This window comes from Haliotis rufescens, unplaced genomic scaffold, assembly GCF_023055435.1.
Source record: "Haliotis rufescens isolate VD_foot unplaced genomic scaffold, xgHalRufe1.0.p SCAF_20, whole genome shotgun sequence".
Taxonomy (NCBI): domain Eukaryota; kingdom Metazoa; phylum Mollusca; class Gastropoda; order Lepetellida; family Haliotidae; genus Haliotis; species Haliotis rufescens.
The window spans coordinates 2,357,775-2,501,953 of record NW_025963891.1 but is presented as its reverse complement, the minus strand read 5'-3'; the positions used below and the strand labels follow the sequence as shown (position 1 = coordinate 2,501,953).

The 144,179-nt window shown below is 41.0% G+C and overlaps 4 protein-coding genes and 2 long non-coding RNA genes across 18 annotated transcripts; 1 reads left to right on the top strand and 5 right to left on the bottom strand.

Moving 5' to 3' along the window:
* Positions 1-53,257: 53,257 nt before the first annotated feature.
* Positions 53,258-70,626, bottom strand: LOC124142730 (adenosine kinase-like). 2 transcript variants are annotated; one of them, XM_048400745.1, is made up of 11 exons: positions 70,479-70,626; positions 68,208-68,282; positions 67,919-67,972; positions 66,300-66,384; positions 65,089-65,258; positions 62,497-62,602; positions 58,006-58,176; positions 57,000-57,035; positions 56,239-56,350; positions 55,826-55,912; positions 53,258-55,045 (listed from the first exon to the last, which is right to left on the bottom strand). In XM_048400745.1, the coding sequence occupies exons 1-11, from the start codon at positions 70,607-70,609 to the stop codon at positions 54,921-54,923; spliced, it is 1,152 nt and encodes a 383-aa protein (XP_048256702.1). In that variant the 5' UTR covers positions 70,610-70,626; the 3' UTR covers positions 53,258-54,920. The 2 variants fall into 2 exon arrangements, with proteins under 2 accessions (XP_048256702.1, XP_048256703.1); XM_048400746.1 differs by lacking the exon at positions 70,479-70,626 and adding an exon at positions 69,874-69,936.
* LOC125382666 lies at positions 53,258-71,239 on the bottom strand. Its single transcript, XR_007222510.1, has 2 exons — positions 71,205-71,239; positions 53,258-53,588 (listed from the first exon to the last, which is right to left on the bottom strand). It is a non-coding gene; the product is annotated as an uncharacterized LOC125382666 (long non-coding RNA).
* On the bottom strand, positions 59,657-62,489 carry LOC125382665 (dynein heavy chain-like). Its single transcript, XM_048400744.1, has 2 exons — positions 60,946-62,489; positions 59,657-60,900 (listed from the first exon to the last, which is right to left on the bottom strand). The coding sequence occupies exons 1-2, from the start codon at positions 61,873-61,875 to the stop codon at positions 60,508-60,510; spliced, it is 1,323 nt and encodes a 440-aa protein (XP_048256701.1). The 5' UTR covers positions 61,876-62,489; the 3' UTR covers positions 59,657-60,507.
* A 2,609-nt stretch (positions 71,240-73,848) lies between the features above and the next one.
* LOC124142731 (AN1-type zinc finger protein 4-like) lies at positions 73,849-98,377 on the bottom strand. The gene is made up of 7 exons (XM_046511353.2): positions 97,935-98,377; positions 83,850-83,993; positions 81,321-81,510; positions 80,333-80,471; positions 79,126-80,067; positions 77,999-78,150; positions 73,849-76,666 (listed from the first exon to the last, which is right to left on the bottom strand). The coding sequence occupies exons 1-7, from the start codon at positions 98,035-98,037 to the stop codon at positions 76,531-76,533; spliced, it is 1,806 nt and encodes a 601-aa protein (XP_046367309.2). The 5' UTR covers positions 98,038-98,377; the 3' UTR covers positions 73,849-76,530.
* Positions 98,378-100,395: 2,018 nt separating this feature from the next.
* On the top strand, positions 100,396-143,745 carry LOC124142732 (sodium/hydrogen exchanger 9B2-like). Of its 12 annotated transcripts, XR_007222508.1 has the most exons (14): positions 100,396-100,453; positions 102,650-102,724; positions 110,496-111,032; positions 112,311-112,398; positions 113,835-114,017; positions 115,607-115,782; positions 116,428-116,534; positions 118,465-118,629; positions 119,649-119,757; positions 120,614-120,750; positions 121,186-121,260; positions 125,132-125,354; positions 125,459-126,004; positions 126,057-126,068. XR_007222508.1 is itself a non-coding variant. In XM_048400743.1 (13 exons), the coding sequence occupies exons 3-12, from the start codon at positions 110,522-110,524 to the stop codon at positions 125,336-125,338; spliced, it is 1,758 nt and encodes a 585-aa protein (XP_048256700.1). In that variant the 5' UTR covers positions 100,396-100,453; positions 102,650-102,724; positions 110,496-110,521; the 3' UTR covers positions 125,339-125,354; positions 125,657-127,207. The 12 variants fall into 12 exon arrangements, 11 of the variants coding, with proteins under 11 accessions (XP_048256700.1, XP_048256699.1, XP_046367310.2 ...); XM_048400743.1 differs by having other exon boundaries at positions 125,657-127,207; XM_048400742.1 differs by having other exon boundaries at positions 125,459-127,207.
* LOC125382664 lies at positions 137,177-139,435 on the bottom strand. Its single transcript, XR_007222509.1, has 3 exons — positions 139,282-139,435; positions 138,514-138,674; positions 137,177-138,069 (listed from the first exon to the last, which is right to left on the bottom strand). It is a non-coding gene; the product is annotated as an uncharacterized LOC125382664 (long non-coding RNA).
* Positions 143,746-144,179: the final 434 nt, after the last annotated feature.

Below are 144,179 nucleotides of genomic sequence, written 5' to 3'. Positions count from 1 at the left end.
TATATAGTTCCCCTTATACACACATACATAATTCATCTTTCACACAGGTATATTGTTCCCCTTATACACACATACATAATTCATCTTTCACACAGGTATATAGTCCCCCTTATACCCGTATGCATAATTCATCTTTCACACAGGTATAGAGTCCCCCTTATACCCGTATGCATAATTCACCTTGCACACAGGTATACAGTCCCCCTTATACCCGTATGCATAATTCACCTTGCACAGAGGTATATAGTCCCCCTTATACCCGTATGCATAATTCATCTTTCACACAGGTATAGAGTCCCCCTTATACCCGTATGCATAATTCACCTTGCACACAGGTATACAGTCCCCCTTATACCCGTATGCATAATTCATCTTTCACACAGGTACTGAGTCCCCCTTATACCCGTATGCATAATTCACCTTGCACACAGGTATATAGTCCCCATTATACCCGTATGCATAATTCATCTTTCACACGGGTGTAGAGTCCCCCTTATACCCGTATGCATAATTCACCTTTCACACAGGTATTCAGGTCCACTAATACACACATGTGTAGTTCACCTTTCACAAAAGTTCCCCTTGTGCATATATGCATAGTTCACCTTTCACACAGGTATATATTGTGTATAGTGCCCAGACAAATACTTATGTACACATGTATGAAACTGGATATATATATATATATATAGATAGATAGATAGAGATAGAGATAGAAAGATAGATAGATGTCGTCAGATCTGTATAAATCATTGATATGCGTCGTGAGAGCTATATAAGGCGTTGATGAGCGTCGTAAGAACTTCATAAGGCGTCGATGTGCGTCGTGAGAACTTTATAAGGCGTCGATGTGCGTCGTAAGAGCTGTATAAGGCGTCGATGTGCGTCGTGAGAACTTTATAAGGCGTCGATTAGCGTCGTGAGAGCTGTATAAGGCGTCGATGTGCGTCGTGAGAGCTGTATGAGGCGTCGATTAGCGTCGTGAGAGCTGTATAAGGCGTTGATGTGCGTCGTGAGAGATGTTTAAGGCGTTGATTGCGTCGTGGGAGCTGTATAAGACGTCGATGTGCGTCGTGAGAGCTGTATAAGGCGTCGATGTGCGTCTTGAGAGCTGTATAAGGCGTCGATGTGCGTCGTGAGAGCTGTATAAGGCGTCGATGTGCCTCGTGAGAGCTGTATAAGGCGTCGATGTGCGTCGTGAGAGCTGTATAAGGCGTCGATGTGCGTCGTGAGAGCTGTATAAGGCGTCGATGTGCCTCGTGAGAGCTGTATAAGGCGTCGATGTAAAACTGATAGATAGCGTCAGATGTATGTAAGGCGTTGACATGCGTCGTGACATCTATATTCGGCGTTGATGTTCGCCGTGATATCTACATCAGGCAATTATATGCGTCGTGAGTTATATATAAGGCGTTGGTGTAAAATTCATTGAATGCTATATGCAGAAAGTGATACACGTCCACGCCACGGGTTTTTGTGTGTGTAGAAAATGCGAAAAAGTTACAAACAGCAGCCGAAACTACACGCGCAATAAGGGTATATAAATGAGATGGACGGCGTGTCAGACACTCACGCTAATACAAAACCACCACAGAAATGACACTCGACACCCGACACCCGACACCCGACACCCGACACCTCGACTGACACCCGACCAACGCGAGCGGGCCCTGGGTATGATACAGATGGAAGCCACCCACCGTTGCTCCCGTGCTGCTGTAGCTAACCTGATGCAACGTTACAGACAGACATGGCAGACATCAGACACACCAAGAACAGGCAGACCCAGGGTAACTACGCCCAACGAAGATCGGTACTTGCGTACTTTGGATCTACGGATTCGATTCCTGTCCTGACAGTGACGACATCAGCGACGAATGCAGGGCATAAGGTTAGTCGACGGACACTGGCTAGGCGACTCAGGGCTCAAGGAATAAGGGCTTATAGACACTACAGAGGAAAGTTATTAACAGCGCATATCGTCGTCAGAGATTGAGATTGGCCCAGACAGTACGTCGTTGGCAGCTACGTGACTGGCAGAGGGTCGTTTTCACTGATGAAAGCCGTTCTATCTGTTCAGACCTGATGGAAGACAGCGTGTTTACCACCGAAGGGGAGAACGAACAACGTCAAGTTGCGTTCAGGTGGTCGTGTCGTATGGTGGAGGGGGTGTTATGGTGTTTGGAGGAATTTGTGGGCAGGCGAGAACACCACTGGAAAATTGACATTTTTCGTCCGTTTGTCCTATCATTTCTACAACAGCTGCCACGTGGTGTCCTTTTTCAGCATGACAACGCCAGACCCCGTACAGCCCGAATCGTACAGAACTTCAGTGCACCCAATAGCGTCAACGTGTTGCCGTGGACTGCACGCTCCCCAGACATGTTCCCCTTAGAACACCTCTGGGATGTCATGGATCGTCGTGTTCGACAGCGTCCACAATCTCCAGCCAACCAAAAAGAACTGATCAAGGACCCCCAAGAAGAATGGCGATGACTGACTTTTTCTGTGCGCCGGAGAGACTTGTAGCTGGGGATTGCCATACACGCTATTAATGTGGCGTGTCATTGAACTTGAACGATTTTAGATGTGTGTGCCACTGTCGATTACGTTGAAAACTGAGGAGATTGGCGAGTGGAATAATGTGAAGAGATTGGCGAGTGGAATTATGTGAAGAGATTGGCGAGTGGAAGGATGTGAGGAGATTGGGGAGTGAAAATATGTGAAGAGATTGGCGAGTGGAAGGATGTAAGGAGATTGGCGAGTGGAAGGATGTAAGGAGATTGGCGAGTGGAATTATGCGAGGAGATTGGTAAGTGAAATTATGCGAGGAGATTGGCGAGTGGAAGCATGCGAGGAGATTGGGGAGTGGAAATATGCGAGGAGATTGGCGAGTGGAAGCATGCGAGGAGATTGGGGAGTGGAAATATGTGAGGAGATTGGCGAGTGAAATTATGCGAGGGGATTGGCGAGTGGAAGCATGCGAGGAGATTCGGGAGTGGAAATATGTGAGGAGATTGGTAAGTAGAAGGATGCGAGGAGATTGGCGAGTGGAAGGATGTGAGGAGAATGGCGAGTGGAAGGATGCGAGGAGATTGGCGAGTGGAAGGATGTAATGAGAATGGCGAGTGGAAGGATGTGAGGAGATTGGCGAGTGGAAGGATGCGAGGAGATTGGCGAGTGGAAGGATGTGAGGAGATTGGCGAGTGGAAGGATGCGAGGGGATTGGCGAGTGCAATGATGTGAGGAGATTGGCGAGAGGAGGTGTGTAAGGAGATTGGCGAGTGGAAGGATGTGAGGAGATTGGCGAGTGCAAGGATACGAGGAGAATGGTGAGTGGAAGAATGCGAGGAGATTGGCGAGTGGAAGGATGTGAGGAGATTGGCGAGTAGAAGGATGCGAGGAGATTGGCCAGTGGAAGGATGTGAGGAGAACGGCGAGTGGAGGTGTGTAAGGAGATTGGCGAGTGGGGGTGTGTAAGGAGATTGGCGAGTGGAAGGATGTGATGAGATTGGCGAGTGCAAGGATGCGAGGAGAATGGCGAGTGCAAGGATGCGAGGAGAATGGTGAGTGGAAGAATGCGAGGAGATAGGCGAGCGGGAAGTATGAGAGGCGAATCGCGAGCCTGATCTGATATTAGATTAAGATTAAACTTATCTGTCCCGAACAACATCTTCACGTCATGCGTGTGAAAGTCAGTAGGCCCTTATTACAATTTTCAGCTGACATTATTTGTGTATCTCGCTTGAGGCACTTGTGGTATTTATAGCCAGACAGGTGACAAGCACAGGCCCCGAAGCATGACCTGTTTTACAGTTGTCAGGAATAGTACAACAGCATTGTTCTCATATCGAGGCTCTGAAATGCAGTCTGGCTTTGTTGACAGTGGCCAATTTCTGACACGCTTGGGTAAATTCTCATATTGAAAGCAAACAGGGAGCCGAGTAGAGAAGGTTAATAACGTGCTTAGTAAGTCGGATCAAGCGAGACAGCCCTTCCACGGATGAATTTAGAAAGAACACGACATATTTCATTTGTACGTGTCAAATATTTGCTAAAGAAATGCATGTTAAGCATATTATATTGAATACATTGAGTGTTTGTACACAGTATAGCCAGCCCGTGGTACCCCAGTGTGAATGTTTGCGTGTCATTTGGATGAACAAAGTTTTTTCCTAAATAATCGTTATCAAATAAATTAGATATCCAGCTAGAAATATGACATTCTAACCAGCCAATATAAACATGTGATTTTTTTAGACCGATGATTCTATAGTCCCATTATGATGTATAATAGATGTAATTCACTTTTACAATTATATTTTACAGACCGTTAAATAGATCTTATCATATTACGCTTGAAAAATACGACATCTGTGCATGAGCTGGGACGGGCAACTCGGGTACTCGGGTCGGGTTGGTACTGAGTAGGAACAGGGTACCCACAGGACTACTCGGATCCGGGGTTAATCACGTGATATATTGTTTCATGACAAAAATTTACTATATAACTACACGGTTACACGACAATTTTAAGTCTCTAATGTTCTCATTTCTTCATGACTATGAACACGTTCCTTCTGACATATATATGTTTGAACAAACTTAAATGCGATGATCACATCGTTTTATACATGTATCTAAATACATTCTGCCAGGGCTACTGTCAAACTATTCCCAATCGGACATTCTGTACCTATCTCTTGACACCAACAGCGGGTACCCGGGAGGGTCGGGTAAGAGGGGTGTGGGTACCCGGGTAGGGTCGGGTAATAGGGTCGTGGGTACCCGGGTAGAAAATTTGGACTCGTCCCAGCCCTAATCAGCGCTTATTGTTGCCTGCGTCTGTCAACGGGAATGATTCTTAAACGGTAACGCCTTGACTGAGCATGCGCAGAACAGACGTACAATGGCTTGTGAGCTTGTCAGTGTCGTTTCTACCTGTCAGGGCGGGTAATCATTGCTACCTGGCGATCTCCGTGTCAGGTATTTAGTTTCTCCGACGCGTCATAGGTCACTGGCGCTATATACATCCTCAATTTCGAGCTTTTAATCCCTGCTGCGGACCGGTGAACAAAAGTTACCTGCCCTTGGTGGCAGCTTATTCACCCCCATCCGGGTACTGACCGAAGACCGAGAGCATCCGATTGGTCCACCCTGGTTGTTAGCTTGCCACACGTATCGAAGAGTTATACACAGGTCCGCATGGCTATTTTTTTATTAGAATGTCATGTGAACTATGCATTTCGATATACAAATAAAGAATAAAAGAATTCCTTATGTCCTTGTGATGGAGACCGCCTCCGTGGTCTAGTAGAGAGCTGAAGGTCCGGGGTTCGATCCCCGGCCGCGTCATACCAAAAAGACGTTAAATGTTGGTACTTGTTGTTACCCTGTCTGGCGCTCGGCATTAAGGGGTTAAAGCAAGGACTGGTCGGCTCGGAGTCAGTATACTGTGTCTGAGTGGCGTATTCATATTAAACTGCGGCATGGGCTAGCACTATAAATCGGCATCAGTCCGGTCTAGTACAAGCAGCCACACACACACACACACACACACACACACACACACACACACACGCGCGCGCGCGCTATATATAAGTGCAATAATCTTGGACGCGACGTTAAACCCAATTCACCTCACCTCACCTATGTTTCTCTGTCTTTGTATCATCATTGCCATACGCAGACCCAAATGGGGGCCCACCGTGCGAATTTCTTTCCCGAAGTGCGTGCTAGCATTTATGTATTTTCAGGATAGGTAACTGAATAATCGATATACTAACAGTCCTTAAGAATATGTATCTACGTCGCCGCAAATGACTGGGACTTGTTCACTCACTCACTCTACACGTCCAAGTATGATTTGATGCATACTGTAAAAAAGACTACTGCGTACGTAAGGAAGAATGTGATCTTTACCCAAGAACGCCCCCACCCTTGGTGGCGCGAGCCCTATCATCACAACAGGCAGATAACGCCGGGGGATTGATGTCGCAGTCTTACACTAGAGTAAACTTGATTGATCGGCGTAGACTCACAGTAGAGACTTCCCATGCCCTCTGCAGTCACCAGATTTACGTTTCAATGGCAGCTAACCATACGCAAGACGTGAAAAGCTCCGCTACGCAGTGTCGTCTTTCGCCGTTTAACACGCGACTTGCCTGAAGCACCGAGATCAAGTGATCTCATTCAGCTGTGCCAACACGGGTCACGTGGCCTTTCCAAGCCCTGTGTGTCTTTTGGCAAGCATTAGCAAGGTCAAAATTAAATTTTGCGTTTCCTGAATTCCCCGTGTGATGATAAGCTATTTTGAGATTTAATCCTGGTCTTTGAAAACAGATCGACAGTCCAATTAACTATGCTCTTCTGTGCAGCGCAATTGAGTGTTCCTGAAGAATCTTCGCGTGTTTCCCAAAGGACATTTCTCAGTAACTCGATATAAAGACCTGAGTTGGCTGTTTACCTGCTGTTGTTAACAATATCCTTGACAAATTCCATTGATACCCAAAGGATCAAAACACAAAAGGAGTCAGACCTGTAAGGGGAACACACAGGAGTGAGATTCCTTTAAACATTTGCATGATAAAAGGGCCATAACAAGATCATAGCCGTCCAGACTATCATTATCCAGTACTAATTAAATAGTGCAGCTACATAAATAATAATAAATTCCTCCCATGAGTTATGGCAAGATTACACGAACAAATGACACCGACATTATGGACGGTAATAAAATACTCATTTCAATGATAACACTGGAGTAGTCTGACCTTGACAAATAGTCAATTACAAATATTTACAACGTTACAGTAGACCCGTGAAGATCCGGGGTAGAATAGGTCTTCTGCAACCATGCTCGCCGTAAAAGGCGACTATGCTTGTCTTAAGAGGCGACTAACGGGGCCGGTGGTCAGGGTCGCTGACCTGGTTGATGAATGTCACCGTATCCCAATTGCGTGGATCGATGCTCATGATGTCAATCATTGGATTGTCTGGTCCAGACTCGGTTATTTCCAGACCGCCGTCATACAGCTGGAATAGTGCTGAGGGCGGCGTTAAACACTAAACAACAACGTTACAGTTGGAGGTACGGTAGTTTCAAGATAGCCAGGATCACAGAGACTTGGGTCTAGCTTTACTCCGCCATTGCTACTGGTACTTATTCTAGTATATCAGGTTTCATCACCGACACTCCTTCTTCGCCTTGTTGCGTAATGGGAACAGTCTGTCTGTTGGGTCTGACACTGACGTGGTCGCTGCTGTCAGGAGCTCTGCGATCGGATGGCGAGTTCATTAGGCATTGATCTATATTGTTAACTGTGGTGGTCGGGAAACAGGCCTTAGAGATTGACAAATATTGGGCGATGAGGATCTCTCTGTAGCTTATTGATTTAACTTAGCGTCCAAATGTGATGAGAATGGGGATATCAACTTTCCCCTCTCTACCGCTTGACGTCATGATCGTGATAGATGATGTGAAGTTATCGATTGGTATCGCCTTACAGTCGTGTAACAGTCCTGCAGTCGTCGTGGAGGTGTTTTAAAAAAGGCATTGCACGCCGAGTAAAAATCTCATCTAATGATTGAATTACAATAAGCTAAGTATCTCTTGGTTATCATATTCCAAGTATCAAAGGGATTGATTAAGAATGCCTGTAAGCTTGATTAAATGTGTTGCAATTTTCTTTGAAGAATGGCTTCTTTTTAACGCTGTAATCCTGCGAGGGATGTTTAGCGGGACTCTGTCACGACGCGAAACCTCAACGTCACTGCGAATCTCGGGGAGGAGAAGGCGGTAGAAACACTTCAATCAGAGAGCTCTAATGGGACCTTCATTACTTCGGAGCACGTTGCTAATATTAACAGCCTGCCGTAATGGTCCGAGGTGTTCCGAACGGGTTCGCCTGTCGTCAGAAGATCAAAGACAAAGACGCACGATGTTACATCAAGAAGGGACAATACCCTATATGCAATTTGCGCTCCGAACATCAATGACTCATTTCGCTCGTACCGATGTCGCTTCACATCAAACGGTTTTATTTATTAGATTTTTTCTCATTGCAGTTGAATCATAATGATAACGGTTCTTTAATACGAATTACATTAGAAATCGTCTTAGTCATGACAAGAGCGCGTATAAGGTTAAAGTAGGAACATAATGGGTTATGCACACACGACCTGCAAACACAAGAGGCAGCCAGTAAATCGATTAAGTTGAATATTTTGCTCAATCTTGTAATGTTTAATTCATAAACCACAAATATAAAACAACCGTTATTCCCAAGGGGTGCTTAACGACTTATTCGGTAGCATTCTGCAGTAAGGCCAGCCAAAGACATGGCAGCGCACTGTAATATGTGGGACGATGGGGTAGCCTAGTGGTTAAAGCGTTCGCTCGTCACGCCGAAGGCCCGGGTTCGATTCCCGACATGGGTACACTGTGTGAGGCCCATTTCTGGTGTCCCCCGCCGTGATATTGCTGGAATATTGCTGAAAGTAGCGTAAAACTGTACTCACTCACTGTTATATGTCGGAGGCTTGCGGCGTATGACTAGATGTAAATCATTGGTTTTAGTTGGGTTAGTTAGGATTAGCGCTAGGATTAGTTAGCTATCACAATTAACTCTCGTTAATCCGGACTCTGTTAATCAGGAAACCCCCATCTTCCGGACGATGACCACTGGGACGGTGACACATATAAAAAGTGACATTAACCTCCCCCGTGAACATCCGGATTAGAATTGGTCTTCAGCAACCCATGCTTGTCGTAAACATGGGATCGGGTGGTCAGGTTCGCTGACTTGGTTGATGCATGTCATCGTATCCCATTTGTGTTCATGAGTCAATCATTAAACTGGTTGGTCCAGACTCAATTATTTACAGACCGCCGTCATATAGGTGGAATAATGCTGAGTGCAGCGTTAAACAACAAACTAGATATTAATAATTCGTTAATCCGGTAATATATTACTCCATACGAAATCAATGGGAACGGTGTCGTGCGGATTATCGAGGTTTCGCTGTACGAGTCATTTAATGTTACTTTTAAGCTAAGGTAGCCTAGTGGTTAAAGCGTTCGCTCGTCACGCCGAAGACCCGGTTCGATTCCCGACATGGGTACAATGTGTGAAGCCCATTTCTGGTGTCCCCCGCCGTGATATTGCTGGAATATTGCTAAAAGCGGCGTAAAACCATACTCACTCACATCAACCAAGCCTGACCGACCGATCCAATAAGTCGATTCTTACCAAAAGCATACGTTGCTGAGGACCAACGTGAACGAAAGTGAAACGAAATGCTTGTATTTATGCATATTAGTGTGTCTACACAAGTCAAAGTCCTCCCATTAGTAAGACAGCCCAGTTGTGAGACACCTTAAAACAACAATGGCATATCAGCATGTTAATCAGGTAATTAACCCCTATCATGAAAATGGACTTGTCTTATTATAGACAAAAGAAATGACTCAAGATGCTTGATACCCTCTTTTACTTTATTTCATTCAACATTTTAATTCATCCATCCCTTAAATCCATTGTTTTAACATATTCGCCACTTAGAGTTCAGTTAAAGTTAATATCACAGTTCACATCACAGTTCACATCGAGGTTGTCACACTGACACAACCTTACTCCATCTTCAGAAGTTTGCCAACAGCAACCAAGAACTGGAGTGGTGTCTTGACACCCTGGGATAGCTGATCCTTCAATCTGGAAAGTCGATTGTCAATCTCCTTGTACACACGCTTTCTTGCTGGTGGAGCTGCACCTAGGTCTAACTGAGATAGCTTGATCTTCTCAGATTTCTCAATCTTCTTGATGATCTCGATGAACCTGTAGAGATTAGGATGACGATGATTCAGTGATGCATTGAGGCGACTGTGGAAACCCTCCAGGTTGTTGTTGGTCCTTGGGCCGAATGTCTGGTGATGGTTCCTCAGTGAAAGGGGGAATCTGGCTTCATAATCCACCCAGTTTGTGACTATGCAGTCGTTGAATTCGTCAGCATTCGGTACATCGGGAGACTGGTTCATGGAGTCAATCCATGCATCCTGAACCTGTTGAAGAGTCAGCAGAGGCAAGGCAGCAGCTCGTCGGATCCACTGTTCCACAAGGGGGTTATCTCTGTATCCAACAGCAAGACCAAGCTCCTGTGTCTTCCGCCAAATCGCCTGGGTAAAGTGGAAGAAACACCCCTTGATGTCTGAACCTTGAAACTCTGTCCGGAGGCCTCTAATGGCAGCAACTTCAAAGTTCACCTGGAATGTCTATGGGTTGAATGGTTGGTTCAGTAGTTGTTGGATGTGGACCTTCAACTGAGCAAAGAGGCGTTGGTAAGTTGTAGTCCGTAGCTAGTGAGTAGGTGTTTACGGCACTTTTAGCAATATTCCTGAAATTAAACGTTGGAGTTTCATTTTGGCTTCATACATTTTGCCTGCAGGAACTCGAACCCGGGTTTCAGTGTGACAAGCGATTGCTTTACCCACTGGACTACTCACGGTGTTTCACACACGAGGTACCACAATACTCTGATGTAGGTATGTTCTTATATTATTTCGGGGCGTTTTGACACATACAGCCGAGTTTCATTCTGCGTCGTGTGCGAGCCAAAGTGCTTATCCCTGATTAGAGTGAGTGAGTGAGTATGGTTTTACGCCGCTTTTAGCAATATTCCAGCAATATTACGGCGGGGGACACCAGAAATGGGCCTCACACATTGTACCCATGTCGGGAATCGAACCCGGGTCTTCGGCGTGACGAGCGAACGCTTTAACCACTAGGCTACCCGACAGCCCCTTATCCCTGATCAGACTGTGTGTCGTTCTACTGTATGTTCCGACATAATTTATTACCCATACAAAGGCGGGCAAAGGGTGGTCGTCTGAATCATGAAAAGAACGTATATTCATAATGATTAAGTCGCGTGTGACCGGAAAACTGTGTTGTAGGGCCAAGTTTTTGTTTTAGTGTTCATTCATCATCGCGACGAGGGGCGGTCGGGTAGCCTAGTGGTTAAAGCGTTAGCTCGTCACGCCGAAGACCCGGGTTCGATTCCCGACATGGGTACAATGTGTGAAGCCCATTTGTGGTGTCCCCCGCCGTGATATTGCTGGAATATTGCTAAAAGCGGCGTAAAACCATACTCACTCACTCACTCATTGCGACGATTCCCTTTTTGGGTTTTTTTTAAATTTGTTTTTGCACCAACACTGCCCTGAACGGCATCACCTTCGTATTCTGAATGTTTTCCGTATTAAATTCGCCTTTCGCAGCGATTCATAAAAGTTCTGTAGAGTGATGTCTAATCACTTGACAAACCTGGAACCCGTTCCACAAAGCGATCTTAGTGCTAAGTTGGTCGTAACTCCCATACTTCATCATAGGCTAAAGATCAACGAGGAACTAAGATCGCTTTGTGGAACGGGGCCCCAGAGCGAGATCGAGGTCAATACATGAATTTTTTCATGAGTTTCAATATGATACACATGTGATAAGTGTAATAAGTTCTTTATTACTTTATTGCCCAATATTTCTTAATCCGTTTGAGTCGCCTTTTAGAAAAATTCACTGCTCACGACCGCCGTATAAGAAAACCACAACTGGCGAATCACGTCAACAATCTTCAGTTATGATGTCGTCCTAGTGTGACGTCATTCCGACCTTCCGTCTCAAAAAGATTCGAATGACGTCAACAATACACTTGTGCGCTTGAATATTTCCCTAGTGTTAATACGATATTCATTGACCCGGTTATTTTTAACCCCATAATTAATAAATTATGATATCGGGGAAAAATGGTAGTATATGCAATGTGGTTGTGATTGGTTGTAATGTTTTGGCTTTACGCGAAGAAACGACAATCATACCAGTGCACTGTCACAAATAATCTAAATGAAGTCATATTCTATTTTCCGTGACTTCGATTGACAGAGCTAAAGTGTATTTCTTTAGACCAAACCTACATACCTTATACATTTTGTCATAAAAATATTATGGATAATAAACAGAATAGCACCAGACAACTCGGAATTAGGGACTATCGGTAAATATAATGTTAAATGTCCGGGGCAGTGGGTATTACAAAAACGGATTGCGGAATATTAAAACGAAACATATGAACTGGTCAAATGTGTGTGTGTGTGTGTGTGTGCGTGCGTGCGTGCGTGCATGCGTGCGTGTGTGTGTAACTTAATCGTGCTTTGTGATTGCTCATTAATGTCACGTGTGATATAAGTATTATATTTCTGTACCGTTGCAACTTCTGAAAAATAATCAATAAATTCTCATGAACACTCATAAAATCAATGTGACTTCAGTATCTGTGACAAGTGGATAACTAGAAGCCATGTTGCTATCACCCGGAGCTACTGACAACACAGTGTTATACATCAATACATGAAGTGACACGTGTACACGTGAGTGGGTGTATTAGAAGTTGTCGTGATCAGCATGTGTGGGGAATAAAAACTCGCATACAAAATGGTGTAATGTCGCTAGGTACTGTCCCGGTCACTTCTAATACAATACATACGTTGCACAAAGGCATGTAGACTAAAGCTTAGAATTATATATAATTTTGATAGAAACAAGAAACTACGTATAAACTGAAAAGAAACCCCATTGAGATGGGAGATTCACAACCTATGGATAATGTAGACTTGCTCCATCATTACAATGCTAGAAACAATAAACTACATTTAAATTGAAAAGGAGCCTCTGTGAGATTGGAGATTCAGAACCTGTGGAACATCTAGACTTGCTTCATTTAGGGCTACAACATAACCGTAAGGGCTGGGCAAAAGGGAAAAAAATAAGCTTCAGGGACTATGAGACAGGCTACATATCATATTTTGCTTCAACCTTCCAACACACATATGTTATTGATGCAATTACTTCCATATTTTTTTAAACAAATGACACATGTTACAGGTTATTCCGTTCTGCATACGTCACACGTTATTATTTCATACTAATCGATATCAATGACTATGATCTATGAATGTATTAATTATCAAGGACAGGTTTTCATCCATCTGTAAATGGGATTGTGCACTTAAACCTCACAATTATTAATGCGTAATTGTATTACATACTTAGTGTAGATATATGTTTAGACTATAAAGAATACCCTCGTTTTAAGACACGGCCAGCTGTTCGTGGTAAACACGTGTGGATCAGTCCACGATAAGTCCCAGGAAGAAGAAGAAGAAGAAGAAGAAGAAGAAGAAGAAGATATTTTATTAAAGTGTCACACACATATAAATGTGTCCGGCCAGATTTGGCCTATGAGACACTACAATTCAATAAATGTCTGTTAAAATATAGTTTAAGATATTGGTTTAAAATATATAAAGCTAACAATGACAATCATCAATCATGTATGCTGAAAGGATGTGAAATTGTTAATAAATAAGTTAGTAATGTACATAATTATAAATAAGCAAGCGTCGAGCTTCCTCGGTCGAACATTTGCGACACCATGTCAGCTAGGGATGTGATGTTATTGTCATAATTCAGCAGGTGGATAACCTTTTGTAATGAAGATTTTCCCAGAAACTTCGGGTCAGTCGTATATATTTTGTTAAAATGATTATGCCGCAAATGCCTCAGGTGTGTTTACCGCGGACCGGGGTGCGGTCGGGTAGCCAAGTTGTTAAAGCGTTGGCTCGTCACGACGAAGACCCTTGTCGATTCCCGACATGGGTACAAAATGTGACGAATATTTCTGGTGTCCCCGTCGTTATATGGCTGGAATGTCGTTAAATGCGCAGTAAAAGCCAACTAACTCACTCACTACAGATCGATCATGGTCATGTTGCGACTCCGTTAATGTCAGCTTGAACTCTATTAACCTTGTGGTCCCCTTGAACACTTCACACCCAACACCTCCTGAGAACGTTGCCACCCAGGAAGTACTGCAGTCTGTGTCGTGAGATCCCTGCTTGTGTGTTGACTTACTCGGACACTGGGGGCGTTACCACCTGACCCCCCAACTCGACGCGCAGTTCAAATTTGTTGTCGACTTTTTTCTTTAGAGAAAATGTTAGTCACCATTCAGAATGATTGACCCACAACTCTGTGATGCTTTTTATTTACATCCAAACACAACAAAAAGAGTGAGTGAGTGAGTGTTGGGTTCAACGCCGCTTTGAACAGTATTCCAGTTATAAGATCAGACAATATTTTTTTATTGCAGAAACATTCCATGCAATTTTTTTAATGACACAACATGATAATACATACATTCAGAAAATATCCCTTTTAAGCGAGACAAGATCAAGATTATTTAATCAGCAGGTGCGACAGCGGTCAAGTACGTTCGGTGATGTATGAGAGAAGCATTAGTAAACCTTTTATCCGAGTTGCCTCATTGAACCCAGTCCAACGTCCCTGCCCTCACCTGTTTCAAGTTCATGAACAGTAAACTGGCTAAAGGTCACGACCCCGGGCTAATGGTGTCTGTATCTCACGACATATATCCTCTCTTGCCGATCTCCACACACAGACAGGGGTATGATATTAGTGTCATACCAGAGCGGCCTGTGTACATGCTGAACTTGATAAGTGACGCGTTCAGACCTGTCCTGTGTTTCGTCAGGGTATTGGGAATGTTTACATTCAATATGCCTTTGTGTCGCTGAAAGGAGGAGGGTATTAATAACACCTTCAGTAGGAGGGCGATAAACAACACGTCCTGGCTGATATGAACTGATATTGCCATGCTGTAGATAGTGTAGATAGATGTATGACTGTCAATGTTAATACGGTAGATCAATCAACACAGTGGATGCATACACACTTGTCGTGGGGTTTTAAACAACCGCGACCCATTTGATTCTTGTACATATCATACGACTCGATATTTATATCTCCTTAGGGAGCAACCATTTCAATTTCGGGGCAGGGGGTAGGGGAGAGGAGTTGCGCATTTTGACAACAGACACGTTAATGTTTGGAGCTAAAGCACTTGTTCAACATAAACAGGGCAAATATAAATAATTTCGAAGCAGTGCAGGGAAAATGAGGTGAGGTGAAATGGGTTCAAGATTATTGCACTCTTATAGCGACGTGCATACACGTGTGTGTGTGTGTGTGTGTGTGTGTGTGTGTGTGTGGCTGCTTGTACTAGTCAGGACTGATGCCGATTTGCGGTGCTAGCTCACTGAGATACCATGCCGCAGTTTAACATGAATACCCCACTCAGACACAGTATACTGACTCCAGCCGACCAGTCCTTGTTTTAGCCCCTTAATGCCGAGCGCCAGACAGGGTAACAACAAGTACCATCTTTTAACCTATTTTGGTATGACGGGGATCGAACCCCGGACTTTCTGCTCTCCGGGCGGACGTTTTACCACTAGACCACGGGGGCGGTCGCGGGGAAGATGAAGCATTAATACCGGAATGCTAACATCTCTGGATAACCGGCATGCAGACAGCGAGATTTCACCGTGATCTCCAGATCGTGGGACGCCCAGACAAACGTGATTTCACAGGGACGCCCAGACTAACGTGATTTCACTTGGACGTCCAGACTAACGCGATTTCACCAAATTTATGAGATCGTAGATCGTGTTTTCCAGTCCAGGTGCGATTATTTACCGCCGTATTAATAGCCTACAAAATTGAAATATTGTGTTAAATAATTGTTTGAACATAAGTTAATCACCTGTTGAAGACATTCACTTGATGAAGCAACAAGAAGTAGCTCTAAAACGTCGTACGAAGAATAAAAGAAATTGCTATTCCTAAAAAAGTGTCAAAATTCATAATCCCATCAGTCAACGGCCTCGTGCCCTTAAGGGCAGATGAGCTTAGACAAGCGGTGCATGGGTAATGTTATTCTTACCAAAGATTGAGCCGCATTGAGCACGAGGGATTTTTACACAGGGAGCGTTTGGTTTGTGTTGGAAGCTCCCTACAGCTTCTGCTAATAGCTTGGGCATATTGACTTGTTCTTTCTATGCATGGCTGCTCCTGGTATTGCCGCCCCCTGAGCGATTACAATTCATCCGTGTCGGCTCACAGCGGCGTATTTGTCAACAAAGGATAATTACCCAGAAAGCCAATATTGGATCAATGTGTCTGAGCTGTGGAATCAGCATTCAAACGTGTTATGAATATTTGATACCTGAAATGTATTTGTGTAATCGAAATCTTAGCTGGCATAACACAAAGACAATGGCGATATCTCAAACACGTGATTGGAGGACTGGCGAAAACCACGAATCGTGACGCTCAATTCATCCTGCAGCGTGGACCTACTTCAAAGAGACTGGTTGTTGTATCGATCTTGTGTATACAAATTTGATATAGTATTTCTCTCCCCCTAACAACGAGAAGTTGTCCCATGCCTATTCAGTACCAAAAAAATATGACATCATTTTTACAAGAATATCACATTCTACTTCAATATTCCTTTACAAATAATCTCTAAGCACATGAAAAGAACGTCCTTGGTAATTGTTTCGCAAGAAGGTCTGGTGTCAATTAATGATTCACGGTGTTTCAGAGCAACAAAGACTCATTTGAAAGGGTGTGTCCACTTCTTGACGCGTCTCCGTTGACGCCGAACCATCAGTCTTCTTCAATTGTCAGATTACCGGTAATTGACCGCCATCTTTGTTTCATTCGCTGGACTTCCGGTTCTAAAGACGGGATCGATGGTTCTGAAGAGAGTTATGCCGTAATCCAGGGACATCGACCCCGACGTCTATGTGTACGACATCGTCCACAGGGCGGTGAATGTGTTTACTCTTCATTACGTTCAGTGTCATGAAGAAACGATCGATTTCCGCTCGAGGGGCCCACGTCGTGGGGATTCCGATAGGGTTAGTTGGCGTCCGTTACCAACCCTGCTGTGACACGACCTTCAAGTGGGTGTAAGGAGCATGTTAGATGAGAATTAATGGTTCATACTTGACATTTCAGTTACCGCGATGATAAGTAGGGTGTGACTTTTGAAGCTGTATTGAGAATTAAATTGTTTGTTTTTTTCACATTGAAATCTGGAAACGTTGCCGTCACATGGTGGCATGTTAATAAAAGGGGGGCTAACCTCGTGCCTTTTGGCCGTCCTAGTAGCCTTCATTCAAGTCCTTCAAGCTTGCTGTTAAATCTGCTATCTATGATTGATAATGTACATGTATAGCAATAATTAGTTGGGGGCACGGGTGGCCCAGTCGTCTAAGGCGCCATAATTCGCTGTGCAGAGTTTCGTCTCATAGGCACGCCAGAAACCTACCTATGAGTAGGGATTCGAATCCCGGTTCGCCAGATTATGTTTCTAGGTTTGTCAGCACCATTCCCGTGCTCGTGGGTTTCACAGAAGTGGTAAAGTCTAAGACCTGTATTAAGCTGACACGCCGCGATATAACTGGAATACTGTTAAAAGCGGTGTTAAACACAACTCACTCACTCAGTCACTCAATAATTTGTTTCAAAGGATAGGACCCGTGAAGATCCGGAGTAGAATAGGTCTTCAGCAACCCATGCTTGCCGCAAAAGGCGACTATGCTTGTCGTAAGAGGCGACTAACGGGATCGGGTGGTCAGGCTCGCTGACTTGGTTGTTGAATGTCATTGTATCCCACCATGTGTGTGAGTTATATTTCAGCGTAAAATATCATTTTAAAATACGAAAAATGTTTGCCTTCAATTTAAGTGAAATGTGTACAAATACCAGATATATGTAGTGTGTCATAAAAAAACAACACATCATGACCAAGTAGTATATAGATCATGTCGATTAAAAAATGGCATAGTTCTGTATGTCATAGTCTCTCCTGGGCATATATTTACAAATAAAATCCACCTGTGAAGATTCGGGGAGGAATAGGTCTTCAGCAACCCATGCTTGCCGTAAAAGGTGACAATGCTTGTCTTGAGAGGCGACTAACGGGATCGGGTGGTAAGGCTCGCTGACCTGGTTGATGTTTGTCATCGTATCCCAATTTCGCGTATCGATGCTCATGATGTCAATCACTGGATTGTCTGGTTCACACTCGATGTATCCTGTCGTCATATAGCAGGAATATTGCCGAGTGCGGCCTTAAACAATAAACAAAACAAAATTTTCAAAGAATGGTGTCAACAAATAATTTGGCCTCAGGTTTTTTTCCACACAAAATACCAACTGGATGTGTATTAAAACGTAACGTTCAAAACACAACTATGACACCAGTATCAACTACATCACCATTGAATAACCCTTTTTTTCATGTTTAGCCACCATCACACATGGGGCTATACTTTCTTTTACCAGGCAGTTTAGTCGGTCATTTACATTCTTGACACTATATCAAAATTTCCCCATAAAACCCACAAGGCGATCTAGGAATAACGTTTATTGTGAGTCTATGTTAAAGTTAGGGGTTACGATACTAACGCTATGATCGTTGGTGGACGATACACTGCTCTTGAACCGACCAAAGTTGTCCACTTCATATTGTTTCTGGGGTCGAACCTCACGCGTCAGTATTCGCAAACAAACAAATATAGTAAAATACCTTTATAACGAACACGCTTGTAGCGAACTGACGGATAAAACGAAATGTGTTTTGATCCCGTTCATTTGCTGTATATTTGCTTTACATATGCTTATATGGTTATAAGGAACTAAAATTAGTGGTCCCTTTGAGTTCGTTATAACCGTAGTTTACTTAAACGATAGATAACTAATCCATCCACGGAATATAAAGCATTATCTTATTCATTACAAATATTTCTCCAGAGTGAAACAAATAATGAACCAGATATATTTACCCTTATTTCAAGATTTTTTTCTTTGTTGTTTTTTTAAAACATAGGCGAAGAGATTTATACATATCACTTTATACATGGCAGATGCAGGCACATGGCTCTCGGGGAAGTCATGACACACCCCACTTTGCTTATCTCTACAACATATCCTGATAGCGTAAATCGGTGCTCATGATGTCAATCACTGGAATGTCTGGTCCAGACTTGATTATTTTACAGACCGACGGGTAGAGAATAGGTCTTCCGCAACCCATGCTTGTCGTAAGAGGTGACTAACGGGATCGGGTGGTCAGGCTCGCTGACTTGGTTGATGCATGTCATCGTATCCCAATTGGGTGCATCGATGCTCATGATGTCAATCACTGGATTGTCTGGTTCACACTCGATTATTTCCAGACCGCCGTCATATAGCAGGAATATTGCTGAGTGCGGCGCTAAACAACAAACAAAGCAAGGCTTACATCTAAAGGGATATAAACAGGATTTTGGTGAATCTTGCTAAATGGCCATGTCTTCTTCTGGTTATGACCTCCTGAGCGTGTTGCGACAGACAGCAGGCAGATTGCAACCCTCCAGCTTGCACTAACGACTGCGCGCCTGAGATGCCGGTAGCTGACGAGTGCCGTGTCACATTCACTCCGGTTCCCAGAAGGCAGGACAGCTCTCCGATCGTAGTCGTCTTGTTCTGCTCCATACATGTCCACACGTCGGCTTGGTGGCATTGATTATATGGCCCTGATCAGTAATTGAGAAATCAGTCGGTAAGCGGCCGTCTGGTGCAGCTTAGGAGACGCTAGGAGATCGAAAGTTCCCAGGATGGATATGTATGGTTATTTAGAGAGAGAGAGAGAGAGAGAGAGAAGGAGAGAGAGAGAGGTTCCCATGTAGGATATATACTCACCGCAAAAAGAAACGCGTACCATATAACCATATAGAGAAGTATGTACGTAAAGAAGAATGTTTCTAATGTGCACCAATTACGGACAAAACTAACAATCGGTTAACTGTTACCACTGAATATGCTATATGCCACCCGTGATTTCCAAACACTAATCCTGCACGAGACAAATGGTGCATCGGTTCACACAACATACCAGTATGTTCGTTTGTGTACCGAACCAAACTTATATCTCTTGAATATCAGTAAGTCTTCATATATTAACCAACATGTATGGTATTCGCTTTTCTTTGGCGGTATATTATATAAATCAATGTGTCTTTGAAACTGAAGACGTAAAACATATATTTTGGGAATGCAACAAAGTTAGCTCCATCTGGGGAGAACTTGGATATCGCACAAAACGCAAAGCCCGGTAACAATATCCAAAGAAAATGCTCTTTTTGGGTTATTTTTCGAAAATAACAATCCTTTAAATCTTTTCATTATTTTGTCAAAACGAAGCATTTTCAACATTAGAAATAATAACTATCCGCCATCATTCCAAATAAAACTGAAGGAGCTCAAAATGAATCTTATACGTTAATAAAGTATACTTCCGTCATTGATTGTAATAGAGAATACTTAAATAAGCTTTGGCCAAGCAGCAAAGAAATTATTAAAAAAACAAAGTTACAGTCAATGTGTAAACTGACTGAAATATTCACTTAGGCAATTTACAAAATGGTAAAATATTTCAGTCATTTTACAATTATTTTTTAATTTATTATATGATGATAACGAATTCCAAACTGTTTATGCTCTATTTCATCACATGTGAATGAAAATAAAAGGATTAAAAGAAAACCAAAGAAAGTGTATATGTTTTTAAATTTCAAGCCTCTAATCCTAACATAATTTATCTATTGTGATGCTTTTAGCCATTTTGAACTTCTTAATAACTTTTATCAATCTGATGGAAAAGTAGTTGTAAAATTGTTTGGCATTTTGCAAATTACCTAAGTGTTTGTTTGTTTGTTTTTTGTTTTTTTTCTAAATAATCGTGTCTGGACCAGATCCAGTGATTGACATAATGAGCATCGATCCACGCATCTGGGATACGATGACATGCATCAACCAAGTCAGCGAGCCTGACCACCCGATCCCGTTAGTCGCCTCTTACGACAAGCATAGTCGCCTTATATGGCAAGCATGGGTGAAATTTTCAGTCATTTTACACATTGACTGTAACATATAAATACTAATCCCATGACACTCCTTAACACATCTACCTAGGCGTGTACAATCAAATACCATGATACTTCCTTAACACATCAATCTAGGAGTATAAAATCAAATACCATGACACCTCCTTAACACACCCATCTAGGAATATACAATCAAATACCATCACACCTCCTTAACACATCCATCTAGGAATATACAATCAAATACCATAACACCTCCTTAACACATCCATCTAGGAATATACAATCAAATACCATCACACCTCCTTAAAACATCCATCTAGGAGTATAAAATCAAATACCATGACACCTCCTTAACACATCCATCTAGGAATATACAATCAAATACCATCACACCTCCTTAACACATCCATCTAGGAATATACAATCAAATACCATGACACCTCCTTAACACATCCATCTAGGGATATACAATCAAATACCATCACACCTCCTTAACACATCCATCTAGGTATATACAATCAAATACCATGGCACCTCCTTAACACATCCATCTAGGGATACACAATCAAATACCATCACACCTCCTTAACACATCCATCTAGGTATATACAATCAAATACCATGACACTTCCTTAACACATTCATCTAGGAGAATAAAATCAAATACAATCACACCTCCTTAACACATCCATCTAGGAATATACAATCAAATACCATCACACTTCCTTAACACATCCATCTAGGGATATACAATCAAATACCATCACACCTCCTAAACACATCCATCTAGGAATATACAATCAAATACCATCACACTTCCTTAACACATCCATCTAGGGATATACAATCAAATACCATCACACCTCCTTAACACATCCATCTAGGAATATTCAACAAAATACCATCACACCTCCTTAACACACCCATCTAGGAGAATAAAATCAAATACCATGACACTTCCTTAACACATCCATCTAGGAATATACAACAAAATACCATCACACATCCTTAACACATCCATCTAGGAGTATAAAATCAAATACCATGACACTTCCTTAACACATCCATCTAGGAATATACAACAAAATACCATCACACATCCTTAACACACCCATCTAGGAATATACAATCAAATACCATCACACTTCCTTAACACATCCATTTAGGGATATACAATCAAATACCATCACACCTCCTTAACACATCCATCTAGGAATATACAATCAAATACCATGATACTTCCTAAACACATCCATCTAGAAGAATAAAATCAAATACCATGACACTTCCTTAACACATCCATCTAGGAGTATAAAATCAAATACCTTGACACTTCCTTAACACATCCATCTAGGAATATACAACAAAATACCATCACACCTCCTTAACACACCCATCTAGGAATATACAATCAAATACCATGACACCTTCTTAACACAACCATCTAGGAATATACAATCAAATACCATCACACCTCCTTAACACACCCATCTAGGAATATACAATCAAATACCATCACACCTCCTTAACACATCCATCTAGGAATATACAATCAAATACCATCACACTTCCTTAACACATCCATCTAGGGATATACAATCAAATACCATCACACCTCCTTAACACATCCATCTAGGAATATACAACAAAATACCATCACACATCCTTAACACACCCATCTAGGAGAATAAAATCAAATACCATGACACTTCCTTAACACATCCATCTAGGAATATACAACAAAATACCATCACACATCCTTAACACATCCATCTAGGAGTATAAAATCAAATACCATCACACTTCCTTAACACATCCATCTAGGAATATACAACAAAATACCATCACACATCCTTAACACACCCATCTAGGAATATACAATCAAATACCATCACACTTCCTTAACACATCCATTTAGGGATATACAATCAAATACCATCACACCTCCTTAACACATCCATCTAGGAATATACAATCAAATACCATGATACTTCCTTAACACATCCATCTAGAAGAATAAAATCAAATACCATGACACTTCCTTAACACATCCATCTAGGAGTATAAAATCAAATACCTTGACACTTCCTTAACACATCCATCTAGGAATATACAACAAAATACCATCACACCTCCTTAACACACCCATCTAGGAATATACAATCAAATACCATCACACCTCCTTAACACATCCATCTAGAAATATACAATCAAATACCATCACACCTCCTTAACACATCCATCTAGGAATATACAATCAAATACCATCACACCTCCTTAACACATCCATCTAGGAATATACAATCAAATACCATCACACCTCCTTAACACACCCATGTAGGAATATAAAATCAAATACCATCACACCTCCTTAACGCATCCACTCATGAATATACAATCAAATACCACCACACCTCCTTAAAACATCCATCTAGGAATATAAAATCAAATACCATCACACCTCCTTAACACATCCACTCAGGAATATACAATCAAATACCATGACACCTCCTTAAAACATCCATCTAGGAATATACAATCAAATACCATCACACCTCCTTAAAACATCCATCTAGGAATATACAATCAAATACCATCACACCTCCTTAACACACCCATGTAGGAATATAAAATCAAATACCATCACACCTCCTTAACGCATCCACTCATGAATATACAATCAAATACCATCACACCTCCTTGAAACTTCCATCTAGGAATATACAATCAGATACCATCACACCTCCTTAACACATCCATCTAGGAATATACAATCAAATACCATCACACCTCCTTAACACACCCATGTAGGAATATAAAATCAAATACCATCACACCTCCTTAACGCATCCACTCATGAATATGCAATCAAATACCATCACACCTCCTTGAAACTTCCATCTAGGAATATACAATCAGATACCATCACACCTCCTTAAAACATCCATCTAGGAATATACAATCAAATACCATCACACCTCCTTAACACATCCACTCAGGAATATACAATCAAATACCATCACACCTCCTTAAAACATCCATCTAGGAATATACAATCAAATACCATGACACCTCCTTAACAGATCCACTCAGGAATATACAATCAAATACCATGACACCTCCTTAAAACTTCCATCTAGGAATATACAAGCAGAAACCATCACACCTCCTTAAAACATCCATCTAGGAATATACAATCAAATACCATCACACCTCCTTAAAACATCCATCTAGGAATATACAATCAAATACCATCACACCTCCTTAAAACATCCATCTAGGAATATACAATCAAATCCCATCACACCTCCTTAACACATCCATCTAGGAATATACAATCAAATACCACCACACCTCCTTAACACACCCACTCGGGAATATACAACCAAATACCATGACACCTCCTTAACACATCTACCTTGGAGTACAAAATCAATCGAATTCCCTCAACCATCATTGATTATGTATTAATATGTGTAGAGTTAATTGACGTATTACCTAGAGAATATGTTCTTTTATATCACCACCACGAGTCGATGCTATAATCCCACAGCGCTCCGCCCAAGCGATAACCCTTCGTGGATGTCATTACCGCATTTCCTCCGAAACATGCTCCAGGCTCCGATCATGGTGGTTTGCCTTCCGACGGCATATGGAGCTGTGTGTCATTCTTGAATAGGACGTTTTGTGTGTTGTTTTATTGGCCTATCTGCGCATGACGCCGGCATAGCGTGATGTCCTCGCTTTGATGTACACTGGCATACACGATGTACTCAATGCCACGAAGCTGGTCCTGTTTCTACAAAGAGACTTTTTAATGCTGAACTAACTAAACTCGTTTTTTATTTGGAATGAAGCACTTTTGATGTGTGTTTTTTTTTAAAAATAACCACAAGTCTATGTTTACTTTGATGATTGTTTCTGCACGCTGGCCTTTATGTCGGAGATCATTTACCCGTGCAAGAAAAAAGTGGAATATTTGTTTTTAACACTTTCGACCTTTTCGAACCATTTACACTGAATTATCATGTCTTTCATGGTGTCTGTGTTTTTCCCTTGCCAGCAAACACGATGTGTTCAGAATATAGGATGATCACTGCGTCGGCTTCTTGTTATATTGTATAGATCCGGGGTAGAATAGGTCTTCAGCAACCCATGCTTGCCGTAAAAGGCGGCTATGCATGGCGACTAACGGGATCGGGTGGTCAGACTCGTTGACTTGGTTGATTCATGTCATCGTATCTCAATTGCATGGATCGATGCTCATGATGCCAATCACTGGATTGTCTGGTCCAGATTCAATTATCTACAGACCGCCGTCATATAGCGGGAATATTGTTGAGAGTGGCGTTAAACAACAAACAAATCAAAAATCAAATTGTTATGTTGTAAGCAATAATAAGTAATCAACTAGTAGCTGTCTGATGTATACAACTACATACCTGTAAGATAGTTTTAACTATGTGGGAAGAGGGTCCTGTAGAGGTAGAAGTCCCCTATCGGTGCATACAGGGTGTGTACACTTAAAACTAACCTGGCGTGCCATTGTTGTTGTTTTTAATTCGTGTTTAACGGCGGTCAAGCCAATCTCACCGTCCCCGAACCATAATAGTTTCCCCGAGCCTAGCTCTTACTGTACTGCAATAGCCCTCAATGAAGCAAGTCTAGACTTTCCACAGGTTCTGAATCCCACATCTCACTTACTTTTAAATGAAGTTTGTTTCCATAAAAAAATATTTTCAGAGACTACGCAATAGTCTTAGTAAAGTCATACACTGTCGGGATACGATGACGCGGGTCTGACCACCCAGTCCATTTTGTCTCTTCGTACAGACCGCCTCCGTGGTCTAGTGGTAGAGCGTCCGCCCGGAGAGAGGAAGGTCCGGGGTTCGATCCCCGGCCGCGTCATACCAAAAGACGTTAAAAGATGGTACTTGTTGTTACCCTGTCTGGCGCTCGGCATTAAGGGACTAAAACAAGGACTGGTCGGCTCGGAGTCAGTATACTGTGTCTGAGTGGGGTATTCATTATTAAACTGCAGCATTGTATCTCGGTGGGCTAGCACTATAAATCGGCATCAGTCCGGACTAGTACAAGCAGCCACACAAACACACACACGTACATGCACGTCGCTATATAAGTGCAATAATCTTGGACGCGACATTAAACCCCATTTCACCTCACCTCACCTCTCTTCGTACAACTGGACAATCCCCGGGGAGAACATGATAGCTAAAAGTTTAGTTCGCGAACACCGGGTGTTATCTCTGACATATGTACAAGGGTATGGAGTTAACGTGTGCAGCTTCACTTTACGTTGAATCAAGTTACACATTTCATAGGACAGATACCAATCGAGATGCCCTACCACAGCACAGACGTTGAAACATAAATAACTGAGGAGATTTTAGTCCTAAACACTCTTCAACGTGTTAATTATGAAAAGGAAAAACTCGTTACAGCAAATGCGATCCTATTAACATTATCTCTACATCTGAATTAATTATGTTTTATTTATCTGAAGCGACAACAGTGCTATTTTGGAATACTTTAGAGACAAAGAAGCTACAAGTATTTGTTTTTAAGAAAAAGGTGTAGATAATCTAGTCATGTTGAACAAGGCACCATCCATTTGATGCTATTGGGGTGTGGGTAGTAGAGGGGTAGGGGCACATATTTATGACTTGGCCATACATTAACATGCGTGGTACCAACGTTGACATTACCAGGCAAGTCTGTGCAGTACACGTACCTATCTATATACGAACTCGATAAAAGGCAATGTATGATAAGAACCCTAACTATCTTTGTGCATCTTTAACAAATAATGCATAGTTTGTACGAAAGAAAATGAAGAGAGGAGGCTAAACTGTGTCAAAAAGGCTTATTTCAGAAATTGTCTGGAAGTATTCTTCTAATATTAAACACAAGCAGGTGTTGGGCCCTTTCTGATTTGATAAGGCGATGTGGATAGCGACTGTGTAAACATGTTAAAAAATCATACAGTAGACTACGGTTAAAACGAACACGCTTATAACGAACTGACGGATATAACGAACTTACCTTTTGGTCCCGACTATTTGCTGTAGTTACGCTGTATATATGCTTATAACGAACAACGGTTATAACGAACTACAATTAGTAGTCCCTTTGAGTTCGTTATAACCGTAGTTTACTGTATATGACCAAGGACACGAGTGAAACTACAAGTATAAGATGGACAGAACTGTTTTGGGTGACTTGGTCCAGTGGAAAGAGCCCTCGTCATACTAAGTCTATGCACTCAGCACTATTCCAGCTATGGTCTGTAATAATCGAGTCTGGACCAGACATTCCAGCGATTGACATCATGAACATCGATTCACGCAATTGGGATATGATGACATGCATCAACCAAGTCAGCGAGCCTCACAATCCGATCCCAATGGGTTGCGATGGTACATTTATGGTGTGTATGTACATACATATTTACACATATATGTCACTCTGCAGATATGTGTAAATGGGTGCATGTAAATTTCTGTGTATTTCCTCAAGTCCGCTGACTCAGGTTGACTCAGCGGAGTACTACGTCTGGCGTTCGTGAAGGACACGTCATCTGCAAGAATGGACGTCATCATCAACCTAACTATAAACGTCAGAGGATGCTCTGTTTACCGAGAATGAACTGTTATTAATGCGCCCTTTAAACCCGTCCTTTAATAAAGGGGAATATAAATCAATATGGTTATCTTTGCATGGACAACGAAGTTAGAACGGGCCCATCCCACAGCACCAGATTCCGTTAAACATATGCTGTTAATATTTTACTGCTTTTCTCACAGACACGTGTCAAAATACTTTTCAGAAAACATGTAGTGTCTGATTTTACATCAAACTCAAATCAGAAACCGACGGCACTGTTTTCAACGCTCTTTATTTCGCTGTAGGCACTGGCTGACCTCGGATGAAATGAAGGAGTTCTATCCGAGGTCGATCCGGCATTTGTTATCGCGACTAGGGATTACTGATTTATTCATAACATATTGATTTGTAATAGCACCGAGGTCATGATACGATTAATCAAGGCTAAACTGTGGCCTGTTATTATAGGTCGAAAGTGGGCAGAAAATCTTCAAGCTAGTTGAGCTCGAATCCTCCAGGGGCCACCGCCTGTTCGCGAACACTAGGGGGCGCTGACTTAACTACTGCTCGGCAAATTCCGTAATTGGCTCAAGGTGTATCAGTGTCAGCGGGATAAGATGTCATTATTATAAGTAACTGATCGCGGTTGTTGGGGGAAAGGCGTTATAATAGATTTTGTGTTGGACAGCGCATTGACGTATAGACAGATAATTATAATAACAGTGAGGCAGTGCGTGGAATTACGCCGTAGCGGGACCGTGTGTCTGGACCGTACGGCAACACACGAGAGGCTATGACGAGACGGAACTTGAGATATGATAGGTCTCCGTTCGGATCTAATATATTTCTCTTTAAATGTAGAAGATACCTATCTGCATAGTTTCTGGTCTTTGTTGGTAACTGATACAGAAACCAAGGTTTCAGATGTGCGTCTCTCGTGCTGTTTGTTGTTGACATCATCCAGTGGTCACAATTCAGAATGCATGTACAAGATTAAATAAGTAAATAAGTAAATAAATGAATGAATGAATGAATGAATGAATGAATGAATGAATGAATGAATGAATGGATGGATGGATGATGGATGGATGAATGAATGAATGAATGAATGAATGAATGAATGAATGAATGAATAAATTAAAAATTTAAAAAATGATAAATAAATAAATTTTAAAAAATTAAAATAGTTTTGATTCATTTTCAATCAATTCATTAGATTACAATGGTAGTGTTGTCTGTAAGTAATTTTGTTTAAATGTATACACTGTAATAGTTAGCTTTGCGTCTGATAAAATAGGCACTTGAAAGATGTGCAACCTGGACACGCCGTTCGACGCAAAGCGTAAACAGAGTGGTCTAAATGGACGGAGATGGATCGCCACAAGCATTAAAGAGACTCGACTGTTTCCGCCACGGCCGTCCGAAGGAACCTGAACAATACGAAACCCATTTCATTTAATCAAATACACTAGACTTAAGTGTTTGATAAACAAATGCTAAATCAATACATAAAGCAAGGACATTAATGTTCGCTTTTAAACACGAAACCAGAGAGTGGCTGGAGCACGTTCATCGTCATTACCCGAGTTCAAATCTATTATGGCCATGACAAGACCTTTTCTCTGTCACACTTTATCAAATTAGATTTCACGCGCTGCTTAATGCAGCTTGTTTCCGGAAATACCCGAAGATGGCCGGTGGTGGCAGCTATGAAACCCTCTCAGTCGAGCGTCAATAGTTCTTCTATAGGCAGCACCAGGGGAACTAATCCACTAATTATTTGATATTTATTGGATCCACTCAGAGCTCGAGATGCATCCCACGTGGACATTGTCCTTGTGCACTCATGTACTTCGTGCCAAACAGCTAATATTTGCTTATGTCCGGGCCCGTGCCTCGAAATGGCCAAACCATGCACACCATTAATCTCACGACATTAATCATACTCTTTGTTGCGCGCTCTCCTCTTGTAAATGTGCATTTTATTGATAACGATTACCCTACGGCCGTTCGCAGTGTGATTAAAGCAATGCACTTCGATTACATGTATGTAACATTACTTGTAGAGGGAATTGCTTCTGGGTCGGGATGCGTATGGATTCAACAGAAGCGGCCTCAACGTTATCAAGCACCATACAAGGAGCAGCTCCAGCATAATGAAAACGTCAAGGGTATTCACACTTCTCTGTCTTATGAAAGAGAAAATGAAAGACAATTTAGGCTCCTACGCATAAAATGTGAATAAAGCTACAAAACTCTTTTCTATATCTAATAGTAATCTCTGCATAAAGCAGAGTCGATAGCACGATTCCGACTATATCACGTGCATGTGTTTATGAATCATCATCAAATAGTGATGATACCAGGTGTTCGCGAAAAGGTGAGCGTATCCTGCCCCACCGGTGGCATCCGTCACAAACACATGCAAAGGCAAGTCAATTGTTTACCTAGAAATACACGGAAACATATCGTAAAAGTCAAAACAGAGAACTACATCGGATCTAATTTTTGTCACTGATGCGTCAAAATTGTTATGTTTACCATAAAACTTTTCGAAATCTTTACTTGGGCCTTGAATGTTGTAACCTTGATCAAACAATTTCTGAGCAAGAGTCGGGTATTAATCCTTGCATTTTCTGTTTCACGTTAAACAGGCAAATCATGTATGTCCTTAATGTCGGCGCCATGCACGTGCAGCTATTTGACATTGACAGTTATTAGATATTGACATTGTCAAGAACTCGAATGCAAGATACAAGATTTTATTGCGCAAACGTTCCATGTAGAAACAGAGACAATATCCTATAAACTATATAAACAGATGCATAATAAGTCAAGTTAATAATACGAAGTACCAATACAAAATAATATGTTATGACCTAGGGTTATCTATAATAAGTACTCAGTTTAATTTGAAGTTGTATACATGATAGCAGATTATTTCCATGTTACCTCATTCATAATTTGAAAAAAAGCAGACTAAATATTTCTGTGATGTTAAGTCTCCGCTTGATTCCCGGCGATTAAGGTCCAATCCTGTGTGTGATCATTGGTGACGCTATCACTACAAGCATGGATGAGGTGCCCATCCGTCAGCACATTACAAGCGGCGTTCCGGCTGTCGAAAACGTTGTCCTGGAACACAATAAACGACGTTAATGATTTGCGACGTTGCGGTCGACCACTGACAAACCAATTGGATCATTTTCCGGACCCGTCCACGGGAACTTTTGACATCAACCACGAAAACCTGAACCAATCAGCGACAGCCAAGCAAGTCGATAAAACAGCGACAACAACCGAAGACCTGATTCGACGTAACGACGGAGCTCACGTAGAGAAACAGCCGTTAAGGGTACGGCAAAAAGGGAAGGGGTTGGGTTGGGTGTGGTGGGGAGGGAAGGGGTTGGGTGTGGTGGGGAGGGGAGCGGATGTCGTGGCAATCAATGCCGCATCAGACATATCTCATGGCTTGTTTAACACAATGGGATATCGAAAAATTGTATATCAAGCTCTGTGTCATGTTCTCACGCACCGGATTGTAACCTTTTCGAAAGCCCCTTTTATGGGCACGGGTTGGGCAGTAATCTAACCGGAAGTGGCTGTGCATAGTTGAAGCCCCTGCTCTTGCCAGAAACCTCTGATCGTTGGTACGAATCCCGGTTCGCTCCGATTATATTTTCAGGTTTGTCAGCGCGATACCCATACTTGTGGGGTTTTCCAATATGGTCAACGCCTAAGACCTGAATACCTTGGGGCTTTCATCCCACATTAATACTGCTCAGAGCGAGGTTAAACCCAACTCACTCACTCATTCGTCGGACAGTATACACATGACCATCAGACATGGTCAACGGACAGGAGACACTTGGTCAACGGACATCAGACATGGTCAACGGACAGGAGACACTTGGTCAACGGACATCAGACATGGTCAACGGACATAAAACATGGACATCAGACATGGTCAACGGACAGGAGACACTTGGTCAACGGACATCAGACATGGTCAACGGACATAAGACATGGACATCAGACATGGTCAACGGACATTAGACATGGACATCAGACATGGTCAAAGGACAGGAGACACTTGGTCAACGGACATGAGACAAGGTCAACGGACAAGAGACATGGACATCAGACATGGTCAACGGACATGAGATATGGACAATTGACATGGTCAACGGACATAAGACACTTGATCAATGGACATTAGACATGTCAACGGACATCAGACAAGGACATCAGACACTTGGTCAACGGATGTATTTGTCATCAGCTGCGACATATATCGCGATATTTCGACAACGTCATCTAAGGTAGTTTCACACGACTACACACAATTGCCACGTCACACGACACACGGAGGTCCACATACAAATGGAGGGTAGATGACACAGTTTCAGTTTTTGAATTTTAATATTTAATTAGAAAAGCTAGGTACATGAACTATGTTGACTTTTTATATTTTGATTCCAAACATAATCTTTGAGAACAATTTTTTCAAAGGCCGATTAGATAAGACCGATTGTCTCAGAAAACAAGAAACTTGGAACCAACATCCCATCAGGATCCACGCAGTTGGGATCATGACATGATTCAACCAAGTCAGCGAGCCTGACCACCCGATCCCGTTAGACGTAAGAGGCGACCAACGGGATCGGGTGGTCAAGCTCGCTGACTTGATTGAAGCATGTCATCGTATCCCAGTTGCGTGGATCGATGCTCATTATGTCAATCACTGGATTGTCTGGTTCACACTCGATTATTTAGACCGCCGTCACATAGCATGAATATTGCTGAGTCAGGCGTTAAACAAAAAACAAACAAACAGACAAACACTTAGGTAAGTTGCAAAATGCCAAACTATTGCGTGGATCGATGCTCATGATATCAATCACATGATTGCCTGGTCCAGACTCGATTATTTACAGATCGCCGTCATTTAACTAGAATATTGCTGAGTGCGGCGTAAAACAACAAACTAACCAAACCCTATCAATGGGCAGTCTTTATTACGTCGGCGTTGTGCGAATGAACCACTATCAATAGTGTCCTGAGTGGCCTATACATGCAGGAATCGGTTGTGAATGGAAATCAACCGTGTGTTATGCATGACGAGCGAGCGCACCAACCAATAGGCCACCTGACAACCTGGGAAGAGTTCGATGTCACTTTAATTAACTTTGTTCCATCTGTCCTCGAGAGGGCGACGACAGCAACAACACCGCCACCAGCAGCACAGGCGGATTAGGCCGTGATCCCACTTGTCTTCTAATGACTCAATCAGCGCTACCGCTGTGTTATTAGCAACCCAGTCAGTGACGAGAGCCCGGGGTCTCATTGCCCTAAACGTCGGGGAATACAGGTGGAGTAGCTTAATGGGTTTGCCTCCTCTGCTCTAGACGTAGTTACACCTAGAGGTGTGCGGTGCGCAGTGGTACGTAGCGAGGGTACTTAATCTCACTCTCACACCCTATCATTCTGTCAACGCTAGCCCGGAAGTAGGGGACATTGAACACGCGGGAACAGAGGCAATAATGGCAGATAAATATTTCTTTCGTTCGGGTTTCTATTGAATCATGTGTGATACTACCCGCTTGCAACATTCCCGTATCTTTTACCTCAGCAATAGTATATTATGACTCAATTCTATTATAACTCGTCACAATATGGCTGAAATATTTCCGATGTGACGTTAAATATTAACTCACTCACTGACTCTTTATGATAAAGACCCTGCGTTTGCTGGCGTAGTGATTAGAGTTTGGAAAATGACATCACCATCCTCATCTCTATTCTCAGCAATCTCCCACAGGCATTCTCTCGCACACGAGTGCAATTTGATTGGACGGGTATTTTAGCGTCGTATCACCCAAAACTAGCGAATGGGACCTGAAAATCTATCTTAAATGGAATGGAAACATGATATACTGGAGAATCTACGATGCCACACACCAGCAGACAACACAAACATTTCATTCTGTGACGTATTTTGATGTCGGGAAGCAATTTTACACAACAAAGCAACATGATCCCATCGGTACATATATACTGCTCGGAATAATTAAGGGAACGCATATGACTATTGTGATCAAATTTACCGGAAAATACTGATGATCACAACGTAACGCAGCAATTACCATTAACCATCAATATGATCCCAATCGGTACACATATACTGATCAAAACAAGTAAGGGAACACATACGCGGACGAATATACTGGAAAATGATGCAATCATGATTATTCAGAAATGTAGCCACCATCGGTACAGATATACTGATCGAAACAATTAAGGGAACAAATTGGCGGAAGATATTGATGATAGAGAGTTAACAATATTTCATCTATATGACGGCGGTCTGTAGATAATCGAGTCTGGACCAGACAATCCAGTGATTGACATCATAAGCATCGACCCACGCAATTGGGATACGATGACATGCATCAACCAAGTCAGCGAGCCTAACCACCCGATCCCGTTAGTCGCCTCTTACGACAAGCATAGTCGCCTTTTACGGCAAGCATGGGTTGCTGAAGACCTATTCTACCCCGAATCTTCACGGGTGAAGATGCTGCAATTAGATTTGAAGAGTTGCGTCCCTTAGCCGTAGCAGATAGCTGTGATCGTGGGTTCGAACCCCAGATTCGCCCTGAATATGTATCAAAGTATCTTATCACAATACCGTATTCGTAGGTTTCACCAAAGTGGTAAACGTCTAAGACCTTTATCAGTTCAGCCCGCTCAATACCGTTCAAAGCGTCCTTGAAACAAACTCCCTCATTTACCATAGAAGTGATTATCAAATTCATGTATCCAGTCACAAGGCTACACACAGTTGTAATCCGACGAAATCATGTGAGTCTTTTGAAAGTTGAATCATCATCAATGACGTATTCAGGACTTGTGTGACCCAAGTTTTATTCTTAGAAAAATAAAATAAATCAACCCGAACTTAATATAGAAAGATAGATTGAAGCACGCGACGAAGAGGGTGTCCCCGCTCTGACTCCCCGGGCAATACGTCTGCCACCCGAACACGCGCAGAAGTCACGTGTCTCGTGTTGAAGCGGAAGTACCAGGTGGCCGTAGGGTGCAGGTACCAAGTCTCGTGTCACTATCGAGTTATTCAAGCGACTGTAAATGAACGCGCGGACGCACGCGTCTTGTATTCTATCAAGTTACAATCTCCAATGATCACGTGATCGCCAAACGACTGGTATTTCGAGTTGATTGCTTGTTCTGCCACTCGGGGGAATAATACTAGCATTAACGTAATAGTTTTACCGGGAGTGCCTTTTATTGCGCTTAGCGGATGGATTTCAATTATTTCGGCTTTTTTTGTGTGTGAGTCATCATAGCAAAATTAGCCTGGATTATTTGGAATATTGCACCAACACATGTAATCGCACGTACTATGATTCACTGCATCGCGACAATAAACATGGCCAACGTGCAAGAGGAAGCTGGTTTCTCCGCATTTTAAACAAAAACAACAATACTCCATTACGTTTTTACCGGAGTCATTAGAATGTGAGAGTTAAAGACGGGATGCAAGGCTGTGTTTATGGCTGTGAAGCGCAATAAAGCACTCACAGCATCGGGATTCGTTGTTCTGAGAGACCATATCCCGATATATGGTCTCGGGATGTTCTCCAAAACAAAAAACATCCGACGTCTAAGCAGTATGCAGCAAATAGAAAATCTATTTATTCCAAAGACATACGTAGGCAAGTTAGTAGGTTGTTTATGTAGACGAGGTATTTAAACAGCTACATTATATAACATCTGGTAATAATTTCACGAACATCTAAGTTCACAATATTTACAGAAATATGAATATCTATTTGATGGAATAGATATTCCATGTGCAACCAATTTTAAAACCCATAGTCTTTTTTAAAATGTGTGTTGTGTCCGGGGGGGGGGGGGGGGGGGGGGGGGGAGAGAGAGGCGGGCGTACGCGAGCACCACTAAGTCAGTGTTAATGGAGACGAATCAGAACTATTATTGAGATCATCCATTACTTTAAAAGGAAAGAAACTCGCTCCAACGACGTGAGTAAATGTTAGGAGACTATTCTGCCAGCTTTTATGTTCGGAGGCTAGAGTCATCATAATAACTTGCTTGTATTACCTCGTTTTATTTCAAAAAGTCATCCAAACTCAAATTGGATTTCTGAAAAAGACACCTTTTATGGCCTGTGGCATTCTCCTACATCGAAGCGAATGGAAGACAACAATTATTCCTTCTCGTGAAATGGCGGTGTGGAAATCTTCAAAGTGCCATGTTCCTTTACTGCTGATCAATTTGCTTGTGTTATTGCGCGAGCTGGAGGCAAACACTCCATTCTTCTCGACGTTTTTTCATGGAACGTTCCACTTTGTTGCTGCAGCGATGAGCAAGGTTGAGTTAAACACCATCTAATGAAGCGGGTCGTGTGTACCGAGACATGGCATTGCGGTAGTTAGACTTCCCATGTTGGAACCCCGAGCATTTCACGCGGACATCATGTCTCGATAACTTGGGGGATAAATGATGTCAACATTTTACATTTGTCATCATTTCCTGCAACACGGTGTCGCTACTGGAGAGCAGCATGGACATCTCACATTACAGTGATTTAACATATATTTGCTTTATTCATACTATAACTGTGTATGACAATTATTGGGTACATTAAATAGCAGTTTCAATATCCGTGTTTTATATACAATGCAATGCGTCAGCGTCCGTAGCAGACAGTAACGGGGCAAAGTTTGTTTGTTTGATGTTGTTTAACGCCGCATTCAGCCATATTCCAGCTGTATGATGGCAGTCTGTAAATAATCGAGTCTGGACCAGACAATCCATTGATTGACATCATGAGCATCATGAGCATCGACCACGCAATTGGGATACGATAACCAAGCGAGCCTGACCACTCGATCCCGTTGGTCGCCTCTTACGATAAGCATGGTCGCATTTTACGGCCCAGCATGGGTTGGTGAAGACATATTCTACCCCGGATCTTCACGGGTAAGCCAACGTCTGTAACAGACAGTCACAGAGGAATCAGACAATGTCTGTAGCGGACAGTCACAGAGGAATCAGACAATGTCTGTAGCAGACAGTCACAGAGGAATCAGACAATGTATGTAACAGACAGTCACAGAGGAATCAGACAATGTCTGTAACAGACAGTCACAGAGGAATCAGACAATGTCTGTAACAGACAGTCACAGAGGAATCAGACAATGTCTGTAGCGGACAGTCACAGAGGAATCAGACAATGTCTGTAGCAGACAGTCACAGAGGAATCAGACAATGTCTCTAGTAGACAGTCACAGAGGAATCAGTCAAGAATACCGCCACGACTGGAGTCGATTGCACCCCTTCCGCTCCCTGGTGATGAGCTTATTAAGTCTATAAGTGGCTGACACGGATAGCACGTGTGTGGAGAGAGATCTGTGTCACATATGGAACACAGCTGTTACAGCACGGATGGGCAGCCGGGCAATAACAATAACCTCTAAACACAATCTGTACCCCGTATTGAATAAGTCTTGTTGGTGTCCCATACGGGTTGCAGCTCGCCGTGTGTTACAGTGTTACAATCAACCCTCCCCCACCTACACCACCCCCCACCCCGGGCAATGCAACATGTGGTATTCTATCCCCCTGATCAGGTAACTGGGGGGTAAATCCGCCACACGCAGGGGATACTAAACGTGTTTAAACCAGCATGTACCTTGTGCGGGGACATGAACAACTGCTGTTGTTTATGTGTAAACACTGACATGTATACAACGTGAAGTCATGGTTAAACACATGGCTTCTGTTGTGTTGAGACGAACACAGCGACACCCCGCTAGCATTGATAGGTACATTAATATACATAATTAAAGGTGTGTTATTACGGATCAATATGGTTCAGTAATACGGTAATCGTACAACCGCAGGATTTCATGCCAGCGCTGTTCATATTAGTGGGATTTTGCTGTGTTCAGTTTTATTCGGCAAGGTTTTAATTTCACGTTTCATGTTTTTTGTATGTACTTTGTTCATTGACCGTGAACATACACGTATGTATATCAGTGACTGAACATACACGTATGTATATCAGAGACTGTGAACATACAGGTGTGTATGTCTGTGACTGTGAACAAGCACGTGTGTATATCTGTGACTGTGAACATACAGGTGTGTATATCTGTGACTGTGAACATACAGGTGTGTATATCTGTGACTGTGAACATACAGGTGTGTATATCTGTGACTGTGAACATACAGGTGTGTATATCAGTGACTGTGAACATACAGGTGTGTAGTACAGTGACTGTGAACATACAGGTGTGTAGTACAGTAGCTGTGAACATACAGGTGTGTATATCATTGACTGTGAACATACAGCTGTGTATATCTGTGACTGTGAACATACAAGTGTTTAGTACAGTGACTGTCAACATACAGGTGTGTATATCTGTGACTGTGAACAAGCACGTGTGTAGTACAGTGGCTGTGAACATACAGGTGTGTATATCAGTGACTGTGAACATACAGGTGTGTATATCTCTGACTGTGAACATACAGGTGTGTATATCTGTGACTGTGAACAAGCACGTGTGTAGTACAGTGGCTGTGAACATACAGGTGTGTATATATGTGACTGTGAACATACAGGTGTGTAGTACAGTGACTGTGAACATACAGGTGTGTATATCATTGACTGTGAACATACAGGTGTGTAGTACAGTGACTGTGAACATACAGGTGTGTAGTACAGTGACTGTGAACATACAGGTGTGTAGTACAGTGACTGTGAACATACAGGTGTGTATATCTGTGACTGTGAACATACAGGTGTGTAGTACAGTGACTGTGAACATACACGTGTGTAGTACAGTGACTGTGAACATACAGGTGTGTATATCTGTGACTGTGAACATACAGGTGTGTAGTACAGTGACTGTGAACATACAGGTGTTTAGTACAGTGACTGTCAACATACAGGTGTGTATATCTGTGACTGTGAACAAGCACGTGTGTAGTACAGTGGCTGTGAACATACAGGTGTGTATATCAGTGACTGTGAACATACAGGTGTGTATATCTCTGACTGTGAACATACAGGTGTGTATATCATTGACTGTGAACATACAGGTGTGTATATCAGTGACTGTGAACATACAGGTGTGTATATCAGTGACTGTGAACATACAGGTGTGTATATCTGTGACTGTGAACAAGCACGTGTGTAGTACAGTGGCTGTGAACATACAGGTGTGTATATCAGTGACTGTGAACATACAGGTGTTTAGTACAGTGACTGTCAACATACAGGTGTGTATATCTGTGACTGTGAACAAGCACGTGTGTAGTACAGTGGCTGTGAACATACAGGTGTGTATATCAGTGACTGTGAACAAGCACGTGTGTAGTACAGTGACTGTGAACATACAGGTGTGTATATCTCTGACTGTGAACATACAGGTGTGTATATCTGTGACTGTGAACAAGCACGTGTGTAGTACAGTGGCTGTGAACATACAGGTGTGTATATCAGAGACTGTGAACATACAGGTGTGTATATCTGTGACTGTGAACATACACGTGTGTATATCATTGACTGTGAACATACAGGTGTTTAGTACAGTGACTGTGAACATACAGGTGTGTATATCTGTGACTGTGAACAAGCACGTGTGTAGTACAGTGGCTGTGAACATACAGGTGTGTATATCTCTGACTGTGAACATACAGGTGTGTATATCTGTGACTGTGAACAAGCACGTGTGTAGTACAGTGGCTGTGAACATACAGGTGTGTATATCAGAGACTGTGAACATACAGGTGTGTATATCTGTGACTGTGAACATACAGGTGTGTATATCATTGACTGTGAACATACAAGTGTGTATATCTGTGACTGTGAACATACAGGTGTGTAGTACAGTGGCTGTGAACATACAGGTGTGTATATCATTGACTGTGAACATACAGGTGTGTATATCAGTGACTGTGAACATACAGGTGTGTATATCTGTGACTGTGAACATACAGGTGTGTAGTACAGTGACTGTGAACATACAGGTGTGTAGTACAGTGACTGTGAACATACAGGTGTGTAGTACAGTGACTGTGAACATACAGGTGTGTATATCATTGACTGTGAACATACAGGTGTGTAGTACAGTGACTGTGAACATACAGGTGTGTATATCTGTGACTGTGAACATACAGGTGTGTAGTACAGTGACTGTGAACATACAGGTGTGTATATCAGTGACTGTGAACATACAGGTGTGTATATCAGTGACTGTGAACATACAGGTGTGTATATCAGTGACTGTGAACATACAGGTGTGTATATCATTGACTGTGAACATACAGGTGTGTATATCAGTGACTGTGAACATACAGGTGTGTATATCTGTGACTGTGAACATACAGGTGTGTATATCTGTGACTGTGAACATACAGGTGTGTATATCTGTGACTGTGAACATACAGGTGTGTAGTACAGTGGCTGTGAACATACAGGTGTGTATATCTGTGACTGTGAACAAGCACGTGTGTAGTACAGTGACTGTGAACATACAGGTGTGTATATCATTGACTGTGAACATACAGGTGTGTATATCATTGACTGTGAACATACAGGTGTGTATATCAGTGACTGTGAACATACAGGTGTGTATATCTGGGACTGTGAACATACAGGTGTGTAGTACAGTGACTGTGAACATACAGGTGTGTATATCAGTGACTGTGAACATACAGGTGTGTATATCTGTGACTGTGAACATACAGGTGTGTATATCTGTGACTGTGAACATACAGGTGTGTATATCAGTGACTGTGAACATACACGTGTGTATATCATTGACTGTGAACATACAGGTGTGTATATCATTGACTGTGAACATACAGGTGTGTAGTACATTGACTGTGAACATACAGGTGTGTAGTACAGTGGCTGTGAACATACAGGTGTGTATATCTGTGACTGTGAACATACAGGTGTGTATATCTGTGACTGTGAACATACAGGTGTGTATATCTGTGACTGTGAACATACAGGTGTGTATATCATTGACTGTGAACATACAGGTGTGTATATCATTGACTGTGAACATACAGGTGTGTATATCAGTGACTGTGAACATACAGGTGTGTAGTACAGTGGCTGTGAACATACACGTGTGTATATCATTGACTGTGAACATACAGGTGTGTATATCAGTGACTGTGAACATACAGGTGTGTATATCTGTGACTGTGAACATACAGGTGTGTATATCTGTGACTGTGAACATACAGGTGTGTATATCTGTGACTGTGAACATACAGGTGTGTAGTACAGTGGCTGTGAACATACAGGTGTGTATATCTGTGACTGTTAACAAGCACGTGTGTAGTACAGTGACTGTGAACATACAGGTGTGTATACCATTGACTGTGAACATACAGGTGTGTATATCTGTGACTGTGAACATACATGTGTGTATATCTGTGACTGTGAACATACAGGTGTGTAGTACAGTGACTGTGAACATACAGGTGTGTATATCATTGACTGTGAACATACAGGTGTGTATATCTGTGACTGTGAACATACAGGTGTGTATATCTGTGACTGTGAACATACAGGTGTGTAGTACAGTGACTGTGAACATACAGGTGTGTATATCATTGACTGTGAACATACAGGTGTGTAGTACAGTGGCTGTGAACATACAGGTGTGTATATCTGTGACTGTGAACAAGCACGTGTGTAGTACAGTAGCTGTGAACATACAGGTGTGTATATCAGTGACTGTGAACATACAGGTGTGTATATCTGTGACTGTGAACATACACGTGTGTATATCAGTGACTGTGAACATACAGGTGTGTATATCATTGACTGTGAACATACAGGTGTGTAGTACATTGACTGTGAACATACACGTGTGTATATCAGTGACTGTGAACATACACGTGTGTAGTACAGTGGCTGTGAACATACAGGTGTGTATATCTGTGACTGTGAACAAGCACGTGTGTAGTACAGTGACTGTGAACATACAGGTGTGTATATCAGTGACTGTGAACATACAGGTGTGTATATCTGTGACTGTGAACATACAGGTGTGTAGTACAGTGACTGTGAACATACAGGTGTGTATATCATTGACTGTGAACATACAGGTGTGTATATCTGTGACTGTGAACATACAGGTGTGTAGTACAGTGACTGTGAACATACACGTGTGTAGTACAGCGACTGTGAACATACACGTGTGTATATCAGTGACTGTGAACATAAGGTGTGTATATCAGTGACTGAACATACACGTGTGTAGTACAGTGACTGTGAACATACACGTGTGTATATCAGTGACTGTGAACATAAGGTGTGTAGTACAGTGACTGTGAACATACACGTGTGTAGTACAGTGACTGTGAACATACACGTGTGTAGTACAGCGACTGTGAACATACACGTGTGTATATCAGTGACTGTGAACATAAGGTGTGTATATCAGTGACTGAACATACAGGTGTGTAGTACAGTGACTGTGAACATACACGTGTGTATATCAGTGACTGTGAACATAAGGTGTGTACTTCAGTGACTGTGAACATACACGTGTGTAGTACAGCGACTGTGAACATACACGATTGTATATCAGTGACTGTGAACATAAGGTGTGTATATCAGTGACTGAACATACACGTGTGTAGTACAGCGACTGTGAACATGCACGTGTGTATATCTGTGACTGTGAACATACAGGTGTGTATATCTGTGACTGTGAACATACAGGTGTGTATATCAGTGACTGTGAACATAAGGTGTGTATATCAGTGACTGAACATACACGTGTGTAGTACAGCGACTGTGAACATACACGTGTGTATATCAGTGACTGTGAACATACAGGTGTGTATATCTGTGACTGTGAACATACAGGTGTGTATATCAGTGACTGTGAACATACACGTGTGTATATCAGTGACTGTGAACATAAGGTGTGTACTACAGTGACTGTGAACATACACGTGTGTATATCTGTGACTGTGAACATACACGTGTGTAGTACAGTGGCTGTGAACATACACGTGTGTATATCAGTGACTGTGAACATAAGGTGTGTAGTACAGTGACTGTGAACATACACGTGTGTAGTACAGTGACTGTGAATATACACGTGTGTAGTACAGCGACTGTGAACATACACGTGTGTATATCAGTGACTGTGAACATAAGGTGTGTATATCAGTGACTGAACATACACGTGTGTAGTACAGTGACTGTGAACATACAGGTGTGTATATCAGTGACTGTGAACATAAGGTGTGTACTACAGTGACTGTGAACATACACGTGTGTAGTACAGCGACTGTGAACATACACGATTGTATATCAGTGACTGTGAACATAAGGTGTGTATATCAGTGACTGAACATACACGTGTGTAGTACAGCGACTGTGAACATACAGGTGTGTATATCAGTGACTGTGAACATAAGGTGTGTACTACAGTGACTGTGAACATACACGTGTGTAGTACAGCGACTGTGAACATACACGTGTGTATATCAGTGACTGTGAACATAAGGTGTGTATATCAGTGACTGAACATACACGTTTGTAGTACAGTGAATGTGAACATACACGTGCGTATATCAGAGACTGTGAACATACACGTGTGTAGTACAGTGGCTGTGAACAAGCACGTGTGTAGTACAGTGGCTGTGAACATACACGTGTGTATATCAGTGACTGTGAACATACACGTGTGTAGTACAGTGGCTGTGAACAAGCACGTGTGTAGTACAGTGACTGTGAACATACATGTGTGTATATTAGTGACTGTGAACATACACGTGTGTAGTACAGTGAATGTGAACATACACGTGCGTATATCAGTGACTGTGAACATACACGTGTGTATTTCAGTGACTGTGAACATACAGGTGTGTATATTAGTGACTGTGAACATACACGTGTGTAGTACAGTGAATGTGAACATACACGTGCGTATATCAGTGACTGTGAACATACACGTGTGTATTTCAGTGACTGTGAACATACAAGTGTGTATATCAGTGACTGTGAACATACACGTGTGTAGTACAGTGACTGTGAAGATACACGATTGTATATCAGTGGACGTGAACATACACGTGTGTATATCAGTGACTGTGAACATACACGAATTTAGAACAACAGCACCTTTGCATACGTCCCTCATTCTCCTCAGTTACACTGGGCCTAGACTTGCACAAGTCTCTAAGGCAAAAATATATTTGTTTAAATCATCATTTCTAGATTATAAATAATAAGAACAAGTTTCCATGTAAGAGACCGGCGTCCGCTTATCTAGACTTGCCTATTCTAAGGACATTATTACTATACGCCAAGGAACTTGGAGCAAGGCTACACTGGGCCAAGCCGCGTCAGCAATACGACAATGCCATGTCGAGTAAACGGCTGATCACAACTAAACACAGAGTGGCCCAGAAGACGACCCTGCCCCGGACAAAGGGGGTCGGGGGCACAGGTAACAGGTGAACACACCACCTGGTCGGGGACGCCTGTTGGACTACAATGAACAATAAACCCTGATGACGTCTCCAACAATTCAGGGGATATTGGGAAGGGGTTAAACGGTGATATTGAATGTCGATCAACCGCATGATTATTCAAGGAAATGAATTTGTAAGAACATTGTCGGAGGTTGTCCTATATTCCGATGTCTTTGTTTCCGTTAAACAAGTACTTGGTATAGTCAATGGACACACGCCAAATCACTGCTGATAACCTGCACATTTTTGTAATGGAAATAGATTTTTATCAGAGGGAAGTTATTTAAACAGATTTCATCAATATCTTTCGTACACGATAACCACCCGGTTCAGCTGTGAAAACACCTCACAATATCATGCTATTTTCTAAAATCTTTTTATAACTGTCATGAACCTTGGTGGAATATTTGGTAACACACTCAAACCGAAACATTCGACACTGACAAGCATAAGCAAGATCTGAAAATACCGTGACATTTTAATTTTCATTCGTAGAAAGAGGCAGATGTGTCGGACAGGTGCGTGCCCTGGTCACGTGACGTCACGTGTCTCGTGCTACCCCTGTTTAACAGCTATCGGCACGGAAACACACTTAAGCGTCCCTTTTGTGAAGGTGTAGTCAGGTCATGATCAACACTTTTTATTTAATAAGTCTATATGAATAGCAACTGTCAGCGACTTACATTTAACGACCGCATTAAGCTTGACTTCACCCTCGATTGTCCAATGTATTATATAGCTCCATTTTATTCTGATAAATAACTTGGACCCATTCGCTACCATAGCAGCGTTTAGAAAGTGACGTCATCTTGCTTCGCACAGATTTTCTCTCGCTCATGGGTGTAATTTGATTGGACGGCTGTTTTAGCGACTCGTCTTTCGATTCTGACTCAAACTATGGTTTCGAATGTTTCCAGGGTATTTATCGCAGAATGGAGTAATACATGGCAATACCCTAGGTATTAAAAGGGTGAACGGAAAGGTTACAAATACAGTTCAATGTTCAGTGAAGAATCTGTTTGAAATAAGAAGCTCAAAATCGGATCAGGATTACGGTAAAAGCAAAATAACCACATTCAAAATAAAGCACCTTAGTCCGACATAAAAGTTGTTACTATTGACATGGAAATACGTCGAATTATTCGGAGTTCTAGACAAGCGGAGTGCCATATGCCAATATGAGACCAGTGTCGATATGCGATCATAGCGTCGATATAAGGCCACAGTGTCAATATGAGACCAGTGTCAATATGAAACCACAGTGTCAATATGAGACAAGTGTCGATAAAAGATCATAGAGTCGATATGAGACCACCGTGTCAATATGAGACAAGTGTCAATATGAGACCAGTGTCAATATGAGATCATAGTGTCGATATGAGACCACAGTGTCGATATGAGACAACGGTGTCTTTATGAGACGTTAATATGAGACCACAGTGTCGATATGAGATCATTGTGTCGATATGAGACCACAGTATCAATATGAGACCAGTAGCGATATGAGATCATAGAGTCGATATGATACCACAGTGTCAATATGAGACAACGGTGTCGATATGAGACGTCAATATGAGACCACAGTGTCGATATGAGATGGTAGTGTAGATATGAGACCACAGTGCCAATATGAGTCAGTGAATGTGTACATTTGGTATAACGCCTCTTTTAACAGTATTTCAGTCATATCACGGCATGTCAGTTTGATATGGGATAAAAGCCCGAAATGATATACCGATATGAGACCACAATGCCGATATCAGACCAAGGTGCCGTCTAGGTGTCGGGCCACAGGAATCAACGAGGTTGAATATGCAGAATTAAACAAAATGATTGAATACAATCTCATTAAAATCAGATGCTAGTTCTCGCTACCGCTAGAAACGAGAACTAGCATCGGACTTTAATGAAATCGTTTTTGTCAGAAAATAGTTGAATGTAGCGCCACAACTCTTAAGCGGATCGCTTAATTTTGACATTATTAATTTAGACCTTTCCGAAACTGGTTGCCTCCTTGCCGAAAAGAGCATCAAAAGCTCCGGAACAATACAACTGAACGTAATGATGCTATATATAGAAGCAGGCATTGATAGTGTTTCGCTATTATCAGTGTGACATCAACACAGGAAGTGTTTCCTGGTCCGGCAACACATGTCGAGTTTATCACAGTCGCCCATCATCATCAACATGTATACATCTGTGCATCCCCACCTGCCGCCCGACACATGCAGTACTTGCAGATATACAAGGTCTGTGACAGGGCGATATCAAATATAACACACATCCGTATACTATCACTACTATCGGACGGTTGCCAGGGAAATAGGGTATCCTAGCAACAGACATATCTCTCCGTCAGCCACTTCTTTGGTGTTTAGGCTTTACGCGTGCTCTCAGAACGGCGTTCAACCCAAATCTTTGTCTGGTAGTAATTTGTTTGATTTATGCGTATGCTCCCTGCTCTGTATCTGAAATCAAACGCCAGCTAAGTGCTGCCTGTTGTGTATCCCTAGTTTAATGGATAAGTTTGGAAACGTGGTACTCTTTTTCCACGATGTCTTCAGCTCTCGGGAAGGCCGTGATATGATGAATGAGCCCTCTGATTGCGGAGATAGCGCTAAAGTTATAAATGTCCTTCTGTAAGCGATATTTATTGTTTGAAATATTACCGCCAACACTCGTTTTCTCAAAACTAGTAATTTTTTGTCATCCCACTCGATACTTGGTGAAAGTTTATGATCCAATTTAACGCGTGGATACCGACTCGAGTATCCAGTGCGAAATGTGTTCCTGTTAATGATGTAATGGATTGTACAAACAGCGTTAAGTATTGCGGATGTTTCTGTGGCAGTTCCTAATAGAGGCTTGGTGGCACCGACCATCCTTCAGGGAAATACCTCACAGGCCGTAATAGAGGCAGGTTCACAGAGACGAAATCTCCATACACCATCTGCATACGCCTTATCAAATACCACGTCAGCTGTGATTATACGCTTGTAGCGGCTACTTGATGTCGACGTGGCTGTCAACCTCACACTGTTCCTATTCAACAGTCGATCATAAAAGTGTAATGCCTGTTTGTTACGGTGAGTTGGTGAGTAGGCTGTCTCAAACCTCGTTGTTCGAGCAAGTGTAATTGCAGACAGTGTCATACCTCGCTGTTTCAGCGAGTTTAATTGCAGACAGTGTCAGGCCTCGTTGTTCAGAGCGATTTTAATAGTTGGCCGTATTATGTCTCGTTTTGGGGTGATGTTAATAGTAGACAGCACCATACCTCAATTTTAGCGCGTTTATTTGCAGACAGTTCCATACCTTATTTTTAGCGCGAGTTTAATAGTAGACAGCACCATACCTCGTTTTTAGCGCGAGTTTAATTGCAGACAGTAAAATACCTCGTTTTTAGCGCGTTTAATTGCAGACAGTTCCATACCTCATTTTTAGCTCGAGTTTAATAGTAGACAGTACCATACCTCATTTTTAGCGCGAGTTTAATAGTAGACAGCACCATACCTCGTTTTTAGCGCGAGTTTAATAGTAGACAGTACCATACCTCGTTTTTAGCGCGAGTTTAATTGCAGACAGTTCCATACCTCGTTTTTAGCGCGAGTTTAATAGAAGACAGTACCATACCTCGTTTTAAGCGCGAGTTTAATTGCAGACAGTTCCATACCTCGTTTTTAGCGCGTTTGATTGCAGACAGTTCCATACCTCATTTTTAGCGCGAGTTTAATTGCAGACAGTAAAATACCTCGTTTTTAGCGCGTTTAATTGCAGACAGTTCCATACCTCATTTTTAGCTCGAGTTTAATAGTAGACAGTACCATACCTCATTTTTAGCGCGAGTTTAATAGTAGACAGCACCATACCTCGTTTTTAGCGCGAGTTTAATAGTAGACAGTACCATACCTCGTTTTTAGCGCGAGTTTAATTGCAGACAGTTCCATACCTCGTTTTAGCGCGAGTTTAATAGAAGACAGTACCATACCTCGTTTTAAGCGCGAGTTTAATTGCAGACAGTTCCATACCTCGTTTTTAGCGCGTTTGATTGCAGACAGTTCCATACCTCATTTTTAGCTCGAGTTTAATAGTAGACAGTACCATACCTCATTTTTAGCTCGAGTTTAATAGTAGACAGCACCATACCTCATTTTTAGCGCGAGTTTAATAGTAGACAGTTCCATACCTCGTTTTTAGCGCGAGTTTAATAGTAGACAGCACCATACCTCGTTTTTAGCGCGAGTTTAATTGCAGACAGTTCCATACCTCGTTTTTAGCGCGAGTTTAATAGTAGACAGTACCATACCTCGTTTTTAGCGCGAGTTTAATTGCAGTCAGTACCATACATCGTTTTAAGCGCGAGTTTAATGGTAGACAGTACCATACCTCGTTTTTAGCGCGAGTTTAATTGCAGACAGTTCCATACATCGTTTTTAGCGCGAGTTTAATTGCAGACAGTACCATACCTCGTTTTTAGCGCGATTTTAATAGTAGACAGTACCATACCTCGTTTTTAGCGCGAGTTTTAATTGCAGACAGTACCATACATCGTTTTAAGCGCGAGTTTAATGGTAGACAGTACCGAACCTCGTTGTTCGGGCGAATATTTTCGAGAGAGGGTATTTTACCAGAGAGACGCTTAAGTTCTTGGGACGTTTTTACCCCAAGATCGAGACGGCAACAAAAGATGACGCTCTATCATGCTATTTCCATGGCAACACAAAAGTGTGTCTATGAACATAGACAGCGTGAGAACATAATCAAATATCATTCCACAGGGTCTCAGTTGAAACGGGTATGTTATCATAGGATTCTAATGGAAACATAAGAGCTTACAAAACACGAGTGAGTTGGATTTTACGCCACTTTAAACAGTATTTCAGTTGTTTGAATCATGTCGGCTTAATATGGGAGGATAAGTGAATCGGGTATTACATGTACTTGTGCCTTTATTCAATTCATCGGGTCCTTGTGCGACCAAGGGACGCAACTCAATTAATTCCGGCGCCTAATGCCCTTTCCGTTCATAGTGTATTATTGACCCAGATGATCGCAATGGTATCGAAAGATGATCTTTCACAACATGATCCCAGACCCGTGAAGATCCGGGGTAGAATAGATCTTCAGCAACCCATGCTTGCCGTAAAATGCGACTATGCTTGTCGGTAGAGGCGACTAACGGGATCGGAAGGTCAGGCTCGCTGACTAGGTTGATGCATGTCATCCCATCCCAATTGCGTGGATCGATTCTCATGATGTCAATCACTGGACTGTCTGGTCCAGACTCGATTATTTACAGACCGCCGTCATATAGCTGGAATACTGCTGAATGCGGCGTAAACAACAAACAATGAAACATCTTGACAGAGAGAGGTATTGAATAACAGTAAAAATGATTTAAATACGTTTGGTCCCCAAGCGATCATACACGACTCTAAAGTGCATGGTCTATAGCAGTGGACACAACAAACACTTCATATAGTAGAGGGAATGAAGTGTGTTTGCTGTATTTGAGTAAAGTCTATACGTTTGATACTATTACCGACACGAAACAGGGATTTCGTTCTTGATCAGTTGTATTATTAAACAGAACAGTACTTATCTCCCTTGTTCCGATCCCCCAAACATCACATATGTACGATGTCAATAAGTTCATATTCTTTCTGCAGAACGTGTGTTATTAAGAAGTACACGTCTTTGTGAAACCCATCATCACTGGCCCCTACGCGAGGACCCTCGAACGAGGAGTGACTATACAGACTTGACAGAGCTGTACTAATACCGATTCGGAGCATGCAGTTTTTGCAGCAGTTATGCGAGGACATCACAACAGATGCTGTGGATGCACGGTTTACATAATCTTGATATGCTCCAGTTCAGGCCTCGGCAAAGCGCCTCCTGGACGTGGGAACCTGCGCACACAGGCTCCAACATAAATACTCTCGCCAGCGTAGCTATAGAAATCGAGCGATTATTACGTTTGAAGAGCTCGTATTTGCAGACACAAAAGCAGTACTCGTGTGATACACTGATAGCGCAGAGCAGGCATAATCAAAACTTAATTCTGCGTGTTCAGATATGTCACGTCGGCCACAGATGGCGCTTGGAGTAGAACTTGGGATTATTGAATAAATGACGGTTATTAAAATGTCGTGTCAAGGCAGGTTTGAACTTTGACGGTGCGATTTTTTTCTCATACCGTACACACCCACTTATAAACATATTTCACAAGATCTTCGGATACGTTTCAGCGGCGGTCGTTTGACATTTTCAATACAAAATACTTTTGGGATTCGGTTGATACAGCTCAGCATTAATTAGTTGGCTGGAGTTTTGCCGACCTTAACCCATATTTTGTAGACTTCTGAGAAGCTTCTAATTCTGTAAGATTATCCCTACAAAACCTTTCAACATGGAGTGAGTGAGTTGGGTTTAACGCCGCTTTTAACAGTATTCCAGTTACATCACGGTGTGTCAGCTTAATGTGGGAGGAAAGCCCGAAGTGATGCAGGTCTCAGACGTTTACCACTTCGGTGAAACCCACGTGCACGGGTATGGTGCTGACAAACCTAGAAACATATTCGGGGCAAACCGGGATTCGGAACCCACAATCATAGGTTTCTTGCGTGCCAAAGGGACGCAACTCTACACAGCGAATCGCGGCGCTTCAGACGACTGGGCCACCCGTGCCCCTAACTGCCATGACAGTTAACTCAATTTTTATCATTCTTCAACATATTTCCATGGTTGTCAACTCAAGGCACATCACTCGTTCGTCACCACTGCCATGGCCAACTCAATGGATATCACTCGTTCGTCACCATTGCCATGGTCAACTCAATGTATATCACTCGTTCGTCACCATTGCCATGGTCAACTCAATGGATATCACTTGTTCGTCACCATTGCCATGGTCAACTCAATGTATATCACTCGTTCGTCACCATTGCCATGGTCAACTCAATGTATATCACTCGTCCGTCACCATTGCCATGGTCAACTCAATGTATATCACTCGTTCGTCACCACTGCCATGGCCAACTCAATGTATATCACTCGTTCGTCACTATTGCCATGGTCAACTCAATGTATATCACTCGTTCGTCACCACTGCCATGGCCAACTCAATGGATATCACTCGTCCGTCACCATTGCCATGGCCAACTCAATGTATATCACTCGTTCGTCACCATTGCCATGGTCAACTCAATGTATATCACTCGTTCGTCACCACTGCCATGGCCAACTCAATGGATATCACTCGTCCGTCACCACTGCCATGGCCAACTCAATGTATATCACTCGTTCGTCACCACTGCCATGGCCAACTCAATGGATATCACTCGTTCGTCACCACTACCATGGCCAACTCAATGGATATCACTCGTCCGTCACCATTGCCATGGCCAACTCAATGGATATCACTCGTCCGTCACCATTGCCATGGCCAACTCAATGGATATCACTCGTCTATACACTCTTACATACCACTGTGCATGTAATCCCTCACCCAAAAAGAGGTGGTGGGATAGCCCAGTGGTTAAAGCCTTTGCTTGTCATATGGAAGACCCGGGTTCGATTGCCCACACGAGCACAATGTGTGAAGCTCATTTCTGGTGTTCCCCGCCGTGATATTGCTTAAAAGCAGCGTAAAACCAGTGACATCATCTCGCTCGCACAAAGAAGCACATTTATATATCTGAAATAAACTACAAACGCGCAACGCATCACAAACATAGTTTGGACATCATGTTGACGACGAAACGTACAACTACCACCAAAGCCATTACCGTCGAGTCAACAGTTCTTCCACAGCGCAAACATTGATTGAAGTAGCGATTTAATTTCGAAAACAACTCTCTTATACACAGCTGTCAAATTTTCGGTGCGGCCCTTTTCCCAAGAAGTTAATGACTTCAACATGTGGCTTTAATTTACTATTAGCGTCCTATCAATCTCTGTGATAAAACATGTCACTAACACCGATGTGTTCCCACTGAACCAGCCTGATGTTCAACCTGATGTTCAAAACGTCACTGGTGTTCACCCAGCACTCTCGGAAGGTTATTTATACCATAATCCACAAACATCTCTCAGCTGAGAACACATGACCTGACATCGGAAATATGCAACTTCACGTTCAACTGAAAGCAGTTCCAGTAACTGTCTGTACTTGCTAGACTCTACAGACAAAGGTTCTGTGAATAGTGCAACCCAGCTGGCTCCTGTCAAGATACATTTCACCATATCTTTTTCAATCCCGTACACGACCAAATATCACACGCTCCATTTTGGCCCACTCATTCATGGAGCGTGCATCTGACGCTGTAAATAGCAAACCATCAGCGGCGCAGCCTATGTTTTTATGAGTTTGAACCCAATGCCAGTTGTATGCTGCCGGCGTGTGAAGACGCCTGCTCTCCTCCTCGGCAACGCAGCCTGGGCGGTAGACGGTCGAGCCAGACAGTAACCCAGGGCTCGGTAAGCAGATATGTTTACATACTCACACACCAACTGAGCCATCAATGCTATGTATACATACATACATACATACATACACGTATAGGGGATGTGGCAACCCAATGCACACATACCAAGGGAGGTAACTCTAAATTGTAGTTCCGAGGCTGGTTGACTCCGTGAACCAGACAACTCTGACATAGGTGTTCAGCCAAGGACCTAACACTATATTAGGCCCGTGGTTTAAAATATAAAATTGTAAAAACATTTAAAAATAAATACACTCAAAACTCCATCAGTATTCTTGTTTTCCTTCCACTTGTGAAAAGATTGATTTCTTGAAAATATGCATACACAGATATTGTGCATGGGTAGGCAGAGTGAATGAGTGAGTTTGATTTTACGCCGCTTTTAGCAATATTCCAGCACATTCACACATTGCACCCATGTCGAGAATCGAACCCGGGTCTTACGATATGACAGCAAAGGCTTAACCACTGGGCTATCCCACCACCCCCTTCTGAGTGAGAGAATACATGCACACTGGTATGTAAGAGTGTATGGACTAGTGATATACCATTGAGTTGGCCATGGTAGTGGTGACAGACGAATGATGTACAGTGACACCAGAAATGGGCTTCACACATTGCAACCATGTCCGGAATCAAACCTGGGGCTTTGGCGTGATGAGTGAACGCTTTAAACACAAGGCCACCCGACTGCCCAAGGCAGGCAGAGAAAAAAAGTAAACAAAAATTCATGTGAACTCAATAAGGAGGAAGGCATTTCAATCAAACATTTGTGAAAGGAATGCTCTTGTATTCAATAACAAAGCTTGTATCAGTTCATGATTTCATTACATATATCAATGTCAATACAACTCAGTAGTATCTGGACTAAAATACAGTTTTTACAGCATGAAATTCTAAATACATAATGAAATAGAAGAAATGCAGATGTGAGTGAGTGAGTGAGTGAGTATGGTTTTACGCCGCTTTTAGCAATATTCCAGCAATATCGCAGCGGGGCACACCAGAAATGGGCTTCACACATTATAACCATGTCAGGAATACAACCCGGGTCTTTAGCGGGTCTAAACCTTGACAGATTACGCAGCCAGTATCTTACAGATCTCAACTTTCGGTCATAGGATGTAAAATATGCAATGATGCATAAATACATACATAACGCAACTATACGACATGTATTTTTTCATTTCAATTTCACAAACCCAGTAGATGGCTGAAAAACAACTGATACATATTCTGTTTTCACATCATCTGATATGTTTTAAACAACTTAAACATTTGACGAAAGTTAAATAGGGTCTCTGCTTCATAGCCTGGTGTCCAATGTCTGTCAAGGTCTATAGCATGGGCGGATAAATTACCACCAAAGACAATAAATAGATCTTAATTGTGCACCCCCCCTTTTCAAAAAAGCTGTATCCGCCCATGTATAGGTCTGTGATTCAATAATGTTCGTGCAATAGGTTGGGTGTACAGTTCACCCATACGTCAAATGTTGACAATCATATCCTGGTCACATATCAACAACAAATATTACATTGGAGACTAAATTATAATGCATCACAGCATTTTCTGTTTGGTATCATATTTCATATTTTCACCAAAAACGTGGACTTTGGATCAGAATCATCCAATTTATTAATTATGTCTGTATCACGATACGCCTCGTATCCTCACCTAACTATTATGGTACATATCATATAACTTTCTGTATCCTACCAGTCCTTGCTATTTGGGTAATAATTTACCGCTAGATTATTAAATATGCATATGAGATTGCATAGACATGAAATGAGTTTGAATGACTTGAATCAAACATGCAAGGAACGTCTCAACCTAGTCAAACACATACTTCAGGTTTGGTTATCCACGGGTTTGTATTTACGTGGAACAGTCTATACGATATGTGCGTTATCGAAACACCATCTCCCAATACACAAATTGTGTGCCTGCTGTGCTATGTTCCAGCAGACGTCATGGAGATACATGAGGGTCCTGATGGGGGCGGTCAGTACAGGTAGGAATATTTATACTTCAATACTTGTGTGCGAATGGGTTACAATCTTATTCAGTCTGTAACATTTATTCTTATTCTGCTTTCAATTTAACACAATGCGATCGATAATGAGTCTATATTCTTGTTGTTTCGACTTTTACAACTAAAACAAATTATTCATGTTGCACTAATCATTATTTCATCGTGGTTTTATGTTACGTTTTACAGTACTCAGATCAGTGTTATGCTTATACAGCATCTTAGTTGCTGTAGTCAGTATAACCCATCAACACCCTCAGACAGCCATCAGGCTGCGGTACAAAGTAGCGAGGTGAAGCCTGGATATGGAGTCTCCATGTTGTGTAATAATGTACAATGATGATGGCGGGCTCGGGGGGCTTCACTTGTAGGAGGGGGTCTTGGGGAACGTGCACCCGGACTGCTGTATAATGAACTGGCCCGCCCAGTGTGCACACCGCATACAGTCTTCCACCGACTTCCCCTGCACCAGCTGGGACAGGAACCCTGAAACATCAGAAAGAGGATACATGTTAGTTTCAAGAACAACATAATCAGTCTGGCACTGACCCTCTTCAACATAGCTGTAGAGTTTGAATTTGAATTTCACTAGGTGCATGTAAATACAATTCATAAGGTTATCACTGATAGATAATTTTTAATAATGATTTCAAAAAGTTGTCTTCCCAAAGCAAGGGAGATAACTGACTATAAAAGTCCAGTTTCCACCCTTGCCGAACTAGGCTGCAGTTGTGGAGTTTTGACTGGAATAACGAGTCAATGCACAGTCCAATAAAATTTGCTCAACAAACTCGACATCCGGATCATAACCAACAAGGATTTCAACGTGCAGATTTCAGTCGACTGCAGGATTTGCAAAAGATGTGTACCATCATCTTGGCGTCGACAGATATTTTCCAAATCTTTCCATGTTTTTAATCAAGGTGCTCATGTGATTTCATGCAGTTTGCGAGGTAAGTCACGTTTTATTACAATATATATCATGATCATCAATCAGATCATCTTCACTGGGTGCTGTCATTTTGTTTGAAGCAAATGTAAGTGATATGATAGGTGGAATCTCATTGGGCAATAGGAGAGCATCGAAGCAACATAACTCTTTTATAGTCAGTTACCTCCCTTGCCTTGGGAAGATGCAATTCTACTAATAACTTTCAATCTTGCAAAAAATTGTGGTCTTTGTCAAATAAACATTTTGATACCATATGTCAACGTAATATGTCATGTTGATGGCATAGATTCACCTCCAGCTTACATACTGCTCACCTCCAACGAATGCATCTCCAGCACCGTTTGTGTCGACTATTTTATCAGCAGGCACAATGGTGGCTTTAAACTCACTAATTGTTCCATCTGGAATAAACAGACATGTACAACTGTAACACAGCCTCAACAACAAACCCATGTGACAGTGTGCTTACAGAGCGGAAACAGTTGCCTCCCTTTGACAGGAAGTTTTCTCTTTTCAACAGATAAAATTCTTACAGAAAGATGTGTAATCTGTTATTAAAATTCATTACAATTAATATTAGTTGTTTTCTAACAAATTTACTCTAAATATCATGGGTTGAAATTTAAAAAACATTCAGAAAAATTGTAGTTTTGTGTAAACTTGAAATAGACAGCAGTCAGCTGATGTTTATAACAATGATGCCATCGATGAAGCTGCCCTCACTTACTCTGGGCGACTATAGCAGGTAGTTCTCCCTCTGTGATGATGACAGTCCGGGGCCGACTGCTCTCTTTTGGTAGACTGGCTATTTTCAGGGCAATTTCCTTATGATCCAGAGTCTGAAACCATCAGGAAATTGCTGCACCCAAACATAGTTAAGAACCAACTTTATTATAAATAATACACAGAAATTGATCTCTCATGGAGCAAACCATTTTAAGAGTTTAAGTATAAAGTTCATGTATTACGCGTGTTGAAATGATAGCACGGACAATTTCTTGGTACAGGGTACTAGGCAATAACTGGCCCTCAAGCTAATTACCTACATACGGAATCTTGACCTGTCAACAAACAGCTTTTTGTCCAAAGCCATTAATATTTCTCAAAGTTTCCATCTGAATATCCACATTGATTCTGTCAATACAGTCAGATTTTGCAAGTACTGAACTTTACCTCATTAAAAATTTTAAGCTTTGATATATGAATCAATAGATGCCCAAACTGCACTTCAAATATTGTTGCAATGGTGTTCATATCAATAGGTCTGACATTCTATCAGTATGTTTAAGGGAAACTGTTTCATGATTTCAGACATGAAAAATTCTAAATACATAGAGCTTGTAGTTTCATCTGAGATATTGAAAATGTAAAGTTTACAATACACAAGTAGACAAATAATGAATGAATGAAAACCAAAGATGTGCTGCTATGACATATGACCTTCTAAGTGTATTTGCAGGTTAGCCACAAAATCTAATGGCTACTTACGTCAAATTCATTTGCTTTGGCAAATTCTTCCACTTCCTGAAAAGTAAAACAGACAATTAGCAACTTGGCATGAATGATGCACTTCATGGCAATATAGTCCTTGTGTTATGCTACTTTATTGAAAAATGTAGTAGCTGAAAAGCATGGAGCAAGGGCCATAACTCTTCTAAAAATGCAATAAAGACACCAATTTGCAAACTCATTTAAGATCATGACCAGTAATATCAGTGTTTAAAATTTCATTTCTCTAAGTTAAATAGTTAGAAAATGTGTCCCCTTTGAGAAGCGGACGGACGGAGGAAAGACAGAAGGACTGAGGGACTAATGGACCAATGGACGACCTCCGCCCATATATCCCCCACCCCACTTCGTGGCAGGGGATTATCAACCCAAGTCAGTTTACAATTATATGGACGGGATCATTCCCTGTCAGAGTGTCCAGACTGACATATTTCTGGATGACTAGCAGATCATGACCATGGAGTATTGTCCATTTAGAGTATCCCGATAGGGGTGGTCAGCCAGCAAGACTTGGGGCCTTGTGTCAGTAGGAAGGAATAATTATACTAAGTTCGCCAGTAAATGTGATCAATAAAATCATATTTAGTCAATAAATGGTGGATCACAGCAACACTGATCTTTTTTTATTCTGCTTGTGTCTTTTTCATTCCGGTTTTACCAAATACGTCGACCCTACCACCACCTCAAGCTAAACAACAGCTTAGTGTAGAGACACAGTGCCACAAGTGTATGTCTATTTTCTGTCCCCTGTTGTAACAAATACAAGTAAATTCTTATTTTAAGCTAAGCAGTATTTCATTAAATTAAAGTCATTAACTTTCAAGTTTTATGCTCAGCGGTTATTTCAGTTTATGCTAGTTAGCAAGACCCATCAAGCTCATTATAACAGGTTTCCAGACTATCAGGGTTTCACTGTATAAGAATATCTGGGGAAACAGTATCATGAGACAGGATATATTATCAGTCAGATGCCACGATAACTTACATTTTCATTTCCGAAGACAAAGTCGACATAAGGCATAAGCTGCATCATGGGTTCCTTGAAGAACTGGCACAGGAATGGCGCCGACAGGTTCATGCAGAAGGTCTTCTGCTTTTCCAGGGAATGTCGAGCAATCTGCATCATGGCCTTGGGACACGCAGTCAGCGGGAAGCCCTGTAACACATCACAGACTACCAACTACCGGCCATATGCTGTATTGTGGGATATCGAAGCTTTAAGGCTTACATGTACTTTGCAGAACAATATAAAGGTGGTTGTATCAAGGCCAAACTGTAAGTTGTCCCTACAAAGTTACATTTACAGAACCTTTGGGAAACAGCAAATCTGTAACCTACTGATCATTTCCACTCATAGTGGATTCACAGCTGAAAACAGAAGATAACAGGTAGGGTCTAAGTTTTGCTGTTTTTCAAATAAAATTGCAGGTATTTTTGAGGCAGCTGTCATTATTCTAGAGCTCAACAATACTCCATCAGGACTTTATAGTCGGATGGGCTTGCACCAAAGTAGGGAAAACCAAGCTATTCAATAACCTGCTGAGAGTATAATGTTATATTAGCTTGCCCTATTGGTGGAAATAGAAAAAGTATCTCAAGTAGGGCTGTGATGGATCCCTGAAAGTTTGGTGCATTATGATAATCTGTGCTGTGGTATGAGCATCAGGTGAGGTGAGGTGAGGTGAGGTGAGGTGAGTTGAAATGGGGGTTTAACATCGCATCCAAGATTCAGGGATGAGAATAGATATTTTCCTTTTCAGCTGAAACATCTTTGCAATGGAGCATGGTCCATAATTTGGGGGGGTTTGGGGGGGAAGCCATAATATTTTAAGAAATTAGTGGTCACTAAAATTCGCTGATCCGCGGAGGATTCTCATCCTAGCAGATTATTGCACTTATATAGCGACATGCATGCACATGTGTGTGCCTGCTTGTACTAGTCCAGATTGATGCTGATTTACAGTGCTAGCCCACTGAGTTACCATGCCACAGTTTAACATGAATACCCCACTCAGACACAGTATACCGACTCCGAGCTGACCAGTCCTTGTTGTAGCCACTTAATAGTATCAGGAGGTAATGCATTGATACAATACAAGTATTATATTATACTTCTCTAAAGAGTGAGTGAGTGAGTTTGGTTTATCGCCGCTTTGAACAGTATTCCAGTCATTTCACTTCGTTTGAGTGGGGGTGGCCCAGTCATCTAAGGTGCCAAAATTTGTTGTGCAGAAACCTATTGTCATGGGTTTGAATCCCTGTTTAACCCAATTATGTTTCTAGGTTTGTAAACACCATGAAAGAATTGGATGTTCCTTATTTTTTTTTAGTAGTATAAAAGGTGACATGAAGAATAGTGTGGACATAACTGGTAAAATATTATTTTCTGTTTGTTAGTATTTTTACTTGCAAACAGTGGTCACTGCAACAAATTGACTGAGGTCTATTTAATAAGTGTTTTAGTTGAACTACTACTCACTTTGACGAGGGAAATGTCATCTTAACATGTCAGGTATTGTGTTTTCATGTATCATATCTTTCGTGACCTTAACTCTCACAACATGTATTGTATAGTGTATCATATCTTTCGTGACCTTAACTCTCACAACATGTATTGTATAGTGTATCATATCTTTCGTGACCTTAACTCTCACAACATGTATTGTATAGTGTATCATATCTTTCGTGACCTTACTCTTACAACATGTATTGTATAGTGTATCATATCTTTCGTGACCTTACTCTCACAACATGTATTGTATAGTGTATCATATCTTTCGTGACCTTACTCTCACAACATGTATTGTATAGTGTATCATATCTTTCGTGACCTTAACTCTCACAACATGTATTGTATAGTGTATCATATCTTTCGTGACCTTAACTCTCACAACATGTATTGTATAGTGTATCATATCTTTCGTGACCTTAACTCTCACAACATGTATTGTATAGTGTATCATATCTTTCGTGACCTTAACTCTCACAACATGTATTGTATAGTGTATCATATCTTTCGTGACCTTAACTCTCACAACATGTATTGTATAGTGTATCATATCTTTCGTGACCTTAACTCTCACAACATGTATTGTATAGTGTATCATATCTTTCGTGACCTTAACTCTCACAACATGTATTGTATAGTGTATCATATCTTTCGTGACCTTAACTCTCACAACATGTATTGTATAGTGTATCATATCTTTCGTGACCTTAACTCTCACAACATGTATTGTATAGTGTATCATATCTTTCGTGACCTTAACTCTCACAACATGTATTGTATAGTGTATCATATCTTTCGTGACCTTAACTCTCACAACATGTATTGTATAGTGTATCATATCTTTCGTGACCTTAACTCTCACATGTATTGTATAGTGTATCATATCTTTCGTGACCTTAACTCTCACATGTATTGTATAGTGTATCATATCTTTCGTGACCTTAACTCTCACAACATGTATTGTATAGTGTATCATATCTATTGCGACCTTACTCTCACAACATGTATTGTATAGTGTATCATATCTTTCGTGACCTTAACTCTCACAACATGTATTGTATAGTGTATCATATCTTTCGTGACCTTAACTCTCACAACATGTATTGTATAGTGTATCATATCTTTCGTGACCTTAACTCTCACAACATGTATTGTATAGTGTATCATATCTTTCGTGACCTTAACTCTCACAACATGTATTGTATAGTGTATCATATCTTTCGTGACCTTAACTCTCACAACATGTATTGTATAGTGTATCATATCTTTCGTGACCTTAACTCTCACAACATGTATTGTATAGTGTATCATATCTTTCGTGACCTTAACTCTCACAACATGTATTGTATAGTGTATCATATCTTTCGTGACCTTAACTCTCACATGTATTGTATAGTGTATCATATCTTTCGTGACCTTAACTCTCACAACATGTATTGTATAGTGTATCATATCTTTCGTGACCTTAACTCTCACAACATGTATTGTATAGTGTATCATATCTTTCGTGACCTTAACTCTCACAACATGTATTGTATAGTGTATCATATCTTTCGTGACCTTAACTCTCACATGTATTGTATAGTGTATCATATCTTTCGTGACCTTAACTCTCACATGTATTGTATAGTGTATCATATCTTTCGTGACCTTAACTCTCACAACATGTATTGTATAGTGTATCATATCTTTCGTGACCTTAACTCTCACAACATGTATTGTATAGTGTATCATATCTTTCGTGACCTTAACTCTCACATGTATTGTATAGTGTATCATATCTTTCGTGACCTTAACTCTCACATGTATTGTATAGTGTATCATATCTTTCGTGACCTTAACTCTCACAACATGTATTGTATAGTGTATCATATCTTTCGTGACCTTAACTCTCACAACATGTATTGTATAGTGTATCATATCTTTCGTGACCTTAACTCTCACATGTATTGTATAGTGTATCATATCTTTCGTGACCTTAACTCTCACATGTATTGTATAGTGTATCATATCTTTCGTGACCTTAACTCTCACAACATGTATTGTATAGTGTATCATATCTTTCGTGACCTTAACTCTCACAACATGTATTGTATAGTGTATCATATCTTTCGTGACCTTAACTCTCACAACATGTATTGTATAGTGTATCATATCTTTCGTGACCTTAACTCTCACAACATGTATTGTATAGTGTATCATATCTTTCGTGACCTTAACTCTCACAACATGTATTGTATAGTGTATCATATCTTTCGTGACCTTAACTCTCACAACATGTATTGTATAGTGTATCATATCTTTCGTGACCTTAACTCTCACAACATGTATTGTATAGTGTATCATATCTATTGCGACCTTACTCTCACAACATGTATTGTATAGTGTATCATATCTATTGCGACCTTACTCTCACAACATGTATTGTATAGTGTATCATATCTTTCGTGACCTTAACTCTCACAACATGTATTGTATAGTGTATCATATCTATTGCGACCTTACTCTCACAACATGTATTGTATAGTGTATCATATCTATTGCGACCTTACTCTCACAACATGTATTGTATAGTGTATCATATCTATTGCGACCTTACTCTCGCGACATGTATCGTATTGCGTATCATATCTATCGTTACCTTACTCTCGCGACATGTATCTAACACAATGAAGCATTACATAACAGTCCTCAGAAATGTTTTGAACCTTTGAAAGGGAAGTTACTTCTCCATGCACAAATTACCAGTTCAACCAACAATTGATCACCCTTATGTTTGGAATTTGAGAGCTTTAATACTGATTCTGTTCAAGATGTCAAAGAAGAATTCAGACAGGTTCCATTGTTTGCTACGAGCTTCACATCTGATTTGTTAACAGGTTAACTTCAGAATGTAAGGAGTTGACGTGAAGCGAGTACCCAGCATAGCGATGAGGTTGTTAGCCCACTGACAGTACAGGTACTTACCGCACAGTAGAAGAACTTGGCTTTCTCCACAAATGCCATATTTTCTACTTTATCAAGATGCTCTTCTGTGAAGCAGTTGGCTGCAGCTAGGTTAGCAACAAGAGATCTGAATTGCAAATATTCAAAATATTTAACAGGGCAAAATTCCAATTTCTTGGAACTCTTGTAAATCATATGTACACTGAAACACTTTGAAAACTCATAATCATTTTTTTTGTAATATTTGGAAAAATGGCCAAAAAATCAAATTAAATTGTTCTGTGTGTTTAGGCATGAGGTAATAAAACACAACAATGCCATTCATCGGTTAGAATCTCATTTAATGTGTTTTGAAATGACCTCAGTACAAAAATACATTATCATGATAATGTCTGAGGCTTGAAAACATGATTATGTGTTCCCATAGTGTGTCAGTATTGAATCAGGAAAAGGTCACACACCTAATGAACACCTAAATCTGGCTGCACACCCTCATGCCCCTCAACCCACCATGATGCCAACCACATCCCGCCCCTAGGCTTCACCACCCTCACCCCACCATCACGCCCCTTCCTACACCATTACACCCTCACCCCACCATCACACCCTCACGCCCTCTCACCCTACCATCGTGCCCCTTCCCCCACCCTCACGCCCCCTCCCCCACCATCACGGCTTCTCCCCCCCACCATCACGGCCCCTCACCCACCATCACGGCCCCTCACCCCACCATCATGCCCCCTCACCCCACCATCATGCCCTCTCACCCCATCATCATGCCCCTTCCCCCCCATCACGGCTTCTCCCCACACCATCATGCCCCCTCCCCACACCATCACGCCCCCTCCCAACACCATCACGCCCCCTCCCAACACCATCACGCCCCCTCCCCACACCATCATGCCCCCTCCCCTACCATCACAACCCCTCCCCCACCATCACGCCCCCTCCCCACACCATCACGCCCCTTCCCCACACCATCATGCCCCTCCCCCCACCATCATGCCCCCTCACCCAAACCATCACGCCCCCTCCCCACACCATCACGCCCCCTCCCCACACCATCATGCCCCCTCCCCACACCATCATGGCCCCTCCCCCCACCATCATGCCCCCTCACCCCACCATCATGCCCTCTCACCCCACCATCATGCCCCTTCCCCCACCATCACGGCTTCTCCCCACACCATCACGGCTTCTCCCCACACCAACACGGCTTCTCCCAACACCATCACACCCCCTCCCCCACCATCACACCCCCTCCCCACAACATCATGCCCCCTCCCCCCACCATCACGCTCCCTCCCCACACCATCACGCCCCCAACCCACACCATCACGCCCCCTCCCCCCACCATCATGCCCCCTCACCCCACCATCATGCCCTCTCACCCCACCATCATGCCCCTTCCCCCCGATCACGGCTTCTCCCCACACCATCACGCCCCCTCCCCACACCATCACGCCCCCTCCCCACACCATCACACCCCTTCCCCACACCATCACGCCCCCTCCCAACACCATCACGCCCCCTCCCCCACCATCACGCCCCCTCCCCACACCATCATGCCCCCTCCCCTACCATCACGACCCCTCCCCCACCATCACGCCCCCTCCCCACACCATCACGCCCCCTCCCCACACCATCATGCCCCTCCCCCCACCATCATGCCCCCTCTACCCACCATCATGCCCCCTCACCCCAACATCATGCCCTCTCACCCCACCATCATGCCCCTTCCCCCAGCATCACGGCTTCTCCCCACACCATCACGCCCCCCTCCCCACACCATCACGCCCCCTCCCCACACCATCATGCCCCCTCCCCTACCATCACGCCCCCTCCCCATACCATCACGCCCCCTCCCCACACCATCATGCCCCTCCCCCCACCATCATGCCCCCTCACCCCACCATCACACCCCCTCCCGACACCATCACACCCCCTCCCCACACCATCATGCCCCCTCAACCCAACATCATGCCCTCTCACCACACCATCATGCCCCTTCCCCCAGCATCACGGCTTCTCCCAACACCATCACACCCCCTCCCCAAAAATCATGCCCCCTCACCCCACCATCACGCCCCCTCCCCACACCATCACGCCCCCTCACCCAACCATCATGCCCTCTCACGCCACCATCATGCCCCTTCCCCACACCATCACGGCTTCTCCCCACACCATCACGGCTTCTCCCCACACCATCACGCCCCCTCCCCACACCATCACGCCCCCTCCCCACACCATCACGCCCCCTCCCCCCACCATCATGCCCCCTCAGCCCACCATCATGCCCCTTCCCCCACCATCACGGCTTCTCCCCACAGCATCACGCCCCCTCCCCACACCATCACGCCCCTTCCCCCACCATCAGAGCTTCTCCCCACACCATCACGCCCCTTCCCCCACCATCACGGCTTCTCCCCACACCATCATGCCTCCTCTCCCACCACCACGGCCCCTCCCCACACCACCACAGCCCCTCATCCCACCATCACTGCCCCTTCCCCAACCATCACTGCCCCTCCCCCCCCCCCACCATTATACAGCTTCACCCTATCATCACGCCCTCTCCCTCACAAACAAGCCTACTCAAGCCCATGAGCCTACCTGTCTTTGCCGGTACACACAACAGCACATGTTCCTGTGGGCTCCTTGTCTGTGTACTGGAAGCGTACATTAACCCCGGCCTCCTGGGCCTTCTGCTGCAGGATGTCCCCGTACTTGTCTTTACTGACGCAGCCGAAAAATGTGACTGAGTTGCGTGTGCCAAGTAGCCACTGATAACACAAACAATGAGAGGTTTGCAATTTGAATACAACCAAATATCATATGACACAGTATATACTGATAATCAATTTCTGCATAATCATGAAAAAATAAAGATATAGATGCAGAGTGTCACTATTATACTACTGTATTATATTGGTATTATAGTAGTATGTATAGTAGTGAGTGAGTGAGTTATTTTTTAACGTCACATGGGCAATATTTCAGCCATATCGTGACGAAGTATGTATAGTATATCATGTATAGTATATCATAGTAGTATGTATATACTACTCTTTAGAGACCCGTCATTAATTCTTGAGGGAGAGGAGGGGTGAAATTGGTCTCAGAACTATATCATATTTTGCTGGCCAAGACACACACGCTTCCCCCATCATTTTAAGTATCATTTTTTTAGTAGTATATATTATCATACCATTACGTCTTTCCAGTTATTTAGCATACAAGAATTCACAAGGTCACATCATATGTCGGAGTAATTTGAAAAATGAATTTCAATATGGCTGGTGTAGTGGTCATGTTTATGACCAGATAATAATTCTTTCAGTGTATTCTTATTTCAGTGTATTCAGACTTTCATATATCTTTGCTAGCACATTCTAGAGACACTATTGGGATAGTATTTCTAAAGAACATGTTGGACACTTAAGGGATTTATCTAGACCTGCTCAGAGGCCGACATTCATCCCCAAGTCTGCAGCAAATGTCAGTAAATATTCCCCAATTTGACTTTGACTAATGTTATGACTGTGTAGATGTGACTTGTATTTCAATGACCAATTTGAGTAAAACATATTTTCTTGTCCCCAGCTGTCTGCCAAGGGCACTTACTGGTACCAGTCGTTTGTAAACCTGGCAAAATCCCTTCTCTTTAGTCATGATCATCCAAAGTTGTCCAGAAGGTGTTAAACTTTTTAACAAAAGCAATATGGATATAATCTCAATTGAACCTTTGGTTCAAGAAGGGTTTTTAATAGTAGTTTTATAAGTGTTAGTATTGCTGTATTTACTGTTATGTAGGTTCCACATACCTGAGCTACACGCAGGGCGTTGAGAGTGGCGCCACCTGGGACAAAGTCTACCTGATCCTTGAAGGTAGCCAACATGTCATCGTATCTATGGGAGAAACCATCTCTGTTACAGAAGCAAGCAAACAAGCACCTCTTTGATTACACAATGACTTCACCTCTGTTTGACTCCTTTTATGCCAAACTTCATACTCCCAAATGTTTGTAAATTAAACCATTTTAGGGTGATTTTAATAGTGATGGAACTTGAATCCCGTGTACCCTCAACATTTGTAGTCTGTGTTACCACACTTTTTTTGTTTTTTGTTTTTTTGCTTTGTTTGTTGTTTAATGCTGCACTCAGCAATATTCCAGCTATATGACAGCGGTCTGTAAATAATCGAATCTGGACCAGACAATCAAGTAATTGACATCATGAGCATCGATCCATGCAAGTAGGATACAATGACATGCATCAACCAAGTCAACGAGCCTGACCACCCAATCCCGTTAACAGCCTTTTAGTGCAAGCATGGGTTGCTGAAGACCAATTCTAGCCTGGATCTTCACTGGACAACCTGGATCACCTGGGGCAGTCGGGTAGCCTCGTGGTTAAAGCGTTCGCTCATCACTCTGAAGACCCTGACATGTGTACAATGTGTGCAGTGTCCAACCCAGACCGTGCGATTGCGCGATTCACGCTAAAAAAAATCAAATCGCCCCTCATAAAAAACTCAAAGCGCGATCTGTCGCGCACTGTAATTTCTTGAACAGTCACTTACTTTATCAGCTGTTTATCCCTACCTTTAGATTCAATACTCACTAAATCTTTAATCAATTAACGAAGAAAGACAGTTCACAGCAAACATTGTAAACAACTGTCGAAGACCGATCGATAATAACCGGAAGTTCGAACACGAGTTACTTCCCTTGGGTTGTGGAATAAATTATCGACAGGATTTGCATGGGAAACAAAATTTAACTTACTTTAGTAGAAAGCGTATCAAAACTTTCTTCAAAATTATGTTGTATTTTGTTGTTTAGTAATCAAAAACCTTTGACAAGATGTTAAAAGACAATAAATATTCTTTCTTGAATAGTTCTGAAAATATTTTTGAGCATTTTAGTTTGTTTTAGTTTTGTTTCTGAAATCACACAATATGAATCGCCGACTGTCATTGCAGACGATTTTTTGAATAGTGAAAATGTCGCACAAAAACAAAAAATTACAGACTTTTTTAATCAAAATAGATGTTCTAAAAAAGACAATGATGAAACCACAGTCACTGTAATTACTTCTCTAACTGAAGGGGAAATCGATCCCGGGCCTAGTGACTAAAAAAAAAGCAGTTCTTTATTCTGATCTGTTACACTTTTATATGATGATGTTCCAGTACATAATACAAAATGAGACATTTTTGAAGAAAGCAGTTATCCCCCCTACTTTTTCAAAATCCCCCCTATTTTGTACATGATGGGGGGACAAGTCCCCCCTTGATTTTCAATTCTGGGTTGGACACTGTGTGTGAAGCCCATTTCTGGTGTCCCCCATCGTGATATTGCTGGAATATTGCTAAAAGCGGCGTAAAAACAAACTCCCTCACTGTAATCACCAAGGTAACGACACTGAGATAGATACTCACATGGGCTTGTGCTTGTCATCGGCCAGGATTGCATTGTTGGCCTCAAGGTCATATCTAGGAACAATCATCACATAGTAATACATTCACACTGGATGTTTCCAAAACAATGAATACCATTTGTCACACATCTGTTTAACATGGTAACTGTGGCAGTGAAAATAACTATGATTCTAAAGGTTCTCCTGAACTTCAGACATACAGAAAGTCATTACTAATGTGATATCGCTTGGTAGGAGGGGCTCACAAGGACATTTATGAAAAAATAACACTAAAAAAATTAGATACTCACTTTTTAAGGAATTCCTCTGTGGCATTGACAGAGATATCCAGGAGAGGGTTGCCGTAGCCAAGGAGAACGCCTTCACTGTAACAAGAGGCATGGTGTCACCTTACAAACTAACTTTACAAACACTAAATCTGCTCCATGGTAAATGTCCATATTTACTTCTTGTATTGCTGAGCATATAATAGTCTGACTATCCCACTCAGTGTTAGTCCATATCTGCAAGCAGAGCTACAGATAAGCAGCGTATTTGCGTAAAATACCTCCCAAAAGTATTCAAAACCCAATTACTTTCAAATAACTTGTGTACAGAAATGCATGCTTTTAATGAAAAACTCAAATGATAAAAACAGCACACGTAAATAGCCAATGAAACTTTTTCAGCATGCGTACAAAGGAGCTAATTTCTGAAACACAATAACAAGATAATTTACTTTCCGAGGCAAGCCTATATTTAGAACAGTTATATACATCTAAAACATTATTGCACTTTTTAGAAATCTTAAAATGTTCATTCTTTTAGGGAAAACCCAAATAGTGATGAATAGATATAAATAAAATAAATACACGGATAGCTTTGCTCATAATATCAACCACTGGTTTGTCAGGCCTTCCAGACTCAATTATTTACATGCCTCCGTCACATGGCTGGAGTAATGTAGACTGTGACCATAAAACAAACAAATAAATATACTGCTCAGGTTATGACAGATTAACTTTAGTCATACGAAAACAATTGGGAGTTCTCTAACTTCCTTCGTGAGGTGAAATGGGGTTTAACGTTGCGTCCAAGATTATTGCACTTATATAGCAATGTGCATGCATGCGTGTGTGTGCGTGTGTGTGTGTGTGTGTGTGTGTGTGTGTGTGTGTGTGTGTGTGTGTGTGTGTGTGTGTGTGTGTGTGTGTGTGTGTGTGTGTGTGTGTGTGTGTGTGTGTGTGTGTGTGTGTGTGTGTGTGTGTGTGTGTGTGCTAGTCCGGACTGATGCTGATTTATAGTGCTAGCTCACTGAGATACCATGCTGCAGTTTAACATGAATACCTGCCAAGGACACTAAGCTTTGAATCCTACATAAATCCCTGGTATCTATAACTGCATCCCTTATTCCATATATAACCCAATTCTTCATATTCGACAAACATACCATACCGTCCTCAACTTCAAAAGGAAACCAAACAGAATTGTAACGTGACTAATCACAATCAGGTCAAACTAGCTGCAAGTGGAGAAATGCCTGTTTACTCAGTAAACAGATACCAAAGATGTGGTGGACTGCCGAGTTTGCTAGGAATTTGGTCTTAAATGTATGTAAGTCCTTAAAATAATATGTAAGTCCTTAAAATAATAAATAATCCATGAACATATTGATTGTTGGGATTCTGTCTTCAGTGGAGGAATGAACTCTTTAGTTATCTGAGGAAATTTGAAAGCGTGACACTGTTCTTTATAATCAGGACAGTTGATCCTACAAACAGCCTCATCAAGATGGTCCAATGAGTCCCCAATCAAACTTGCTAGAACTGCAACGTGACACACGTAGCTAGATCTAGCACGGTGACAAGCCCTGTAAGGATATTTAAAATTCTGTTTTGAGTGCATGTGTTTGTAAGCGTCAATTCTAACGACCAAATTTAGACGTCATGTTTTTCAGTACAGAAAACAACCATTTACCTAGTCATAGCTGTAGTGTGTGAGGCAGATCATCTTGTGCTGATCGTATATATACACGTAGACATACCTATGGGCCATGCTATTTCTTATTGAGGGGTTTTACGAGAATAGATATCAATCGAACATTTTCAAAGAAGAAAAATGATTTTTACAATGACCCTAGGACACAACGGATATTTATGAGCAGACCATTTCAAAACTATTGCCGAATATATCTAACGTGACTAAGCTTATCCATGGCGGTATCAGGAATTGACAACACCCACAGGTAATAATGGGACCGTTGGAATTAGCCAATGAAAATACAACATTTTCAACATGCGTGAGCCACTTTCGGCAGGGAAAGGAAAGGATGTGCACCTCCGTGAAAAAACACCAATGTTTCAATTATTGACAAAGGCGGAGTTAATAGTTTGAAAATAACTATGTTAACTGACAAATATTAATCTGAACTATGTAATTTTGTTTATAAACAAAATGTCTAGGTTGAGACACATATTGTAAGCACTGCACGGAGCCGGGCCGAAATATTTTAATTTGTCGTCAAGTTGAGCCACAGTTATACAACCACAAGTGCAACCACATGACTATATTATTAAACTCACATGTTTGTTGAAATTGTTTTCTGCTTCTTGACATCAGAAGGAGTTTCTTTTCCTTCCGTTTCGTCGATTCCGCGCTTATTCTCCATTTTGTCAACCGGTGAATACCTTACGTAGTGCCCTCTACAATACATGATATTCGATCCTACCTAATTTTGAGGTTTCCAAAACTATAAATAGACTTGGGTATGGGCAAGGTGAAGAATACAATGCAGACATAATTTCATAAATTGAATGTCTCAAATATGTGTTTATTCTGACACACCGTTGAATCATTTCTGTTTTTCGTAATGACCGAATTACACACTCACCGGAACGTGAGCCATATTCAGCCATTCAGATAAACCGGAGGATCAAGTTGAAAATACATTGAGAATATTCCGAATGTCAGTCTAAGGGAAGTCACTCTAAATAAGTGCCACTTCGGATGATATTTCCAAAGCAATTTCAATCATACAAGATCGAATCCAGTGTAAAGTATTGTGGAAAAAGTGATCGAAGTTTGTGTCTGGTTTTCAAATATAAAGAGAGAACTGGTTTTCCAAATACTGTTCGACAGTCATTCGAACGTGATAGGACGTGTTAGTTCGTTGTGTAGTGAGTGAGTATGGTTTTACGCCGCTTTTAGCAATATTCCCGCAATATCACGGCGGGGGACACCAGAAATGGGCTTCACACATTGTACCCATGTCGGGAATCGAACCCGGGTCTTCGGCGTGACGAGCGAACGCTTTAACCACTAGGCTTCCCGACCGCCTAGTTCGTTGTGTAAGAATGTACTCTGAGATAATATTCCGTGACGAATGCACAGTTTTGTTGGAAATGGAATCCATATATTTACGTGTTTGTATCTGCGCGAGTTGTTGCTTGGGATAACCTTGTGTAAGAAGTGCTGGATGAATGAACAAATGTGTGTTTCTACATGTACAATGATGATCTTGAGCGATTGCCCCAAAGGGAGCTGAATTGACGGGAACTGTCATAACATAAAAGACGGCTTGAATAATATCATGTAATATGTATTTATCGTGTAAAATACATGTCAGATTACAAATGTTGTACTTTGTTTAAGTGTTGATAGATTTGATGGAGTCATTACTCTGCAGAATGTTGAAATATTTGGCCATTCGTAATATTTAGATGGAAGAGAGAGAAATATGTGTGACTTGGAGCCTCGAATCGAAACAGATAATGAAATTCGTTTCCGACACCTGTAAAATTTCAACGCGACATTTTTTGTGCAGGTGGAACTTGGTAGTCCCTTTATCAAGTGATCAACAGCTGAGAAAGACCTGGTTATATAGCTAAGATTATTAAAAAAAAACACCAAAAACAACGAATTGTGTAACAATTGAAGGTGAGGTGAAATTGGGTTTAACGTCGCGTCCAAGATTATTGCACTTATATAGCGACGTGCATGCATATGTGTGTGTGTGTGTGTGTGTGTGTGTGTGTGGCTGCTTGTACTAGTCAGGACTGATGCCGATTTATAGTGCTAGCCCACTGAGATACAATGCCGCAGTTTAGCATGAATACCCCACTCAGACACAGTATACTGACTCCGAGCCGACCAGTCCTTGTTTTAGCCCCTTAATGCCGAGCGCCAGACAGGGTAACAACAAGTACCATCTTTTAACGTGTTTTGGTATGACGCGGCCGGGGATCGAACCCCGGACCTTCCGTTCGTCGGGCGGGTGTAACAATTGAAGACGGGGTGAACCTTTGGGACGAAGCCTACACAGCAATGTGTTATAATGCTACTGATACCACGAGATCCTCTTGCGTGTCTGTTTTCAGAACAAATCGAATTCTCGATTTGTTGTTCAAAATAATCCAGGATAGTTCGTACTTGGACGTGATTGAAGGATAAAACGAATTTATTTCGTGGATAAATTGTATTAATTTGTCCCCAATGAGCTCCCATAACATACAAATACCACCATTACATCTGCCTTACAATAATATGTTTGTGAGAGAAACTTGGTGTCGAAATACAACACAAGTTTGGCGAGCATGAACTCAGTCAATCTATTGTTGTAACGACGTCACATAAATAATTTCCGACGTCATAAACACTGAATAACGCCATCTTCAATTATTTGCGACAATGCGTTCATATGACGACACGTTGCTGATGACGTATCCGCAAACAATGAAAACCACAGAACAAACCCACCACATATATATACATGAGGTAACTACGCAGAGTGATGTTGTACTACCTATATTCATAGGTTTTGTTCGCAACTCAAAAGTAATTGGGTAATGGTGAAATTTTGTGCGTATTTATCTGGAGCTCTCCTTACTTGCTAAATGCTCTACTTTGGGACGCGAATAACACATGGTAACATAACACATATACTTTTAATATAGGCATGATATTCATACATATGTTTTTTAAAGCTGGACAGATAGGAAACACATGTCACTGTGGATGGGATGACAGTCGATGATTCAGCAGGTGCGAGGAACAGTCTTCTCACATCTATCTCGTTGAGCTCCAACTCGGCCTTTGTTTGTTTGTTTGTTTAACGCCGCACTCAGCAATATTCCAGCTATATGACGGCGGTCTGTAAATAATCGAGTCCTGACCAGACATTCCAGCGATTGACATCATGAGCATCGATCCACGCCATTGGGATACGATGACATGCATCAACCAAGTCAGCGAGCCTGACCACCCGATAACAAATGGTATCTGTCGCCTGCATAAACACTGTTTCAATTGCTTTGTGATGTTTTCAGTGTTCAGCAAGAGGGAAGTCATAGAACTCAAAAGTACAAACTTGATTTTATATATAAATGTCAGACTTGGTCAGGTCCCTCCAAAATGACTACCCCCACCCCCAACCAATCATCTCCTGAAGCAGTTGTAGGTTGATGGGTATGTTTGTTTTGTTTGTTTGTTATAACCCTGCACTCAGCAATATTCCAGCTATATGGGTGGTCTAATCGCGTCTGGATCAGACAATCCAGTGATTGACATCATGATCATCAATCCATGCTCTTATGTAGCTGTCCACAGGACAAGGTGCCACCAAAACAGAATATGCTACTGGGCTTTCTAATGATTATATTATTTATATATATATGTGTGTAAAAGTAGATGTACTTGTCACTAGTTTTAGTTTTGAACGTTCATGTATTGTCCATTGGGCTTGTAAACGATGCTAATGAGGGTAATACCTTCTGGTACACCGCTTCATAAGTCAACAATGAATTGAAGTGGTTGGAGAAAAGACTGGTCCTCATACCAGAACTTTCATGATGAAAGTTCATGCTGGTTAAGTCATGGCTGTCATTTGTAGTGGTGAATATCGTGGGTTTGTGTTTCCTTCAGTGGTGAATAAAACGGAAAAGACAAAACACAGCATTTATAGTCTGTACAATTTATTCACACTCATGTTAGTGCACAATATCAAATCACAGTAGAGTCTGGAAGAATGTTCTTTTTAAGATGCCATTCAGAGAGTACCAGATATACCTAGTCAAAGGGAGAGAACTGAGTTTGGCCGAAGGCTGCTGATCCCACACCTAAACCCTGGTATACCTAGCGCTTGTATATATCAATATCTTTGGTAGCCAGTTTCTTAACAAGCATCATGAATAAACAAGGACAACATGGCCCATCTCATTACATCAGAAGTAACTTCACACACTCATTGCAGCTAACAAATCCAACAGACCAGCTATTCCAAAACAGGATGATTAAAATCTGCTTAAAATCTGTTTAAGAACCTAATTCATAATGAAGTGATTCACCTGTATTGTCATTTTCATTTTGCTGACATTCACAAAGGGTTAAGAATATTATTCAATAAGGACCTTATTTCGCTGCCTCCAATTTATACCTTGATCATTTCATCAGAATGTATTGAATGCACTCATTTGAAAATAGCAAAGATATCATAGATATGAATACAACAGAGCATCAACAAGGAAAGAAATCACTTTCGACATATACATGTTCCCTGTAAGTCGAAATAAACAAGAAAAGAAATAGGTAATATCAGTTACTGTGATCTGATCTGATACAGGCGACACACCACTCGGGTGTAGCAGGCCACTCTAACGTACAGCCAGAATCCTAGCATCACACACACAGCAGAATTCAGGAGACACTCACATTACACTACTGGTCAAAACAAATGTCAACACTATTGTAGCCATGGCAAGAGAGTCTTAGCACCCTGGGCGTTGTTGAGGGATGTTAACTTTGAACAGCAGCGTACTACTTGTCAAAACAAACATCACCCCGATCAGGGGCATGGTGCAAAGTTTTCCCACCCATATGATTAAGGGGAATTTTATTTTGAAAAGAAGTGTACTATTCCATACAACAAACATCTCCACGATCAGGGATGTGCTGCTACATTTTCACACCCATATTGTGATTAAGGCGACGTTTAGTTTGAACAGCAGTTCACTACCAGTCAAAACAAACATCCGGACTATCAAGACGACCCTGCACATTATCTTGGCATTTGTTGTGATTGGTAGTGTTCCAGTCCTTGACTCGGCATACAGTATATAGTCACAGTAAATGATTAGGAACATGGAATCTAAAATAAATTCAAAGCCGTGCCTCAATCTTATAAAACTTTTCAGTTAATTAAGAAAGATAAAACCAATAAATGTCTTCAACGTAGTGTTGCATACACATGATAAAATACAAGCATGCTTATCCAAAAGCACAAATGATATTGATCTTGGAAAAGAAACCATCGTTTCAGTATGTTTACTGGTTGAAATATTTCATCACATATCTTTAGATGAAATAATACCTGCAACAAAATCACACTTCACCATGAGTTTCAGCTATTTGATTTCAAATATTTCACCCAATAAACAAATATTTCCTGTACAGCTTAACAACTTTATAAAAGTCGATGGCAAAATATAAATGTTGTGGAAAACAATCATTTTGTAATAAAATATAGAAATAAAAATAATTGAACACCGTTTTGAATCTATTAAAATTTGACCATGCATAATGCACCCAAGATAACACCCTGCTAGCCTAGTGATAATGAAGTTCATTTCACCATTGTTCTGGGCTCATGCAATCAGTATCATAAACATTCATGTCCTAAAATGGACAACGACATATATAGCTAATTTCTAGCTAAAAGGAATGAAAAATAAATCTCTGAGAAGATACATTTCAAAAGGCTTAAAACCAACAACTGTCTGTGATCAAAATAAACATTACCACTCCATCAAAGTTAGATTTAGGTACACACTTTGAACATACCATAACGTATGAAAGTGACAACTTCAATGAACTCTCTTCATCAAAGCATCGCCCAAGCAGCCTCTTCTAATCATACTAATGAAATGCCCTAATTCACAACCATTTTGTTATCAGTACAAATATGGAACGCAGCATGATTGTTTGGAAATGTAATATTGAAATATTCTATGTGTACCATTCCTCTCCTTGGTACCAACATATACATGTAACCATGACAGTTTATAAAACATAATATAGATGATATCACAATGACCACTGAAAGACATTCTCTGTACCGATTCCCCGACCAATGAATGGCCCTCAGCATCTTACATCACCAGGTCACATCACACATTTGAAAATGACACTTCTAACAATTCAACACGAGTAATGAATGCATGCACTGTTCTACACTAGACAACAATAAGGTTTCTATGTTTGGTAATGTCAACCGATAGTCATAACAACAGCACCTAACATAGCCAGTGGTACTTCATGTATAGCACTGAGGTTGTTAAAAGCACAGTGTCCTTGTTTCAATACTGTAGAGGTCTCATTTTCAAATATGTGAAAGTAAGAACATACCATCCATCCCAGATACAATGTATCTGTGAAATATGTTCTTGGAGCATTCAAATTCCCAAAACCATAATATCCAACCAAACCAAGGCAAACAATACTAGCATGTATATACTGTAACATTACTTCAGTTGTAAATTTTAGGATATAGTCAAACTTAACTGCAAATGTATAATTCAGTTTAGTAAATATGTCTGAGGTACTTCATAAAATACTATACTCACTACTACACATGGTTGTGTATTAGATTTTGGGTAATTTGGGTGCGCTAACAACAGGATTATTTTGTTCTAAAAGCTTGCGACCCTCGGTTTTGTAGTCGAATGTGCAGTCATGGGACTCTGCATAGCGATGGGTAGCACAAAAGTTGTTGCCACACCTGCAAATAAAAGAAATTTCAAATTCAGGAATAATCATAAACAATAATACTATTTAACAAAATCATAACAGACAGTTATAAGTGTGGACAGCTTTAAATAAGGTAAATTGTTTGGTTTTCCTTAAAATCTACCTCTCCTTAATGGTTCATATATATTCTTGGTATTGCTGAGTTTAGGGTTCCTGATAGTGGTAATCTTGTTGACAGAAATGACAATAGCTGGGACATATATTACTCAAATATAATGGGACCACCAGGTTCTTTCATTTTACTATACGTAATCTGTCGTCATGACAGATTAACTAGATCTATAGTAAAATAGTACTATGAAAGAATTGAGCAGTCCTGAACCTGTGTTTCAGTAGTATTTCCCCTCAATTTATAGGACAAACGAAAATTGTAGAAAATGACAATGTTTAAAGTCCACATCTTTGTCGGCCTCAATTTATCGGTGCATCGACATGATCAATGTCTTGAGTTACCAAGGTTACCAATCAGCTGTGTTGTTCAAGCTGGCATGGCTAGTACACCACTTTAGCTATCAGCGGAATATTCAAGTCAACATACAGTGTTTTGCAGGAAGCACAGTATTCTATCCTATACTATGTACATGATGTCAGGGGTAGAAACTAACATTTTTAGTCCACTAGTCCTTATAATGATAACAAGTAGCAAAAGCCTTATAAAGGGCAAATTTCTACTACCTTATGTAGTCCTTATGATATGTTAACCATTGGGCAGTTTGACGAGGACTACAGCACTCGTAACGCTGGATGTATACACATTGAAATTCTGGCTGTTTGTTGGAATCAAATAAAACTAATTAAAATTTTTGATTACATGTCACAGAAAGATGACATTTCTATTCTGGTAAGAAATACAAGTGCATTGAGTGTGTAAATGATTCATTTTCTTCAATCAAACATTGAAATCCATACATAAAAATGGCAAAAGGCATCTGAGCTCGTGCAAAATTATTGGAAATCAAGTGCAGTGTGCCACATGCCTTGAACCACCCCAAGTTCTAACTGAGATTCCCCTTTACTAAGAAATAGTGAGTGAGCACATTTGAACAGTATTTCAGTTATATCACGACATATAGCAGGAAAACCGAAGTGATGAAGGTCTTGGACGTTCACAACTTTAGTGAAACCCATAGAGGTACGGCGCTGACAAACCAAGAAACATAATCAGGGCTAACCAGAGTTCAAACCCATGACCACAGGATTCTAGCACTCATCTCTGCACAGCAAACTGCAGCATCTTAGATGACTGGGCCGACTGCCTGAACTAAAAAATAGACCAAATCCTTGAACATTTGGTGTATCTTACCTGCACTGGTAGCTTGTAGCCAGTCCGGTCTTCTTGGCACACACATAACACCTTTTGGATGCTTTCTTCTTGGCCTTGACTGGAGGAAGTCTGTGTGTTGGGGACAGAAGGCGACCATCTCGGCTCGCAGAGAGGCGCTGGAGATGGCCCGACTAGAGGGAGGAGACCAGGAGTGAGTGAGTAAGTGAGTGAGTGAGTGAGTGTGCTTTAATAAAGGCGAATCGGGGGTTTGATCATGTCCAGATGTACATCAAATCAACAGTGCTGAGTGCTAGAGAACTGAGCAAGAATGTCTTTCTATGCATTTAATAACATGATAATATGCCAGTTCAAATTTCTCTAGGCCTATGCACCATGATATTTCAGACTTTTAATCAAGATCTATGTCTAAATATTTTTCAAAGCGTGGTCTAGAATGGAAGTTTCCAGTTGAAACTGCTGTCATAATAGCCTGAGAAAGCTTCTTTCTGATTGGCTAATAGTGACTTCTTGTTATGTAGTTCATTGATCAGTCAAAGTTCAATCTGTCTGAATATAACATCTTCCCGAGGCAAGAGAGTTAACTGACTATAAAAGTCCAGTTTCCACCCTTGCCGAACTAGGCTGGTATTATGGAGTTACATTTTGGCTGGACTAACGAGTCTCTGCATAGTCCAATCAAAAACAGGCAAATCGAAATGTGGTTCTTAAACTGTCATGCAGAGTTTGGTCGATTGCAGGATTTGCACAGCATCTGCAACACCATCTGTTGTCAACAGATATTTTTTCAAGTTTTTAATCAAGGTGCTCATGTGATTTAATGCACTTTGCGATGTAAGACCCGTTTTATCACAATGTAGATCTTGATTGTCGATCAGATAGTCTTGACCATTTTGTTTAAAGCAAATGCAAGTGATACGAGAGCTGGAATCTGATTGGTCCATAGGAGAGGCATAGAAGGGACATAACTTGTAAAAGCCACTGGTGGCGCAACGATCGAGCCCAGGAATTCCAGCCTAGTTCGGCAAGGGTGGAAACTGGACTTTTAAAGTCAGTTAACTCTCTTGCCTCGGGAAGATGGAAAATATGAAATTCCTACATTCAGTGTTCAAGGTTATTTTTACAAAAATAATAACATCATTACTCACCATTAACCTTCCCTCAGGCGTTGGTACCCTTCCTTCCTGAAAGCCCGAATAGTTACTCAGACGAGACTTGCTAGCACTAGACACAAAGTTGCCGATATGAGAAGATCCTATTTTTTCTATGGAGGCTTGTCTGAGTATGCCAGACACTGTCCTGGCTTCACTTGTTGACAAACTTTCCAGCGCATACTCCTTCCTTCTCATATCCAGGCCACCATAGCGACTTGAGGTGGTGGGTCGCAGTACGGAATCTCGCAGGCCTAAACTTATGTCTCTCTTGCTTGAAGAAGAACGTTTGAAATTATCAGAGGAATGATCGGCTGCCACTTTGACCTTGTCCTTAGAGGACGTAGCAGGTCGAAATGACTCCTTGAAACTTTCAAAAGTGAAGTCCTTTCGCCGTGAGGCAGAAGAAGTGGAGGGAAGGTAACGCGTGGAGTCTGTCATGCTACTCAACCGGTATAGGTCCCGCTTCAAAACAGAGTTCACGAGAGAGTTAGCAGTGGTATCACTATCGTCCACTTTCACCGTTTCATCCGTATTCACATCCACTGACGTTTTCTCCCCTACTTCTGATAGAGCTGTCGGGGGTGACACTCGAGCACTGTCCTCTTTCAAGATGTGAAGAGGCTGACCAAGTTTGTCCATGGAATCTGTCGTAGTCGACAATGTTTCCACAGCCTTGTCTGCCACTGCTACAACTGATGACACAGACGGCGAGGCGAGGAGAGCACCAGCCCCCCCATCTACATCTACAATGGCAGTGTCTGCATCATAGACACCCTGGGTGGCAGGGAATGTGCAGCCGACAGAGGGCAGGACTGTGTTCTTGTTGAGGGTGTTACTGTAGGGTCGACCGGCGCTCGGCAACTGGCGCAGTCGGAGACGACTGCTGGCTCTACCTGAATGGCTGGAGTGACCTGAAGAAGGGGGCTTTGGTGGTTTCTGAAACACAAATGTAGGCATATGTTCATTGTTAATAAAGCTTACAAATATCATGGTCATGTAGCGAACATATTCACATTTTGTGTATATTACCTTAGTCAAGTCATCTCTCACAATAACCAATCAGAGGAGGCAGAGCATCTAAAAGTCTCATCCAACTCCCTCATTATTATTGGATAAAATTTAGGCCAATTAGAGGACAGTTATGATGAAGAAGCAGTCTTTACAGACCAAATACTAAGTAATACCGGCAGTAAGACCTGACCTTTTTGGTGAGCGTCAGCTTCTCCATGTTGAGGCGAAGCTGTGTCACCTTCTGCTTCATCTTGTCATTCTCCTCGGACTTCTCCTTTGGCGACGAGTCATCTTCCTCCTCCTCCTCATTGAAGTTGTACACCGAGGCACTGCAACACAATACACAGTACATAGGCACTCATGGTGAGACAGTCATAACTCCTGTTCACAGAGTTTCAGATGGCCTTCAGTCACCGGTCATAGACCAATAAAATTTCAATTTGACCGATAGTTTGTTTAAATAGTCCGACTTTTGAACGATAGAAATGCTAAGCAAGGCTTCACTCATATTATAATTTAATAATTAAAAAGTAAGTAGTAAGGATTAGTCCTGCTTACAGTAGAACAGTAAAACATCTTACAACAAAACAATGCACAGCCATCAAAATTTGTAATTAAAATTCTGGGCAGCACATGGCTTTGCATTGCACTTTCTGTATCAAAGGGAAACGCTTTCAGGAGCCATCGTGACTTAGTCAAGCGCTTTTAAAACCTAATGTTTTATTGGCCAGATTGTATATACCCGGTATTCATCCAATCACGAATGGTATTGCATTGATTTGTTGTTATGGTTTGTCTGCCATTTTGGTTGATTTGACTTGCTGACTTTTGCCCTTGACTTTTCGTGGGTCCAAGTCAATGGCCTACATGCAGCTTTTTGTGTCAAAATCACTGGTTCAACATAATGACCTGAGTACTAAGGGCATTGTTCCTTTTATTTTAAGACAGTTTTCATGAACGTAGTACACAGATCAATTGAGAAACTGTCTGCACATGCACATACCCTGGTACTGAAATTGTTAAATGTGAACCAACTTCTAAATGACTATCAAAGACCTGATCTCAGTAATCCTGTCTCAGGTTGAAGATATTAATTTCACTCACATCTGACAATAATAAATACCAGAAATCTTTGAAGCCATAGCAACCAGAAATCTATGACACATAAAAACACCTACCTGAGAGACTCTGAAAGTGGTGTGAGTGTCCCATCACCTCGGTCTACAACACGGAAGAAGTTCAACTGATCTCCCTCCCGAAAAACTAGGAGGGTCACATGGCGGTTGCCAGGCAACTTGTCCAGGATCTCCTCACGATTGGCTTCCATATACTCTGCCATTTCCCTGAGAGCAGTATCCTCAACCGGGACTGTAACAAATACCACATCCTCATCACTTAGCAGCGACGGAACCGCAGGCATAGCTTGAGAAATATTGAATTTTAACAGGGATTGACTTAGGCCTCGATTTTGTGATATTCTCACATAGTTGTCATGGATATCTCATCGACTTCAGCACAGTGCAAACGTTGTTCATCCCTCATCAGAAAAATGAGTGTTCATGTATACAACACAAACACCTTGACAACGCATGGAAATCTTATTTCATTTAAAACAGTGATCTACAACATGGCAAACATGCCGCCATTTGCAAAAAATGAATGACATAATTGTTGCTAATAAAACAATAGACTGAACCTGGAATAATGTTTGTTGTATAATTAACATATGACGGACTGTCACTAGTACTTGATTGGAAATTCAACAATATTTCCTTCGATACAGAACACACTACAGACGAAAAGCACTGTGTTTCATAAAATATCAGCTAACTGTTACACCATTAACAACAGTCGTTGTTTCATGTCTACTTCAATTATGATCTAAACACACATTGTCAGTGATGTCAGATGACCCGTAAAGATCCGGGTTAGAATAGGTCTTCTGCAACCCAAGCTTGCCATAAGAGGTGACTATGCTTGTCGAAAGAGACTATTAACAGGATCGGGTGGTCAGGCTTGCTGACTTTGTTTGTGCATGTCATTGTATCCAAATTTTGTAGATATCAAGAAAAAGGCATTATCACTATCCCACACCATAAGGCAGATTAGAATTTCATTTGTTCATATAGTAGTAAACATAAACTATAAAAAAAGAGTCCCATAAAACATTAAAAAGAGAAAGGCACTTGGGTCGCTTTATCATTTATGTCATCAGAAAAAATGATTAAATGTGAAATTAATACACACAAAAGGCCTCTTCTCTGGAAAAAACCCCTCAGTCTTGATAAGTGTCTCTTAGATAAGATAACTGTAGTTTCTGAACACACACTATGCACCAAGTAAAATAACATGGTCAGTGTGTCCCCATTGCACACACTATCCACTAATATGAAAAGCACGGAGCAATAGCCATAACTGTTCACTAAGTCTCTTGTCTCTTAGATAAGCAGGCAAACTTTCATTCATGTAACTTAAGTAGTTTCTGAGAAAACTTGTCCCCATTTCATGCAGTATGCACTAAGTTGAAAAGCAAGGGGAAGGGGCAATAACTCTGCAACGAAATAATTGACAACACCAATTTTCGAGCTCATTTGAGTCCACGACCAGTAACATTGGTGTGTAAAATTTCATTTCTCTGACTTCAATAGTTTTTGAGAAAGTTTGTCCCCTTTGAGAACCGCATGGACAGACAGACGAACTCCGTTCCTATATGCCCTCCCAGCCCCATTTCTGAAGTATCGCTGATGAGAAGAGATCTTAACAATTATCGATATGAAAATTGTGTCATCAATATCTTACATAAACTTTTGTGATGAAATTAAGTTTTAATTTACCAAAGCAGACTTATTTTGTCCACTGCCAAAGATGGAAAGCAACTGATTTGGTCATATCTACATGTTCTAAAATTTCCACAAAGTAATCCATGCATAAATGTATCAAAACTCACAAGTGATAAGAAACATGCTGTTATCTCTCTCAGCTTTTTGCATATTTGCTCAAAGTTACTTCTCCGATATTTATCGATAACTGAACGACATTTAGTCAAGGATTATTGATCTCTATGATATATATCGATTGCCAACCCTACTCTTGTCATATACCTAAGTAATCAATCTGTACAAAATCATTAATTGCAGAAGTCATGATCTGAAAGCCCTTGGAAATGTCCAATGGAATTAAGTACAGATATTGTAGGTCACAACTTTTGATATGGATGAGTGTCCAAGAGGGGATTAAATGTGATGATTCCTTTGATGAGTTGAAGATGTTTTGTTTAGGATTTTATTAAACAAATATAGCCATGAAATTTCTATAAGTAGCTGCCCTCAGAAGTATGAGTATTCCTCTGCAAAGTTAAGTAGCATACTTGCCAGTGGTGGGACGATACACTGATGCATCGGTGAATCATGATTTTTTACTTCTTGATGCAAGTATATAGTTTCACACTTAGTAAAAAATATCAATTCTAATCTTCAGCGTTTGCTTCAATAACTTACACTAAACACAAATTAGTTGTGAAAATAAGTAGTGAAAAGTGAAAACAAGTATTTTCATCCACTGTGCCATACTCGACACTGCCATTTATAAATCATCAGTGTGCCAGGTATTTGGCCATCCTGTTACGAACATAATCACTTAGGGACCACAGATAAGCGCACATGCAAGTATCGTCCAGGCCCTAATATTTGCTGGCTTGGCCTGCCTACCTCGGCGAGTGTTGATAGGACCTCCCCGCATGGCCAGGACCAGTTTGAGGGTGGCACCATTGTGGATGCTGTAGTCATGCAGACAATACTCGTCCTCCAGCTCCACCGACTGCCAGATGAGATGCTGATGGGAGATCGGGATGCCTGGAACGAGAGGAACACCATTTGCATCACAAAATACACCTCATGGTCAGGATGGAAACACTCTACCCTTGTCACTTAATGTTAACAGGGTTAGAATTTACCTTTAGTAAAATCTAAATATTTTTCACATTTGTATACTTATCCTGCATTACTCCTTAATGTATCTACTGTTAACCTTATGACAGAAACAGCCCTGTGCAATGGTCCAAAACTGAAGAAAAAGTTGTTTCCAATCAAGTCTATCTGCCTGAGGACCAACTCGCACAGCTGTCACGTGATCGCCGGAGGTCTCACCACATTTCTGCTTTTCATCGTACAGACATGTTGTGTCTTACTTTGGTCCACACTATTTGGCTTTAATTTGAGTTACTATCATAAGGTAAGCAGTGGAGGCATTAAGGAGTAATGCAGGAGAAGTAAATAATAGTATGTTTACTAGTCCTCAAAAAGGATGGGCCACAGAGCTGCTTTCATGTCATAATGATAAAAGTGATAGACTGCAGCTGTTGTCACTGGTCCTAAGTGAATTCAACACATCTTGCACTGGTGGCCTTGTTACTTTTGAACCTTGGTTTATAAGTTAACAAGAGTTTGCCACTAACGTGGCTATATCCCCTGCCCCTGTTGCAGAATTTATGACATAATTAAATCTAAACAAACACTAACCTTTTTTAACCGAGGTGGAACTTGTCATGGAAATTGTAAAAAAAAGATGAGTTTGGAACCTAAGTCAATCTTGTTGCCATGGAAACGTAAAAAATAAATATTTCTTAAATTTCTAAATATCAAAAGGCACCAGTTCAGCATGTACCTGACAGACCTGCAAAGTTTGAAGAAAAAATATTGAACGGTTTATGAGTTATGCTCCGGAAACGAACCCTACCCTCACAGAACCTAAGTCAATCTTGTTGCCATGGAAACGTAAAAAATGAATATTTCTAAAATTTCTAAATATCAAAAGGCACCAGTTCAGCATGTACCTGACAGACCTGCAAAGTTTGATGAAAGAATATTGAACGGTTTATGAGTTATGCTCCGGAAACGAACCCTACCCTCACAGAACCTAAGTCCATCTTGTTGCCATGGAAACGTAAAAAATAAAAATTTCTAAAATTTCTCAATAGTAAAAGGCACCAGTTCAGCATGTACCTGACAGACCTGCAAAGTTTGATGAAAGAATATTGAGTGATTTATGAGTTATGCTCCGGAAACGAACCCTACCCTCACAGAACCTAAGTCAATCTTGTTGCCATGGAAACGTAAAAAATAAAAATTTCTAAAATTTCTCAATAGCAAAAGGCACCAGTTCAGGATGTACCTGACAGACCTGCAAAGTTTGATGAAAGAATATTGAACGGTTTATGAGTTATGCTCCGGAAACGAAACGTGACGGACGGACGGACGGACGGACGGACAGACGGACGTACATACGTACGGACGGAGCCCGTTTCTATATCCCCTCCAAATTCGTTGGGCGGGGGATAATAATCGTGAACCCACACTTCAATAGGATCAATTCAACTCTGGTCCTACAGAATATCAGTCTTAACAAGCTAAATGTGAAAGGTTTTCACAATTGTTAGGTCACAAAATTCTGCAACTTTGTCCTTTCATTCAGTTTAAGGTCGACAAAATAAGGAGACTAACATTTCACATTTTTACTTGCCAGTCATGACACTCTGACTTTAAAACCACTGCTAATGTTTACTGACATTTGTCTGGTGGACCAGAGTTTTGTTGTAAAGTGGCAACCAATACATTGACAGCAATTGCTACTAAGGGCCAATATCACTATTTGACAATAGGTGAGAGTTGATGGTTAATGTTTCAAAATATTTCAGGTTTAGAGCCAAGTCAGCAAAACTGTAGCATCAGTACTATCTTGACACCAGTTTCAACAAATTATTCAACAATCATCCATGTATAAAAAAATTATAGTTTGTTGTATATATTTTTAACAAACTGTTGCTCATATGTCAATAAAATGACAACAAATGTGATTCACATGACCACGATGAAGTATAATTTGTTTGTAGGGCTATGTACACATTCATCAAGAAAAGACACAAGGCAAAACATGTGGTTTGATCCCCTGCTCATGATTTCCACCAAAGTGGCAAACGTCTGTGACCTGCATCACTTCAGGCTTTCCTTACATAATGGTGACCCATTGTGATATAACTGGAATAGAGTTAAAGGCGTTAAACCTAACTAACCCACTCACTCATCTTTAGGTTCTTGGGGACAATAAACTGAGGCATGATGTTTGGTAGTGAGGCGGCCCGGTGGAAATCTAACAATTAATTATGTATGGTCTCAGTTGGGTATTTCAAGAATGACTTGAACACTAGACAATATGCCCTATCACTAGACAATATGCCCTATCCTCATGACTCAGGTTACTGTTCCGCAATAATACTTAGTGACATGTGTGACTATCCATCAGGTTCATGCACCATCAAAGGACTACTGGTTTTACAAATGGTGAAGATGTAATTTATTGTCTGATTGACAATAAACCAAATAGCATGTCAGACCACCCAGGTCAGAAACAACTTCCTAATGCCCCTGGCTGCCCCGGGAGATCAATAGCTCCTCCTACACTGGAGTACTTGTGACCCACCACAACAACATTCCTCCCACAGATTGGAGCTCCACAGTCACGAACCCGCAATGTCATGAAATCTATATTAATGACAGAAACAATGTGAATTGTCTCAGTCTTCTAATTATGGGATATTCTACATAAGCCACCACAAACAGGAGTGGGCCTGGCAGTCACTTTACTATGTACCAGTAATACTTTATCATACACAAACCACCCCATGCAGGATTGACAGTCCCATTACTATGCATACTTGATTATTCAACAGTAGAACGTCCTAGGCAGAAACAAAACTATCGATACCAGAGTTGGCCTAGATGAGTATTGATCAGTGAAGCTAGGCACCCCCTACTGCGTGGGTACAGAGACGACAATGAGGATCTGTCTCAAGCACTGACCACGACAGACCTGCTACACTAGCAGTTGTCTCCCCTTCCACAGATATGACCTCTGTATGTTTCATTTCCTCATATTCACCAGCTGCACCTTTACACTAGATTACATGACATTACATTAGAGAAATTCAACAGATTTCCTTCATCATCAACTAGATTTGGATACAAAACATTGTTATTTGTTTTCGTCCCACTCAGCTATATACCAGCTATATTATGACAGACTGTAAATGATCAAGTCTGAGTCAGACACCCAGTGATTGATCTAACAAGCAAGTTAAATGTATTCGGGGTACAATGACACAAAGTCATTAAGTCTGAGTCAGACACCCCAGTGATCGATCTAAAGAGCCAAGTTAAATGTATTTGGGGTACAATGACACAAAGTCATTAAGTCTGAGTCAGACAACCCAGTGATTGATCTAAAGAGCAAGTTAAATGTATTCGGGGTACAATGACACAAAGTCATTAAGCCTGAGTCAGACAACCCAGTGATTGATCTAAAGAGCAAGTTAAATGTATTCGGGGTACAATGACACAAAGTCATTAAGTCTGAGTCAGACAACCCAGTGATTGATCTAACAAGCAAGTTAAATGTATTTGGGGTACAATGACACAAAGTCATTAAGCCTGAGTCAGACAACCCAGTGATTGATCTAAAGAGCAAGTTAAATGTATTCGGGGTACAATGACACAAAGTCATTAAGTCTGAGTCAGACACCCAGTGATTGATCTAAAGAGCAAGTTAAATGTATTTGGGGTACAATGACACAAAGTCATTAAGTCTGAGTCAGACACCCAGTGATTGATCTAAAGAGCAAGTTAAATGTATTCGGGGTACAATGACACAAAGTCATTAAGACTGAGTCAGACAACCCAGTGATTGATCTAAAGAGCAAGTTAAATGTATTCAGGGTACAATGACACAAAGTCATTAAGACTGAGTCAGACAACCCAGTGATTGATCTAAAGAGCAAGTTAAATGTATTCGGGGTACAATGACACAAAGTCATTAAGTCTTCCCACCTGATCCATTAAGTTGCCCTTATGACAGGAACAAGTTGCTGTGGACCTATTCTAATCCTAAAGGAGTTAAATAATATTACATAAAAAAATTATACAGGATAGGAAATAGACTGAAGTTGGCTTTTACTCTTCAAAAAGAATTTGAAGTGACTAATCCTCAGTCAATAGTCATCTTCCAGTCCCCCCGCCGAACTAGGCTGGAATTTTGTGGCTCAATCGTAGCGCTACCTGTGGTTAAGACGAGGTACATCCCTTCTATGTCCCTCCTATTGACCAGTCAGACTCCACCTCTCATATCACTTGCATTTGTTTCAAACACAACAGCAGTCAAGACAATCTGTTTGATAGTCAAAAGCTATATTGTGATACAATGCGTCTTACTTTGCGAAGTGCATCAAATCATGTGAGCACCTTGATTTAAAACATGAAAAGATTTGGAAAATATCTGTTGACGCTGAGTTGGGGGTACACATGCTTTGACAATCCTGTTATCAACCGAAACCTGCATGGCAGTTTACAAACTGGCTGGCAATGTCGTTACGCCATGTTGATTGGACTATGCATAGACTTGTTTGTCCAGCCAAAATGTAACTCCATAATTCCAGCCTAGTTCGGCAAGGGTTGAAACTGGACTTTTATAGTCCTTGCCTTGAGAAGATGTCATTAGTCGTGAGGTGTTTTCAAAGCTGACGACAACCAAAATGATTAATCAGCAAAAACAGTTTCACATTACTGTTATTTAGTGTCAGCCGTTCCACCTTGTTTAAACTGGGGAAAGTGTTAATGACTGCATCACCCAAGCATCGACATCACCATGGTTACAGTCACACAAATTCAGATTAATTGCTTTGCTGAGACATCCACAATTGATCATTTGATAAAAGCAAAGCAAACTAATACTAAAATGAAAATATTGACTTCCACACTTTTCTCAGGCCACGAAATAAACACATACATACGATATGACTCCTATTTAATGTTCTCTTTAAAATAGGCCTACAATAGGTAAGGAAAGAGTGAAAAGAGTCATTAGGTACAGTTGAGTTATCTTGCAAATACAGGGCGACTATCATGGCTGTCGGTGTAATAGCCTGTATGGTAATGTCACTAGTCCCACAGATCTACATTCACAATCCTAGTGGGATAATAATGTCTTGATACACAGTGCTTTCAAAGAGCCTCCAATCTTGACAGACGTAAACACACACCTGAAATGATCTCCATTTGATTCCCGGCAACCTAGTGAAGGGTGGAATTAGGAGGGAGTGACGGGTGGGGAGGGGAGCCAGGTTTCTCCCAGCCCTAACGCTTCCAACACTGGACACTCCAGGGGACCTTCCTCTGCAGGGGGGACATTCTCACAGACAACCCATACACCAATTACAAAAAAGATTGTTTCAACATGTCTAACCTGTTAGTGGTAACAGCTGATAATGAAGGTATACAGCATGTCACCTCATGTTTCAACAGCAGGGTGGAAAATAAACAAACACGAAGAAGATACAATTTTTGTCTTAAATCGGACTACAAACTGTATATGAATTCATGCTGTAATATGGTATATACTTATTACAAGACTGTGCCCAAAACTTTGAGTCAACTAGCCCAAACCCTGCAGATGTTAATACCAATCATTAGCTGATCATGATTTACATTATCTAACTAACAGCAGATGATCAATGGTTGAAAATTAAGAACAAAAGTCAAGGGGGAACAATAAATATGCTACTCAAAAGAAGTTAAAAAACAACTGATTCTTTCCTATTACTATAGTTTATCTGTCCTGCGATAGTAATAACTAACATGAGGATGTGAACATGCATCAACTGGTTGAATGAAGAGCTTTAACATGTAGCAGATACAAAAAACAACATTTCTTGTCTTCATTTAGCAAGTTCATTGTTGAACATGAGCAGGATCCACGTTCCAGGGTCACCATGTGAGTACATTTATCTGAAGCTAATTCATCACTGGTTATGTGACAAACTGTCAAATGGTCTACAATGTGCATTCCCTAAAATCATTTCATTAGCTCACCATTCAGAAAGTTCATTGTGGAAAACAGGAAACGTTTTCAGTTACTTCCTTCAGCAAGTTTCCTTATATGTGCTGAAAACAATGTTCATCTACAATGTTTGTGTTGGCAAGTGTGAGTTTAGTTTACACTGCTTTGAAAAATATTTCAGTTATATCATAACATGTCAGCTTGATGTGGGAGGAAGGCCCAAAATGATACAGGTGTGGGAAGCTTACCTCTTCTGTAAAACCCAAATACCTAGGTCAGTCCCTGTGGACCGGCAAATAAAGTACCTTATAAATCTTTGTTGTTGAACAAAACATCAGTGATATTAAAGTCGGCTTGTCTGTTACCATCAGGGTTCCCCGTGTCTATTTCTAGGTTAAATATCCATTTGTAGTGACTTGTCTCGAAATATATAAAAAAAGAAGAGAAAATTGTGACTGAAGTTTGTGTGGATGGCGTATAGATCTAACTAAAGTATTTCAGAGATGACATCTTTGCATTGAACATGATGTTGCAAGAATTAAAACCAAATAATTTTCATACGTTTTTTTATTTGTTGAAAGTTGGGACTGGCAATAATTAGGGGGGACTGGTAATTTTTAGAGATGCCAGTCCACAGTGACGGGCAGTTTCAAAAGCCAGCGGGAACACTGGGTGGTGCTGGCAACCAATCCCATGGTTGGTTAGGCACTGACAAATTACAAAATCAAATTATTTGTGCATGTGTTGTACGTGACTGTAAAATTAGAAAAGGTCACCTTACACATGCCCAGTGTCAAGTAAAACTTGTGAAATTTAACCCCAGCATAGTTTGAAAAAGGAATGCAATGTCATGACCCAAAAATAATAACAAAAATACTCCCTGACAAAAACAGAGTCTTATTGTACTAACACAGACAATCCTTTTCATTATAGCACATACGAATTATGACCAATATGTGACAAACTGTCACTGATTGTGGAGAACCAACACAGCCACCTCTGTTGGTCAGGTCTTATGGCTTGGTGCCATATTTTCTACAAAACAAGCTACCAGTAAATAGATGGTACACTTTGCCTAAGTAGCCTCCACTGACAAAGAGTGAACAAAGAACTGAAGTGACACCCAGTGAGCTGAGCCACTCCTCAGTGCTCCGAGCCGTGATTACATCACACAAACTCATATCAACAGTTGTAGCAGTACAAGCATGCCAGGGGAACTAATCTGGCAACACAAGAACTTCTTAAGGTATTAATCATCATAATCAAGGATCAGGCAGGTTGGACAGGTATCGGGGGAGATCGTCTCTACTGGGATAATCCTGTTAGACTGCCTTTGAAAAACTTGTGTTGCATGAAAGTTTATTGCAACCATGTGGAATCGAGGGACTCAATTAGTGATCTATTCATCATAGCCATTGAGAAGTCCTACTTAACTGTGTGTTAACACTGCCATATTGACCAGCTAAGCGTAAGAAAATTACATGAAGCTGTGATTAATTGCTTCCTCCATAAAGCATCATGCCATAACTCAGGCCAAGTAAATATATGTATGTCTTGTGTAATGAGTGAGTGAGTTGGGTTTAACACCGCTTTTAACAGTATTCCAGTTTTATCACGGCGTGTCAGCTTAATGTGGGAGGAAAGCCCGAAATGATGCAGGTCTCAGCCGTTTACCACTTCGATGAAACCCACGAGCACAGGTATGGTGCTGACAAACCTAGAAACATAATCGGGGCGAACCGGGATTCGAACCCACAATCATAGGTTTCTAGCGTGCCCAAGAAACGCAACTCAGCACAGCAAATCGCAGCACCTTAGACGACTGGGCCACCCATGCCCCCGTCTTGTGTAATGAACATAGGTGGAAGATTTACTCTTCTTGTGCAAAGATGTGTACACATGTGTAACTGTTGATTGACCTACATGTGAAGTTACTTGTTTGAACCAGCCTAAAAACATGAACAGCTTATGTATTCAACCATTTTGAAACTATCCTGTGGTTAAGATACCCCAATATCATTCAAATCACACCTTTACCCAATATGTTACCTCTCTGCATGAAGATCAGAAAATACATCCATAGGAAATTGTCTCAGGTGAACTTTAATGAACTTTTACCACTCAATTTAAATGAAGGTTGCTTGGGTTCTTGAGCCAGTAAGATGTCAGCATTCCAAAATGACAAAGCTTCATTTCATTACCAACCGAATTTGAAAATTTTGATTTGTGAAAAGGAAAACCAACAAAGAACACAATACTCTTTTAATGGTATTCCTGTTTGGGCACAGTTGACTTGGCACTCAGAAACAACTAGCTGGATAAAGTACCAACAATTATCTAAAGGCATCGCCTTAATTATGTACATTCGGAGCAAGGTGTTTCGGCTTGTGCTCAATCTTCTTCATATGCAGAAATCAGACATGCTGGTCGGAATACTTCGTACTCATAGCAGGAATTTAGAAGCCTCTATGATAACAGGCTAATCAGAATGTTCACCTGATGGCACCTAGTATGGAGCTGTCCTCAGATCACCATGCATAGAGGTATCGCGTCAGAGTAATAGATCTGATTTTAATGAGATTAAAGCACATGATTTGTACAAAACCTGTACAATAATAAAGATGTTAGTTAGAATAGCTTAGACAAAACACAAGAAACAGAAGGATATTTCTTTGAGTGAGTGAATGAGTTGGTGTACATGACACTTGCAACATTTACTGCTATTTAATCAGTTTCTGTTTCAGGTCCAAATATGCACACACTGAGAAATTCCAGCGTGGCAATGAAAGACACAGAGAGATTAATTAAATGTCGCTGTGAACAACATTTAAGTTATATTAAAGCAAGCCAACTTAACATGCTGTATGTGTAACGAGATGACACAGGTCTCGGGCGTTCAGCACTTCGGTAAATAAAACCCATGAGCAAGAGAGAATGGTACAAAACCCTCAAGAATTACGACGGCAAATATGGGATTCTAACCATTGACCATTGCATCCTGGCACAACTACGAAACACAACTCTGCACAGTGAATTTCATAGTCACTCATACTCCCCAGCATTCATCATGAACATAAAAATTCAAGTTCAGGTTTTACATCAAACTAACTTTTAAAACATACAACAAATTTTGCAACAGTTTTACCAATATATAAATAGTTGAAAAAATAGCACTGAAACAACATTATTAACATCAGTTATTATAATACAAACACATGACAAAATATATAACATAAATCAGTCTGGGACAAAAACTTTTGAGTTCACTGGCCTGAACCTGTCCACTGGCATAATTTTCAGATTTATTTGCAAAATAGTGTTTTGATATTAACCATGAAAGTCAAGGGGTCGTTGTCAGAGCCCTGAACATGCTGAAGTTAAGATTTGAAGATTTAGAAGTTCCCTAGATTGAAATACTATGGGAGCAAACCTCAAGAAACCCTTAATTTCTAACACTGCCTAAGTCAATGACTGCCAAATATTTGTCTACAGTACAATCAGTCAAAATCCAAATCAAAATGCAATATGTTTCAATGAAAATATGCAGGAACATATTTTGATTTAACAATCTTTTCAATAAGAAATGTAACTGGATACAAAATAGGAACAACACCCCTCATACGCTGTTGAAAATATAACACAATCGCTGAATATCAGATAAGATATTGCCAACCAAAAACCACTAGTCAGAACCAGTTTGGGGTGCACCTTTTGGGCAAATGATAAAAAGAAAATTGGGGCTTGGCACCATTTCTCATCACGAGCATTCAAAGTGATCGCAAAAAGTAAGGAAAGTTTTGCTGTTGTAGCTTAACTTATCTGTGACTGAGTATGGCTTTATGACGCTTTTGGAATATTTTGGACACCAAATATGGGCTTCACACATTGTACCCATGTGGGGAATTGAAGCAGGATATTGGCATGACATTATGGCTTTACTTGTCTGTGTATCTGTTTGATGAGTATTTACTTATGATACATATTTATGTATGATAAGTACTTATTTCACAACACTGTCAACAATGGCAAGATTTTCAGAGCTGATGATGGTGCCTAAAGAAACTCGTTATCATCATCTTCTAAAAAAACTGGGATATTCAAAGAATCTAAAATTCTTAAATCAAAATCTGAAGCAATGCGACATATCCTATCAAAATATCTCCTCTCTGAAGGCTTCATGATCCTGAAACATTTTCTACAAATGAAGACTATTTTATCAATCCTAAATACAAAGTTAAAGTTAAACACACTGAAAACACCAGCCCTTCCGACTCCGATGATGACTTGAGACAGAACTACCGAGCGAATGTGAACTTCTCACACCATCTGAAACGGCTACCCATATAGACGCCATTTGTCAGTTCTTTCAGTTGCCCTGGTTAATCATCGAAAGTGTATAATAGTATTGATGACATTGAGACGAAACTCGACCAAATCCGTCTTTCAACAAATGTACAAAGTAAAATCACAGACTTCCTGAATGAAGGCAAGTGACTCTTGTGTCTGTGTATCATTGAAACATGTTTTTAATATTATTATGTATGATGAATAAACATAGTACATGTACAGTGCACACTTCATATCGAGATATTTATCGAGGAACATGTGATCACATGACTGGATCCAAGATGTGAGACGGTCGAAATGCATACAAGGAAAGAGGAATATAACAAACTTAAATTAGTGGCCCCTTTGAGTTCATCATACATGTTATAACCATAGTTTACTGTATATCCAGATTTCCTCAATTCACATTATGGTCCTACACCATTTCTTTTCTCTGGGCCTTGTGCATGGTTCATACAAACTTTCAGTCACCCAATTTCAGACTTTTCAAAGCTAAATCCAGATACAGTTTTGAAGGCCATCACTGACAAACAAGAACAGAAGACAATTAACAAACTTCCACCATTTGCAAGTGTTTGTATACTTTAGCATGTTTAGAATGTATCGGACACACCATCAGATATCAGTCAGCTGGCCACACCTCTTTCTGTGAGAAAGACTAAGCCTACTTTGACCTTGGGTCCTGGAAAGCTAAAATATGTTAAATCATACACCATGAAGTCTCAAATTTCCTATTGTATCAAAGATTTGGATAATGTGGTACAGTGTTTGATGATGAGGGGGGTCGGTGATCTTTGAGCATGCTTAGGTTTTCTGCTATCTTATGCAATCGGGGTGACATTCAGTGACACCAGGGTCATAAAAAAAACCCTTGACTTTCATGCTTTATGGTACAAGTGGTGAACTGTGCATCAGTGAATTGTTCCTTACATTGAAAACAAAACAAAGGGCTATTTTCACATCTATGAAAAATGATTTCAAACATTCAACATGTTCAACTTTTCTATCTGTGTATATCCTTTTGAATCCTCCAGGGAATTCAGCACATGGTACACTGTAATCTCAACTCTGCATATCTTGATTTCCCAACAAGTCAGTTAAACCATTCATGAGAACCAGAAAGATCTGGATAAATCTGCTTATGACAAGTTTTGTGATAAACATGTGTAACATGGTCCAAATCTAGCTACTGACAATAAAACACGCCAAACAAGGGATATATATAGCTGTCCTCACATGTCAAAATTCAGTCCCAGTCATCGTTGCCTTAAATGCAATGTTGCAAAATCTATGAATATAAAAAAAACAAGAGTTTGCCACTAACTTGGCTACATCCCCCGCCCCTGTTGCAGAATTTATGACATAATTAAATCTAAACAAACCCTAACCGTTTTTAACTGAGGTGGAACTTGTCATGGAAATTGTAAAAAAAAGAAGAGTTTGGAACCTAAGTCCATCTTGTTGCCATGGAAACGTAAAAAAAATAAAAATTTCTAAATAGCAAAATGCACCAGTTCAGCATGTATTGACAGACCTGCAAAGTTTCATGAAAAAATATCGAACAGTTTCTGAGTTATGCTCCGGAAATGAAACGTGACGGGTGGACATACGGAGCCTGTTTCTATATCCCCGCCAACTTTGTTGGGCGGGGGATAATAAGAACGTGGCAGGGGTAAACACCATGAATAAAATCTAACTAGTCCACAATTTGTATGAATTTGAATAGTGTTTCTGTAATATTAGCCATTACTACATTTTCATGACTTAGAAAGAAAACTGCTAGTCATTCCCAACACTGTGTGGTATCTGTGTTGCATAAGAAAGAGGGTAATAGGGATCCTCTAGGTTTGCTGACATTGAAATAGAAGCCTTGGACCCTGCAACTCTCCAATTTTTCAACATCATTGTTATGAACAAAGACCCTTGACCATTAACATGTTCATGCTTCAATGCAAACACTAACATTCTCAATACTTGATAATAACTATTGTCACTTTTCTTTCCCTACATGTCATGCACATATTTTCCTGTTTTATTTCATGCAACAATTATTTCCTTATTCATGTCATTCAAGCATCAAATGATGACAGACAAGTAACATTCATACAGCACATAACAGTTAGATATTTCAGTAAACATGACATGAGCACATAACAATTGTGCCCAGGGACCCCCACTGGCTGCCTGTCAGAGCCCAGATTGACTTCCAGATTCTTTGCTTGACACATAAATCTCTTCATGGACTGGCACTGTCTGAAATTATCCATCCCTACAGTGCAAACATGTGACTTATGTTCCGATCATCAACATCTCGACTGGACCACCTCATAAACTGAAGTCCTTTGCCAAGTTTGGTCAATGATCATTCTCCCATACAGCTCCTGTCTTATAGAATGATCTTCCATACAGCACTACAGAATGCTGCCCGCAGATATTTTAACCTTTCGGACATCATGTGTTTCTAATGCATTAGCATAATGATAAGAAAAAAAACCCACAAAAGTGTTTTTCACAAACATTTGAACTGATCATCATATGATCATACTGACAGAAAACAAACAGAAGGCCTCTCATGCATATTATCATAATTCATCTCTGACTTAAAATGAATACAGAACTCGCCGCTATGTGGCTGAAATAATGCCGATGTGACGTTAAGTTTTAACCTACTCCCTCATTGAATACAGAAATACTGGTACACCTTTAACAACTTTGACAAGTGATGACCATAAATTGAAATGTGACTGTAGCAAACAATGTTATTATGGCAAAACAGATTGTCCACCATTATCACATGGCCTTTTGTTTCCATTGGGTTATGGAGCAAGTTGTCATTGTATGTATAATATCGTATATCAAAATTGATAAAGAATTGTATATAACTTTAAGTGATCAGAACAAGTGTCCCAATTATCTGCCCGAAGAAGTATTCGGTTATTATATTTCAGCATATTTTAGTATACATGGTATAAGCTGATCTTACAAAACCGGAAGAAATTTTACTAAACAGGCTCTGGACTGACACATCACAGGGTGTCATGATATCTAGGTATGATGCCATCTTGTGAGCAATTTGGGCTTGCTGGAAGGATGTACTAGTTAATATGACAATGGGCATAATAAAAGTTGGAACTTTTAGTTAACCTGGACCCATGCATAAATGCAATACTGACTATGCAGGATAACAACATGTAAGTCACTATGTGCTGCCTGGTGTTTCTTCAATGTGTATCCAACATGTTCAAGATCAGAGTTCAAGTGAGAATTGTGAAATTCCAAGATTGGCTAGTGTTTATCCCATATGGGAGTTTAGTCAAGGACCTACTGCTTACAATATTGTCCAAGCCCAATAATGATTTGTGCCACAACTCTGCAGCATTTACGACTGACACCTGTGGTACAGGCCTAGATTTATTTCTCTCAAATATGATTACCTGGGCCTACTTTTATTGTGCATATAATGCATCATACATATCGCTACGTGTAAATGCAGCTGATATAAGATTACAATAGTTACACAAATCACATCGTGTAATAAATGACATTTCTTTATTCGTACTCACCTTCCAACCTTTGTATCTTCGCTTTTACAGACATGATTGTCTCGAAAGGTGAAACGCGAAGTTCAAAGGCTGTGCCTGTTAGTGTTTCGATGAACAGCTCCATCACAAGAGGTCCTCGATTTTTCGAGGCCTTCTTTTTTCCGACGGATCTCCGCTGTTATATATCTTCGTCTTCGATGACAGTCATTTTCCTTCGTTCATTTCCAAACCCGATCGGGATCAGAAAACCAAAACAAAGAGCACACCCACCTAGTTTTAATCTAAGTTACCGCCATTTTGGTTTCAAATTCATCATGGATAGTTTCCTTTTGTCCACATTTGATGTCTCAGAGGATTATATACAAATCCAGGTCAAAAACAAACTTATAGCACGCTGACTAATAACCTCCGAATAAAAACATGGAGGGACACAGGAATTCGAGGACATTAGCAGTGCCCGTATGTCGTAGTCACTGACAACAATTTATCACGGAAAGTTTCGGATCTGATAAGAAACGAAATCGGAATTGGCAAGAAAAATCCCTACACACGCAATCCTGGGTGGATCAAATCGGTTCTATCTGCTTTAGCGAGAGGAGTAATAGAAAACATATGTTAGGTCGACACAGCACGTTAGTAGTAAAGTCTCGATTTTATTCCACACACGATATTGGACTGATTGAATAATGTCTTCCAATGTACAGGAATAAAGTGAGTAGAAAGGTAGGGGAATGTAGAGTGGACGCTTCGTACAAGATTATCAGCTGACGGTTTGAGTTACAGAGACTGTAGGTGTTGCTTTCCAATTATTTTGTATCCAAAGTCAATAAATAATCAAATCTTGACCAAGCAATGATTGAGATGCAACATTAAACTAACTGACCCAAAAATCGGCGTGTTTCATAGAAGACGCAGTCGGGTAAACTAACATCTAGTCTCTGAAATGAACATATTTTACAGACAAAAGCAGTTGTTAAATTATATTTATATAATATAATAAACAGGAACCCAGAGACTTTCTTCATACTGCAGTAATCTAGACTTGCCAAACATTATAGACTTGCATGGGCTGTATTGGATATATTTGTTTCAGGGTCTGTATGACAGACAAGCAGTCGGGATACAATGACATATGCCGCAATTTCGTGTCGAAAGGCGGATCTTGAACATGAAATGTGAGGGAGTGAGTATGGTTTTACGCCGCTTTTACCAATATTCCAGCAATATCACGGAGTGGGACATCAGAAATGGGCTTCACACATTGTACCCATGTCGGGAATCAAACCGGGGTCTTCGGCGTGGCGAGCGAACGCTTTAACCACTAGGCTACCCGCCCGCCCCTCATGAAAAGTGAAAAGGGGGAGTTCTAATATTGTACATAACATACCACATACTGGATCCACCAGTGTCTCAGACACACCATAATACAGATATTTCTTTTCTCATAAATAGCCAGAATTGTTTGACAGTACAGTTTCTGTCCGAGTGGTGTGTAGTATTAACATTTGACTCATTTTTGTTTTTACAGTTAGAGTTTAAGCAAGGAGACTGTACAGACTCCTTTGTCCCTGGGCTCCCGTCTAGGGTAATTCTCGACGTGAATGGTGCAATTACTCCTACGTTGAATGACCTGATTCCAGCTTGCCTGGACTATCTATTGGTCCAATCCTTATCTGTCTTAATTTATGTTATCTTGTAATGGGTACGTGTGTAATGTGCGTGTGTTACATGCGTACGTGTATGTGTAGGTGCAACAGTGTGTGCATATGTGTGTGTGTGCGTGCGCGTGCGTGTGTGTGAACGTATTACGTGAATGTAGAAATTTAATGTGAACATTTATTAATATTTTTTAAGCAATTCTAAACTGATGCTTTTATATTGTTCATATTGCAATGTTGTATGTTTTCGTGACTTATCGTAACTTATCATGTCGTGTAATACAACATGTGACACACAAATAAAATATATTTCTTCCTATTCTTCTTCTGTCATAGCAGTCTGACTTTTTCCTTTGATGGAGTCTATACGACTTCCTAAAGTGACAATACCATTAAAAAAACGTGTTAATTATTTTAGATATCATAATGATTTGGGGTGTTCGAAATTACACACTGATATGAAGACGAGTAGAAATGACATTGTGTCAAAAAGAACTGTATGGATTGATTAGATTCAGATACAGCTCCTCGTCGGTGGCCATATAGCAACGAGTTTGATGAAGGGCATCACACTGCTGATAGTATCTTTATCTTAACAGTCAGTAATCTAATTCCACCCAGAAACTTGTGAAAAAACACAATATATGGACATTTTGTTTTAATGTATAACACATCTGAATTTATCTTGAGAATTTGATTGTAGATGTTTCCGATATAATTGTTTTGGAAGAGGTCAGTACGTGTTGAAGCCCTTCTCAATTCGAAAATCCAATTTCAGACAGCAATCTGATATTTGTAATAAACCAGCGTACTTGTTCTTGTGACGTCAACACTAACAGCGTGACGTTTATCACAAAAAACAAGCACCTTGCAGAGAAACATGTGAGTGTTTTCTTGGAGAATACTTTAGTTTGTTCCCCTGAAAAATGTAAACGATTAATGAGATAGAAATAGCTTAAATTATGTATATGCCATTTTATCTGAAAATATCGTTTTATGTTTTATTTCGTCAAACTTGAAGAGAATGTGAGGTACATTTGGCGAAGGGGGGTAACTCTTATTTGTTTTCATTCGCACGTTTTGTTTCCTCCAAACATTTTATGCATCTTTGGGAATTTGTTTATAAACAGAGACCGTGAATATATCTACGACTATGTGTAAGCAGAGACCATAGCCTATGTGTTATATATATATATATGGTCTCTGGTAAATGCTGCTACAAGATTCTTATATAGCAGAGACCATAGCCTATGTGTTATATATATATATATATATATATATATATATATATATATGGTCTCTGGTAAATGCTGCTACAAGATTCTTATATAAGGCTAGTATTACATTTTCCCATGATCGCAAACTAGGTCTGTTCTAAAGAGACTATCTACGAAATTGTGTCATTCTTCATTTCTTTGGTAAAATTAAATTTGAATGCATATACAGATTAGTGTGTGTCATTCTTGGTGCACCGTTTTTGCAGTTCAATTATCCTTACACCTTAATCATAAAATTAACCTATATACCGTATTCGACGTAATAAGCGCCCAGGGCGCTCTCAAAATTAGAAAAAGGGGGCTCTTATTCAAATATTATTTTGGTGTAAAAAACAGAGTTGAAAGATAAATTTCGTGGTTTATGCTGACAGCCTGAAATGTTTACATACGACAGATATGTGTTTCCAGAATTTAATTGCCAATAATAAAGGGTGCATATAACACACGACTGTGTATTATACGCGAATAGGGGAAAGAAGCGGTGCATATTATATGCGAAGGGGTGCTAATTGGGATTGTTCACTTGCCAATATATCAGCAAATCTCGCTGTGGGCCCTTATTAGAGCGGGGCGCTTATTACGTTGAATACGGTAATATTTATAGGGGTCAAAGATCTTGGAAGTGAAAGGCAAGAAAGAACAGTGGAGTGACTGAAATAACAATGCCAGTGTGCAAGTTAGGTTACATAACTTAATTGATATCTCGATGAATTTGCTATTGTTTAGGAGATTGTATGAGCCTGCAGAATTAATGAAACTATAATATGTCTCAGGTCAATTTTGACAATACCCATATTACAAAATGCCCAGTCTAGACTTGCTTGAGATGTCCGATATCCTTCAGGTTGAATCCTATTTGTATAAAATGTGTTTGGTGTTACAAGTTAACAAATGCATCTGGTCCAACAGATGGTTGATATCTTCACAATAATAACCTTTGCGGTTTAATCAACTTTTGTTGAACTTGTGTATTTCAACTAGATCTATGCATTGTTTTTACTCTGTCAGATAGGAATTTTAAGAAATTGTGTACAACTCACCTTAATATACATCTACTGCATATCATTATTTACTGACTTTTTTATATTAAAATTTGGAAATAACGAAAATGTGTTCATGTGTGTACTTACAGTATTCAATACGATTGCATCCATCCTTTTAGAACCAAATGCTAGTTTGGTTTTCTTCAGCATTATTTCTGCATTCTTCTATTTAAATCCATTTACATACCAATTTCATATTCAATATTTTAAGAAACAACAGATTTTTATTTTTTACGTGACAAATTTATATTCAGTATTTGACATTCAACACAGCAGGATATTTTGATTGAAAACTGATTTCATTTCATTTGACAGTTAACTGATCATAGTAATTTATTTTCCTGAAATGTAAATCCTTATATGAATAACTCTGATGAAATTAATTGAGAAACATATCTCTGGTTTCCTCTTGAAATGTTCTGTAACTTACCCTGGAATGCCAAATTGCACTAAACACACTGAATGTCTTTATTGTTGACTGTATACATTGAGAGTATTAAGTGAACTGCCGGAGTGCAAATTACTCCAATTCCCTATTTAGGACATTTCAACACAGCATTTTTTTCCGATGTAATTTTTCTCTTTTGGTCAGTGACATTGTAACATGTACTATTTGTTCTATCATTTTACCATTATAATAATATTAATTACTTGCACAAAAAAGGGTTCTATAGAAAAACAATTGAGTGAGTTGTTTTCTTACAATGAGAAACCGTTTGTAGGCATCAGTAACATTGGGCCTGATTGTCTCCCCACAGATGCCTGGTGAGTGGGAGATGCAGGCGGTGCTGCTCGGCATCATGTTGTGACATCAGCACCAGGAGAGTCATCAGGTCGGGCATACTGGGAAGTCTTGGGCCCCCACCAGTCAGTGATTGTTATCAACTATCCCCACTGCTCATTCATTGGTTAACAACTATCCCCACTGATCATTCATTGGTTATCAACTGTCCCCACTGATCAATCATTGGTTATCAACTATCTCCACTGATCATTCATTGGTTATCAACTATCCCCACTGATCATTCATTGGTTATCAACTATCCCCACTGATCAATCATTGGTTATCAACTATCTCCACTGATCATTCATTGGTTATCAACTATCCTCACTGCTCATTCATTGGTTATCAACTGTCCCCACTGATCAATCATTGGTAATCAACTATCTCCACTGATCATTCATTGGTTATCAACTATCCCCACTGATCATTCATTGGTTATCAACTATCCCCACTGATCAATCATTGGTTATCAACTATCTCCACTGATCATTCATTGGTTATCAACTATCCTCACTGCTCATTCATTGGTTATCAACTGTCCCCACTGATCAATCATTGGTAATCAACTATCTCCACTGATCATTCATTGGTTATCAACTATCCCCACTGATCATTCATTGGTTATCAACTATCCCCACTGATCAATCATTGGTTATCAACTATCTCCACGGAACAATCATTGGTTATCAACTATCCTCACTGCTCATTCATTGGTTATCAACTATCCCCACTGATCGATCATTGGTTATCAACTATCCCCACTGATCATTCATTGGTTATCAACTATCCCCACTGATCAATCATTGGTTATCAACTATCTCCACTGATCAATCATCGGATGTCCCCTCTGATCAATAATTGATTATAAACTATTCCCACTGATCATTCATTGGTTAAGTTATCGAATGTCCCCACTGATCAATAATTTATTATAAACTATCCCCACTGATCATTCATTGGTTGTATAAGACAATTCATGATTGTTTACCTGAATCAAACAATCATTGTAACATGATTGACTATCTTAAGCGATCATCAACTGTTCTGACTGATCAATCACTGGTTATATAATTGTGTATCCCTGATCAATCATTGGTTATGTTTGAAAGGCATTTCTTAGAAGTTCACGGAAGTAGACCAAAGTTTTGTTAAAGAAGTTGTTATCCATAAACCTTTCTCTACTTTGCCTGAGCAATTGATTGTTAGTTATCTAGGTGATTGTTTCAATCCATCTGTCATTTGTCATATAACTGTTGATCCCAAGTGATCAATAAATGATTATGGAAATATAGTTGTCTGTCTTAGCTGAACAGTCATGGGCTATATGGTCTCCTGTCTCAACAGATCAATCATTGTCAAGAAACAATTGCTTGTATTTTGCATAATTATTTATGCAATCATTTGTCCCGCCTCTTCTTCCCAACCAACCAGCCATTGGCTTGAGAGTGAAGAACATCAATCCCCTGCAGTTGTTGAAATGCTATGACATAATACCACCCTAAGTAGTGTTAATCCCAGCTCACTCACATGTTCAGTGTATAATCAGCTGTCTCAACAGACACTACGTTATATAATGTTTCTTCGCTGTTTCATGCCGCACTCAGCAATATTCCAGCTATATGACGGCGGTCTGGAAATAATGGAGTCTGGACCAGACAATCCAGTGCTGAACATCATGAGCATCAATCAACGCAATTGGAATACGATGACATGCATCAACCAAGTCAGTGAGCCTGACCACCCGATCCCGTTATAAGTCATCGCTTATGACAAGCATAATTGACTTTTACCTCAAGAATGGGTTGCTGAAGCCCTATTCCACCCCGGATCTTCATGGATCACAAGGTTCTTTAAACCACTGTCTCTACTGACCAACCATTACTTGTATATTCTGTTTGTAATTGTTTGTGTTTTCCCCTTATCAAGTTTTCAAGGCGTTCATTTTCATATCCATCCAGATTACAAATTATGAAACTGTTTAAGAATGTATGGACAGAAGCGCTGCTGATCAGCTAATTAATCAGAGCCACTTTATATGGATCCTTGCATCGTATGCTAATCAATCAATCACTGATCAATTATAGATGGTGATTGATTAGAGTTGTTAGTTACAGTGCACCGTCTTGCACTACTGATTCATGAAGACTTTATTGGAGCAACATTTAAAGTTTTCTGTACCATATTCATACCAATTTGAATATTGCCAAGTGCGGCGTTAAACAACAAACAAAGGAAAGATCATACCAATTTTTTTCATTTTTGAAAGAAAGGACAAAGCGATATGAGATATGTATTTCTCTTATAATTCCAAGATGATAAATATGCGCATATGCAAAGATAGGTTTTTCAAATAGTATTCAGAACCAGAGAAACGAGAGCAGCTAAGCGCTCCAGGGCAGGGCATCATTCAAGCCATGACTTTATCACAGGCAGACTTCTTCCTTCCTGTCATCACATCCCTGCATGTTGTGTGATTGTAAGTAGACCTTCCAGGACAGTGTTTGTGAGCATGTGTCGCTATATACCAGTGTATGTCTCAGTATATACCAGTGCATGTGAGTATGTCAGTATATACCGGTGTATGTCTCAGTATATACCGGTGCATGTGAGTATGTCAGTATATACTAGTGTATGTGTCAGTATATACCGGTGCATGTGTCAGTATATACAGGTGCATGTGAGTATGTGCCAGTATATACCGGTGTATGTGAGTATGTGCCAGTATATACCAGTGTATGTGAGTATGTGCCAGTATATACCAGTGTATGTGAGTATGTGCCAGTATATACCGGTGTATGTGAGTATGTGCCAGTATATACCAGTGTATGTGAGTATGTGCCAGTATATACCAGTGTATGTGAGTATGTGCCAGTATATACCGGTGTATGTGAGTATGTGCCAGTATATACCGGTGTATGTGAGTATGTGCCAGTATATACCGGTGTATGTGAGTATGTGCCAGTATATACCGATGTATGTGTGTATGTGCCAGTATATACCAGTGTATGTGAGTATGTGCCAGTGTATGTGAGTATGTGCCAGTATATACCGGTGTATGTGAGTATATGTCTGTATATACCGGTGTATGTGAGTATGTGCCAGTATATACCGGTGTATGTGAGTATGTGCCAGTATATACCGGTGTATGTGAGTATGTGCCAGTATATACCGGTGTATGTGAGTATGTGCCAGTATATACCAGAGTATGTGAGTATTTGCCAGTATATACCAGAGAATGTGAGTATGTGCCAGTATATACCGGTGTATGTGAGTATGTGCCAGTATATACCAGAGTATGTGAGTATGTGCCAGTATATACCGGTGTCTGTGAGTATGTGCCAGTATATACCAGAGTATGTGAGTATGTGCCAGTATATACCAGAGTATGTGAGTATGTGCCAGTATATACTGGTGTATGTGAGTATGTGCCAGTATATACCAGTGTATGTGAGTATATGTCTGTATATACCGGTGTATGTGAGTATGTGCCAGTATATACCAGAGTATGTGAGTATGTGCCAGTACATACCGGTGTATGTGAGTATGTGCCAGTATATACCGGTGTATGTGAGTATGTGCCAGTATATACCGGTGTATGTGAGTATGTGCCAGTATATACCGGTGTATGTGTGTATGTGCCAGTATATACCGGTGTATGTGAGTATATGCCAGTATATACCGGTGTATGTGAGTATGTGCCAGTATATACCGATGTATGTGCCAGTATATACCGATGTATGTGCCAGTATATACCGATGTATGTGCCAGTATATACCGATGTATGTGAGTATATGCCAGTATATACCGGTGTATGTGAGTATGTGCCAGTATATAGAGGGTTATGTTATCCATTAAGGATTACAGACCTTTAATACAACTAATAATCCTTACTTTTTAATTCATGTTTTGTGAGAAAGTGTCAAAATGTAAACACTGTCGATAATAACGCTCAGGCAAATTTGTTGTTGAGCATTGATTATGTATGCTGAATTATCAGATTATAGTTAAAGTTTCAAAGAAATATGATTCTATCTACAAAACTATCAGAAACCTCAAGCACTGACATTTGAAAGAATTGGAAGTAAATACAAATTTGCTTTAATAATGGCATTTACTTTTCTTGCAAACATAATTCTCCCGTTCTTTCCTTTCTCGAAGGCATATAATTTAAGTAGTGATTTCAAGAGTCAACTTGGGGCACTCTATCCCAGGTCGGCTATTACCCCGTAATATACGTTAATATCAACTAGTTCAGAATGAATATCAAAACTCACAAAAAACATCATGGAAAAGAAATATTACCAATCCCAAATTATTTTTTTATATTTGAAGCTGAAACGTTTTTGAAGGCCAAACCCTTTTGCTATCTGTGTTTACCTGGTGATGTCATTATACGTGTTTAGATGTTTACTTATGTCACAGCCATCTTGTTTCTGCCAGGCTGGAAGTCACTTTGGATACCAAGGAATGATATGAGTTGTGACACTGAAATTTCTCTGCTGATTATTATAAAAGCAAATCAACTTCAGTTGCCTGTATATAGGTGAAAGAGAGTTTAGAGGGCTGCATGTCCTAGCAAGCCAGGTATAACACTCGTATTTCCCCAAGTAGTGTGTTGTGCTGTGTTATCTCAACACTAACACTGAGGTAGGTCAACTCCCGAGGTCAACATTATCAGTAGTTGGTTATATGGGTAATGTAAGTATAAATATATGTTGTGTAACAGTGGCTTGTCTGTTTAGCATCCATACACATTCACTCTGAGTAGTCTAGATTGATAATATTTCCATTGTTATATCCCCAACCTGAAAGGGCGGGGTATATAGTTATACCAAGGAATTCCTTCCGTCCGTCCTTCCGAGAACATTTTAGAATTGTTTTTACATCAACATTTGTGCGACCTTTATTACTTGAAAACTACTTCATGGATTCTTTTCCAATTGGGGATACAGTTTCTATACCAATAGGAGAGGTCTAGTGCAATGTTTGATTTCGAGAGGTGGATTATCTGAGAAAATGTGGCTTTTTTTCATGTTTTGAACTTAGAAATATGTTGGAGCCAAAGCCCTGCTCATTTTTTGTCTTGTTAAAATCATATTTCTTACTCATATTTTTGTGTATTATTTCCTTTGAAAATATTTGTAGGGGTTTAGAATTTATGAAGGATATTTCACATGCAACAAAATCAGCATATTCCTTGTGATGTAACAACACTATAGTGATGTAACGACTGAATAATCACTTTGCCATCTGTAACAAAAGCCTGGGGGGACAGGAATATTTATCTGCACATCGGGTGGACCTGAGTGGACAGCCTGTGGCTGGGTTACCTGGCATCTTGAGCCTTCCTCAGGTTAGACGTTACCAGTAACCTGTCAGCCCAGAACTTCCGCATACAGGTGTATGTTACCTGTCATCAACAGTAACGCCCTGCCCGACATGTGTAGTTAATGCAGACAGTGTTTTATGATCCTGAGGAGTGTACTGATGAACCAAACCAAGTGAACACAGTGTAGTGCTGTGTGTACACAATTCTTCCCTATCAGGGCACCTGTGGGGGTTCCGTGGTTGATTATTTGTCATGGTACCCTGATGATGTGGGACGTTGCTTATATCAATGACTGGATGTCTGACTTGATTATTTACAGGCTGCCATCATAGAGCTGGAATATTGCTGAGTTGGCATTAAACAACAAACAAACAAACAAACAAATCATTATCCTAAATGTGGATTTACCTGGGTCTACCTGTTGTCCAGTTCAGGTCCAGTTCAGGTCCAGTTCAGGTCCAGTTCAGGCCCAGGTAAAACATTTTAGGATCCCAGACTGGCAACATGTGGCACTTTTGACTTGGTTTCCAAGAATGTCATCGTGTGTTAGATTCCTGGTTCGCCCTGATAATGTTTCTAGGTCTGTGTGTCAGCACCAGGTCTGTGTGTCAGGACCATATCTGTGCTTGTGGGTTTCACCAAAGTGGTAAACGTCAGACCTGCATCACTTCAGGCTTTCCTCCCACATTAAGCTGACACATTGTATTATGACTGGCATACTGTTCAAATTGGTGTTAATTTATTCATACTTGATTGTATTGTCTTTCATTGGTTTGTTGTAAGTGACAGGATTTTGAAAAAATTAAAAGTTGTGATAACATGAATCATGTTTATATCAGTTCATTTACTCCATGAGATAGTATGTGCATCGGTTGTGTTAGGCTACAGTTAATTAATTGTTCGATTTCGTCCAAAGTTCTAAAAGAAATTGTTCAGCATATTATAACTTTTATCACCTGACTGAAAGCCAACTGAGCTTATGTCATGGCCTGTTTGTCTCGCAGCCTGCAGTATCTCCTCTGAAACAATTGGACCAATGAAGCTGAAACTTCACACACTTCACTGGTTCAGTGGTTTCTGAGGAGAAGATGCTTGGTGGTTCTGAACCTTAGGGAGTATTGCAACAGTTCAATGTTAGATAGACATCTTTAATAATACCCACGACCTGGTTTCTGAGAAGATGCCCTGTGGTTCTGACCCTTAGGGAGCAGTGCAACAGTTCAATGTTCGATAAACATCTTTAAAAATACCCACAACCTAAAAGGGTGGGGGTATAAAGTTATACCAAAGAATTCTGTCTGTCTGTCCATCTGTTCTTCCAAGGACATTTTTGTGTGTGACCTGTAACTTGAAAATTACTACATTGATTCAAACTTGGTCAACACTTTCAATACCACTAGGAGAGGTGCAGTGCAAAGATTGATTTCATTATTTGGGTTTCCTGAAAACATAGATCTACCAGTATTTATATTTTTTTACTTTGAATGTTTTTACTTAAACACTTGTGCAACCTATAACTTGAGAACTACTACATGGATTCTTTTCAAATTTAAGAAACACTTTCTATACTAATAGGAGAGATGCAGTGCAAAGTTTGATTGTGATATATGTATTTTCTGAAAAAATAAATGAATTTTTACATGTTTTGAACTTAGAAATATGTTGGAGTTGAAGTCGGGGAGATTAGTGAGCCCTGCTCATTTTTTACAGCCCTGAAGGTTTTTTATCTGAAACTTTATAAACTTTTCTCGTTTTTTTTAGTCTAAAGCAACTTTTTGACTGGTCCGTTATCACTGTTGATCTGGTGGCTGTGGGTTCAAATCTCCGATTGACCCTGATTGTGGTCTTGGTGTGTCAACACTATATCCATGCAACTGGGTTCAAGATTCAAGAACGTCTAAGACCTGCATAATTTGTGCCTTTATTTCCATTTAACATTTCCAGATAACCGAAAGTCATTGGTTATTAACACCAATCTGAAGTAATTGTACACTAGGTATTCACTCAATTCTAAAACTGTCACTGTACTTGAGAATGGTCCTGTGAAGATTCCGGGTTAAAATAGGTCTTCAGCAACCCGTATTTGCCATAAGAGGCGACTATGCTTGTCGTACGATGCATGTAATCATATCCCAATTGCCTAGATCGATGCTCATGATGTCAGTCACTGGATTGTCTGGTCCAGATTTGATTATTTACAGACCGCCGTCATACAGCTGGAATATTGCTGAGTGCGGCGTTAAACAACAACAAACAAACAAACAAACATGAGAATGGCTTTTATCATATTTGTTACATTGCTGTAATATATGGCTAAGATATGTTAGAGTTATATGTCTATCAAGGCAATGAACAACAGCTGCCTTAGGTGAAGATCTAAATATTTGAATAATAGTATCTGAAAATTCACACAAATTAAAACCCTCTCTACTTTTGCCTATGTCAGAAAATTTATGCTGGTTAACAAAAGTAACATACTTTGTGTTGCCAGGTGACTGAATCACTGGGTCAGCAGCCATGTCAGAGGGGCAGACGGACAAAGCCAGGGAAGCAGACGGCCTAGCTATGCAGAGCTACTCTAACAGCTCGGCTAAGCTGTCAAAACGTGACATGTTTTCGGAAGGCTCAGCAACCATGGATCAAGATGGAGAGGTGGAGGTTGAAATTAGTGAAGAGCTCCCAAAGTCAGAACAACCAAAGAAGTGCCTTGCTCTCCGGACATGTTGCCACAGGACATTCAAACCCATTCAAACACACTACAACCCATTGCCAGAAAATGCCACCCTTGGTCAGAGAGTGAAATATTTTTTTATGTGTCCACCCCATGGGAAAGTAGGAGGCTTTCTGGTGCTGTTGTTCATGTTCGGAATCTGGCTCGCTGTTTTGATCTCCCTGACCGGGGCGGAGGCACTCCCGGGGGGCAACCTGTTTGCGTTGCTGGTGTTGTTTGTCACCTGTTGGTTTGGTGGATATTTGGTGTCACTGGTTAAAAACATCATCCCTTTCCTGCCGCTTCCACCATTGCTAGGTAAGTTTCAGATTATGTGTTGGGTGTCAGTGTTAATGAGGATGTATTCGTGGAATATCATTATTGTCATGCATACCTGCAGTCTGTTTTGAGTTAGTTAGCATGATCCTTTTGGCGTTATTTTTAGTAGATTATTGTGTTAAGATTAGCTTACTAGACAGGAAGAAGTTTACAGACTGTCGAGGCAGTTTCAATGAGAAATGAAAAACATGCTGATCCTTTTATTTTTTGTGGTACAATAATAAATAAAGGTCTAATAATAAATAAAGGTACAATAATAAATAAAAGTATAATAATAAATAAAGGTACAATAATAAATAAAGGTACGATAATAAATAAAGGTACGATAATAAATAAAGGTACAATAATAAATAAAATGTCCTATTTCAATCAGTGACAGTCATGTTGTTGTTTTATTTAAGAAATAAACGACGAGCTGGAGTTGTTTATCGTACCATCAAACGCTACAGGGAGAAAAAAACATGAGGGGCACAGTTTTTTATTGTACGATAAACGACGACCATGAGTCGTTTATTTCTTAGATGAGATATCAACATTATTAACAACCTCTCTAAGGATGATGATAAAATGTACAAGCTTTACAAATATTTACCCATATCTTCATAATGATGACTCCCTCAATAGAATCCAACATTGGCGTTGTAGGACAAGTTCATTTAATGCACAGGTGGATATTTCTTGTATATTCTCACAATCCTCATGTCGACTACCTGTACCTTTGGGGTTGTCAGGTAGCCTAGTGGTTAAAGCGATCGCTCGGCAGGCCGAAGACCCGGGATCAATTCTCAACATGGGTACAATGTGTGAAGCCCATTTCTGGTATCCCCTGCCGAGATATTGCTGGAATATTGCTGAATATTGCTCACCTGTACCTTTTCTCCCATTACTGATTGTCAGATCTCTCCTGCTTTCGGATGCGATCGTTCGGCCATCGCGTTTATCAGTGTTGCTCAGCTCCATCAATGGTGAACAACTCACTAGACACTCCCCTCTCAAAAATAACGTCCAATATACGATGTCATCAAGTCATCAAGTTGCGAGCAACTGTTTGAATCTCCAGAAATGACGTCATGATGTCTTATCGTGAGATAGCCACATTTCGTTCTTCATTGTTCTTTGTGATTTATCACGTAGCTATCCTTTATGTGTAAATACATGTGACCAAAGTTCCATAATCATAAGAAATCTGCTCAAGCAGAGTCTATTGTATGCTGTCCACTGTAACAATTGGGATATGATGTGCCCTATCTCTTCCAGGCATGCTGCTTGTTGGAGGGTTATTACGAAATGTTCCCCAGATAGCCATCTCCACCGATATACACCGTGCCTGGTCCTCAGGAGCCCGGTATGACGTCACACGCTGTTGTTTGTTTGTTTGTTTGTTGTTGTAAGCTGCACTGAGCAATGTACCGGCAATGCGATGGTGGCCTGTACATATTCAGGTCTGGACCAGACAGTATGGGGGTATAAATCAACCAATTGACACCCGGCCCACAGATCCATTAAGTTGCTTCTTGTGACCAGCTTAGTTTGCAAGGGACCAATTCTAATCCTGAATCGATACGGGGACCCACTGTTGTTTTGTGGGAGGAGTAAAAAACTGTTCTAATAATAGCCAAATTTGATAATTGGTAGCAAAAGTTGGCTAAGGAATGTAATGAATTAAAGATTAAGGTTTGGTGGGATGGTGAAATGGGGTTTAACGTCACAGCTCAAGATAATTGCATTTATATAGCCATGTGCATGCTTGTGTATGTGTGTGTGTGTGGCTGCTTGTACTAGTCCAGACTAATGTCAATTTTATAGTGGGGTTAGACGAAATGGAGTTTAACGTTGCACCCAAGATCATTGCATTTATATAGCCATGTGCATGCTTGTGTATGTGTGTGTGGGGCTGCTTGTACTAGTTTAGGGGGCGGTTGGGAAGCCTAGTGGTTAAAGCATTTGCTCGTCACGTAGAAGACCTGGGTTCGATTCCCGACATGGGTACAATGTGTTAAGCCCATTTCTGGTGTCCCCCTGCTGTGATATTGCTGGAATATTGCTAAAAGTGGCGTAAAACCATACTCACTCACTCACTCACTGTACTAGTTTGGACTAACGCTGGTTTTATGGTGGGTTTTAGTCGAAATGGAGTTTAACGTTGCACCCAAGATCATTGCATTTATATAGCCATGTGCATGCTTGTGTATGTGTGTGTGGGGCTGATTGAACTTGTCCAAACTAATGTCAATTTTATACTGCTAGCCCTGTGAGATACCATGCCACAGTTAACATAATAACCCCACTCAGACATAGTATACTGACTCTGAGCTGACCAGTCCTTGTCTTAGCCCCTTAATGCCAAGTGCCAGGTAGGATGACAACAAGTACCATACATATTTTGGTATGATGTGTCCGGGATCAAACCACCAACGTCTTTGGAGATTACAGACATGACTTTGTTAGCTCACCTGAATGAAAGTCAAGGAAGCTGACGCCATGGTCAGGTTGTCTGTTGTTGTAGCAACTGGCTACATACCTGTTTGAAAGAAATGAAAAATTGTATGTTGATATTTAGGGAGTGTATATGTTTTTATCAGATTCCTGTTTATGGCTATGTAAAACTAGACAATATTCTTGTATTGTAAAATGGGTTGATAGTGAAAAGAAAATAATTTTTGATTAGCAGCGAACTGGCCATTGACAATTTCTTATCATTCAGTACAGTTTCAACAAGCTGCTATTTACATAGTTCAATGTTTTTCCAGGAGGTGTTACCGTTATGGGGTTTTGTTCCAGGAATATAGCTCTTGGCATCATCCTTCTGCGAGCTGGTCTTGGACTGGACCCGTCTGCTCTCCGGAAGCTGTCCTTTGTAGTCGTCAGACTGGCCTTCTCACCATGCCTCATGGAGACCACAGCCGATGCAGTTGCAGCACATCTCCTGCTCGGCTTCCCCTGGGAGTGGGGCTTCATGCTTGGGTAAATACAGGGGAATGGGTTTCATGTGCGGGTAAATACAGGGGAATTGGCTTCATGTGCAGGTAAATACAGGGAAATTGGCTTCATGTGCGGGTAAAGGGGAATGGGCTTCATGCTCGGGTAAATACAGGGAAATGGGCTTCATGTGCGGGTAAATACAGGGGAATGGGCTTTATGCTCGGGTAAATACAGGGAAATGGGCTTTATGCTCGGGTAAATAAAGGGGAATGGGCTTCATGTGCGGGTAAATACAGGGGAATTGGCTTTATGCTCGGGTAAATACAGGGGAATGGGCTTCATGTGCGGGTAAATACAGGGGAATGGGCTTCATGCTGGGGTAAATACATATTTCATCTTGTTGGCGAAGTTAAAATAAGTGACGAGTCAAAACGGAGATTATGAAATTTCAAAACTTGGAACTGATTTGCTGTGATTGAAAAAAGTGAAACCAAGAAGTTGGGTTATTTTTATATAGATTCCTAACAAATTACTAATAAAACAATTCATGCAATATATTGTGGTGTGTATCGCAATAAATGAGTCATTATTGCATTGCAGTAAATCGCAAAATGAAAGTCGGGTCCGTGCCCATCATCACCAAGTAGGTCAACTTAGTGTTCTTGTGTTCGTAGATGGCAAACAGTTAAGGGAGGTAACTCTAGTTGTAAAAGGTTGTTAATATGGTACGTTTCCAGTTGTTGGGGTAACAGTTGATTAATATCTGTATCAGAATCATTGTGGAAATTGTTTCCGTGCTGTACTAGTCAGTCATGTTTGCCAGATAAAGTCAGACTGACATTTAATTGTCTTTTTGATATGAAATAGAAAGGAGCCCAGAGAATTCCAGACTCTTCTTGACTTGCCGATGAATTGAAGACTTGCTTTGGATTTTTCCGATAGTTTTGTTTCTGCGTGTATGAGAGGGAGTGAGTATGTGAGTTGATTTAACACAGCTTTGAACAGTATTTCAGTTACATCATGGTGTGACCGCCTCCGTGGTCTTGTGGTAGAACGTCCGCCCGGAGAGCGAAAGGTCCGGGGTTCGATTCCCGGCCTCGTCATACCACAAGACGTTAAAATATGGTACTTGTTGTTACCCTGTCCGGTGCTCGGCATTAAGGGGCTAAAACAAGTACTGGTCGGCTCGGAGTCAGTATACTGTGTCTGAGTGGGGTATTCATGTTAAACTGCGGCATGGTATCTCAGTGAGCTAGCACTATAAATCAGCATCAGTCCGGACTAGAACAAGCAGCCACACACACACACGTGCATGCACGTCGCTATATAAGTGCAATAATCTTGGACGCTGCGTTAAACTCCATTTCACCTTCATTTACATCATGGTGTGTCAGCTTGGTGTGGGAGGGAAGCCTGTGACGAAGTTTTCAGATGTTTTCCACCTTGTTGAAACCCATGGACACAGGTATGGTGCTGAGTCAGCTAAAAACATGAAAAGGGCGAACCAGGATTCAAACCATAGGTTCCTGGCACAACTAAGGGATGCAACTCTAAACAGAGAAATCTGTATGAGAGACTATGATATGGTGTGTACCATCTGTTGCAGGTAAAGAGTGTAATGTGTGTTGCAGGTTTGTGATCGCAGCAGTGTCCCCGGCCGTGGTGGTCCCCTGCCTGCTGTCTCTGCAGGAAGATGGGTATGGGGTAGACAAAGGCATCCCCACTCTCGTCATCGCAGCAGCCAGTGTGGATGATGTGTTGGCCATCACTGGCTTCGGTGTTGTGCTGGGCATTGCCTTCTCACAAGGTACATACCATGTCTAGAGATGTTAGTATGTAGCCTCATCTCTGTGCTCTCCGTCACAGGTTCGTCAGACCCAAACTTGACCATTCACCCACTCACCTCATCACACCTGAGGGGATTCCAGGCTGAACATGCTGAATAAGTCCTCATGTTCTTGTGCTTGTCCCAATTTCCATCGAGGTTGTTTTTTGTTTTTTAACACTTGGCAGTAATGCAGCAATGTTCATGTCTGTAAATAATTGAATCTTAATCGAAAATGCACTGATTGATATAATGAGCACTCTCACCTCTCAATCAATCATGTCACCTATTTCAACTGTCGTAGGTTACTGGGGACTAATTTTTATTTTTGCCCAAGAATCCCCACTGGGTAAAACCAACGAGAAGTGGCAGTTGATGGTTACCATGGTTACAGAGTGATGTGGCTAATTGTGTCCCATCTTTTCAAGGGATCACTGTCAATGTAATGGGTCAGTGGTTTGTCTGGTCCAGATTTGATTTCTTACCAACACATTAGAACTGTTCAAATGTTATCAACAACTCATTGACATTCTTCATGTGTAATATGTATTCCTTAAACAGGATCCTATTTTCAATGCGACTCATCCCGAGTATTCACCAGCCTTTCCCTGTTCTGTTTACCCCCAGGTAACTTGGCGTGGACGCTGCTGAAGGGCCCCCTGGAGGCTGTGGTGGGCGTCGCCCTGGGGACTGTGGCTGGGGTCATACTCTGGTACTTCCCACAACGCACCAGTGTAAGTTGCTCCGGTGTACAACTGCTTCTCAGTATTGTTTCCAACCGCCTCCGTGGTCCTTTGGTAGAGCGTCCGCCCGGAGAGAGGAAGGTCCAGGGTTTGATCCCCGGCCGCGTCATACCAAAAGATGTTAAAAGATGGTACTTGTTGTTACCCCGTCTGGCACTCGGCATTAAGGGGCTAAAACAAGTACTGGTCGGCTCGGAGTCAGTATACTGTGTCTGAGTGGGGTATTCATGTTAAACTGCGGCATGGTATCTCAGTGAGCTAGCACTATAAATCAGCATCAGTCCGGACTAGTACAAGCAGCCACACAAACACACACACGTACATGCATATCGCTATATAATGGCAATAATCTTGGACACGACGTTAAACCCCATTTCACCTCACCAGTATTGTTTCCAGTGTTCATTTAAATAGTCTCATTGATGAGTAACCATGGTAACATTTTGGTAACGTGTGTGCAGTATTTGAAATTAATGGGGGTCCTGGGTTGTAGAGCTGTGCTGCTGTAATGTTTGAATCTGGAAACTCCTTAAATCTTCAGTTTTTAGCATTAAGATTGTGACTCCTTGACTTTTCATGCTTAATTTCAAACCCCAATCAGTTACAATCCATTACAAGCATGTTTATCAATTAAATCACTGGAATAAATGTTACCACAAGTGATGGCATGAAAAACACACTGAACAGATTGTTTAGTGGAATCAGTCTACGCTGAACGAGACTGGGATTTATGTCCAGTTTGAGTCACCAGTCCAGATTTGACAGAAGTCTTATTCTAGCAAAGAGTTATGTCCCTTGGTATTGCATGTGAAGTGAACAGTCAGTTTTGAAGATGTGTGTACATGTACATTAACACCTGAAAGATATGCCTTGGAGAGAGGCTGACGCCACAATATAAACAATATGTGTGTACGGGGTCCAGCTGACATATCTACATTGTAGATGATGGCAGTGATTTGAATCCAAGCTACATTTACAGACTGGTTTTCTCATCTCATCATATTATAGACTGCAAATCCAAGCAATAGCATTGGCTGGTACAGTGACATGGCTATCTCAATTTGCCGGTAACATTGCATGCATAAACGTGCAAAAGATTATGATAACTCGTGATACAAAACTTGGAAGATTTAACTATCTCCTTTGAATATTCGTTATTTGACAATTCCTGATCCTTTCAAAAGCAAAAGTATGTTTGTGACAAAAAAATTATTTATTTATCTAATGTACCTGTTTAAGCTGTTTGAAAGTTACATGAATGGAATTTAAAATATGATCTCAACCTGTACAACTTTATTCAATCCACTTTATCCCTGTGATGATCTGGTTAGAACTGATCTTCAGCAACCAATGCTTGTTGTAAGAGGTGACTATTGAGATCTGACAATCAGGCTTGCTGACTTGGGTGATGTATGTCATCGTATCAAAATTGCGTAGATTGATGCTACTGATGTCATTCACTGGATTGTCTGGTCCAGACACAATTATTTACAGATCACCTTCATACAACTGGAATTTTGCCGAGTATGGCATTTGACAACAAACAAATAGTCCACTTTGTGCGGCGTTAAACAACAAACAATCCACTTTATGTACCCTGCAGAATGAGGAAAGTTGCTGCTGCGCCGAGTTTATTCTCAGCATCATATTACATTGTAATCATATTGTTTGTTAATAAGAACTGCTTACCGGATGTGCGAGGTAGTTGCCTGAAAAGTTAATCCGGGATGTGAGAGTAAGTTACATAATAAACGGGTCTTTCGTCCCATAATTTGAGTCCGGAATCGGGAGGGAAGGAGGTCTGGATTAGACAGGTTTCAGTGATGCTAAATGAGTGTAGTAAATTCATGACTGTATATTTGGTCCAGTGTTGACAGAGATCAGCTTGAGTTGAGAATAATAGAATTGAATGTTGTTGCAGAAGAACCTGGTGTTGTTTCGGTCTGTGATGCTGGTGGGGTTCGGTCTGATGGCCATCTTTCTCTCCACGTACCTAAAGTGGGCGGGGTCCGGACCTCTGGGCTGCCTCACTCTCGCGTTTGTTGCTGCGCTGAAGTGGAGGAAAGAGTTCAAGGAGGGTGAACAGGTGAATGTCACCATGAGCTACACAGATGTTAAAGCAGATTGATTTAGAAAGGTTTCCCCTTCCTTTTGATTGAGACTGATAATACTCTTTTCAATCTGTGACACTGTGATTATTTTGTGAATCATTCTGTTAATTGTGTGTTCCCATGTGCATCACTTGCCATGTGTTTGTAAAATCTACTGTAAGAAGATCATTTATCTCTTTCTTCCTATGGAGAGAGGGGGGTGGTCGGGTAGCCTAGTGGTTAAAGCGTTCGCTCGTCATGCCGAAGTCCCAGGTTCGATTCCCTACATGGGTACAATGTGTGAAGCCCATTTCTGATATTGCTGGAATATTGCTAAAAGCGGCGTAAAACCATACTCACTCACTCACTATGGAGAGAGGAAGGTCGGGGGTTCAATTCCAGGCCGCATCAACCAAAAGATGTTAAACATGGACCCACTTGTTAAGTCTTTGAAAGGCCTTTAAAAGTGATACACATAAGGAAGAGAATTTATGGATGTCAACTTCTCTAAATCAGGAACGTATATACTTATTCCTAAATCCTCCATTCACCTGATGAAGGAATAAGTATATGCTCTGAAACATTGTCTTCCTCATACTATAGAAGTTGACATCCATAAATTCTCTTCCTCATGGATGGGCGGTCATGTAGCCTTGTGGTTAAATTCGTTCGCTTGTCAGGCCGAAGACCCGGGTTCGATTCCTGACATGGATGCAATGTGTGAAGCACATTTCTGGTGTCCCCTGCTGTGATATTGCTGGAATATTGCTAAAAGCGGCGTAAAACCATACTTACTGACTCACCTTTCCTTATGGAACTTGTTATTACCCTGCCTGGTGCTGATTCAAGGAAACCAAGAACTCTGCAGTCATTGTAATGTGGTGTAAATTAACCAAAATTTTTCGGAGTTATTTGACCAGAAATATCATATTTATTGCTTGAGGGTTCGGATGTTTATTGACATTTGTTCACCCATGTTGTAGGATTGTGATGATGTGAGAATGTATGTTTCCAGAATCCAATTGAGAATGTTGTGGGTGTCCTGTGGATGATTTTTCAACCATTACTGTTTGGTCTGATTGCATCTGAGGTGGAGATCTCGAGTATCGACAAGAACACCATTGGTAGGTTCTGCTGTGTAGAGAGTATCAGCTGAAAACACCATTGGTAGATTTTGCCTAGAGAGTATCGACAAAAACACCATTGGTTGATTTTGTCAAGAGAGTATTGCCAAGAACAGCATTGGTAGGTTCTGCTGTGTAGAGAGTATCGCCAAGAACACCATTGGTAGGTTCTGCTGCATAGAGAGTATTGCCAAGAACACCATTGGTAGATTTTGCCTAGAGAGTATCGCCAAGAACACCATTGGTAGATTTTGCCTAGAGAGTATCGTCAAGAACACCATTGGTAGATTTTGCCTAGAGAGTATCGCCAAGAACACCATTGTTAGATTTTGCCAAAAGAGTATTGCCAAGAACACCATTGGTAGATTTTGCCAAGAAAGTATCACCAAGAACACCATTGGTAGGTTCTGCTGTGTAGAGAGTATTGCCAAGAACAATATTGGTAGATTTTGCCAAGAGAGTATCGCCAAGAACACCATTGGTAGGTTCTGCCTAGAGTGTATCGCCAAGAACACCATTGGTAGATTTTGCCAAGAAAGTATCACCAAGAACACCATTGGTAGGTTCTGCTGTGCAGAGTGTATCGCCAAGAACACCATTAGTAGATTTTGCCAAGAAAGTATCACCAAGAACACCATTGGTAGGTTCTGCTGTGCAGAGAGTATTGCCAAGAACAATATTGGTAGATTTTGCCAAGAGAGTATCGCCAAGAACACCATTGGTAGGTTCTGCCTAGAGTGTATCGCCAAGAACACCACTGGTAGATTTTGCAAAGATTGACTAGAGTATTGACTAGAACAACATTGGTGTTCAGAGGTATGTGACAAGATGATCGAGATGTGATGTATGCCTCCAGGTCTCGGCCTAGCCACTCTTGGAATCGGATTGGCAGTAAGGATGGTGGTGTCCTTCCTGGCAGTGTTCTTCACACCTCTCAACCTCAGGGAGAGGATGTTCATTCCCTTTGCATGGCTGCCCAAAGCCACGGTCCAGGTGAGGTTATGACAACAGACGACACTTCAATGGTCATTTAGCTTCTAATTCAGTCGAATACTAATGTACCTTAATTCAAATGACCATGGGGCCCATGTTGGTCAGAGATTAAGGGTCATATCTTTCTTCATAAGTAAATGAGCTCAGAAGGTAGGTTCTGTTTTGTGAGTGATTTAGGCGTTAGGAGAACATTTCTGCTGAATTAATGATCCAGATTTGATTTCTGCTGCACATTGTTTTATTCTATGAACAACTGCAGATCTGCACACTAATCTTTTGAAAATAAATCCAATATGGATCCCAGTGACATGGACATGAAAGTAATACTGTTATATTGTTAAAATACACATGGATATTCAATTTATTTGTAACCCTAAACAATATAGAGAATGATCAATAATGTTAAGTTTTGAAATGACTTCTGTTTTTCTGCAGGCTGCCATTGGTGCCAAAGCTTATGAAATGGCTATTTCTGAGGGTAAACCAGAGCTGGAGAATTTAGGCAAACAGGTCAGTAATAATTATCTCCCTTGAGGAAGAGGGTCTCTAAACAATGCATGCTGGGATAGGGAGGGGAGCTCGACTAATAATGGGTTATGTTTGTGCTTGCTGTTGATGTTGTAGCTCATTGTTTGACCATTAAATGCATTTTGCTTTTTATTTCCTAGCTTTGCACAAGCTAACTTTTTAGCTCGGATACCAGCTATAATTTGTTAATGGATACCTTACATATTTGTTGATCATGAGGTAGTAGCATTTCAAACTTCTTGATGGGATTAGCTATATCTCGATCTGCTCCTATGGCAGCTATGGCTGAGTCTTTCGTGTACCCCCCCCCCCCCCCCCCCCCCCAAATAGCACTACAATGGCAGTGATCATTATGGCTGTCTTCAGTGTTTGTTAGGCCCCTGGTATTGCACTCGCAGGCTTTTTTCCCCTTGACTGTTCATTGTTACATATAATTGTTCATAGAACTGACAGGAAAGGACCACCCAACACTTTCAGCTTGAAATCTATATGACTTTTACACCCTTGTTTGTTTTTTAGCATACTTCATGATATCATATATGTATATATCTTGTACATGCAGATGGATTCGGTGTTATATACATTTTTTAATGCATTTTTGCTTTTATCAGTTTTGCCTTTTAACACTTCATGTGTGCCATTAACTATTTTATGTTCACTTTCAGCACAGCTAATACTTTATTTGCTTGTGTTAATTTGATTATTTTGGGCTTTTTATTTCAGGTTAGGTTTAAATGATTTCTGTTTTTTCTAACATTCCTTTAAAAATTATACCTTTTGTCATCTTCACTTTAAACTGATCAAAATTACACTTATTTATTGTTTTTTAATTTCTTTGCACAATAAACTTGATATTGGACATGGAATGGTTAGATAGATAGTGCAGTGTTTTTTGTGAGTTACAATTTCAAGTGATATCTGCAGTAATTCAGCTATATCGTTGCTAGAAAACCTGTCAATGGAAGACTGTAAAACAACAAGTTTATCACAGATTTGTATTTATTGCTACTATGAGACCATATAAAGATGACTCACTATACATAACAAACACATTAGAGAAAAACAGGCTCCAGATCACCAGCAAGTTAGGCCACCATGTGGCTATGGGGACTTCCTGTACGTCTGCTACCTACATTGTACCCCAGCAGGATTCACACCTGCCAGTTAGTTGCAGAGGGTTGTTTACAAGTTAAGCCTAATATTAAGATAAACACCCTGTTTCATTTTATCACTGTGTGTTACATCTGACTACTTTTCATAACTTTATGACAGGACTGGCAGACTCTAAACCATCTTCCCGAAGAAAGTGAGTTAACTGAGTTCCACCCTTGCCGAACTAGGCTGGTATTATGGAGTTACATTTTGGCTGGACTAACGAGTCTATGCATAGTCCAATCAAAATCGCGCATCGAAATCGAAATCCGGTTCCTAAACTATCATGCAGAGTTCGGTCGATTGCAGGATTTGCACAGCATGTGCACCGCCAACTCGTCAGCAGATATTTTCCAAATCTTTTCATGTTTTTAGTCAAGGTGCTCACAGGATTTGATGCATTTCGCAATGTAAGACCCGTTTTATCACAATATTGATCTTGATTATCGATCAGATCGTCATGACTGGGCGCCACCATTTTGTGTGAAGCAAACACAAGTGATACGAGAGGTGGAATCTGATTGGTCCATAGGAGAGGTTTAGAAGGGACATAACTTGTAATAGCCACTGGTGGCTCTACGATCGAGCCCAGTAATTCTAGCCTAGTTCGGCAAGGGTGGAAACTGGACTTTTAAAGTCAGTTAACTCTCTTGCTCCGGGAAGATGATTCTAAACAAATGACATCTCCTAGACTAGATTATCTTCTCTTTGGCTAAGGGCAGTTACTCCAGCAGGTGGACTGAGGAATTGCAGCTTAAAATGATCACTGATATTGAAACATTATGTGTAGGCAGTTTCCTTTTTGCCTATGTGGCAATTACACATTGCAATGGCATAAATTGGTCCAGGAAGACTTGCAATGTCTAGGTATCATTTGTAAGAAGCAAGGATGCATTTTTCGACGATAGGATTTAAGAATAACATTATTTGATGAAGAGGTTATCATGCTGGTATGTTTTGGGATGGTAATCATTATTAGAAATAAGCACTATGTATTTAGCTCACCAAGGCATGATAAATACAATGTTTATTCCTAATACAGGATATTTTCCATCCCAAAACACACATGTGATAACCTCTATATAATCATACAATATATATATAATACAGACCCGTGAAGATCCGGGATAGAAAAGGTCTTCAGCAACCCATGCTTGCTGTAAAATGTGACTATGCTTGTCGTAAGATGCGACTGACGGGATCAGGTGGTCAGGCTCGTTGACTTGGTTGATACATGTCATCGTATCACAATTGCGTGGATCGATGCTTATGATGTCAATCACTGGATTGTCTGGTCCAGACTCAATTATTTACAGACCGCCGTCATATAGCAGGAATATAGCTGAGTGCAGCGTTAAACAACAAACAAACAAACAAATCATACAAGAAAATCACACCCAACAAGAAGCTTACAACGTTTATTAAATGCTTACAAACAGGAATCACCTTGGAAGCTATTATTGCCAAGGTTTTAGTTTCAACGTTTGAATTAAGTTTGCGCTGTTTTTTTTGTTCTGTTTTAATAAGCACCCGCTTATGTCAATCTTCTAATCGCCTGGGTGCTAATGATGGCAAATGTGATGCATGTCATAACATAATGTCATAACAATGTTAAGCATTCAGCACTTGCCGTGGGTGGTTGTATGCATGAGAAGTCAAGTGGACTGGTTGCATGCTGCCCCTTACAATAATGATGGAATGTCTAGTGGGTATGTTTATCTTAATGGTTTATTTTATGAAGCAACACTAACACACCGGACAATGAGAACACTAAGAAGAATGATGTATGTTATATTTTAAACATGCACTCAAAAGGACCAAAAAGCTGAAATATGCCTGTGAATTGAATTTGGCACACCAAGAGGAGGTGGCCAAGGAATTAGAGTAAAATTGCTAAATTCCTTTCCTTTTTACCAACTGCTTTGTCGTCTACTGATGCAGGAAATAGTTTTTTGTACAAACTCAGTGTGTATCTTCCTATTTGTGGTCTTTTGGTGACTGTGTGCAAATTTAACAAACATAGCATACACATTTCTATCTTGTTTATATTTTAGGCCTGATTAAGGGTATCAGTAAAGTGTAATGGCATTGTCCACGGAAAGACGTGGTTCGTCATTTTGAACTGTTTTCACTGAGGATAACCAATAGCAAAGTAACTTGTGCCTATGTAATGATAGTAACTGATTTTGAGGACCATAATGTGTTTCTGAGATCATGTTTATTAACAAATACCCTTTCTTTCCACTCTGCATTTCTGATGATCTGGACAACAACTTGACCTTCAACTCCTCGGCTGTGACCTTCAATGATCTAATCTGCTACTGTTGCATACTGGGATATGCCTGGAAAACCTCGTCTGTATATGCCCTACTTATTCTGTTTGCATGTTAATGTACCAAAAATATATTCACCATGTTTTTCATGAATTTAAAACTCTTTTTATGAATTCACCACGTTACTTTTTTGCTTTTGAACACTTCTGTGTTTGCATCTGCCTTGTATCCATTGTATGTCATTTACACTCATGTTGTTGTTTGATCCCTTGAATATGTTTTGGGGTAATATGATTGTGTTTGATCAATGATATCTTTCAAATGCATTGAAACATTAACCTTCATATTGACTGAAAATATTGAATTGTATGTTGAACTTTGATTACAAATTGATTTCCTGCTGTGGGATTGATGTGTGACACATTCAGGTTTTAACATTGGCGGTGTTGTCCATCTTGGTGACCGCGCCCCTCGGGGCAGCCATTGTGTCCATTATGGGGCCAAGGTTGCTGAAGCAGACACTGAAAGACAAGGGGCTGGCTGTTGGGGTTGCTGAAGTTGCTCTACCTCTTGAGGATGACGAAGGAGAGAAGGAGGCAGAAGAAGGAGGTCTTAGGGAGAAGATGCTTCTGTGAGAAGGCCCAGAAGAAAGTGGGCGATTATATCTGGCTGGAACATTGGCTGAAGGTCTATCGAGAAGAATGTGTGTGATTGTATCTGGTTAGAACATCGGCGGAAGCTCTGCCCAGAAGAAAGTATGGAGTCACATCTGGCTGGAACATCGGCTGAAGGTCTTTCGAGAAGAATGTGTGTGATTGTATCTGGTTAGAACACCTAGCTCTTCCCAGAAGAAAGTATGGAGTCACATCTGGCTGGAACATTGGCTGAAGGTCTTTCGAGAAGAATGTGTGTGATTGTATCTGGTTAGAACACCTAGCTCTTCCCAGAAGAAAGTATGGAGTCACATCTGGCTGGAACATTGGCTGAAGGTCTTTTGAGAAGAATGTGTGTGATTGTATCTGGTTAGAACATCGGCGGAAGCTCTGCCCAGAAGAAAGTATGGAGTCACATCTGGCTGGAACATCGGCTGAAGGTCTTTCGAGAAGAATGTGTGTGATTGTATCTGGTTAGAACATCGGCGGAAGCTCTGCCCAGAAGAAAGTATGGAGTCACATCTGGCTGGAACATTGGCTGAAGGTCTTTCGAGAAGAATGTGTGTGATTGTATCTGGTTAGAACATCGGCGGAAGCTCTGCCCAGAAGAAAGTATGGAGTCACATCTGGCTGGAACATTGGCTGAAGGTCTTTCGAGAAGAATGTGTGTGATTGTATCTGGTTGGAACATCAGCTGAAGCTCTGCCCAGAAGGAAGTGTGTGATTATATCTGGTTAGAACATCGGCTGAAGCTCTGCCCAGAAGGAAGTGGGTAATTATATCTGGTTAGAACATCGGCTGAAGCTCTGTCCTGAAGAAAGTGTGTGATTATATCTGGTTAGAACATCGGCTGAAGCTCTGTCCTGAAGAAAGTGGCTGATTATATTTGGTTAGAACATCGGCTGAAGCTCTGTCCTGAAGAAAGTGGCTGATTATATTTGGTTAGAACATCGGCTGAAGCTCTGCCTAGAAGGAAGGGCTTGATCACATTCATCTGCAGAAGATTGGTCCACAATGACCCAAATCAATGAGTTCAAAATTTGATTACTTGTCACAATGAGGCACTTCTCACGCCACTTGACTTAACATTATCTCAACAATCTTTTTCACAAGTTATTTCAGTATTTCTGAAACAAATATTTTATAAAAAAATTCTACCTTTCATCAGAAACATCATGTTTGGGTCACACCACTGACCACTGACCACTGTTTCTTGCTGACTCTGCAGTTTGCTGTGACATACCCTCACTTACTATTTGTCTGCACATCGTGCCAGGAGTGTGCCGTTTAGTATAATGTCCTTCAGGCCAGGTGGCACAGCTTAGGATAGAAAAGATAACTTCTTTGAGCTTGTGGAGCAGGGGTAGATACTACGATTTAAATGCAACTAGTTCACAACTCATTTGTAGTTTATGTTACACAACTGGATTTTTTTGTGAAAACAGCAAGTCTTTCCAGAGTTTACTACTCTGACCCTGATATACCTCGCTCAATTGCTCACTGCTGCTTGGGACCTGGCTTGTTGCCCTGAGGCAGGACATTTATCTGTGCTCAGTGAGACGTTCAACTGTTGCCATCATGAAGAGAACTGGAGCCACTTGGACAAATCCATCGTAGTGCTATGACTCTTAACTCCCATACTATAACATAGACTAACAATGTCCATAATGCTATGACGATCTAAACTCTCATTCTCTAACAAAGAGTTACGATAATCATAGCACTATGAGGGGGCACGGGGGGCCCAGTCGTTAAGGCAACGCAATTCACTGTGCAGATTTGCGTCCCTTGGGCATGCCAGAAACCTATGAATGTGGGTTTGAATCCCAGTTCACCCCGATTATGTTTTTTGGTTTGTCAGCACCATACTTGTACTCATAGGTTTCATCGAAGTGGTAAACGTCTTATACCTGCATCACTTCGGGCTTTCCTCCCACATTAAGCTGACACGCCGTGATGCAACTGTAATACTGTTGAAAGCGGCGTTAAACCCAACTCACTCACTCACTCATAGCACTATGACGATCTACAAAAATACGAAAATACACGAAATACACGAACAAAGACTTACGATAGTTGTAATGCTACGACGATAGGACTCTTGAATTGTTTGATAGGCATTTCTTAGAAGTTGACGGATGACAATGTAGACAGTCTTACTTGACAATCTTATAAAGTTCTTTACCGAAACATGTTATATAACACTATAATAAAGATATTATGTCTACTTTGTCAATAGTACTCATACATAGAATTAAGATAGTTGAAAATTCCATACTCTAACATAGACTTTGGTAGTTATGCTAAGATCGTCATGTGCAAGTGGGCCAAGATCCACTTGTTGACAATCATATCAGTAGATTCTCCATACATGTGTGACATCATGGATGTGATCCTCCGGTGTAGGGATGTCATAGACTGCTACTGAATATCAGGGATACCACAGATTGACTCGTGTTAGCAGTTGGTGTAAATTTACGTTTCATTGTCTACAACTGTAGTTGATTGTCTGAATTCCCTGTAGTTGGTAGTTTGTTATAGTGTGAGTAGACTGTTGATCAGGTCGTGATAATGTCACTCGTGGCATATGTTTGTTGTTGAAGAACCAACATCGTCGGCACTACCTTAAAATGGCCACTCAACTTGTCTCAAGTGCCAATAATTTGAAGTAGTCTTTTGCCAGTAGATTTAGATTGAGGTTATTTCTCTAAAAAAAACCAAGAAAAATGTAATTTTAGAATGATTTTTTAAATATTTCAAGATACATCTGTGAATAAATGAAATAAACATATTGAAGATTGTGTGTTTCATTTTGTTTTTTGGTGCACGTTTCTTTTATGAATTTGATAAAATTTGTTTTGATGTCTAAGAGGGGTTTCTGACATTTTTTATTTTTATGCAAATTGTGAGAGTGATGGGTGCTACTGGTAGAGCAGGACGTGCTTACCCTTTCAATAAACACCTGGCGTCATCACTGACTTTCAGTGATCCATTCCTATAGTTTTCACAACTATTTGCCTTTTGGGCCTATGGAATCTCTTTTGTCGGATGAGACTGGCATTGACATTTTATGTTTATTGTAATTGACTCGCAGTGATTCCGACTCTGACCTGTGCAGTAGGAAGATCATTTTTCTCTTACATGTCGATTCGTCTGATGCTGCCTGACTAATGAACATGTTCCATTTGACATGTTCCATCAAATGAAGGCATCTTGTTTTGTGCAATTCATTGTGATTTTGTTTTAATTAGTTTGTGTTTAAATTCTTTTACATATCTAAATTGACAAATGATGGTTAAAAGAAAATTTTTGGACCAGTTTTCCTCACTTGCTATTGATCTTTGTCACCATATTAAGTTTGTAGCATATTATAGCTAAAATGGATAGAAATATTATTAAACCGCCCGCATGTTATCAAAAATGAGCGGGCCACTGTAACTTGATAATGCCCTCATATTGCTTGACGGCGGGCCATTATCACGCCCATTGTTAGGTGACGTCATAAGATGGGATAGGTGACGTCACGTTCAATAGTGACGTCATCTGGTTTGTTCTATGACGTTTCCATATTTGTAAAAGTTGGTCAGAGACATTCGTGTTGATTGCAGTCAATGTTTCAAAATCGATATTGTTGTTTCTTTTTATTTGATAACAAATTCCATCCATTTTAGCTATAATGACGGTAACACTATTTTTCAGGGCATTTTCATTTGCAGAAGCCCTCGGTCTTTTCAACTGACCTCCTTCGTCGGGCAGTTAATGGAAGACCTCGGGCTTCTGCAAATGATAATGCCCTGAAAAATAGCGTTACCCTTATAATAACATTATTAATTCAAACTTAAGGTGAGCTACAGGGCCTTGTTGCTCAATTCATTGTTATGTATATTGTCTTCTCCTTCATCCATCCATCAGTCAACATAACTGCTTCACCATTGTCTGTAGGGATGACCTCCAAACTCAGGAGAATGTCTAGCATCATGATATCTGAACCCAAACTTAGGAGAATGTCTAGCATCATGATATCTGGACCCAAGCTTAGGAGAATGTCTAGCATCATGATATCTGGACCCAAGCTTAGGAGAATGTCTAGCATCATGATATCTGAACCCAAACTTAGGAGAATGTCTAGCATCATGATATCTGAACCCAAACTTAGGAGAATGTCTAGCATCATGATATCTGGACCCAAACTTAGGAGAATGTCTTGCATCATGATATCTGGACCCAAACTTAGAATGTCTAGCATCATGATATCTGAACCCAAACTTAGAATGTCTAGCATCATGATATCTGAACCCAAACTTAGAATGTCTAGCATCATGATATCTGAACCCAAACTTAGAATGTCTAGCATCATGATATCTGAACCCAAACTTAGAATGTCTAGCATCATGATATCTGAACCGCCTCCGGGTCTAGTGGAGAGCAGAAGGTCTTGGGTTTGATGTCTAGCCACGTCATACCAAAAGATGTTAGTACTGTATAAGGAGACAGTACATGTTTCAAATCATTTATTCCATTAATGCATATTGCTGAGGTCACCTGTAACACATAGCTGGATTATATAATGTTCAGTCACCTGTAAATACAGACGTAGTTGGACTAAACTTGGTTTATCATGTTAGTATGTCTGCTGTACATATATATATATGTGTTATGTAACTATCTGTCAGATTAACTATAGTATCCCTGTGTTATGGGTTTTCTCTCTAATCACATAAACAACTGTAAAACATCTCAGAAGACAACTTTCTCTTAAAAACAAGCCATCATCTTCTTAGTATTTATAATGTTTGTGTGATGCTACACCTCCGCCACCACCACCCACCCACCCCACCCCGTTATAGTGCGAGTAATCGCGATTAACATGGCCGTCCGAAAACTATGATGTCTGAAAAACCTATGATCCTACGATCATATGAAAGCATCGTATGGTCCTTAATTTTTTTTTTGTAGTATATATACCAAGCGCCAGACTTAACCAGGATATATCCTGGCGATAGTGAGTGTAATTGCTCTTGCTCCAAGAAACATAATGAGGTATATCCTGGGGTATGGTCTTCATCTAGATCTCAAAGTTGACAAGTGAATGGAGTGTGAGAATCACTTTATTGTGGCTTTGTTAGCTTCATGTGATAATGTCATTGATTTTGCAGCAGCACAGTCTTACAGTAATTGGGGAGTTTCCATCAATCATGTCTATGTTTCTTCGGTTCTACTGCCCGTGTCAATAGTTTTATCAGTAAGTGATGAGAAGCATAATGGATCACAGTTAAACCAGTTCAGAAGTACGGGGTGCAGCGGGGTAGCCTTGTGGTCAAAGCATTCACTCATGTTCAAGATCCGGGTTTGATTCCCGACATGGGTACAATGTGTGAAGCCCATTTCTGGTGTCCCCTGCCGTGATATTGCTTAAATATTGCTAAAAGAAGTGTAAAACCAACTCCTTCACACAGAAGTATTGGGGCTGTGGTTTGAGTTTAAAACAAATAGTATATCTGAGGTGTGATTTCTTGTAGGAATAGTGGGTAGGTTCAAACAGTGAATCCTGTGAAGACTACGGGTTAGAATTGGTCTTCAGCAACCCATGCTTGTTGTAAGAGGTAACTAACGGGATCAGGTGGTCAGACTGGCTGACTTGGTTGATACATGTCATCGTATCCCAATTGTGTAGATCGATGTGCATTATGTCAATCACTGGATTGTCTGGTCCAGACGATTTTTTACAGATCACCGTCATATAGTTGGAATATTGCTGAGTGCGGTGTTAAACAACAAACACACAAAAGACAAATAATCAAACAGTGAAATGAAAGAAACATGCTGCTTGAGGTGATTTGTTGAATGACAAGTTCAAGAGTTACTTCCCTTTCCATATTGATGAGAAAAAACGTTTATGACTTATTTGACCAGCAGTTCCATAAACTAAATAACAGAAAGAAAACTCCTGACTAAACACATCTCACCACAGGGTTGCAATTTGTTTTTGATTAAACTATTGTTGATAACATGTTTTCGTTTTTGTTGAATTTAATTATAAGGATTAAGTCTGAATTTTTTTCGGTTCATTGATGTATGACTCGAAACACCAATGTGTTTTATGAGAATCCGCTATTGGTTTTTGGGTTTTTAAATTCATACCTCAATGAATTGAAAAACTTTTCATGGTCAATCCATAAGTACTAGCATACTGAGCGTAGAGGGTTATGAAAGCATGCCATCGGCCATCTCTGTGCTCTTCCAAGTGTTTACTTTTCACATTCATGACGTCTCCCCCATTTCTCCCCCATTTCTCCTTGGTGAACACTGATGAACAGTAGCTCTACGATGACAAGGAGATGTGTCTGCTCCAGTAAACATTTCACATGATGCCAGCCAAGTCTTCTAGGATAGGTTATGTTGGATGGGAATTCTGAACCTGGAACATGTTTATTTGTCAAGTATATGACTTGTCCTGCACCCTGGCAGCGAAACACAAGCATGTAATTCAAATCAGGATACAAATAGGCAAATCTGGCTAGCTAAAGACCACCATAAGAAAAAAAACAATGAAAGAGAGAAGTTTATTTGGAATACATGTCAGTCTAGGAGTGCCAGCAGAGTGCAATACCTACTGGTATTCTAGTGGTATTTTAACAGAGTTGTGCCTCTTGGCAGACAGAGTCCCAAATTCACCATTAAATCTGTCACATGCATCACTTCCTCCGACACTTCATGATACCACGGAAACACTGTTCCAAGTGGAATTAAACCCCAACTCACTCACTCACTACTCCCCACTGGAGATGCTGCTCTATAAATCTGGATGTGTCTGTATATTATACACAACACAGGGTTTATCCACAGGTAAGGGAAGCTCTGATTTAGTAATGAAATATGAATTATGTATCAATTTAAAGAATCCTTTAATAAAGAAGTGTGTTTTATCAGCGTGCAGTTTTTCAGCTATATTGTTTACAGTGACATAACCTCTTCTGTAAAACAGTGTGTCTGATGTTTGATCTTGGATATCATGTTGATGAGTTATTGTTATCATCCCCAGCCACAAAGTGGGGCGGGGGATATAGGTTCATTCATACGTCGGTCCTTTCGTCTGCTTCTCAAAGGGGAGAAATTTTCTCAAAAACTATTTAAGTCAGAGAAATGAAATTTACACACTGATGTTACTGGTCATGATCTCAAATGGGTTTGAAAATTGGTGTCTTAAATTCACTTTTTTACAGAGTTATGGCCCTTGCTTTGTGCTTTTCATTATAGTGCATACTGCATGAAATTTTCTCGGAAACGACTAAAGTTTCATGAATGAATTTTTGCATGCTTATCTAAGAGATACTTGTCAAGATCGAGTTTGAAACCTGGTCCTGTCAATTATTGTTTTACAGAGTTCTGGCCCTTGTTCCATGCTTTTCAACTTAGTGCATGGTGTCTGCAATGGGGACATGTTTTCCCAGACACTACTGAAGCTACATGAATGAAACTTTGCATGCTTATTGAAGAGATACTTGTCAAGACTGTGTTCAAAATTAGTCCTATAAATTAAATGTATTTTTTTCTGGAGTTACTTCCCTGGCTATATGTTTTTAGGTTTTGAGCATACACAGTTACGGCCCTTAATCCATGATGTTTTACAATGTGCATAGTGTCTGCAATGGGGACGATTTTTCTCAGAAACTGTGATGTTAGTTTATCTAAGAGATACTCATCAAGACTAATTTATTTTTTCCAGAGAATGAGCCTTTTGTGTGTAATAATTTCACATGTAATCATTGTTTGTGATGACATAAAGCAGCCCAAGTGGCTATCTCTTCTCAAGGCTTTATAGGACTCTTTTTTATAGTTTATATTCACTGCTATATGAACAAACATAATTCTAATGTGCCCCATGGCAGGAGATAGTGATAACGCTGTTTATTACCCATAGGGTTAGAAATAAACTGGTGCACCAATGTATGTTCCAGTCATCCAAACAGCACTGTTGTCATTGTTCAAATCTTATGAAATGAGGACTAAGAAATAATGTGTATTAAAGAAATTATTTCACTCACATATGTGTTACACTGATTTTACGAAACTCATGTAAGAATTCATGTATTACCCTCGCTCTCACTCAGGACAAACAAGAATTCTGACACTCGTAAAATCAGTATGACTCACATGCTTGTACCTGTATAATATTCTCTTTTTTGGGGGGGGGCGGTCGGGTAGAGTGTACATGGGTACAATGTGTGAAGCCCATTTCTGGTGTCCTCCGCCGTGATATTGCTGGAATATTGTTAAAAGCGGCATAAAATCAAACTGACTCACTCACTCACTCTATGTTTTGTTGTGTATAATTCATGTTTTTGACTTCATTTTGCAACTCCGATGATTACTTAAAACAGTATTTACCTGTCCTGTATTCCTGATGATTCATTATCACAGACATATTGAAGCTGCACTTTCTCCAGGCAACCATGAGACAAGGGGAAGTAACTGAGGGTGGCTTTCATTAATGTGTATCATTTGTTTCTTTTTTTCAGCTCATTCATATATTGTTGATAATTGCCTGCAGTGCCTCAATGGAAACATCCATAGAAGTACGGAAACATATGGGCCCTTTGTGGAAACCACAGTGACAATGTCCACAACAACCTATGCTGGTGGTAACAGCTGACTAATTAGAATTGGTCAGGATCAATATCAATCAATAAAGTGTGTGGTACAGACTCTTGATGCCCTGATTTAAATCTAGCTGCAATATTACTCACTGCAGCAAAAAACAACAAACAAGTGTTGGCCTGGAATTAAAAAGATCTGATGATAGAAATGTACAAACATTTTCAAGATTAGAAAAATCTTTTGTGAAATAGACAGCCATAGTTGACCCAAATGTTGTGAGTTGTACCCATTATACATCAAGCTGAGATACATGCTTGGCTCTGTTGTTGAGTTGTACCCATTATACATCAAGCTGAGATACATGCTTGGCTCTGTTGTTGAGTTGTACCATTATACATCAAGCTGAGATACATGCTTGGCTCTGTTGTTGAGTTGTACCATTATACATCAAGCTGAGATACATGCTTGGCTCTGTTGTTGAGTTGTACCATTATACATCAAGCTGAGATACATGCTTGGCTCTGTTGTTGAGTTGTACCCATTATACATCAAGCTGAGATACATGCTTGGCTCTGTTGTTGAGTTGTACCATTATACATCAAGCTGAGATACATGCTTGGCTCTGTTGTTGAGTTGTACCCATTATACATCAAGCTGAGATACATGCTTGGCTCTGTTGTTGAGTTGTACCCATTATACATCAAGCTGAGATACATGCTTGGCTCTGTTGTTGAGTTGTACCCATTATACATCCAGCTGAGATACATGCTTGGCTCTGTTGTTGAGTTGTACCCATTATACATCAAGCTGAGATACATGCTTGGCTCTGTTGTTGAGTTGTACCCATTATACATCAAGCTGAGATACATGCTTGGCCCTGTTGTTGAGTTTTACCCATTATACATCAAGCTGAGATACATGCTTGGCTCTGTTGTTGAGTTGTACCCATTATACATCCAGCTGAGATACATGCTTGGCTCTGTTGTTGAGTTGTACCCATTATACATCAAGCTGAGATACATGCTTGGCCCTGTTGTTGAGTTGTACCCATTATACATCCAGCTGAGATACATGCTTGGCTCTGTTGTTGAGTTGTATCCATTATACATCAAGCTGAGATACATGCTTGGCTCTGTTGTGAGTTGTACCCATTATACATCAAGCTGAGATACATGCTTGGCTCTGTTGTTGAGTTGTACCCATTATACATCAAGCTGAGAAACATGCTTGGCTCTGTTGTGAGTTGTACCGGTACCCATTATACATCAAGCTGAGATACATGCATGGCTCTGTTGTTGAGTTGTACCCATTATACATCAAGCTGAGATACATGCTTGGCTCTGTTGTTGAGTTGTACCCATTATACATCAAGCTGAGATACATGCTTGGCTCTGTTGTGAGTTGTACCCATTATACATCAAGCTGAGAAACATGCTTGGCTCTGTTGTGAGTTGTACCGGTACCCATTATACATCAAGCTGAGATACATGCTTGGCTCTGTTGTTGAGTTGTACCATTATACATCAAGCTGAGATACATGCTTGGCTCTGTTGTTGAGTTGTACCCATTATACATCCAGCTGAGATACATGCTTGGCTCTGTTGTTGAGTTGTACCATTATACATCAAGCTGAGATACATGCTTGGCTCTGTTGTTGAGTTGTACCCATTATACATCAAGCTGAGATACATGCTTGGCTCTGTTGTTGAGTTGTACCCATTATACATCCAGCTGAGATACATGCTTGGCTCTGTTGTTGAGTTGTACCCATTATACATCCAGCTGAGATACATGCTTGGCTCTGTTGTTGAGTTGTACCCATTATACATCAAGCTGAGATACATGCTTGGCTCTCTTGTTGAGTTGTACCCATTATACATCCAGCTGAGATACATGCTTGGCTCTGTTGTTGAGTTGTACCCATTATACATCAAGCTGAGATACATGCTTGGCTCTGTTGTTGAGTTGTACCATTATACATCCAGCTGAGATACATGCTTGGCTCTGTTGTTGAGTTGTACCAATTATACATCCAGCTGAGATACATGCTTGGCTCTGTTGTTGAGTTGTACCCATTATACATCAAGCTGAGAAGTATGCTTGGCTCTGTTGTTGAGTTGTACCCATTATACATCAAGCTGAGATACATGCTTGGCTCTGTTGTTGAGTTGTACCATTATACATCAAGCTGAGATACATGCTTGGCTCTGTTGTTGAGTTGTACCCATTATACATCCAGCTGAGATACATGCTTGGCCCTGTTGTTGAGTTGTACCCATTATACATCAAGCTGAGAAACATGCTTGGCTCTGCTGTTGAGTTGTACCCATTATACATCAAGCTGAGAAACATGCTTGGCTCTGTTGTTGAGTTGTACCGGTACCCATTATACATCCAGCTGAGATACATGCTTGGCTCTGTTGTTGAGTTGTACCCATTATACATCAAGCTGAGAAACATGCTTGGCTCTGTTGTTGAGTTGTACCCATTATACATCAAGCTGAGATACATGCTTGGCTCTGTTGTTGAGTTGTACCGGTACCCATTATACATCCAGCTGAGATACATGCTTGGCTCTGTTGTTGAGTTGTACCCATTATACATCAAGCTGAGAAACATGCTTGGCTCTGTTGTTGAGTTGTACCGGTACCCATTATACATCAAGCTGAGATACATGCTTGGCTCTGTTGTTGAGTTGTACCCATTATACATCCAGCTGAGATACATGCTTGGCTCTGTTGTTGAGTTGTACCCATTATACATTCAGCTGAGATACATGCTTGGCTCTCTTGTTGAGGTGTGTTACAGCATGTACAAACACATGCCACCCTCTTATCTGTGTTGGGGGGCGGTGGGGTAGCCTAGTGGTTAAAGCATTTGCTCATCACTCCGAAGACCCAGGTTTGATTCCCCACATGGGTACAATGTGTGAAGCTCATTTCTGGTGTCCCCTGCCATGATATTCCTGGAATATTGCTAAAGTGGCATAAAACCATACTTACTCACTCACTTATCTTTTTGGAATATATTTTTGAATAGCAACAAGACTATTGTCCATGCTGTGAAGGAAAGACACTGACAATGATCTGACTTATTTAGAAATACCAGCCATGACAGCTGTGTACAGGAATGTTTCAAGTCTACATCAGACACTCGTTACTGTTAAAGGGTCTTACTGCTTTGTTGTGGTGGCTTTGTAAAAACCCTATAGTTGATCCTTGCCCCAGAGGTGTGTCCCTAACATCCATGTGCTCCCGTTTCAAGCCACACCCATCCTTGTACCCAGAGGTGTGTCCCAAACATCCATGTGCACAATTCAAGCCACACCCATCCTTGTACCCAGAGGTGTGTCCCAACCATCCATGTGCACAATTCAAGCCACACCCACCCTTGTACCCAGAGGTGTGTCCCAACCATCCATGTGCACAATTCAAGCCACACCCACCCTTGTACCTTGTACAAATTCGGATTTTTGAGAATTGTACACCTTTTTACTCCAAAGACCGTCTCTGTTAATACAGATTGAAAGGCATATGATATTGTATCCCTGTGTTGCCACACATGTTCCAAAGTCAACTTGGTAGAATCTTTATGAGTCACAGATACCTGTAAACAGAATATTGTTCAATTAGTTTTAATGCATGTTGGCCATAGCTGGCACAGGTACTACAGACATGTACCCAAACACATTTCTGTATACACAGATGTACCCTAGCCAAAATAGTCCAGAAATGTACCCTGGTATGGAAATATTAAGGGCACTAAAGTTGGGGAGTCTATTCTCAACAGGCACCAGATTCCAGTGTCATATGTGTTACCAAGCCATGCTACATGTGTGAAAACAGAAAGGTACCTGGGCTACATATTGTGTAGTACTTTTGCTGATAGCAACCCGGACATCAGTCCAGGTTCGACTCAAGGTTTGGTTCTTCTTGTGTAAAGTGCAGTGGTGTCACAGTTGCTGTCTGAGTGCCACAGGCTGTTCATCCAGCTGGCCCACAAAGCTGCTGTTATTATCCCCCGCCATATAGTTAAAGGGGTAGATAGGAATGGGTGCTGTTCGTCCGTCCGTCCTCCTGTCCATCTGTCCCATCATGTTTTGTTCCGGAGCAGAACTAAAAAATCATGAGAGATATCTTAACCAAATTTAGTACATAGATAGGTCTAGTGGCGAACTGGTGCCTTAAAATAGTTTGGGTTTCTTGAAAAAAATATTGTTCGAGTTTCCATGGCAACGACTTTAACTTAAACTGAAAATGGCGGTAGAGCTCGTTTTGGGAGCAGATCTTGAAAACAGTACAATACTTCTTGCCTTGCACACAACCGGACATATCATATTGGCGGGGGATATGAGTATTTCAAGCTTGTTTGCTTTTGACTTTGTCAACAGTGTTTGAAAAAGCTGCCCAGTATTTTCCACTGATAATTGGTATGGTTGGTACTTAACCATGTTAACAGTGTTGTGAATCAAAGATTGTGTAACATCTTCCCTCTTTTCCCATGCTGCCCAGCGCTACGACTGTCGTAAGTCTGTGTTAAAGTATGTGAGTTACAATCACCTCAGTGCTAAGATCACTTTGTACAATGGCACCCAGACAAGTTGTATGCAGAGTCTTCATTGGCTGCACATGTTTGCTGCCCGCTGGTATGTGTTGTGCTAGTTGGTCCCACTTGTCACATGACATTCAACACCGCTGAGGAGGCCTAACCAGTTGTTTTCCTGCTTTAGAGATGAAATAGTGATGAATTAAATAATACAGTATTCGATGTAATAAGTGCCCAGGGCCCTCTCAAAATTAGAAATAAGGGGCTCTTATTAGAAAATTATTTCGGTGAAGAAAAACAGAGTTGAAAGATCGTAAATTTCGTGGTTTTTGCTGACGGCCTGAAATGTTTATATACGATGGATATATTTTTCCTGAATTTAATTGCCCATAATTAAGGGTGCATGTAACACACGAGTGTGTATTATACACAAATAAATAAGTCTTGTGTACATTGATCAATCGGAAGGGGTTCTAATTGGGATTGTTCACTAGCCAATATCACCACGGGCACTTATAAGAGCAGGGCGCTTATTACGTCGAATACGGTAATTTAGAATAATCGCTCATTTTTTAACATGAATATTTTTCTTTGTAGTTTTGCTATTTCTTTTTCAATTGAATTTTCAGACATTTATGCTTAACCCAAATGATCTCCAATAACACTTTTATTCATGTCTTTTATTTTGCTCCTGCATCTTGAACCCCAAATCCAAAAGCACAAAATATGTTGTATTGACCTGAACGATATTTCTCAGCAGACCAATCCTTCATCTGACTTACATGATCTGTGATCTGCATCCAGTCCTCGGCGCCAACAGATGCAGGTGACCTCAGGGTCACGATTGTCCTGTTTTCACACTCTCTGTGTCCTCTTGTTGCCTTCCAGCACACAGAGCTGCAACGATTCATGTTACTGTGCATCTATGCATCTGCATAATTCGGGACCCTCCATTTGATATTCTTGTGGGGGGGCCTGGGTTTGTTGTCTTTTAATAATATGTTCCAGATGATACCAAATATTTTTCTATTTTGGCACCAATTCCATAAAAAGTTTTACAAAAGATATTTACTGGTTTGTTGGATGTCCTGAAAATAACACGTTTGGCTCCTCCTTGTGCTCCATTCAGACAAAATGGTGACGTGCGAGGCCCAGTCGTGTGAGCCGCCGCAATTCACCTGGGCCCCGTTCCACAAAGCGATCTTAGCGTTTAGTCGGTCATAACTCCCATTCTTTAACACTGATTTACGACAGTCGTAGCGCTAAGATCGCTTTGTGGAACGGATCCCAGGTTCGCACCAATTATGCTGCTAGGTTTGTCGGCACCGTACTCGTGATTGTGGGTTTCGCCAAAGTGGTAAACGTCTGAGGCCTTCATCACTTTGGGTTTTCCTCTCACATCAAGTTGACACGCTGTGAATTAACTGGAATACTGTTCAAAGCGGCGTTGAACCCAACTCGTTTACTCACTCACTTTGGAGAAAGGGTTTGTTTTTAAGCAATGACCGAAACAATAAATGCTTTCTCTACCTCACTCCAGAATATTAAATGATGGGTCCCTAACACCATGATATAGGTAGTATACGTGAGGCTGTGTATTCACACATGTTTATGTTAACGCAGGTCATGTTGTATTTATCAATAATGTTGGTCAAATTTGTAACATACAATTTTCTGACAGTAAGTACATGAATTATAGAAACTAGATTACATACACTCGACTTTTCAACTTTAGTTTGTGCTGTATTGCAATCTTATGACAACAAATGTATTGTTACAGCCCTCCTTCCTTAGTACTGATCGTTATATTGAATAGAGTGAAACCTTGTTAGTCTGGACCCTGTTAATCCAAAACCCCACTTTTTGTGATGGTACATACAAAGGGACATCTCTCCATACCCATGTTTTGTTATTCCAGACAATTTCTTTGACCAGTCATGTCCAGATTAATGAGGTTGCACTTGACAGGACCTACACTAGTACATACTTTCCCTGTCCTTGACAGATCCTGACCATTGCCGTGTTGGCCATCTTGATCACTGCTCCCATCGGTGCTGCTCTGGTCACCATCTTTGGGCCAAAGCTGCTGAAAAAGACACAAAACGTTGAGAGTCCGGACGTTGTCTCGGACAGAGAGTCACATGCTATACAGGGACACAACAATCCTGTGTTCTGTGCCGAGGACGAGTCGGGAGCAGCCGACACCAAGGGAGTTCAGATAGAAGATGTATCTGGACAAGAGGCCAGGTTCCAGGGCAGCAGACAGGACGAGATGAATGGGGACACCACCAGGCTGTAACTAGTCACCCTGGAACCTAGAAGACCAGGAGCACTTTTTTACGTAGCTAAGACATCCGTAAACCTAGATACATATTGGTAAAGAACAGGATTACAAGACCCTGAAGGATCCTCTGGGGTCCTCACTGCTATGCATCGCTTCGAGATTTCTGACAGTGTCATTGTAAACTATGCATTACTGGTTTCTGTGATATTTATTCTAGAGTTATTATCATGTGTTCTTTGTTCTTGTTGCTATTTTTTGAATTTTTTATACATTGAAATCCATTTACGAGAAATCCTTCAGGTACCTCTATTTATACAAATCAAGTTGAAATCCATTGACAATATCCCTCTGATAACTGTTCATGCATATCAAGTTGAAATCCATTGACAGAAAATCTTTCAGACCTCTATTTGTTCAAAAATATGCTCAATGAGTCATGGGGTGCCACTGGCAAGGGTGTATGGTCCAGGGTGCCACTGACAAGGGTGCATGGTCCGGGGTGCCACTGACAAGGGTGCATGGTCCAGTGTGCCACTGACAAGGGTGCATGGTCCGGGGTGCCACTGACAAGGGTGCATGGTCCGGGGTGCCACTGACAAGGGTGCATGGTCCAGGGTGCCACTGACAAGGGTGCATGGTCCGGGATGCCACTGACAAGGGTGTATGGTCCGGGGTGCCACTGACAAGGGTGCATGGTCCGGGATGCCACTGACAAGGGTGTATGGTCCAGGGTGCCACTGACAAGGGCATATAGTCCGGGGTGCCACTGACGAGGGCATATGGTCCGGGGTGCCACTGACAAGGGTGTATGGTCCGGGGTGCCGCTGACAAGGGTGCATGGTCCGGGATGCCACTGACAAGGGTGCATGGTCCGGGGTGCCACTGACAAGGGTGTATGGTCCGGGATGCCACTGACAAGGGTGCATGGTCCGGGATGCCACTGACAAGGGCATATAGTCCGGGGTGCCACTGACAAGGGCATATGGTCCGGGGTGCCACTGACAAGGGTGCATGGTCCAGGGTGCCACTGACAAGGGTGTATGGTCCGGGGTGCCACTGACAAGGGTGCATGGTCCGGGGTGCCACTGACAAGGGCATATAGTCCGGGGTGCCACTGACAAGGGTGCATGGTCCGGGATGCCACTGACAAGGGTGTATGGTCAGGGGTGCCACTGACAAGGGCATATAGTCCGGGGTGCCACTGACAAGGGCATATGGTCCGGGGTGCCACTGTCAAGGGTGTATGGTCCGGGGTGCTGCTGACAAGGGTGCATGGTCGGGGGTGCCACTAACAAGGGTGTATGGTCCGGGGTGCCACTGACAAGGGTGCATGGTCCGGGATGCCACTGACAAGGGCATATAGTCCGGGGTGCCACTGACAAGGGTGCATGGTCCGGGGTGCCACTGACAAGGGTGTATGGTCCTGGGTGCCACTGACAAGGGTGCATGGTCCGGGATGCCACTGACAAGGGCATATGGTCCGGGGTGCCACTGACAAGAGCAAATCGTCCGGGGTGCCACTGACAAGGGCATATGGTCCGGGGTGCCACTGTCAAGGGTGTATGGTCCGGGGTGCTGCTGACAAGGGTGCATGGTCGGGGGTGCCACTAACAAGGGTGTATGGTCGGGGGTGCCACTGACAAGGGTGCATGGTCCGGGATGCCACTGACAAGGGCATATAGTCCAGGGTGCCACTGACAAGGGTGCATGGTCCGGGGTGCCACTGACAAGGGTGTATGGTCCTGGGTGCCACTGACAAGGGTGTATGGTCCGGGATGCCACTGACAAGGGTGCATGGTCCGGGATGCCACTGACAAGGGCATATGGTCCGGGGTGCCACTGACAAGGGCATATGGTCCGGGGTGCCACTGACAAGGGCATATGGTCCGGGGTGCCACTGACAAGGGTGTATGGTCCAGGGTGCAACTGACAAGGGTGTATGGTCAAGGGTGCCACTGACAGGGCATATAGTCCGGGGTGCCACTGACAAGGGCATATAGTCCGGGTGCCACTGACAAGGGTGCATGGTCCAGGGTGCCACTGACAAGGGCATATGGTCCGGGGTGCCACTGAGGGTGCCACATCTTGTGGAGCACAATTTGTGTCAGTGGTGAGGTGTTGTTACCCATGTCACAGAGCATCTTCCTGAGGCAAGGGAGTTCACTGACTGTTAAAGTCCAGTTTCTACCCTTGCTGAACTAGGCCGGAATTTCTGGTATTGATTGTAGGGCCACCAGTGGATATTGCGAGTTATGTCCCTTCTATGCCCCTCCTATTGACCAATGAGATTCAACCTCTCACATCACTTGCATCTGCTTTTAACAATATGGCAGCGCCCAGTCAAGACGATATGATAGATGATTGAGATGTATATTGTAATATAACAGGTCTTTCTTTGTGAAGTGCATCAAATCACGTGAGCACCTTGATTAACGCCATGAGAAGATTTGAAAAATATCTGTCGACGCCCAATTGACAGTACAGATCCTTAGCAAATCCTGCAGTTGATCAAAATCTGCACGTTCAAATCCATGTTGTTTATGAACCGGGTGTTGATTTCGTTGCAAGATTTTTATTGGATTATGCATAGACTCGTTAGTCCAGTCAAGATAACCCCATAATACCAGCCTGATACGACAAGGGTGGAAACTGGACTTTTACAGTCAGTAAATACCCTTACCTCAGGAAGATGGTCACAGAGCTGATGCCAGATAGTCTACGTTGACATTCTATATATTTTGTAGACATGTAATTTGAAATAACAAACATATTCAATCTTTGGTAATCCAGTTGGCTTCTCCCCCTTTGATCCCATGGCTTCCACCTTATATTGTTATCTGTGTACCATAATCCAACCTATAGTTAACAGATCAGGATTTATACATCATAACTCTTACCCTCACTCAGTATTCACTTGATGACAAGGCAAGACGTTGTTACAAACAATAAAAAATCTGCTATCCTTAACGTGTCATGTCTTAAAAAACGCCCAGTAGTATAAATTGCTGCAATGCGTTGTCCAGAGTTGCGTCCCTTGGGCACGCCAGAAACCTATGATTGTGGGTTCGCTCTGTTTGTTTCTAGGTTGGTCAGCACCATACCGGAGCTTGTGGGTTTAACCAAAGTTGTAAACATCTCAGACTTGCTTCTCTTCAGGCATTCTTCCCACATCAAGCTAACACGCCATGATATAACTGGAATACTGTTCTCACTCCCTGCACATTTCCACCGGGGTAGAATAGGTCTTCAGCAACCCATGCTTACCGTAAAAGGCGACTATGCTTGTCGTAAAAGGCGACTAACGGGGTCGGGTGATCAGGCTCGCTGACATGGTTGATGCATGTCATCGTATCTCAATTGCGTTGATTGATGCTCATGAGGTCAAACACTGGATTG

Coding starts and splice junctions, on each gene's coding strand:
- LOC125382665 (XM_048400744.1), bottom strand. CDS start 61,875: ATGATACACTATACAATACATGTTGTGAGAGTTAAGGTCACGAAAGAT. Junction 60,901..60,945: donor TACATGTTGTGAGAGTTAAG/GTCACGAAAGAT, acceptor GTGAGAGTTAAG/GTCACGAAAGATATGATACA.
- LOC124142732 (XM_046511354.2), top strand. CDS start 110,522: ATGTCAGAGGGGCAGACGGACAAAGCCAGGGAAGCAGACGGCCTAGCT. Junction 118,630..119,648: donor AGTTCAAGGAGGGTGAACAG/GTGAATGTCACC, acceptor GTATGTTTCCAG/AATCCAATTGAGAATGTTGT. Junction 119,758..120,613: donor TATCGACAAGAACACCATTG/GTAGGTTCTGCT, acceptor GTATGCCTCCAG/GTCTCGGCCTAGCCACTCTT.
- LOC124142730 (XM_048400745.1), bottom strand. CDS start 70,609: ATGTATTGTAGAGGGCACTACGTAAGGTATTCACCGGTTGACAAAATG. Junction 56,351..56,999: donor CCAAAGCAAATGAATTTGAC/GTAAGTAGCCAT, acceptor TGATGGTTTCAG/ACTCTGGATCATAAGGAAAT. Junction 55,913..56,238: donor ACCTGCTATAGTCGCCCAGA/GTAAGTGAGGGC, acceptor TGTTTATTCCAG/ATGGAACAATTAGTGAGTTT.
- LOC124142731 (XM_046511353.2), bottom strand. CDS start 98,037: ATGGAGCTGTTCATCGAAACACTAACAGGCACAGCCTTTGAACTTCGC. Junction 80,472..81,320: donor CCACTTTCAGAGTCTCTCAG/GTAGGTGTTTTT, acceptor ATTGTGTTGCAG/TGCCTCGGTGTACAACTTCA. Junction 80,068..80,332: donor AGCTGACGCTCACCAAAAAG/GTCAGGTCTTAC, acceptor TTTGTGTTTCAG/AAACCACCAAAGCCCCCTTC.